This window comes from Culex pipiens, chromosome 3 (genome assembly GCF_016801865.2).
Source record: "Culex pipiens pallens isolate TS chromosome 3, TS_CPP_V2, whole genome shotgun sequence".
NCBI classification, from domain to species: domain Eukaryota; kingdom Metazoa; phylum Arthropoda; class Insecta; order Diptera; family Culicidae; genus Culex; species Culex pipiens.
This window is the reverse complement of record NC_068939.1, coordinates 160,332,806-160,447,428: the sequence shown is the minus strand read 5'-3', so window position 1 is coordinate 160,447,428 and position 114,623 is coordinate 160,332,806. Positions and strand designations below refer to the sequence as shown.

The following is a 114,623-nucleotide window of genomic DNA, read 5'->3' as shown; positions in this document are numbered from 1 at the left end:
AAAAATGTGGTTTTCCCATTTTGAACAAAATTGAAGTCATATTTAATGATTGTGAAATTTTTTGATCGTTAATTATCTAAATTTAGAACCAATGCTATGATGATGAACCTAGTTGGATAATTTGAAAAGGTCTAAGTACTTTTAACTGCATCAAATGTTTCGATTCCAAATTGAATTTTACATCTAAAACTGTTAAAAAAGTTGCAAAATTATATTTTTGGAGAGAACATACCATAGGTGTTTTTCAATAATTTGCAGCCTGAAACAATGATGAGATAGAAATTTGGTGTCAGAGGGACTTTTATGTAAAATTAGACGCCCAATGTGATGGTGTACTCGGAATTCCGAAAAAACGTATTTTTCATCGAAAAAAACAATAAAAAAGTTTTAAAACCCTGCCATTTTCTGTTACTCAACTGTAACATATTTTTTGCAATTCCGTCGTGAAACTACTTACTTTTCCTGTCATTCTTGAACGACGAAATAGCCTACTTTTCTGTACTAAAAATAACAGAATCGAATAGCAACACTTTTCAAAATAAATGCTGAAAAGTTCTACTTTTCAGCACTCAAATGGGTGCTGAAAAGTTGAACTTTTCAGCACTTGTTTCGAAAAGTAACACTTTTCAACATTTTTTTTTTGATTTAAACGATTTATTGACAAAATACATGAAAATTTGACATAAAATTTCACTCAGTGTATGTTTTTTGGAATTGCAAAAAATGTTGTATGGAACTCATTGCAAAACTTGATTTTTTCAGCACTCTTCGTATTTATCCAACTCGGTGAACCTCGTTAGATAAATGTACGACTCGTGCTGAAAAAATCCTTTTTTTGCAACTTGTTGCATAAACTACTATTGGAACACTCTTTGATACTTTTTGAATCTACATTAACCCTGAAAAGTATTTTTTTTATATATGGAGCAAAACTTTTAATTTTAAAATGAGTTTTTTTAACTATGAAGGGTAATTTTTTGGAGTATAACAATGTTCTACAAAGTTGTAGAACAGAAAATTTTCCATAATGAGTCAAGTTATGGGGTGTCACCAAGGATTTTTTTTCCTTTTTTATCCCCTACAGCAGCGATTCTCAACGGGGGTACCGGGCTGCCCTACAGCAAAAAAGACACAAAATTGATCTGAGCATTCCTTCTGCAGATAAATTTTTTGTAACATTTTTATAACATTTTCATAAAAAAAATTGAAAATTGAATATTCGTGATTTTTTTGATCTTTTAGATAACAATATAATTACAATTTTAAATTCAAGCTTTATTATTCTAAAGGTCAAAGTTATGTTTCTTAAGATGAAATTTTCATTTATTAACATTAAAAATCTGACCATTCTTATTTTGATTAGAAATTGAATTGTCAAAGATTCAGTCGATTTTATTTGATGTGGCTTCTTTGGGCAAACCAAACGTGTTTGAAAATTTTGAGCTCCATAAAAATAAGAATATTTATGTTTAACAAATTCTCTGAAAATTACTCAGGTTCCTGAAAAATTTGAATGTTAAATTATTCAATAGAAAAAAGTGCATCTAATTTTTTATTTCTTTTTACTTACAACTTAGACGTAGAAATAGGATGAATCTACAAGAACATCTAACATGGAAGATTCATTTAAATTAGGTCGTTGAAAACAACATCTATTTTACAGCAATGCACCTATGTGGTTGGTGCCTTCCTCACTCCTTACCAAAAACGGGTAACATAAATTAAACTTACATTCATAATAATGATAAAATATACCACGTGCGTTTGGGGCCAGCTTCCTCCAATTAAGATCCAGCTTTAAAAAAAAGTATATAAATATTACTTAAGTGGTCATAACTCGAGACAGGGTTGCCAGATCTTCAACATTTTAGACGCGTTTGAAAGATCTTTCAATCACCTATCCAGTATTAGGTCAAATGTTAGATTTGAACATAGTTTTCGTACAGATAAGTCAGATCCGGCTTAAAAAAGTACATAAATATCACTTAAGTAGTCATAACTTGTAACAGAGTGGCCAGATCTTCAAACTTTTGAACACATTAGAAAGAAATTTGGATCCGGACTTTGTTTTCGTTGCAATATCTGAGATCCGGCCATAAAAATCCAGCATCCGGTTCTCAACATTGAAACTTTTTTATACATAACTTTTTTATACTATTGCGCCCTCCATAGGTAAAAAACTGAAGCAGTTGCTTTTCTCCATACATTTTGACGATTTTTCCCATACAAACTTCAAGCGATTAGAGGGAGGGGTTCCCGTGGTCAGAATGAGCTCAAATTTGGAATTTAGTATGCATAAATATAAGTCTACTGGCTGTTTTTCAAAAGTTCATTTTTAGAGCAGGATTATACTGCCGCTCCAATCTAGTCCGTCCCATATGTATTTTTGTCAAAAATGAGATAAACTTCACAAAAGTCTTGTTTTTACATATTATTTTAGCCTATCGAATAAACAAGACATTTTTGTTCTAAAAATTCCAAAATAAATATGACTTTCGTGCTGTCCCATATGCAAAATATAGGCAAATCAGTTCCTCATATATATGGATGCAGAATTGTTTAAATTTTACAGAGTATGTCTATATGAATACGTAAAGCTTGAAAATATCATAACTGTTCATTTCTGAAGAAATATTTGAATATTGAAAATGAAATAATCCAAACCATTTTGCTTTCTTTCTTTTTCAAGGGAAAACCACGAATAGAAAAAATAAAATGCATACCGTTATGGCTGATATCTACACCATACAATTAGTTCTATTTTGTCTTGAATGAATAGGCTTGATCCTGGTTCTGGAAAAGATTCCACCTCCGAAAAGCGGATTTTTTGTAATTAATTTCGAGGGGTTAAGCAGTTGAGATTTGCATTCCTATGTCATTCCTATGGCCTTTGCCTGTATTATTTAAAAAAAATTCTGGTGTCGTTGCTGGTCATATTTTTGTGTCTTGGAATTCTATAAAAATCTAAAATAAACAAATTTGTATCATTTGGTGACCATTAATTACTTGGAAAACTACCAAAACAAACCTGTAAATGACAGTTGAATAAGGTTGAACCTCTGGTGTAAATGCTCAAGCCTACCTTGATACCATGACTGACCTGACTTTATTTATGGACAAATAAAGTCAAGTCGGTCTCTTGTTGAAAATTCCACAAATTTAGCTTCAAATTGTTAGTTTTTTAAATCAAATTTATGATAGTGGTGTTTTTTAGACAGATATCGAAATAACTGTATAAAAAATTAGATCGAAAATTTTGGTTTAGAATGAGAAAAATGGTGAAACTTTTTTTGGGCTTCTCACAGCGTTATCTCAGCACTCACTTTTTACATATGGGACGGACTAGATTAGAGCGGCAGTATAGCCTTCCCTCAGTGAGGAAGGCAAAAAATACACAGATATCATGCACCATGAACAATCTCCTCACTGACGGTACTCACAAAGTTACAGCAAATCCAGAAAAAATCCAGAGAAAAAAGCTCATTTTCGGGAAACCAAAACCATTTTCCGCAAGCAGCCTCACTTGCCAAAAGTTTCGTTTTGACAAATTGGCCTGCTGCTGCCGTCCGCACTGCGGCAATCGAACGTCACACCTGGCAACGACGGAGATTAAAGGCCAAAGTGATCAGAGATACCAGCGGCAACTCAACCAAACCTGGATGATTGCCTGCAGAGGTGGGCAAGAAGGACGGAGGAAAAATCGTTAAGGGGAAGCCTCCGGGGACATCCGTCACGTAGAACAGATTGGAAACAAATTAAATCTGTATCGGGTTTATTTTTAGGGGGAAATGAGTTGGAGAAAACGCGACGGAACTTTCGTGCATTGAATGCTTAACATTCCTTCGGAAAATGGTCTCCTTTTGTATGGTAATGAGTCGACGAATCCGTGGAAGCAATCGAGAAGATCTAATTTGGAGGAATTCAGATGTTCAGAGCGAAAAAAGCTGATCAAAATGTTAAATTTCGGGCGTTAGAGAAAAGTCGTCGTGACGGCATGACCCAGCGAACACACTTCAAAAAAGGCTGTCTCCGGCACCTTTTTCCCCGAGATGAAAAAGGAGTTTTCATAAATATTTTGCTCGTAATCTCGGGACCCTTCAAAGTCACGCTTGCCAGGCCACCTCTTTTTATGTCTCATTCTCGGCTGTTGGGTGCTAAGTGCACTTTCCAAATCGCCGAGGAGTTGGAGGACGCATAAATATTTATCAGTTCCAGTTCAGTGGAATGCTTGCCGGGGACTGCCAGCCAGTCTCGGGGAAAAGGGAACCATTTCCTGTTGACATCCTGAGGGGGGTGGGCCTTCCTGTTGAAGCTTTGAGAAGAAGGTACTTGAAAGCTTGAAGAGGTTGAAGCTTTTTTCCGCTTCTTCCTCCGTGTGTACATTGTGGTGTGTGCTTGACAGAAAAGCGATTTTTCCTGGGTATGAATCGAAGGATATTGTGCAGACTTCTGATGAAATACGGATTTTGATATCAAATTCAGTACATACTCCTCTCCTAAGATCTTGCCAGAAATGGGAAATGGTGTGTGTCACATCATCAACATTCTCCCTCCAAGGTTGGAATCTCCAGCAACCACAATCAGGGAAAAAAAGAGAGAAAGTCAAATTGGAAGATCAAAGCCGGGCTCTGTTTGCCAAATTGGAGGAATTTTTGTTTGCTAACGAAGTGTGTACCCAGGAAGGTTCCATCAAACAGATCCCGACGGGTGCTGCTGATTGACTAAAGTTTACCTCCGGGCTGGAATCCTCCTCCAAAGGCACCACGCGGCTCCATTCCTGGAAGGTCGTCGAGCTTGAAATCGAAATCCTTAGCTCGCACATTTTTTTCCGACCCCAGTTTACTACACCCTCTAGTAAGTTTAGCTCGCAGTGGAAAAAGTTTAATCCTCTTTGAGAACGAACGACGAGCGATTCCACGACGATGGTCCAGGAGTGTTATCCGATAATCCAGTTTAATTGCGACACTCTTCGCTGGGTAGCAGCTTTTCTCTGAGACAGAGACAACGGAGCAGTTAAAGGGGCTTCGACCAAGAGACAAATCTGATAACGATGGATGCCATTAGTGGGCAATACCAGGGGATAATAACGGGCTTCTCTGTCTGGGTGATCCGTGGGGATTGTTGCACTGTCGGAGGATTACCTTATTTTTTTGTTCTGTAGTTTTTTGTGGGGATTAAGTTCAAACACTCAAATTTAATGGGCGACTTAAATAATAACTGAAAATTTATTCCATCGAGATTACTGATATTTAATCTTTTCAAAGAGAAAATAAAAGTTTATGCAACAAGCTCTAAAATAAAGAGATTTTCAGCACAAGACGCACAGTCGGCAGAGCCTCTTTGGTTGAATAAGAAGAGCGCTGAAAAAAACAGAGCTTTGCAACGAGTCTGTAATGGGTTCTGAAAAGTTAAACTTCTGGAGCAACACGAGAAAAGGGCGCATAAGCATTTTGAGAACTAGAACCACAGGGCGGATTCGCTGATTCGAATGGAACTGCATTCGAATGAGCGAATCCAAATTCGCTAATTGGAACGACTGACAGCTGTCAAACGCATAAAACAACGTGCTCGTAAATTGTCCAACGATGGGGTTGAAACGTCAACATCAGTTTGACAACTTTGCTTTTTAATTCGAATACATGCGAAGTAGCGTAATTCAAATTAACGAATCCTTTCTCTATTTTGCTAATTCTCGAGCCTATGTTAATTTTAAATAGAATCCTGTTGTCTAGATATTTGCAAAATAGTTTACGCTTTCAAAACGCTTATACGCCCTTTTCAAATGTTGCTCACACTTTTCGAAGCTTACTTTTTACTTTTTTCACTTTTACTGCTCAGACAACCCCCGGGTCATGAGCTGTCCCAGATGCGTTGCCATCCAACTCGGTTCTGGGCTGCTACACAGCTAAAAAATTAGTAATCCAGCTGCGTGTAAAGGGCCACGGTGTAAAATAAATAGTGCATTATTTTATGCAATTTATGTAATTTTACACCCTGAAATATGTAGCCCATCAGTATGGGAAACCTACTTGACCGAAATGTTAAGCTCATATATGGCCGTGTGGGCTAAGGCGCCAGTCCTGACTGTTGTTGCTGGGTTTGAGTCCCGTCGGTTGCAACTTTTTTTGTGTTCGTTTACAGTTAATATTTACTGAAAACTGCACTACAGTTAGTTCAGTTAGTTTTTCGCTGAACATCAGTTAAAATTTGTATGGAGCTATCAAATTTTGCTCAGTAAATTTAACTGAATTCAGTAATAAGACATTAGTGTGTTGAACCTACTTTTAAATGTTATCAGCACACTTTGCTGGGCAATAAAAAAAACAGGCCATTTCGTGACTTAATAATGGCATTATTATAAATCAAGAAGACCCAAGCTTATACTTAGAATATTGAAATTCACCTTCCGTTTACGATTCAATATAGGGGAAATAAACCCATTTTAAGCCTAATAAGCGGTCTTGTTTGAATGATGCTGGATAATCTGGAGTGTTCCTTGAAATTCAGTAAAACCAAGTACACCAACGAGTAGAGCAACTTTTCGTGAACATTTCTGTTTATTTTCACTTCTATTAAAAGTTATGCTATTCCTTTTACAAGCATTTTAAAAAATATTTCAAAAACGCATTCTTATCAGTCGTGTGCATTGGGCCACGCCCATTTTTGTATTTTCAGCTTAGTTCTTTTTTTCTTCCAATGCTCGTTTGGGTCTGCTTCGTGCTGCCAAAATTGATGAAATTTTGAGCGAACACTCACGAAAAGTAGCATTTATAGAGAAAGTTTCCTGGCAACACCACAAGCGCTGCACACACAGACACACTCTTCGTAAAAAAAAACAGAAAAAATGCACTTCCACTCCCCCCTCCCGCTTTTTTCTCCACCCCTCCCTCCCTAATTCTTTCGCCGGTGGATCGGAATGACGGCCTTGTCGAACGGAGATTTGTACTTGATGCCCGAGTCGGCGAAAAACTTGTCCGGAATGCCCAGGTTGGCCAGGTAGAGCCGCCCCGTGGCGGACTCCGGCCCGAGATCGGTGAGCGGCAGGACGGGCAGCAGGGTGCACTTGGCGGGGACCGACTCGAAGCCACCGGCCGGCGGGTCGATCGCCAGCACCGGGGCGCGGTTCTCGAGGATCCACTTGCGCAGCGGGTCCGCTAGGCGGCGCGCCTTGATGGCCGCGATGACCAGGTCGGAGGAGGGAAGCGCTGGAAATGGTGGGAGGAGAAAAAGGTAGAAATTTAAAATTGTGTTTGTATTTTTAAACGATTTTTTGAATTTGGATTTTTTTCTTAATTTTAACAGAATATGTTTTTTAGTAATATTTTCATAATGTTTTCGTTTTTCGTCAAACTAAATGCCAGGTTTAAACAAGTGTCATTTCTCAAAATAGTATTGTTAAGTTTGATATATTTTATTTTTAAGCCTAATAAGCGGTCGTGTTTGAATGATGCTGGATAATCTGGATTTTTCCTTGAAATTCACTGAAACCAAGTACACCAATGAGTAGAGCAACTTTTTGTGAACATTTCTGTTTATTTTCACTTCTACTAAAAGTTACGCTATTCCTTTTACAAGCATTTCCAAATTTTTCCCAAATGCATTCTAATCAGACGAGTGCGTTGGGCCACGCCCTTTTTTATATTTTCAGCTTAGTTCTTTTTTTCTTCCAGCACTCTTTTGGGTCTGCTGAAGTTGCATTCATAGAGAAAGTTTCCTGGCATCACTGGCTCGCTCCAACAGGCGCTGCTGGTGGTGTTTGTGGCCACCCTTTGTTCTTTATTTGCCTTCGCTTCTCGCTCGGTTTTCTTCAGCCTTCGATTAGAATGGATGGTCAAAATTGAAACGTCAAAAGACTTAGCGCGTTTGTTTTTTTGATGGCGCTTGCTTATTATTTACATGTTTCGGGATTATTTTTCAAGTGAGTGACTAAGTAACGGTCAAAAGAACATGTTGCCGGTAGTTGGAAGCAATTTTATATCTTAAGCGCTATGAAATCGTTAGCGCAAGTGAAAAGATATTGATGGCGACTTTCGTTAAGCAGTTAACCTCTGATCTTGCGTGTGGATGTGTGTGCCACCAAAATGATGGGAAATGGTCTCGCAAAATAGAAATTATGATCAAAAGTGCATTAAATTTGATCTTTTTGGCCAGTAAGTGGCATACATTTGCGTGCTTACTCGAGGCGGTGCTGTAGCTGGTAAGTTTACAGCCTAAATAGTATTTTTGGAGCTTTAATCGAGCATCAAACTCTCCATATGACGAAGATAGGTGTTTGATTAGAAAGGGTATATTTCCCCTATTTTTCGATGAAAATTGCGTTTTATTCAGAACAAAATTTCACGATTGGTACAAAGCAAAAATATTTTTTGGTTAAACATATTTTTGTTAAGTTTATGGTTATTAAAGGTAGATAAAATGCAACAGAAATGGGGACGCGAAGTCGTGATTATTCAGGATAATTTTTTTTTTGTGTGCTTTTGTGTCGCTGTTCGTATGGGGTGAGTGCATAATTTGTAAAGGGAGCGCGTGGTCGTAAAAAAATATTCGGAGTGAAAAGTGATTTTTTTTTTGTTGTGTGCCTTTTGTCGTGAATTCTGTGTGTCGCATGCGGGCGGTGGGGCAATGTGCTTGCTTGACAGGATCGATCGTGTTTTTATGTGTGCTATTTCTGGCTAGCAATGATCAGTCCTTCCTTTATCATCGTTGATCGGAGGGCACGCCGTCGGTTGAGTTTGTTGTAGTAATTGTGTTCCAAATTAACAGGGTGTTAATTGTGTTCCCTGCTTCAGTCGATTGCGGGCAGTGAGGTCACGCGCTTGCCTTACTGAATTATTTGTGTCTTTTTCGTTGAGTAATTGGTGTTTTTTTGTGCTTTTGTAAACTTAATTCATTGATTTTCAAAGCCCTTCCTATATCGTTGATCGGAAGGCACGGCGTCGGGTAGATTGTGCTAAAATTTTTCGAATAAGGTTTTATTTTTTGCGGTGAAAAAGCCATTTCTATATAATGATCGAAAGACGCACTGACAATTTGAATCGTCGAGTTAATAGTGGAGCAAAATAACTGTGTGTGAGTGATTTTGTGTGTTAACCAGAAAGACCTTCCCATAGCATCGTTGCTCGGAAGGCTCACCGACGGGTCTGTTATGAAAGTCCTCCCCATAGCGTCGTAGCTCGGGAGGCATCGAAAAGCCAATACCTTATCCTACTAACCCAAAAAAATTATTCACGTGATGCTTGAAGGAGATGCTGTGGATTCAACGGTCTCAAGCGGTATCAACAAGTATATAGCGAAAAACTATGTGCAACTTCAACTATCGGACTAACATTCCTCCCTTTCGTTGAACTGCAGGCTTCTTGGGAGGGCGCCGGTATTGACTAATAAAGTCGGGATCTTCAGAGGTTAAACAGTGAACGGATGGTTGGCTCCCACTAATCATTATTGATTCATTGTTTAACTTCAGCTGATCTGTCAATAACGGAGTAGCAGCTCATTGGCAGTCAACCATGCTCATGCTCTGCTCATGCTCATTAAAGGTAGATAAAATGCAACACACTTTAAAATGCTATGGGATGTTTACAAATTAATAAGATTTTCTTGAGCCACCATGCGCCTCCTTTCCTCGGAAAAAACAAGTTACGTAGAAACGTTAGAGGAGGGGGTGAAAGCAAAATGCACCCCTTCTTTTACGGCTATAGGGGAAGATAAAAACATAATTCAAGTTTTTTCACTCGGCTATAGTCATGGTCCAGGAGCACATAAAATGCTCAATCCAGATCAAAAGTGCTCCGCTTCGGCTCAAATCTGGCATGGGAGTTCTAGATCAAAATAATAAGACCCATGTGTTTTTGTTTGTGGATTAGGGTGGTCATATCAAATAAATGTTTTTGACAATTTTCACTCGTTTAAAAAAAATCATGGTTAGTTCTCTGCCAACTCACACAGAAGTAGCCTGACCCCTCCTTGATTTGCGTGAAACTTTATCCTAAGGGTAATTTGTTTTTTCCTGAACACGGATCCGAACTCATTTTTTGTTATATCTCGTTACGAAAGGGTGGTACGACCCCTCGAATTTTTGCACATTCTAAAAATGGTGAATGGTTTGGAAATTTTGTGTCAAAGGGACTACAGTCGACTCTCTGGCTGTCGATCTTCTCGATATCAATATTGCTCCATCTATCGATGAATTCTTCAGTCCCTTCAAACTACATACTTAGATTGGCTTTATTCCTCGATATTTTCTCTTGCTTGAAGGATCTCTTCCTTGACGGTCCCTTGGATTCTGTTTGTTTTAAAAATCTCTTCCGGTTGTCAATATTGTCACTATCTCATGGCTTGCATAGACATTTTCTTTGCAAAACGAAGCTTTGAAGGGTGTTTGACATTAGTTTGTTTTTGTTTGCTGGACGTTGCCATGATTCTCTCCCATAGCTGGGTACCGAGAAAAACATATTTTCAATCGAGTCTTCATTTTGCATCGTTCTGTAAACTGATGATTCTCTTCCTCGACGGTCCCTTGGATATTGACAACCAGAGAGTCGACTGTATAATGAAAAATTAGACGCCCGATTTGATGGCGTACTCAGAACTTCGATAAAAGGCATTTTGCATCGACAAAAATAATTTCAAAAATTTTGCCACTTTTTGTTACCTAACTGTAACGTTTTTTGAAGCATGTCATTTTATGGGAGATTATTTTTTTTTTTAGTCTGCAATAACCCAGAATGGTCATTTGTTCATTTAGAACCAAACTATTCATTTTGAAATTTCGAGTTTTTTTTTTGTAACTTTGGAGGGTTATTTTTGAAAGTGTAACAATGTAAAGTTAACATTACATATTTTCAGTGATTTTATTGTATTGATCTAAAAATCAAAGAAAAAAAAATTATTTCATAGCAAATCAATTATTTTATATTAAAAAAATCTTTAGGGGAAAAAATAACTTCGTTTATGGAAAGTACACTTAGTTTTAAGGTATAATATGTTGAATTCTAGGAAAGGTATATCTATTTTTTTAAACCTTTCAAACCGTAAAATGGTTAGTTAAATTACCTTGACGCAGTTCAACATTATAATTTTCCGCATTTATCTGATTTTCATCGCAGTAATTTAAACAAAAGTAATTCTTCGTTTTGGACGTTTCGCCAAAAATTAAACATTCTCTGGCATTTTCTAGGAAATTTTTATGCTTGCTATGATTTTTGAAAATCTTGTAAATTTCTTTGACAATTTATTTTCTTCTTCAGTTTCATCTTCGAAAATATCTAAGATGTAACTGTTAAAAACATTAAAAAATATAAAAGTTTTTGGAAGAAATCAATTTCTCTGAATTTCCCTTTGCATGAATCATGAACAGGCCTTGAATATTTTTGCACTGGTTCAAAAAAAATGTGCTGTATTATTTAAATATTTGTGTGAAACTTTTTCAAACATAAGCAGGACTTAAACTTTTTTTTTGTTCTTATTATTTTGCAAGAGATTTTTCTTTATATTTTTAATGAGATTTGCATTCCATTTAATATGAGCAGATTATGAAAAAATGTTAAAACAGTTAAAACAGTCGTTAACAGTTCGTTTTTTAATTGTAAGAGTAGAAAACATATATAATAGTGAAACATACAATCTTTCTACAAAAATTAAAGATAAAATTAAGATTTTTGTAAATTAGTACTAAACTAACATTGAATGAAGGTCTTGGAAATAATCCAAGGTCGAAAAGGAATGAGAACCACTGCTATTTGTGTTTCGTAACTGAGTTAATGTCATGAAAAGATTGTAAATGATGAAGAATAAATTTTGTTCATTTCGAAATGAACAAGATTCTATGAACCCACTGCCGACGGAAAATGGGGAATATTTCAAGTTTTCTGAACGTTTTAAACAATACTAAAATAAAATGTTAAAATTTTAAAATAGAATGTGTAATTTTTAGTAATTTGATTTTTATATCAACAGAAAAGGGATAACAAAAAAAGCCATATCTATTGATTGTTCCAATCAAACTAGATTTATTCAAGAGTTATTTTCTTCATTTGAGCAAAATGATTTTCATACTGCTGTTTCTAGTAATTTTACAAATTTAATTATTACAAAATAGCGTAAATATATTTGCTTATCAGATAAAGTTTTTTAACCCTCTAAAACTAATAAAAGGCTGCAGGTATCAACCGTTTTCCAATGAGTATCCCACACGCAATTAATCTACCTTTTGTCAACAGCCCAGGTGGCGGCCTGTTCCCCTCACGGGAGTAGGCATCAAATTGGAATTTATGTCCCCTTAATAAAGTGTCACCGTCACCGTCGCCGTAGACCAATTCCGATGGAATGTTGCAATTGGATGCCCATCGCCTCCACGCCAACCGGAAATGAACGGAGCCGGAGAAGCTTTTTCCCAGGAGGTACTTTCGTTTGATCTCCCTACTGTTTGTCGGTGGGATATTGAAACAGATGGAATTTGCTGCAAACGAATATTTATTGAGACGGTTGAGCTTTTGAGATGGACGATACAATTATGTGAACAGGTATTAGATTGTTCACCTGAAATAAAGTTTACAACTGTGTAGTAATCATGTCCTAAACAATCGAAGAAGAATTCGGAAAATGCAGTTCTGCACCGCCTTTTCCATGTTTTCGCAATCAATATAAAATTGAATGCAGAAGTGTGAAATGATAAATTATTTCCATTTTCGCGAGTTCAGCCCCGTGTTCATTGGCGAGCCTTGGTGGGAGTGGAACGGATAAATCGATTAAAAACTTCATCATTTTGAAATTTATTACCACTTCGTTGAAGTGGGCACCCCCACCCTATTGGCCACGAAAACGATAAAAATAAATTTTCATTCGGTTTAAATTAATCACGTGTTTTTATTTTGTTTTTTTTTTTTTGGAAACCAGCACAATTGAATCAGCAAGTCAAATCAAATGGATTTCAAGTAGCGTGAACCAATCGAAATTTCAATCGGATTAAGTTCGATTTTTAATAGATATTGCTGCTTTTTAACTGTAATCAAGCGTGACATTGTTCTTGAAATATACATCTAGGTATAGAAATATAAATGAACTTGTGTTTCAATTGTTTGACAAACAATAAAAGATGTCTTCAAAAAATAAAAAAATAAATTAAGAACTCCAAATAAATTCCAATTAACAGTTCCCACAATTGATAAATTAAAACGTAAGCTGCACTACAAATTCGAGCATGCCGTCGTTTCGGGTCCGTTGGGATTAAAATGTCGATAATTCGGGGCAGAGTTTAATTTAAATAAATAATTGCGAGCAATTTTCTGCGCCATTAAGTACCAAGCTGGTTGCGTTTGTTGATTGAATTAATGATCGGGCGTGGCAAAAGTCACACAATGTTCGAATGAAAACAAATGATCAGGTATGAATGAAATTAAACATTTGTTTTATATAGTCAACAGATCATAAATCAATCAAATTATTTGGAAAACAAATTAAAAGGCTTAAATCTGAAAAGTTACGTCTGTTTGACCTATTTGATCATTTCCGACATTTGTCAATGTCAGTTCAAAACTCTGCTGATATTTATTATCAATCGAATTTGTGAAAGTAATCTGCCAAATACAGCTGTGCCTGATAGCACGTAAAGAAAATACCCCGAAGGGTAAATTTATGACCATCAGCCATCAAAATTATGACAAAACCATAAGGTTCACACCAAGGTTGTTAATCGATAGAATTATTGTCGATAATATTACCGTCTAACGATAACGATAATGGCTATCGTTATCGTTATTCCGATAATTCTATCGGCGATAATTTTATCATCGATACGGACGATAACTTATATTTAATATATTTCTAAAATTGACTAAAACCAACCAAATTATGTTGAATTTTAAAGCTTCCTCTTAGTAAATATTTCTTTGATAATATGGTAAGTTTCCAAGAATACATACAAAAAAAATCACAAAATACCGTATTTTTTAAGGTACTCAAATTTTTATAATTTGCAGTATGGGTATCAAACAAAACGAAATCATACCAGTTTTTTCATTCCAAAAATTCTAAAACATGCAAAATTTGGAATCGTTTGATAACATATTGCGAATCATAAAAATTTAAGTATTTTCGAGAAAATACGGTGTTTTGTGGAAATTTTAGTATTTCATTCAAAAACCTTTGAAACCGTTAAAAAAACATTTGAAATTTCGAATCGTTTGATACCAACATTGTGAATTATAAAAATTTGAGTACTATCGAGAAAATACGGTATTTTATGACCATTTGAGTATTTCATTCAAATAACTCTAAAACAGTTAAAAAAACATGCAAAATTTTGAATCGTTTGATACTCAGATTGCAAATCTTAAAAATTTGAGTATTTTCAAGAAGATACAGAATTTTGTGAAAATTTGAGTATTTCATTCAAAAACCTTTAAAACCGTTAAAAAAACATTTGAAATTTCGAATCGTTTGATACCAACATTGTGAATTATTAAAATTTGAGTAATATCGAGAAAATACGGTATTTTATGACCATTTGAGTATTTCATTCAAAAAACTCTAAAACAGTTAAAAAAACATGCAAAATTTCGAATCGTTTGATACCCATATTACGAACCTTAAAAAATTGAGAATTTTCGAGAAGATACGGAATTTTGGGAAAATTTGAGTATTTCATTCAAAAAACTCAAGAACAGTTAAAAAACATGCACAATTTCGAATCATTTGATACCCATATGTCTAATCTTAAAAATTTGAGCATTTTCGAAAAGATACGCAATTTTGCGAAAATTTGAGTATTTCATTCAAAAGTCTCTAAAACAGTTAAAATACATTTAAAAAGTTCGAATCGTTTGATACTCATATTGCGAATTATAAAAAATTGAGTATTTTCGAGAAAATACGGTATTTTGGAAAATTTCAGTATTTCATTCAAAAAACTCAAAAACAGTTAGAAAACATCCAATATTTCGAATCGTTTGATACCCATATTGCGAATCTTAAAAATTTGAGTATTTTCGCAATTTTGTGAAAATTTGGGAATTTTATTCAAAAATCTCTAAAACAGTCAAAATACATTTAAAATTTCGAATCGTTTGATACATATATCATATATCATATCATATATCATATCATATATCATATTGCGAATTATAAAAAATGAGTATTTTCGAGAAAATGCGGTATTTTGAAAATTTCAGTATTTCATTAAAAAAAACTCAAGAACAGTTAGCAAACATGCAAAATTTCGAATCGTTTGATACCCATAATGCGAATTTGAGTAATATTTGAGTATTTCAGTCAAAAATCTCTAAAACAGTTAAAATACATTTAAAATTTCGAATCGTTTGATACCAACATTGTGTGTTATAAAAATTTGAGCACTATCGAGAAAATACGGTATTTTATAAAAATTTGAGTATTTCATTCAAAAAAATCTTAAACAGTTAAAAAACATGCAAAATTTCGAATCGCTTGATACCCATGTTGAGAATTATAAAAATTTGAGTATTTTCGAAAAAATACTGTATTTTGTGAAAAAAAAAGTATTTCAATAAAAAAAACTCTAAAACAGTGAAATGAATGCAAAATTTCGAATCGTTTGATACCTATATTGCAAATTATAAAAATTTGAGTACTTTCAAAAAAATAAATTATATTGTGTATATTTGAGTATTTAATTCAAGAACTCTAAAACTGTGAAAATGCATAAAAAATTTCGAATCGTTCGATAGGGACCATCCATAAACCACGTGGACACTTTAGGGGAGGGGGGGGGGCTATAGCGATTGTCCACGCTCCATACAAAAAAGATTTTTTTTTGTATGGACAATTGTCCACGAAGGGGGGGGGGGGGTTCGAGATTCCTAAAAAAGTGTCCACGTGGTTTATGGATGGTCCCATACCCATATTGCATATTATAAAAAAATTAAATATTTTTAAGAAAATAAGGTATTTTGTGATTTTTATATTTATACTTTGAAACTTACCATATTATCTAAAAAATAAAGTAAGCTTTTAAGTTCAACATAATTTGGTTGGTTTTAGTCATTTTTAGAAATATGTTGAAAATAAGTAATGGTCCATTATCGTCGATAAAATTATCGCCGATAGAATTATCGAAACAAGATGATAGATTATCATTATCATCCCGACGATAATTTTATCGTTAACAACCCTGGTTCTCACCACCTTTGTTCTCTTTGTGAGGACATAACTGAGCAGGAAGATCAATATTGACAATATGACGATGATTTTTTTATATCCATCAACCATTTTCAGATTCCTTCAAATTTTAACAGCCATTATAATTAAGTTAATGAAAATTGGCTAGCTACTATAAAATTAAACCAATTCCACAATTCTATATTAAAAAACTGTGAGCTTCTTTCCACGAAAATAATAAAAAAGCACAATCAATTCCACCTCCGCACCTTTTCCTAAAGCTCAACCCCAGGAGAAAAAGCCCCTTTCAACATGGTGATATGCAGAGTACGCTGCAGAACATGGCACGCGACGTGACTGCTCCGAGCTTCCCCCGCCGGCAGCCAGCATCCACAACACAATGAAGAGTTCTGTGGAAACCGTAACAGAATACCGCCAAGAAACCGAAGCAAAGAGCCCCATGTGAGACGTCTCCCCTTCTAATGGAGCAAGTGAGTGACAGAAGTTGAAATATGCAGTTTTTTCTGAAAGAAGAGGGGGGGTATATTGGGGGGGGGGAGGTCACAAACTTATTACCATCAATATTGTAAGGTTTTTAATGCATTTTAATTTATTCTGGGTGCGTGTATCTGTCAACTTCTGATTCAGTCTATTTTCAAAATGACCGTTATTTTTTTAACTCTTCTGAGAGTTGCAGTTTCATATCCAACAGTCTGTGACATCACTCGAGCAGAACAGTGGAGAACTAAATGGCAACTAGACTACACAGGTCTATTGAAAGATAACGACGTTGACATGGGATTCCTGGTGTGAAAAGGGAAGAAAAAATGCAGACACTTGGGAAGCCCGTTTCTAGCTTTTGCGACTAGATTTGCGATATCGTTATCGGCTGAAACGGTGCTCAATGATAGCAAATTTTGGAATTGTCAGAGCTAAACATTTTATTTAGATATTTGTCTTGTAGAAAATTTAAATTCAATTTTCTACTATTTCTTATTATTTTGTGGGAACTTTTCTATAATCAAAAAATCCAAATTTGCAATATGGACTTGCGACTTGGACAAAGCGATTTTTTTATGTTTTTTTTTTTCATTTTTTCGAGGTTTCTTTTAAACACTAAAATTTTCACAAAATACCGTTCTTTTTTTCTAAAAAATCATCAAATTTAAATAATTTCAAATATGGGTATCAAACGAAGCTAAATTGTGTATGCTTTTTTTACTTTTATTTAAGTATTTTTTTGCAGATCGCTCATTTTTTCACAAAATACCGTATTCTATTGAAAATACTCAAATTTTAAAAATATGCAATATGAGTAACAAACGAAGAGGTATTTACACACATACAAACAAATTTTGTATGCTTCAAAAAAAATGCTTCGTTTGATATCTATATTGCAAAGTTTGGAAATTTTAATATTTTCAACAAAATACGGTATTTTGTGGAAATCTAAGTGTTTTACAAAAAAAAACGAAAATGAATTCAACATTTTGCTTTGTTTGAAAAATACGATATTTTGTGAAAATTTTAGTATTTTAACAATGGATCATCCATAACCACGTAGACACCTTAGGGGGGGGGAGTCACGCTCCATACAACAAATTTTTATTTTGTATGGAAATTGACCACGAGTGGTCAAAAAGTGTCCACGTCGTTTATGGATGGTCCCCATAAAAACTCTAATAAACTGAAAATGTATACCAAATGTCGCTTCGTTTAGTTACAAAACTACAAATTATGGAAATCCGAGTATTTAAAAAAAAGATACAGTATTTTGTGAAAATTTTCGTGATTTACAAAAAAAAATGATGCGGGAAAATATTGCAACGGTAATTATAAAAATTTAAATACTTTCGAAAGAAAACTATATTTTGTGAAAATTTCAGTATTTTTATAAAAAAAACTCTTTTAACTGAAAATACATGCCAAATTCCGCTTCGTTTGATACCAATACCTAAAATTATACAAATTTGAGTACTTTCGAAAAATTACGATATTTTTGAAAATTTTAGTTTTTATTTAAAAAAAGCCTAATAATGTGAAAGTTCACTACAAATTTCGCTTCGTTTAATACCTATATCGCAATTTTTAAAAATTTTAGTATTTTTGAAAAAAATACGGTATTTTGTAAAAATTTTAGTTCATATTGCAAATTATAAAAATTTCAGTATTTCCGAAAAAATAATGTATTTTGTGAAAAATTTTGTATTTAAAAAAAACTACTATAAAATTGAAAACCATGCAAAATTTTGCTTCGTTTGATACCCACATTGTAAATTATGAAATTTTTGGTACTATCGAAAAAATGCGGTGAAAAAAATTTGTTAACAATTTTGGGTATGTATACTTTGAAACATACTACATTTCCAAAATAATATATTCTTAGTGAAAGCATTGAAACCCATATTGCGAATCAAGCAAATCACGGTATTTTCGAAAAAAATACGATATTTTGTGAAAATTTTAGTATTTTAACAATGGATCATCCATAAACCACGTGGACACCTTAGGGGGGGGGGATGACGCTCCATACAACAAATTTTTATTTTGTATGGAAATTGACCACGAGTGGTCAAAAAGTGTCCACGACGTTTATGGATGGTCCCCATAAAAACTCTAACAAACTGAAAATGTAAACCAAAATGTCGCTTCGTTTAGTTACAAAACTACAAATTATGGAAATCCGAGCATATAAAAAAAAATACAGTATTTTAGTGTTTTACAAAAATAGTAATGATGCGAAAATGCATTAAAAATTTTGCAAATCTTTTTGAAAAAAAACTATATTTTGTGAAAATTTGAGTATTTTAACCAACAAAATTCTTATAACTGAAATACATACCAAATTTCTCTTCGTTTGATACCAATACCTAAAAATATGCAAATTACTTTACAATACTTTCGAAAAATTACGGTATTTTTGAAAATTTTAGTGTTTATCAAAAATAGTCTTAAAATGTGAAAGTTCACTACAAATTTCACTTCGTTTAATACCTGTATCGCAAATTTCAAAAAATTTAGTATTTTCGAAAAAATACGGTATTTTTAAAAATTTTAGTTCATATTGAAAATTATAAAAGTTTGAGCATTTCCAAAAAAATAAGGTATTTTGTGAAAAATTTTGTATTTAAAAAAAACTACTATAAAATTGAAAACCATACAAAATTTCGCTTCATTTGATACCCACATTGTAAATTATGAAACTTTTAGTACTATCGAAAAAATGCGGTGAAAAAATTTTGTGAACGATTTGGAGTATGTATACTTTGAAACTTACTACATTTACAAAAAAAAATATATTCTTTTTAAAAGCATTGACAATTTAACATGACATCGTTGAGTTAAGTCGATTTTAGAACGATAGAACACAACAAGTCTACATTCTGGCATGGCGGGCGCCGTTATTGGCCAAACGCTTGTTTCTTCCGTTCTACGAACCTTGTAAAGTCCAACTTTGACATTTCTTTTCTCGAACCACCGTGCTATACCAACACACAAACATCTTTGACTCCGAAGGGTGACTCCCCGAGCCAGGCCAAAAAGGGAAAAGCCTTTCCAAAGGGGAAAATGTGTCACTTTGGCTTATATTTCCCCACCCTGGTTCGAGAACTGTGGCAAGAAGTCATTTTCTGGTTCATGTGGTGCACCGTACTGGGTACGTGGTACTCGTCGATTTGTGCTAGTACAAGTACACACACACACACGCCACATGACACTCTTCGAAGGCTGTCGAAAGATGCTGCGGCGGAAGCGGCTTCTGGGACAACCAGAAGTGATTTTTTTCTGAGAACTGATTTCCTTGTGTAGAAACACCTGTGAAAAGGGTCTTGTCTTTAACAATATTGCCTTGAAGGAGGCTCTGTTTACACTTGCTCTGAATATGTACAAAATGCAATGAGAGTGTATTTTCGTCAATACCGGTGCCTTTTCAAGCAGCCTCCCGGGTAGACGGTAATAACAAAATTCATGCCATTTCATTAACAAACACTGTTAAAATAATAAAAAATGTTATGGAATATTCTTTCAAAATCCATTTTTAAGATTTTGATAACATTTAATGTTATCATAACAAAATTTGTTATTGGTCTGATATTGATTGAAATCAAAAACAACATGGGAATAACATTTTTTGTTATGGAAGAATAACTCCAACTGTTATTGAGATGATCGGATTCGTTGTTAAATAACAAAAAAAACTAACTTAATCCACCTATGTGGTTGGAGCCAACCTCACAACAATGGCTGTACACAAGTTTCATCTATTTTTTAGATCCGGCTTCAAAAAAGTACATCAATATAACTTTTGAACTACTTATCGAAACTTCAATCTGTATAAAACTCGATTTATGGGACCCTAAACCAAGTCGAATGCAACAAGTTCGGGTCAAATCGGTTCAGCCAGTGCCGAGAAACATGAGCTAGTTTGTTGGTCACATACATACACACACACACACATACACACACACATACACACACACATACACACACACACACACATACACACACACATACACACAGACATTTGTTCAGTTTTCGATTCTGAGTCGATATGTATACATGAAGGTGGGTCTACAACGTTTTTATACAAAGTTCGTTTTTAGAGCAGGATTATAGCCTTACCTCAGTGAGGAAGGCAAAAGAATAACTAACAATTTTATTAGTCTGTTATTGCAATAACAATCCAATAACAAAACATCATAACGGCAAATAACAAGACTTGTTAGACATAACATAAAATGTTATAAGCCTAGCATTTTCAAATATCAAAAAATGTTATTCCCTCGTTATTTCCGTCTGCTCGGGCTGCAGTTCGGCAAAAGAGGTAAGATTGTTAGTCCAATACTTGGAATGTTGAATCTATCCAAGTATCTCGTGAATGATAAAAAAAAACAAATCATCCTTAATCAACTCTTACCGTCATCAAACAATTTCAACTTACCAAAAGCAAAGCTCGCACGCTTAAATAAAAGTAACACTTTTCAACACCAATTTGCACCCGAATTTCAGAAGGTACTTCCGTTCGTCCACAGGGCGCGTGGCACTGGTTAAACACGTTCCCAACGGCTATCAAATTCCGCTTTGGCCGCTGCCCTGGCTTCAACCCAAGCTGAACCCCCTTCAAAGGCTTCCGGCAGAAACAGGGTGGAAACTGTTCACTCATTTTCGTGTATAAAGTTAAAAATCGTTTGGAGCTTCAGAAAATTGTTTTATTGAATGTGTTATTTTTGAAAAACTGTTTTGATTGTTGTCTAAGGGTTGTTCCAAAACTGTACGGCTGTATTTTTTTTAGAAATTCTATAACTTCTGTTAAAAAAATACACTCATTGATTTGGGCATAATGTTCAACTTAAACCCTAATAAAGTGAATCTGTCTTGCTGTCTCAAAAAAAAACTCAGTTAGTTTTTGTTAGATGACTGAAGTGAAGCTGAAAATAAAAAAAATAAGTAATTGCTAAATCTCACAATTCTTTTCAAACTTACGGTTATCCTTCTGAATACGCCTAATACAGTCGAGCGCTTCTTGGCGTTCCTTACTACAAGATGACTTCTCAGCTGTAGTCTGTAACAATTGTATGGTTCGATCCATAATCTGTCGAGCGACTTGCTGATTGGCAACTCGCAGCTGCACTTCAATCCTCTGTCCACATGGTGAGGGAATCATTTTAAAATTTAACTGCAAAAATCTGTTGAAGATACAAAAAATACCACGTCTAGTTCAACGAATTCCACGGCTAAAACTGAAACAAATTTTGAGCGGCTTTTGCGTTGCGTTATGATGATTCAACGTGTTTCCACTCGTTTGATCGCGTTCTTCTGAGAAAGTCGGAAGCGAATAATCTGCTGGCGTGCACTTTGTTGGTTGATAAAAGTTCTGTAAATAAGCGGGCATGTAGCCAAGTTATTTTTAAAAGAAAATGCAAGGTGTGGCAAATTGACTTGTTTTATATGGAGCAATTCCAGCCCAAAACAGGAATTTTTTAGGTACTTTTTTCTCGACCTTCTCCGATTTCAATGAAACTTTGGAGACATGTTATCCTACGCTTATATAAGCCATTTTTGTGTATATGGAGCCAGTTACACTCGATAATGACATTTGAGAAGGGCGTAAGTGTTTTAAATATTTTTGTATTTCGTAATTTAAATATTGCTGTATCTCGAAGCCGTTGCATCGTATCAAAAAGTGGTCAAAGACAAACTTGTAGAAAATTTGACGGGCTTTCCGAAAAAATACACTGAAAGAAAAAAACACTCCACTTTTATGATATTTTTTGATTTTAAAGTTTAAAAGTAAAATTTGAGGGTGAGCCCACGATTTTTTTTCGTTCAAATTTTTTGTGAAACTTAGGCTATATGTTGCAAAAAGACTCACGAAAAATGCAGGATGGAGCAACGCACCTAAAAAAAATACAAAAATCATTTACTGAAACTGTTTTTTTTTTTCAAAAGTGCTCTAAACATCAAAATTTTCAAAATCCGAACACGAGAGTCGATTCTCCAGACAATTTTACATAAAAGTCTCCATATTGACCATTGTCCTAAGTCCAATCCTTGTGAAGTTACAGCAGCTTTAAAAATAAAAATGTTGGAAAAATAGGTTTTTTTTATGGTTTTTCGCAATTTCTATATGACAGACTTGATTTTTCAGTCTCGTAAATATTTTTATCGGAAAGCTCATCTAATTTCCCATAAGTTTGCCTTTGACCACAATTCAATTGGATGTATGGGCTTACAGATATAAGCAAATTTAATATCCAGGTTACTATACTACACTGAAAAAAAAAATATGTTTTCAGTTATGAGCAATGTAATAAGCTTATATCTGTAAGCCCATATATCCAATTGAAATGTGGTCAAAAGCATACTTATGGGAAATTTGACGAGCTTTCCGATAAAAATCTTTTCGAGACTAAAAAATCAAGTCTGTCATATAGAAATTGCGAAAAACCATAAAAAACCTATTTTTCCAACATTTTTATTTTTAAAGCCGCTGTAACTTCACAAGGATTGGACTTAGGACAATAATCAATATGGAGACTTTTATGTAAAATTGTCTGGAGAATCGACTCTCGTGTTCGGATTTTGAAAATTTTGATGTTTAGAGCACTTTTGAAAAAAAAAACAGTTTCAGTAAATGATTTTTGTATTTTTTTAGGTGCGTTGCTCCATCCTGCATTTTTCGTGAGTCTTTTTGTAACATCTTAGGCTATTTTCACAAAAATTTTGAACGAAAAAAAAATCGTAGGCTCACCCTCAAATTTGACTTTTAAACTTTAAAATCAAAAAATCTCATAAAAGTGGAGTGTTTTTTTCTTTCAGTGTATTTTTTCCGGAAAGCCCGTCAAATTTCCTACAAGTTTGTCTTTGACCACTTTTTGATACGATGCAACGGCTTCGAGATACAGCAATATTTAAATTACGAAATACAAAAATATTTAAAACACTTACACCCTTCTCAAATGTCATTATCGAGTGTAATTGGCTCCATATACACAAAAATGGCTTATATAAGCGTAGGTTAACATGTCTACAAAGTTTCATTGGAATCGGAGAGGGTCGGGTACAACCGATTCCCTATTTGACATGGAATTGCTCTATGACTAACATTCTGTATACAGTGAGTCAAATATTTGTCCGTACCCCTCCGTACGGAAACTTTTTGTGATGTAAAAGTACATAAAGATTGACTAAAGTACCAAGTTTTACATCATATCGACGCGGCACAATGTCCTCTTCAAGATCTTTTCATTGGATTTGTAAAAAACTTTACTGAAAAAAGTTAACAGAAGAGGTCAAAAAAAAGTACAAAATATGATCGATTTAAGTGAATTCTTTTATGAAATGTTATTTCTGTGTCAAATACAAGTACCTCTGGCCAGTTTGTAACAACTTTGAACTTCTGATAACTTTGTTTAGTAGGTTTATATAAAAAAATAGTTAAAATTGAGCAACTCTCTACGAAATCGGCCGATTTCGACCATTTTTATTTTTTTGTATTTTTTTATTTGACTCAAACTTTGTTTCCATATGACCAAATAAGCTATTTTACGTCATTGGTTCACTCATACAAGTTTCCATACAATTTTGGCTGCTGTCCATACAAAAATGGTATGTAAATATTCAAACAACTGTAACTTTTGAGTGAATTTTCTGATCAATTTGGTGTCTTCGGCAAAGTTGTAGGTATTGTTGAGGACTTTTGTGAAAAAAATAGGTACACGGAAAAAAATTGCAGATTTTTTAATCAACTTTTTTTTCCACTAAAACTATATTTCCCAAAATACGTATTTTTTGATTTTCGAGATTTTTTCAAATGTTTTAGGGGACAAAAATCCGCAACTTTTGAGCCATAGAGAAACATGGTCAAATTTTTTTTTAAGTTCAGAAAATTTGCTATAAAATTGTCCAAAAGACATTGAAGATTGGACCTCGGGCTGCTGAGATAGAGCCGCTTTAAGAAAAAGAAACACGAAAAGTGAAGTTTTCTAAATCTCACCAAAACAACCAACCATTTTCTAATGACGATATCTCAGCAACTAATGGTCCGATTTTCAACGTTAAAACATGAAACATTCGTAAAATTTTCCGATCTTTTCGAAAAAAATATTTTGAAATTTTTTAAATCATGGCTAACATTTTAAAAGGGCCAAATATTGAATATTATTCCCATTTAAAATTCCCAAAAAAAATCTGCAATTTTTTCCGTGTACCTATTTTTTCTCAATAGTCCTCAACAATACCTACAACTTTGCCGAAAACACCAAATTGATCAGAAAATTCACTCAAAAGTTACAGCTGTTTGAATATTTACAAACCACTTTTGTATGGACAGCAGCCAAAATTGTATGGAGACTTGTATGGGTGAATCAATGACACAAAATAGCTTATTTGGTCATAGGAAAGGCCCCCACAAAGTTTGAGCCAAATCAAAAAATACAAAAAAAAATCCATTTACGGTTTTGGTAGAGAATTGCTCTAATCCCAATATCTCAGCAACTAATGGTCCAATTCCCAATTTTCAAAAATTAAACACTTTTGAAATTTACTGATTTTCTCTTTAAAAATATTTTCAAAATTATGGGATCAAGACTAACATTTCACAAGGCCATCATATTAAATATTTGGCTTTCACTTTAAGTTTGATTTTACCATTTGTAGAAACCTACAGCCAGAGATTGATTCTTCACCCTGTAAAACATTCCAACCCAACTAACCATCGCTATATGCAGCAGCAGCTGAAAAAGTGCTTCCCGAAAGCATCTCTTTCTCATGGTTCCGAATCGAGTTGAGCCATAATTTATCGCAACATCATCACGGGATACTCATATTTTGCTCGCGCCCAAGTACAGCGCACCACCCTGTTCTGCACTCGCATGCAACATTTATGGCCGCGGCACCACACTACCCTACCCTTTTCAACAGCAAAAAAAAAATAATCATGTATGTTTTTTGTGTGTTTTTAGTCAAAATTTGTTTAGTTTTATTCAGAAAAGTTTTAAATTATGAATTTTTGGCTCAGTTTTTATTTTTTTTATTTTGATATAGTGACCAATGAGTGTAATTTCCATCAAATTTCTCACTGTTTGCGGTCCTTTTTCATCCCGTGGCCACGTGTTCGACAGCTCCAGCACCAGAAATATGAGCCCAGGAACCTGGCACCAGCTGCGCGCGGCTCCTGCGACTTGGCTGACGCGCCGCGAATATATATGGGCTTTTGATACCCATAAATAACAGTTTGGTCCCGGTGGCGCGGGAAACTCTCCGGTGGATGAAAATCGGAAAACGAGCTGAAGCAACGCAGATTATCGCCGCGTGCAGCTGGAGACTTACCATGCTTTGAATATGAAAGAACATCGATCAGGGAGGGCGGGAAAAGCTTTTTGCAGGGGAGATTTATGATGGTTTTCCATTTTGATAAGTTTTCCCGTTTGTTATCGCCGGGGCAATAAAATTCAATTTCGGTTCTGCTTACTGAGAAATTCATCAAAAAATTGCACCACTCCAGCCGACCTTGTGATTGGTACAAGGTATTTTTCTAAATGGTCCGCGCCATAAGATATCAACACTTAGCACAACAATTTGGAGGAACATTACGCGAATGAGTGTTCATTTCCATTTTAATTGTTAGCACAAACTGCCCATCCCAAACGGATGGACTATAAGCTCTTCTAATGGGAATACATTAGCTTGGAATCACCTTTGCCATTTTGGCTACAATTAAGAGGTCGGTAAGACCTAAAATGGTGATGATGACCTATCGGCACCGACTAATGTTGTAGTTTTTTAACGATTTTTTTTAGCTTGTTGTGAAATTGAAAGGTACCTGAAATAAATAAGATAAAACATTAACTTAATCAACCTATGTGGTTGATGTCTACCTCCTTACCAAAAATTGGTCACACAAAAAAATACGAAAATAATTGACATCTAACATCTTGGTTTTCGGTAATGAACCCAAAGAGGCTTAAAAAAGTACATAAATTAAAATAAAGTGGGTAAGACTTGAGAAAGGGTTGCCAGATCTTCATCTAATAGCATTTCTTTTGAAACGTGTCGCTCTAAAATTGGCTCAGCGAAAATCCACGAAAAACGCATTTTTTTTGTTGAACCACCCTATTTCGCTTAGGAGGAGCATCCCAATCACCAAACCAACTTCCATGCCAAATTTGAGGCACTTTGATTTGGATCCTTCCTGTCTGACGTGGAATCGCTGATAAAGTAGTACCGTAGTAGTAACTTGATTTGCCAAAAAACGCTATTTTTGATTTTATTTATTTTTTTGATATGTTTTAGAGGACATCAAATGCCAACTTTTCAGAATTTTCCAGGTTGTGCAAAAAATCTTTGAGCGAGTTATGATTTTTAGAATCAATACTGATTTTTTTCAAAAAATCTAAAAATTGGTCGCAAAAATTTTTCAACTTCATTTTTCGATGTAAAATCAAATTTGCAATCAAAAAGTTCATCAAAAAGTGAAATTTTGATAAAATGCACAGTTTTCAAGTTAAATCCATATTTAGGTGACTTTTTTGAAAATATTCGAAGTTTTTCATTTTTTTAAATTAGTGCACATGTTTGCCCACCTTTGAAAAAAATATTTTTGAAAAGCTGAGAAAATTCTCTATTTTGCATTTTTGAACTTTGTTGATACGACCCTTAGTTGCTGAGATATTGCCATGCCAAGGTTTATAAACAGGAAAATTGATGTTTTCTAAGTCTCACCCAAACAACACACCATTTTTTAATGTCGATATCTCAGCAACTAATGGTCCGATTTTCAATGTTAAAATATGAAACATTCGTAAAATTTTCCGATCTTTTTGAAAAAAAAATTTTCAAAATTTTCAAACCAAGACTAACATTTTAAAAAGGCGTAATATTGAATGTTTGGCCCTTTTGAAATGTTAATCTTGGTTTAAAAAAATTTAAAATATTTTTTTCGAAAAATCAGTTTTGATTCAAAAATTCATAACTCGCTCAAAATTTTTTTGCACAAACTGGAAATTTCTGAAAAGTTGTATCGGCTCCGTGGCTTAATGGTTACGGATTCTGCCTCACAAGCAGAAGGTTCAGGGATCAAATCCCGGTCGGTACCTTTGAAATTTGGAATCAGGAATTGGAACAAAAACGAAACTGAATCAGGTGAGATTCAAACTCGCACCTCTGGATTGATGGTCTGGGACTCTAACCAGTCGGCCATCTGAAGGTTATAAAACATGTTGTATTCTTCTCATATTAAATACGCTCTGATCCCTGATTTGCCTGAAGGGATTGGGAGTCTTAAGATAGATCAAGGATCCGTCTGGTGCTTGCTTCTATGTTAAGGCGGGGCCGGACAATGCCCAACGACCTCGGAATTGGGCCGCTAGGATCTCTGCCATTCTGAAATGGGTCGTTGGAAGCAGCGCGAGGGCTATCACCACCTAATACCCGGGACTGAGATAAGTTGTATCAGCATTCGGCATATACAAAGTCTGATACAAATTATACTTTCCCATAATTTCGCTACCGGTTAGCGGGTATTGGATTGGACCACACACACACACACACACACACACCTGGAAATTTCTGAAAAGTTGGCATTTGATGTCCTCTAAAACATATCAAAAAAAAAAAATAATTAAAAATAATGTTTTTTTCGCAAATTAAGTTTTGGTGACAAAAAGTTAAATAAAAAATCACCAATTTTTTTACCATGTATCATTTTTTTCAGTGTAGTCCATATCCATACCTACAACTTTGCCGAAGACACCAAATCCATCAAAATATTCCTTCAAAAGATACAGATTTTTGAATTTTCATACATCATTTTTGTATGGCCAGCTGCCAAATTTGTAGGGAAAATTATATGGACAAACTAATGATGCAAAATGGCTTCTTTGGGCATACCGAAGGCACCAAAAAAGTTTCAGTCGGATTAAAAAATACAAAAATTAAAATTTAAGAAAAAGGACCGATTTCGTAGAGAATTGCTCAAAGGTCTTATGTACATAGAAAACCCATGGCGCATTGGTTGTTTTGAAAAAATAATCTACAAAACACCACCGGGATTATCGGGTTGCATTTCACTACAGTCGACTCTCTGGCTGTCGATCTTCTCGATATCAATAATTTTCCATCTATCGATGAATTCTTCAGTCCCTTCAATCTGCATACTTCAATTATCTTCATTCCTCGATATTTTCCCTTGCTTGAAGGATCTCTTCCTCGACGGTCCCTTGGATTCTGTTTGCTTTAAAAATCTCTTCCGGTTGTCAATAATTTCACTTTCTCATGGCTTGCATAGACATTTTTCTTTGCGAAACGAAGCTTTGAAGGGTGTTTAACATTAGTTTGTTTTTGTTTGCTAGACGTTGCCATAATTCTCTCCCATTGCTGGGTACCAAGAAAAACATATTTTCAATCGAGTCTTAATTTTGCATCGTTCTGTAAACTGATGTTTCTTCCTCGACGGTCCCTTGGATATTGACAACCAGAGAGTCGACTGTACTACACTTGCAATTATAATGTCACACGTCCAAAAATGACCTGTCACTGACCGTAAATGAACAATGTTTGTAAACAAAACAAAATAATCTTCTGTTGATTGACTTGTTGCGTGATTTGAGGGGTTGAGATATCCAAAAAATGGTGTCCACGTGGTTTGTGGATGGTCCCAACCTGGGCGATGAATAGAGAGAATGCGTAACGTGATTTTAGAATGATCCCACTTTGTTTACATCTACAAAGTAGGCTGTTCAAGTACAAGCATGACTTTTTTCTTACTGGCAAATGTGCTGTTTTATAATCAATAGTATGTGTTTCATGTTGTCTAGTTTTTCACTTTTCAAGCATAACAGTGTAAAAAGGCCGAAGCCGAAGACAATGTTTAGCTAGATTTTTTGCTGGAAAGCTGTGTGTATTTTTAAGTTTTGGTTTTTATTTTTTACCGGTGACGAAGATAAATTCTCTGGCTGATTTTGGAAACATTCAACTCTACCTGGTCCAGCGAAAAAACATCTCTAATTCTAGCGAAGCTAATCCAACAAACAGAGCAGACACTCAGCCAAAACATCTTTTAAAATTCATATGGCACACCATATAACACCCTCAGAAATCTCCTATTTTTGAATTCATAAGATTGCCTTATAATCATGATTGCATAAGAGTTGAATTCATAAGGTTAATTTATGATTATCATTGGCTCTGTTTATGTGAAAACGTCATAAGAAAACCATATAACATTCAAAATGGAAATGGTTGAGAATGTAGCAAGCAGAGCAGAAGGACAATGTTCGACAGCAAATGATAAAATGTGAGTATATTAGAAATAATTTATTTTATGCTGAAGTATTCCGTTGTCTAACAATTATTTATTTACAGATTCATTTCCCAGGGGAATCTGGCGCTGTTTCAGCATGAATACTTTTCGGCCTCGTCAGGAACACCCGCTAGGGACTTCCGGATATAGATCTCGGCATGAAGTTCTACAGAGTGGATCCGGTGTAACTTCCAAGGACGGTTGAAGGAAACGTTGATTCGTAAGGTTTTTGTTTAATTTGGCAAGATTTGATATTAATTAACTTTTTCTAAACAGGAAATCGAACAACGATTTGACCAACAAAAGCAGGCGGCCAACTCAAGTCCACATTAGTCACCACTGCAAATATTCTCCAGTCGAGGTCGCCGGAAGTGGAAAGGTTGATCACGTCGGATTCTTCGAGGTAAACATCAAACAGAAAAACGACGAGCTGATTGAAACAATCGAGGAGGAAACCCTGAAGTAGTACGAGGAGGTCCTTTTGGAAAGGGTGGTCACACTGGACAGCAACAGATGCGTCGTCGTGGACATTCTCCACTCGAACGAACTCGACTAGGACTCGAACCCTGAGACTAGGTCAAGATTCACGCTTGCGACTTCTTCCAGAAACGGTTCGGTCATCGCGCGACGCTCCACACAATCTCGAATCTGCAAGCCCATCGGCGCTCCACAGTACGACCAGCTATCATGATATATTGTTTTTTTGTAAATTATCAGAAATAAACTTTCAAACATTAGTCAAATCGATACAGTCATAATTTCAAGAGAGAGAAAATCCTATTCATAAGATTGCCATATAAAAACAAAAACCTGCTAGCTTCACAAAATTTAACTTGTATAAGGTTTTCTTATGAACGTAACACATATTGTTCATTAAATTCATAAGGTTTGCTTATGGAAAAATGATCCATTCAGTACTCCTATGAAATCTATATGGTTTTTGTATGGAAAATTTTTATATGATATCCTTATGGCTGGTAAAGGGTATTTTGGCTGAGTGGATGTTTACTAAACCAGTAGGTTTTCAAATGGTATTAAACAATGAAGGCAGCTTCTGGATGGATACAACCGCATCGACTCCGTAAAAAACTTCGCCTTCAACTTTCTTAAGATTTTCACCAACAGGTTCTCAAAAGCCACACATGTTTTATTCTTGCAAAAAAAAAACAATTGTTAATGATCGATAATAACACTCTCTACTTTTGGCGAACCGTAAATTGGTTCCACTTTGACAGTTCAAAATTGAGGCCGTTTTGCGAACCACTATTCAGCACCCAGGTCCCAACCCGTAAAAACAGTTTTTTTTTTTTTCAAAAATGTCATTTTGAGGCATTTTGGCCGCTGGAGCGTTTATTTTCAACATCACTGGCGTGTTGACCAGATCCTTGTGCATTTTTTGGTATATATAAAATTAAAGCTTAGAGTACCCTGGAGCTCGGTACAGACCTTTAAAGTTTGGCATTTTTTCAAAAAATCGGTCCCAGAAAAATCAAATGGTTTCCTCCTGATTACTAGAAAAAAAAAGTTCCAGATGTTATGCCTGACGAAATCGCGTACTGTTATCTGAGGCAAACCGGACACATGGGGTGAATTGTGACAGCCGATTTACTGCACAATATGTTGATATAATTTATATATAAATTTCGGATAGAATAGCCGCAGAACAACAAAACTAGTGCGCATCGTTTTTCAAATTTTAAGATTTAAAACGCCCCAAAACTGCTGCCCCTGTTCTGGTCCGATTTGCCCCAGTTGACGGAAATTGCCAATTTTTTGCCCGAAATTATAGTTTTGAAAGATCATCATGCAACTCCATTCATTTGCGAAAAGCATACACTCCTTCATTATTGTTCCACGAACTAAAATCACGATCACCTCTGGATGTTTACTTTTTACTCAAAATATCGATGTTTACGCACGCAGAAATCGAGTCAGCAAAAATCGCACACAAAAAATGTCCGCAATCCACTTTCACACGATATTCGCCATCGGAACAATGTGGGGGTGCTGACGCATGTGGGCCAGAATCCAGGACGGTGCGGTGCTCGTGGCGCCGAGTCCGGAAATTGTCTAATGGAATTGAATTTCCTCCGCCTGACCCCGCAGGCGACGACACGTGGGACTCCGGTCAGCTGTTGCAATGGACATGTGAGTGTGTTTTTATCGCATTTAAACAAAAAATCCGAGTTGCATGGGCACTGTGCTGTTCAGTGAAACAGTCTGAGCAAGTCTCGAAAAACTGTGTTTCAATCAACTCACAACTCGGATCCGACAAAAACGATTAAATTTGCATTGTCAGTCTGTTGCTCAGAACTCATCTTTGAGAGATATTCAAGATCGATTCATCGTGCATATTTGTTACAGCTGAAGCAAACCAACTCGAAGAACTTCAAAATTGACCTGCCCGTGAAAGTTGGGGTGCACTTTTGTGTACATCTCAACGAAAGCAAAAAATGGACCGCCCAAGTACAGAGCAGTCCTTGAATGCAACTTCTCCCCCCTATTGTGGGCAATGTCCGTTGCAGTATCTATTTGTTGCATTGCAATATGCTCACTTTGTTTGCGCTCTCTCTTCTTATGGCTTTTCCAAGCAGACATTCTGCATCCAGCTTGCAAACAGAGGTTCGGTTCGGGAAAAAAGAAGTGCACTCACCAAGACACAGCTTCATGTAAGGGATTACACTCTACTTGACTGGCAGTTCAAAAGGTTGTAAAGTGCACTCTCTCTCTCTTGCTTCAGAAACGATTTTTTGCTCCATTAATTCGAACGGCAATGCATTCGGAGAAAATCCAGTTGCAGTCGAATGTGAGATTCGTTTTGTCTGTCGGGGAAAGGAAGAGGCGAAATTCTTTCGTTCGAAAATGTGCAACAAAGTATTTGTTTCCGGGCAAATGAATCTGTGGCATTGGTTGTTTCTTTGAAATGTGTATATTTCAGAAAAGTTTGTACACACCAAGCCCAGCACACTCATAGTCATCTGCTAACAATTTATTAATTTATTGACTTACCCGGGCAGACGGTAATAACAAAATTAATTATATTTCAATAACAAATACTGTTAAAATAACAAAAAGTGTTATTATTTTATCCTGAACTTCAACTTCAAGAAGGAAACATAAAAACAGTTTCTGATTAAATAAGGCGTCATCCATAAAGTACGTACGCTCTTAGGGGGGGAGGGGGGGAGGGGGGGGGGTTAGCGTAGGTGTGACAAGATGTGACGAAGGGGGGAGGGGGGGTTTGCGAGACTGTGACGTCACGCTAGGCTTTTTTTTAATATTGCATAATTTTAATTCGAAATGTACACAATTAAATTAAATCCTTGTTTCTAAAATTGTTTGCTTACTATTATTTAGAAGTATCACATTATGAAATATTATATTATAATATTTTATATTATATTTTGCAAATACTTGCTCGATAAAAATAAATTGCTTGAAAGCAGGATGTTCATAAGAAAACTGCTATAAATGGTTTGAACTTATTAGATACAAAGCTGTGAAAAACAGTTTTCAAGATATTTTAATACTTGAATGTTATACTAGGTCTAATCTGGGTGCTGAAAAGACAGAATGCGTTACGTGATTTCCGAATGATCCCCACTGCTCCTCACTAATACAACTGAACTACAACTGTAAACATAAGCAAAGTAGAAGGCTTTGTTCAAGCTCATGCGTGACATATTTTTTGCTGTTGAAGTGACTCGTTTTGAAAATTTTTGGATCTGATGATACATATTAAAGTTTTCGCTGAAAAATTAAGTTCTTCGTGTTTTTTTTGTATACTAAACGATGGGCGGTTAAAAGAGTTCTTCTTTGTTTTTAACGTGATGAAATATTGCGTCAGAAGTGGGGGAATTTCGTGAATCAGAAGAGCAACCGGATGGAAGTAACGAGATTATGTATCTTTGAAGCGCAGTGATAATACAGGAGTAAGATTATTCAATGTTATTTGGCAGGTGCCATTCACAGTTACTGATAATTCGTCTTAAACAATTTGTAAACATAGGTTTTGAGTGAGACATAGCGCTTATGGAAATGTTAGCAACAAATTAAGACAATCTCGATTTCATCTCTTTTCTTAAGACTGACTCAAAAGCTCGACGCCCTCGACTTTTTTATTCCTGACAAAATAAATTATAGATCGATTACAATACATGCCAATTCATGGCATCATTTTCCAAACAGTAAATTGGTTCCGCTTTGACAGTTCTAAATTGAGGCCGCTTTGCGGACAACTATTCTGCCCCCAGGGTCTAATTTTAAAATGATACCAAACTGTTTTTTTATATCGCAATGTTTATTCTAAAAAATGAATAATTAGACAACTCATAATTTTTTTTCCATATTAAAATTGGCAAAAATACCAAAATTATGAGAGTTTAAAGAAATAAAAACTACAAAAAATCCCATCGAAACAAGTAAAAATGGTAAAATGTGACGAACTTTTTGAGGGGGGTTCAACCTTGTGTAACAAAGTGTTAGGGGGGAGGGGGGTTAATTTTGGCCGATTTTTGCGTGACATACTTTATGGATGACGCCTAACAAGATTTGGTATTGAAGTGATATTATACTGAAAATGTTTAATAACACGCTAATAAGAGGATATGTTATACATTTCAAAAATTCTCCTAATAACAATATTTGTTATTCGTTTGGTATTCTTACTTAGAAATAAAATTACCCTAAAACGCACAAATGGAAATGTTTCTAAGTGTCCATAACACAATCTGTTATTATTTTTTCTTTTGTTAAATATGTTTAGATCTTTAGTATAATTTTGTCCAATTTCGTCGGGGTCATTATTTTGGCCATGAAATGGGGTCCTTAAGCTAAAATTATTCTAAAATGTTGAAATTTTGAAAGTTGAGTTTTTTTTAATTATTTGATACCCCCTAAGGGACTTTGCATTTTCGTTGGGGTCATTATTTTGGCCATGAAATGGGGTCCTTAAGCTAAAATTATTCTAAAATGTTGAAATTTTGAGAGTTAATTTTTTTAATTATTTGATGTACCACCTAAGGGACTTTGTTTAAAATGGTTAATACTATGGGATAATTTTGACCACTTTCGACAGGGTCATTAATTTGACCATGAAATGGGATCCTTAAGCTTAAATTAATCTGATAAAATTAACTTTTGAAAGCTGTTTTTTTTAAGTTCGTTATATTTTCTAAGGGAATTGATTTATTCATTGAGAATTTTTGAAATGTGAATAACAAAAACTGTTATTATTTTCACAGAGCGAGGAAGTCAGAGCTGACGTTGAAGTACGAGCTGGAGTGAGACCTCGGAGACAGCATCGGATTCAGCTAATTTTCAACAACTTTCACTTGGAGTCGGACTCTGTGAAGTCGGATATTTTTGGAGAGCTGAAGTCGGCGTTGACGTCATAGCCTGCATCCAGAGTCGGAGTTGTCTTCAAAGTATGGATTCAAAGTCGCTTTGAGGTACCCGACTCTGCAGCCCTGACTTGTACAGGAGAGTTATGGCAACTGCAAGTTTATTTACAAATAGCAAATAAACCAAAACAATAACTTTTTTGTTATGGAGACATGCCAGTTCAATAACAATTATTGTTATTATGCTGCTCCTCCTCTCCGCACAAAATAACAAATCATGTTATTCTTTCATTGTTATTTGTAATTGTAATTTGTTGTTTTATTGGTTACGATACCCGAGCAGACGGAAATAACTTGGGAAGGTCAGTTTTTGATATTGTGAGAAGATCAAAATATGTTATTGGGATGATCGGATTAGTTGTTAAAATAACAAAAATCAATAACAAATATTTGTTCGAAGAATAACTTAAGCTGTTATTATGTTGTTATTGCAATAACAAACCAATAACACAGAAGGAATCATGAAGGAATGACAAGATTTGTTATTTTGTGCGGAGAGGTGGAGCAGCATAATAACAAAAAATGTTATTGAACTGGTATGTCTCCATAACAAAAAAAGTTATTGTTTTGGTTTATTTGTAATTTGCAAATAAACCTGCAGTTGCCATAACTCCTCTGTACTAGTCAGGGCTGCAGAGTCGGGTACCGACCTTGAATCCATACTTTGTAGACAACTCCGACTCTGGATGCAGGATATGACGTCAACGACGACTTCAGCTCTCTAAAAATACCCGACTTCAGAGATTCCGACTCCAAGTAAAAGTTGCTGAAAATTTGCTGAATCCGATGCAGTCTCCGAAGTCTCACTCCAGCTCGAACGTCAGCTCCGACTTCCTGGCTCTGTGAAAATAATAAAAGTTTTTGTTATTCACACTTCAAAAATTCTCAATAAATAAATCAATTCCGTTAGGGAATATAACAAAATTAAAAAAAAAAAGAACTCTCAAAAGTTAATTTTATCGGATTAATTTTAGCTTGAAACCCCATTTCATGGGGAAATAAATGACCCCGATGAAATTGGTCAAAATTATCCCATAGTTCTAGCCAATTTTAGCAAAGTTCCTTAGGGGGTATATCAAATAATTTAAAAAATCAACTTCCAAAATTTCAACTTTTTAGAATAATTTTAGCTTAAGGACCCTATTTCATGGTCAAAATAATGACCCCGACGAAATGGGTCAAAATTATCCCATAGTTCTTGCCAATTTTAGCAAAGTCCCTTAGGGGGTATATCAAATAATTTAAGAAATCAACTTTCAAAATTTCAACTTTTTAGAATAATTTTAGCTTAAGGACCAAAATAATGACCCCGACGAAATTATACAAAATTATCCCAAAGATCTAAACATATTCAACAGAAGAAAAAAAATAATAACAGATTGTGTTATGGACACTTAGAAACTTTTCCATTTTTGCGATTTATGGTAATTTTATTTCTAAGTCAGTATACCGAACGAATAACAAATTTTGTTATTAGGAGGGTTTTTGAAATGTATAAAATTTCCTCTTATTAGCGTGTTATTAAACATTTTCAATATCATATCACTTCAATACCAAATTTTGTTATTTTATCAGAAACTGTTATTACTTTTTCTTCTTGAAGTTGAACTTCAGGATAAAATAATAACACTTTTTGTTATTTTAACAGGATTTGTTATTGAAATATTATTAATTTTGTTAATACCGTCTGCCCGGGATAGCCTGTTAGTATAAACTGTGCACCATGATTCTTTCATGATTCATGATCCTTTCATGATTCCTTCTGTGTTATTGGTTATTGCAATAACAGCATAATAACAGTTTAAGTTATTCTTCGAACAAATCTTTGTTATTGAATTTTGTTTTTTTAAGAACTGATCCGATCATCCCAATAACATATTTCGATCTTCTCACAACATCAAAACCTGACCTTCCCAAGTTATTTCCGTCTGCTCGGGTTTTACATTTTTTATATTATTCAGCAGGTTCATTTAAACAACTTTTGTCCAAATAAAACTTTTTTTTTTATTTTATGATTGTTTGGTCAAATTCAATGGAGGAAAGAGGGTAAAACATAAAAAAAATCAAATTCAAGCCTCATTTTCACCAAAAATAAGGCGAAACGTATGTCACCACAGTCCAGAAAACTAGCGAATTATCAATTCATTTCAAAATTCGAAATTTGTAAAAAGATAAAAAAAATCTTTTTGCAATACCGTCGTGAAACAGAATTAAAAATGAAAGAGGCCGTACCGCCCCTCCGTCACGAGATATCAAAAAACGGACCTAGGATTCGTGATCAGGGATAAAAGTTACCCCTTAGGACAAAGTTTCACGCAAATCGAAGAGGGGTCAGGGCAACTGCTGTGTGAGTTGGCGGAATGGGGCTTGTACAAAAAGTAAGTTTGATCCACGAGAACAAAATTTGCCTAGGTATTTAAAAACGTGGGTTTTATAGAAAACTTTGATGCATGTTTCTCGGCACTGGCTGAACCGATTTGACCCGAACCTGTTGCATTCGACTTGGTTTAGGGTCCCATAGATCGAGTTTTATACAGATTGAAGTTTCGATAAGTAGTTCAGAAGTTATATATAAAAATGTGTTTTCACATATATCCGGATCTCACTTAAATGTATGTAAACTATGTTCGGGTCCATCATCCGAACCATCGTTGGTTAGGTCATCAAAAGACCATTCCAACGAGCCTAAAACATTGAAGATCTGGCAACCCTGTCTCGAGATATGCACACTTAAGTGATATTGATGTACTCTTTGGAAGCCGGATCTCACTTAAATGTATGTAAACTATGTCCGGATCGACCATCCAACCCATCGTTGGCTAGGTAATCAAAAGACCTTTCCAACAAGTCCAAAACATTGAAGATCTGGCAACCCTGTCTTGAGATATGCTCACTTAAGTGATATTTTTTTTTATTATAGAGACTTTACACCATTGTGCATTCATCTCTTCAAGGTGGATAGTGGAAGAGGAAAGGTTACAGAGTTTTAAATCACTTGTCTGGCTATATTTCAATAATTGTTACCATGCCTTTTTTCTAAATATTTCTGTCTATGTTTCAAATATTTAGCGGAAAATTTTGATCTTAAATTATCAAGTTCTTCAATTTTATCATCGTCCTCTTCCTCCAGGGATTTAACAGTTATCTCATAACACTTATTCCTATAATATTTTGCTTTTATGACATCTTCGTCTTCTTCATCTGTTGATTCTTCTTCAGCCATCTCTCTTCGTTTTGTTGTCAGTTCGTCATCCGCGTCCAAATATGCTTGTAAGCGCTTTCGGGTTTTGCGAGTGTGCTTAGGAAGCACGGTCTCGAATCCATCGTTGTCTTCTTCGTCAATTTGACTCGTTTGCTTTGGATGTTGGTCTGCTTTACTGTTGTTGCTTTTACTGCTGCTGCTGCTTGGCTCAGGTTCAATCGGTGGTGGTACTGCTTTTTTGGTTCACCTTTTTACTCGAATCCGCACCAAAACATTGAAAATCTGGCAACCCTGTCTCGAGGTATGGTCACTTAAGTGATATTTATGTACTTTTTTATTCCGGATCTAAACAATATATCTATATATCTATAGATTAATTTTTTTTACAATTCCATCATATCAGTCATTGTTGGCAATAAGTGAGGAAGGCTCCAACCACATAGGTGGATTAAGTTAGTTTTTATTTTTGTAATAGTATTTGTTATATAACTTTCTATAGAAAACATCTTTTCATAAGCTTTTTGTAGCAAAATGTTCGGCATGAGTTTCTGAAAAATACGTAGTACTAGGTTTCTGTCAAACTTTAAATTGTTACATGTTTCAGAGAAAGAAATTAAGTGGACCAAATGTTTAAGGAACAGCCCGAGGAACAGCCCAATATAGCCAGAAAAAAAAATAAAACTAGACAATAACAACGAAAATAAAAATACTAAAAAAAAGAAAAGTTGTCGCTTTCAACAAGATAAATAAAAATGCCGCTTGAATAAGGAAATCAAAAAAATATTTAAAAACTAGCTTTGAAATTTAAGTGGATTTGCATAATGGTTGCATGGAAATCGAACCGTAAATACAGTCATCCCACAAAATCGAAACGCCCACAAACTTGGAACACATTTTCGATAAATTTGTCGTTGACAACATTTCAAACGTCACGTTCCCTCGACTTTTCATATGGTAGGCACGATGATGCAGTCATAGTGTTTCCAGCTAAATCACGCCTAAAAAAAAGAAAACAAATGAATCACAGTTCCCACACGGAATTCAAATTAGCCAGCGTGATTTCACCAGAAAGCAAAACAAAAATATTAACAAACAACTTTTTGTTTCCCGTACGTTCCTGTGAGCACAGCCCTTGGTGTGGTTTCATGCAGAACGCCCCCACGGCGTGGCTGGAGCAAAATTTATTTTAAACCGAGATATCCCATCGGAGATTTATACGTAACAAGTTGTGTTCTGCCGGCCTTAATCAGAATCTGTATGAAGAAAAAAATTCCGTCGGTGAAAATTGAATGTTATAAACATTAGGGTTTTTGATTTTTGGTTCGGATTTTGAATTGACCTGGCCGTTAGGGTGTAATATGAAAATCGATTTTCTAGCACCTAAAATTTAAATAAAATACCTAAAATTTCTCAAAAACTTATTTTTTACCAATAGAATATTTTCAATTTTAAAATTTCTGATCCAGGCCGGTTAAACATTAACTCTCCAATGAGGTATCTCGATTTATAATAATTTGCTCCAGCCACGCCGTGCGCGACCCCATTCGCGTTTGTTTTGGTGGATTTTGATTGAAAAAGTTTTTAATTGCTTCTGCTTCATTAAAAATTTAAATCGTACATCTACACGCTCGAAGTGCAACCACCACATCCGCTCGACTGCTGTTCATAATATGTGTGTGGCAGCCCCAAAAAACGGCCGGAAGCGGATTTTGTGGCTTTTTTGGTTGCAAAATTTTGTATATTTGCAGGGTTCTTTTGAGAACACAAAAATTATGAGGAAATAAAGCAGCACTAATTAACTCGCCAGACTGTTTTGGGTTCGTTTTTTTTATCTTGCTTTTAAGAAAATCTATGATATTGGCGAAACTTTCAAGTTAAATAAAATATAAAATATAATAAAGTAGGTAGTTGAGAATTATTTGACCTATTTAAATTTAAACAAAAAGGCCTTGGAAAATAAGCTAGAATTAACCCAATTTGAGCCCCAAAATTCAAAGCAAAAAGATCCAATTTCGGCTTCGTTACTTCTTCCATATTGTAACCCCACAAAACGAACTCCGAGATCAACAACTAAAACTAGGAGTGTCACACCCATATCAGCAAATACGACACCTGAAGGGATCAACGTGTGGCATTTTATGGACCACCACTTTTTGTCTTTGTTTCATCATTAGGGTGGTTCCAAATTTGAAATCCAGAATGAAGTTGTTCTTCAAATTTGAGACAAGGTAGCAGATCTCAATTCGTTTTTTACCCATAAATTTCCCTCAACAAAAATTCTACCCTATTTGCATACCATTTCTCATCACAAGTCGTTTTTGCTTTCCTTTATTTTCCCATCAAAATTTTGCACGATGGATTTTCCTTTCATCTTCTGCCAACCTTTTTGCCCTAGACATGAGAGGTGAAAACTGCAACGGAAAAGCCGCAATCCACGTCCCAGTTCGGTGCGGGATCCATTTCTTTTTTGTTCGCAATCAAACCCCATCCAAATCATCCCACGTCCGCTTCACTTCAAACCCGTGACGATTTCCGACCTAGATCCGACTTTTCGCTCCGATGAGCCAACATGAATGACACATGGCGGTTTTCAGCTGGCAAGAAATTTTGTGATTTGATCTTTGATAGTTTTTTACGCAGACATTCCTCGATTACCATCGAAGAATATTCAGAAAATTTACAGTCCAAAATCCTAGCAAAAAAGTTTCTTCAGAAAACCAAATAATTTTGATTCAGCTCAAAAATAACCCCAAAAATACATCAAGAAATATATCCAAGATAGCAAAAATTCTGTTACACTCAAACCCCGATGGTTTGACACCAACTGTTGTCAAACTAACGGGGTCACTTTTTAGTTTCACATTCCTTTACACGGAGTTCACACACACTGTCATACGTTTGTTTTGATAGTGTGCGTGAGGGCCGTGTAAAAAGTGACAGTTCGTCACTGAACAATCGACATTTTTTTGACAGTTGACTGAGCTCGTCTATCGTTTGACTTTGATACTCCGCTCTCACTCTCGCACACATCCGAACGAATGAGCGCAACGCAAGTCGCTCACCCAGCCCATTTGGCTCTCACCACCTCTTGCGATCGCGCAGAGCTTCGAATTCTTCCGATATTCCGATCACACACAAGCAAGACAGAGACAATAAAAGAGAGAAAGAGCATGTGTCGTCGTGTCGCCCGGCTGTTTTGAGTGTTGGGCTCGGCATTCTTTTGTGTCACCTTCGTGTGTGTCAACTGACGCTCATGACCGGCGCTGTTAGTGAACATTCAACGATTGGTAACTGTCAAATATCAGCAATTTCTGTCAGTAACTGATATTTTGTCTCAAAGATGATTGAACGAAACTTTTCGAATCGCGACTTCCCCTTGCGGATTCACTGTAATTTGTATGAATAAACTGCTTCAAACAGCCTACTTCGTTTCGTTTAACGGGCCGCCGTTTCCACTCGTTAGACAATCCCGCAGCCTAGCGATTTTCTGTGTCATCGTGCCCGTTGCAGCACAGAATCGCACGAGAAAAGCCTATTAGCGACGAAACGAGTCCTGTGCGGAATCGAAATTCACCGGGAAATGCAAATTTATTCCAATGGTTCCGACCGGGGTCGGTGCGGCGCTGACTGCAAGTTGTGTTTTTTTCTTCTTTCTTCTATATATGATGGGAACCATCATGAGCCGGAAACATTCCGTGCCCCTCTAAACCCTAAAGCCAGCGCTTTGGCAGACGCGACACAGGTGTGGCACAAACGGAAGGGTGACGGTGGTACGAGTGTGGCAGATTTCAGCGGAAATCGAACCCGGTGGAAGATTACGTTTTTGGAAGGTTGATTGTTGGAAGGAGTGAAGCAGTATTGAACTTTTTTGGCAACAATTTTCTTTTTTCTGTTTTTTTTTGTGTTTTTTTGTCTTTTTTGTCTTTTTTGTCTTTGGGACCATCCATAAACCACGTGGACACTTTAGGGGGGGGGGGGGTATGGCGATTGTCCACGATCCATACAAAAAAGTTTTTATTTGTATGGACAATTGTCCACGAAGGGGGGGGGGGGGTAAGAGATTCCCAAAAAAGTGTCCACGTGGTTTATGGATGGTCCCTTTTTTGTCTTTTTTGTCTTTTTTGTCTTTTTTGTCTTTTTTGTCTTTTTTGTCTTTTTTGTCTTTTTTTGTCTTTTTTGTCTTTTTTGTCTTTTTTGTCTTTTTTGTCTTTTTTGTCTTTTTTGTCTTTTTTGTCTTTTTTGTCTTTTTTGTCTTTTTTGTCTTTTTTGTCTTTTTTGTCTTTTTTGTCTTTTTTGTCTTTTTTGTCTTTTTTGTCTTTTTTGTCTTTTTTGTCTTTTTTGTCTTTTTTGTCTTTTTTGTCTTTTTTGTCTTTTTTGTCTTTTTTGTCTTTTTTGTCTTTTTTGTCTTTTTTGTCTTTTTTGTCTTTTTGTCTTTTTTGTCTTTTTTGTCTTTTTTGTCTTTTTTGTCTTTTTTGTCTTTTTGTCTTTTTTGTCTTTTTTGTCTTTTTTGTCTTTTTTGTCTTTTTTGTCTTTTTTGTCTTTTTTGTCTTTTTTGTCTTTTTTGTCTTTTTTGTCTTTTTTGTCTTTTTTGTCTTTTTTGTATTTTTTGTCTTTTTTGTCTTTTTTGTCTTTTTTGTCTTTTTTGTCTTTTTTGTCTTTTTTGTCTTTTTTGTCTTTTTTGTCTTTTTTGTCTTTTTTGTCTTTTTTGTCTTTTTTGTCTTTTTTGTCTTTTTTGTCTTTTTTGTCTTTTTTGTCTTTTTTGTCTTTTTTGTCTTTTTTGTCTTTTTTGTCTTTTTTGTCTTTTTTGTCTTTTTTGTCTTTTTTGTCTTTTTTGTCTTTTTTGTCTTTTTTGTCTTTTTTGTCTTTTTTGTCTTTTTTGTCTTTTTTGTCTTTTTTGTCTTTTTTGTCTTTGTTGTCTTTTTTGTCTTTTTTGTCTTTTTTGTCTTTTTTGTCTTTTTTGTCTTTTTTGTCTTTTTTGTCTTTTTTGTCTTTTTTGTCTTTTTTGTCTTTTTTGTCTTTTTTGTCTTTTTTGTCTTTTTTTGTCTTTTTTGTCTTTTTTGTCTTTTTTGTCTTTTTTGTCTTTTTTGTCTTTTTTGTCTTTTTTGTCTTTTTTGTCTTTTTTGTCTTTTTTGTCTTTTTTGCCTTTTTTGTCTTTTTTGTCTTTTTTGTCTTTTTTGTCTTTTTTGTCTTTTTTCGTCACAAGTATTATTATCTCAAATCCTAAAGCATTTTTTCTACTGATAGATAGATAACTCCGACTTTTTTTCTCCAACCTTGTCCTCGTCCCTCGAATGTGAAATCAAATCAGATGCAGGAACATTGTAACACTCACCGTTTCCCCTGGGGAGCTCAAATAAAAAAAGTACAAAAAAGAAGAAGAAAATATAAAAGAACGGCAGCATTTGATTTAATCTACTTTTTGATACGAAATCCTCTTTTGAGCTTCTTTTTTCTCCCTTTTCTCCCTCGTACTCGATCCGGAAGGATGTGGCATTGCCTGGCAGGGGCAACACACCTTTGGCACCAAAGAAGATGGGACACCGGATCACACTGGTTTTGCATCTTCGTTACCTAATCCTTATGAATTTAAATTCCTACAACGAAGGAGACGACGACGACGATGCTGACTCGTGAGGTCGTAAGGGGAAGCAAAACAGCTTACCTGTCCTGTAGGGATGGGTAGGTATTGCTTGAGTCATGAGTCGCGCGTCAGCTGGCATCCGCAGGGAGGGGAAGGGCAAGAAATAAGGAACCGGATGAGGCCACCAATGGAGCACACCCGGTTTGCAGGAAGAAGTCGTTAACCTAGATTTGCATCGAGGGTGATTCCAGGAAATGATTAAATTTTGGAAAATTTATACGGACAAATGTTGAACAAACTACCGTGGGGCTCCTCCATTGGAATTGCTGCAGAAGATTTGGGTACAAACTGGAGTATGGTTTCAATCTTATGGCATTAAAATAAGACCGCTTCAAAAATTTCTCATAGTTTATGTTCAATATTTTCTTACAAATTAGAACTCGACTTTTTAATATCGTCTTTATTTTACTTTTATTAGACTTTTTATCCAGGTTTTTCTGCGAAGATGGCGTTACAAATGGTGCACGCCCGAAATGTCAAAATCGCGCAGTGGAACCAACATTAGAAAATAAAAGTGTGGCTGTCATGCCATAGCAGAGCAGTTCTCTACGAAATCGGTCTTTTTTCTTTAATTTTATTTTTTGTATTTTTTTATCCGGCTGAAGCTGTTATGGTGCTTTCGGTATGCCCAAAGAAGCCGTTTTGCATCATTAGTTTGTCCATATAATTTTCCATCCAAATTTGGCAGCTATCCATATAAAAAAGATGTGTGAAAATTCAAAAATCTGTATCTTTGGAAGGAATTTGGATGGAATTGGTGATTTTTCATTTAACTTTTTGTCACTAAAACTTGATTTGCAATAAAACACTATTTTTATTAATTTTTTTTCATATGTTTTAGGGAACATCAAATGCCAACTTTTCAGAAATTTCCAGAATTGGCAAAAAATCTTTAACCGAGTTATGAATTTTTGAATCAATACTGATTTTAAAAAAAAATCGAAATTTTCGTCGGAAAAAAATTTAATTTCATTTTTGCCTTCCTCACTGAGGTAAGGCTATAATCCTGCTCGAAAAATGAACTTTTGAAATACAGCTCGTAGACCTATATTCATGTATACCTATCGACTCAGAATCGAAAACAGAACAAATGTCTGTGTGTGTGTGTATGTGTGTATGTATGTATTCAAAATTCTTGCCAAGTTTTCTCAGCACTGGCTGGACCGATTTTGATCAAACCGGTTGCATTCGACTTGGTTTAGGGTCCCATACATCGCTATTGAATTGTTTGAAGTTTCGATAAATAGTTAAAAAGTTACGTATAAAAATGTGTTTTCACATTTATCCGGATCTCACTTATATGCATGTAAACTATGTCCGGATCCACCATCCGACCCATCGTTGGTTAGATAATCGAAAAACCTTTCCAACGAGTCCAAAACATTGATGATCTGGCAACCTTGTCTCGATTTATGATTACTTAAGTTATATGTGTGTACGTTTTTTTCTGGATTCAAAAAAATAGCTGAAATATGTGTCCAAACCACTCATATTACCCATTGTTGGTAAAAAAGAGGAAGGCATCAACCACATAGGCGGATTAAGTTAGTTTTCGATGTAAAATTTGATCAAAAAGTACTTAAGTGAAATTTTGATAAAATGCACCGTTTTCAAGTTATAGCCATTTTTAGGTACATGGTGTCGATCCAAATACCAAAATAAAATTCCCTGACTTTTCCCTGACCTCTCCAGACCACCAATTTATTTTTATTTTTTACTACCGTATTGTTTGGAGCGTTTTTGTGGTTTCATGCATTTTCCTTTTTGAATATTGAAAATTTAAGATATTGATAAAAATCAATGACTTTTTTATTTTATTTTTTAACGATGGATTCTGTAAATACTTAAAACTTTTTTTTTATTTTGTCAATCATTTGTTTCTATTCGAACATCCAAAATGAGCAACCATAAAATTGTCCTATGTTATTTTTTTATCTGGTGATGCCATTTTAAATGTTGCCCTTTACCAAAAAATCTAGAGTTTTTTTTTTGAATGGGTCCTGTTAAACATATGAAACACAATAGCTTACAGGACCATTAAAAAAAACTCTAGAAATAATCAATAATTACAATTGTTGTAAATTTTTAATTGCGATTAGTTAGTTTCATTTCTTTTCCTAAGGAAAATTTAAAGTTAAAAGTTTTCAAAAAAAAACAATAGAAAATTTGAATTAAAGTAAGAAGTCATGTTTAATTTTAAAATTGTTGCCTTTTGCGGAATTTTCAAACGAATTAGGACGATGCGATTTTTGATTGTGTTTTTATAAAAAAAAAAACAAATTTTCCGAGGAGACCATATTTTATAAATTCTTGAACTCTCAAATTCCTTTATTCAGAATTGTTACGGAGAAATCGAAAAAAAATCCGCGCCATGCCAAAACCCAATCCGCGCAAAATCCGCGTCATTTTAAGAAAAATAATTTTGCGACAAACATTCAAAAGAGTTTCATAATAAATTCTATTTTGTAATCTGGGGACGCAGAATCTTGAAACCCTGAAAATGTATTTTTGCTAGGATTAGGTAAACTAAAGGAAAAGCCAAAACAAACATTCTGGTAAAAAAAATCAAAAATTTCAACATTTAGAAATTTAGATCTAAAAACTGAATGAAATCTTAATAAAAAATAAAAAAAATTAAAAATTGTAAGAAATTCTCGATCTTGAGGTTTTAAGTTTAAGATACAGTTCATACTCGATGATCTTACCAAAGCGTCACTTAGAAAAAATCGAAGCAAATTTTCCTACATCTTCTTCTCAAAATTTCTCTAACCGAAAAAAAAAACTCCAAAAACACTTAAAATTTTATCAGGTTTCTAAGATGGTAACAAAAATGGCAGCATTCAAGAACCAAGGAATTTAAGAATTGAAGAATAAAGGAATTAAAGAATTGAAGAATTGAGGAATTGAGGAATTGAAGAATTGAAGAATTGAAGAATTGAAAAATTGAAGAATTGAAGAATTTATTTATTTTTTGGTTTTTTAATACTATTTTTCCTAATTTTATTTCCTAATTTCTGAATAATCCAGTTTTGAATGTTGGAGCTGTAATTTTTGAATGTTTTGATTTTTATATTTTTCTTCAAGAATGTTCAAATTAAAAATATATATATTTCTACTGGTTGAATCCCATCTAAAATTCAAAGGCGGAGAAGCTTCTGTTACGTCCAATCAAGCTCATATTTGGGATAGAAGCACAGTACACCCACTGGAACATGCCCAATAATAATTTTTGTTACATCCAAATGTCTGTATCTTCAAGAAAAGTTTTAAATTTTATTAAGATTCACAAGATTAAAATTGAATGTATCCAGTATAAAAGAACAATAAATAAGGATAAAAAACATTACTCAAAACTTTGAAGAAATTAAATATTCAGAGTCAGTATTTTTTTAAATGAGTTAAGTGTAGTCCGTAACAACCTTGTTTATTCCATATTTTTTTTTTATTTTATTTCTTTAATTCTTGAATTTAATTCTTTAATTTTGTAATTCCCTTTCACCATCACTATTTTGCTTACATTTTAGATTACACAAAATTAGACTACTTTGGATCATTTTTAAATCATAGTTCAGTTTAATATGTAATTTTTTTATGACCAGCCCTCAAAATTGTATGGAAAAACTAATGATGCAAAATGGCTTCTTTTGACTTAGAAAAGGTGGACAAAGTTTCATCAAAATTAAATAAAATACCTGTGTTGAAAATCTCTTCCAAAAATATAAGACATTCTAGGAAAATACTTCTTTTTTTAACTACAGATAAATAAAAGTAGTTTTGTACCACCATCATTTGCAATTCAAAAAGAGCTTATAAATATGAGTTCTCAATTAAAAACCAAAAACCAAAAGTATTACTTTTCGATAGAAATGCTGAAAAGTTGAACTTTGCATCCATATTTGGCCACGTCTTTCAAATGAACGTGAGTTTGAAGAAATCCCAAAACCATCCCTTAATAATGTTCCGACACCTGCGACCGACCGTTCAACCCATATTTTATTACGTTACACCCTCGATTACATCCTTATTCAACCCGATAAACGGACACGCCGGCAAAAATTTCAAGAACCCAAAGCTCGTGTCTTTGATGTGCTCCCCATACATGTGGTACATCCCTTTTCGCTTTGGCTTCTAAATTGGATATTTAATACTGTCCTGGAACATTTTTAATTGCTTCTTCCACACGTTCCGGGGTGAATCGTTGCTTCCGTTGGGATGTGATATTCTAAGCGTAAACTTACACGGGTTCGTTTAGTTTCCTGGCTGTGTTTATCCCTTTCGCCAGTTGAAATATATATTGCTTGCATTTGCTGTCGTTTGTTTTTTGCTTTGTTGACCTCGTACAAACCATTAGCCCGGCAACACATTTCCAATCTCTTGTAAACATCTTCAAGGAAACTAAATGTCTTTGATTTTCTTCTTCGTCGTCGTCTTGCTCTTTGTTCGTTGCAGTCAGTTTTGTGTTTGTGTCTCTATCTTAGGATTTCACCCCCAAAAGTTTAAAATAAAACATAAAAAACGTCCATCTCAAACAGACGATCAATCTCCCAACTTCCACTTCTCCTCGTTCTCTGCTGCAATAGTTGTTTGTTACCCCGCAAAAATCTCCCCCGTAACTGAGACACAGAAAAAATGCACTTTCACTCGCCCCCTTTTCCTCCACCCCTCCCCCCTAATTCTTTCGCCGGTGGATCGGAATGACGGCCTTGTCGAACGGAGATTTGTACTTGATGCCCGAGTCGGCGAAAAACTTGTCCGGAATGCCCAGGTTGGCCAGGTAGAGCCGCCCCGTGGCGGACTCCGGCCCGAGATCGGTCAGCGGCAGGACGGGCAGCAGGGTGCACTTGGCGGGGACCGCTTCGAAGCCACCGGCCGGCGGATCGATCGCCAGCACCGGGGCGCGGTTCTCGAGGATCCACTTGCGCAGCGGGTCCGCTAGGCGGCGCGCCTTGATGGCCGCGATGACCAGGTCGGAGGAGGGAAGCGCTGGAAATGGTGGGAGGAGAAAAAGGTAGACATTTAAAATTGTGTTTGTATTTTTAAACGATTTTTTTAATTTGGATTTTTTTTTTCAATTTTTAACAGCATATGTTTTTTAGTAATATTTTCATAATGTTTTCGTTTTTCGTAAAACTAAAGGCCAGGTTTAAACAAGTGTCATTTCTCAAAATAGGGTACGTTATCCATTAGTGGACCCCTTTCCTATAGTGGACCCTCTGAAGGGTTTTTAATGGAAAATTCAATAAAATCACAATTTCAAGCGTGTTGTTGTCTACAAATCTTTTATTTGGCATGTTCAGCATCATTTAGAACAATATTGACTGACATTGAATTGTCCTTTTCACCAAAATAAGTGTTTTGAGTTCGACATCTGAAATCAGCCATGGCCACTAGCATTTTCACAACAAAACTGCATTTATATTTTATGATTGAATTAACCATCTAATCATTTTTTGACTGATTATTTAACTTCAGCAAGTCGAAGTAATGTAAGTTTAAGGATATTTACTAAAATAAAGCGAAGAAATGCAATGTTCTAGCAAAAATTATGGGGGTCCAATATAGGACAACGAAAATCCAAACTTTTCCAAAAGTGGACCCCTGTTAATTAAACCTTCAAAAATGATGAAAACTATGTATTCAAGCAAAAGTTTCTCTAAAACATACAATAAATGTTGTTATCAACCTAAACGCATATTATTTCAATTATGAGTATAAATATAGCTGTTTTCATGTTAAAAGTACCAATAATGCTGAAGCCGTAAGAATTTATAATTAATCAAAACTATAGTTAATTGTACTTAACTGAAGCACCATAATTGCAGTTTGAAATGATATTTTATAATAATAAATCAATAACAAAACATTTTTTTTTCAATAAACATGCGTGGTTTTATCAGCAACTGTAAACAATTCTATTGTTTAGTTTCGGTCAACAATTTATATAATTAATATGGAAAAATTTGCATCAAGATTACTTTTTTTAAATTATTTTTATGTTTACAGTGGTTTTTGAGACGTTTTCTCTGATCTTTTTCGGAAATAAATGTGTTTAAATGTCTGTTTGGTTTTTTGTTGTTTAAAGCCAAATTTGTTAACAAAAAATATTTGTTTATGATGAAAAGTGAGCAAAATCCATCTTTTATTCATTATATCTATCATTAGACCTACACCATGCATCAAAACATCAAATATCGGTTAAATTTGGTATAAAAATAACAGTTTGCCTATAGTGGACCCGGGTCCACAATCGGATTATGGACCCGGGTCCACTATAGGAAAAGGGGGTCCACAACAGGCAAAAAAAACTTTTTTTTCAATTGGCTATTTTTCTGCTCAAAAACAAATAACTGATGAAACAAATAGTCAAAATTATTCGAAAGACTTCAGTTTTCATTGTTTTGTACAAAGGGTTATGAAAAAGTGCTCAAAATATTGAAAATTTGCGAAAAATGTGCTTCGGCTCTACTAGGGGGTCCATTAATGGTTAAAATACCCTAGTATTGTTAAGTTTGATATATTTTATTTTTAAGCCTAATAAGCGGTCGTGTTTGAATGATGCTGGATAATCTGGATTTTTCCTTGAAATTCACTAAAACCAAGTACACCAACGAGTAGAGCAACTTTTTGTGAACATTTCTGTTTATTTTCACTTCTACTAAAAGTTACGCTTTTCCTTTTACAAGCATTTAAAAAAAATATTTCCCAAATGCATTCTAATCAGACGAGTGCATTGGGCCACGCCCTTTTTTATATTTTCAGCTTAGTTCTTTTTTTCTTCCAGCACTCTTTTGGGTCTGCTGAAGTTGCATTCATAGAGAAAGTTTCCTGGCATCACTGGCTCGCTCCAACAGGCGCTGCTGGTGGTGTTGGTGGCCACCCTTTGCTCTTTATTTGCCTTCGCTTCTCGCTCGGTCTTCTTCAGCCTTCGATTGGAATGGGTCGTCAAAAGGCAAATGTCAAAAGACTTGGCGCGTTTGTTTTTTTTTATGGCGCTTGCTAATTATTTACATGTTTCGGAATTATTTCTCAAGTGAGTGACTAACTAATGTGCAAAAGAACATGGTGCCGATAGTTGGAAGCAATTTTATATCTTAAGCGCTTTGAAATCGTTAGCGCAAGTGAAAAGATATTGATGGCGACATTCGTTAAGCGGTTAAGCTCTTGCGTGTGGATGTGTGTGTGCCAACAAAATGATGAGAAATGGTCTCGCAAAATAGAAATTATGATCAAAAGTGCATAAAATTTGATCTTTTTGACCATTAAGTGGCATACATTTGCGTGGTTACTCGAGGCGGTGCCCAAATAGTATTTTTGGAGCTTTAATCGAGCATCAAACTTTCCATATGACGAAGATAGGTGTTTGATTAGAAAGGGTATATTTCCCCTATTGATAAATTGCGGCCCAAAACAGGAATTTTTTAGGTACTTTTTTCTCGACCCTCTCCGATTTCAATGAAACTTTGTAGACATGTTATCCTACGCTTATGTAAGCAATTTTTGTGTATATGAGGCCAGTTTCACTCGATAATGACATTTGAGAAGTGCTTATGCGTTTTCAATATTTTTGTAATTTGGAATTTAAATATTGCTGTATCTCAAAGCCGTAAAAAAAGTGGTCAAAGTCAAACTTGTAGGAAATTTAACGGGTTTTCCGGAAAAAATACGATGAAAGAAAAAAATACGCCAAGGACAATCTTATGGGAAATTGGACGAGCTTTCCGGTAAAAATATTTTCCAGACTGAAAAATCAAAAGAGAAATTGTCAAAAACCACAAAAAACCTATTTTTTCAACATTTTTATTTTTAAAACCGCTGTAACTTCACGAGGATATTGGCCTTAGGACACTGGTCAATATGCAGACTTTAATGTAAAATTGTCGGAAGAATCGGTTTTTGAAAATTTTGACGTTTAGAGCACTTATCAAAAAAATAGTTTCAGAAAATGATTTTTGTATTTTTTTTAGGTGAGTGCTTCATTCTGCGATTTTCGTGAGACTTTTTTATAACATCTTATTTTTTTTCTTTCAGTGTATTTTTTCCGGAAAACCCGTCAAATTTCCTATAAGTTTGTCTTTGACCACTTTTTGATACGATGCAACGGCTTCTGCATGAATTTAAATAGCAACTTAGGGGACGTTAAGGCGGATCGATTAAAACCATTCCGGCCAAAATCGGTTGAGCCTGTGACGAGATATTCCAGTGACATTGATTTGGTACACATGTCTACATACAGCCAAACACACAGACATTTGCTCAGCTGGTGATTCTGAGTCGATATGTACAAATGAAGGTAGGTCTAGGGTTTTTAATTAAAAAGTTCATTTTCCGAGTGATTTGATAGCCTTTCCTCAGTAAGGCGAGGAAGGCAAAAAGGTCCAATAAACCAAATTTTCTGTTTTTGCTATTTGGGTGTTTTTAATACCCCTGACTCAAGGCGATTTCAAAAACACCCAAAAAGCAAAAACTGGAAATATGGTTTATTGGACCCTTGAAAAAAACACTAGATATGAGCTACCGAACATCATTGGCAATATGGCGTCGTTTGTTCACCAACATGAGATTGTTTGTGGACGAACCGAAAAAAATACTTTTTTGTACAAATTTCTATAAGGCCGTTGCAAATATTTTTCAAACTCAATTAGGAACGAAAATAATCTAAAAAACTACAGTAGAATTAAGCGAGTGAATAACCTTGACAAATTACTAATATAGGGTTATTGAATTTGGACAATTGGGTCCTAAAATGAAGCTTAGATTGCTGATAGTATTGTTCACAGCGATAAAGCTTATTTTTCTGAGTACAATGACCCTTTGTACGACCATAAAGAGCTTAAAATTGATTTTTAAATCAATTTTGAAAAATTAACCTCGCGGTCCTTCTTGACAGAAAAGCTCCTACTTGACAGCTCGTTCCAAGGGGACCATAGTTAATCCATCGAAAAAATGTTGTCTTGTCAAAAAAAATTTTGCATTAAAATGAAAAAAAGTGGTCAGAAATAGTTTTTAATCGTGTTTTTTAACGTTGTACATAAAAATTGACATAGGGCTTTAGTACCCAATTTCGCGGACGGTGTGAAATTCTTGAAATTTTTCAATTTTCAGATTTTTTTATTTGTTTTTCAAATAAGATCGTAATAAATATTTCTACCACAGAGGTTTTTCATGTAATTTCAATTGACAAGCTGTTTTAATCAAAATAAAATGAAGAGTATTTTTCATCTTTAAAATCAAATTTGAAAAACATTTCAGATTTTTTTTCTGTGTCCTGTTGAATTTTAAAGTTATTGGATAATTTGGGTGGATGATTTCCGTGATAGTTGAAAATACCACCTTTTTTGTTTTCTGTTCTCATTCTGATTACAAATTTCGATTTCGTTACAAATTATGGTGACCACTCAAATCCCATTTTCAAATTCCCGACTTTTTCCCGACTTTTTCCAGACTTTTCCAGAATGCTCAAATAATACGCATTTCTTATCTAAAGAATGATTTCAAACAAAAAACTTTCTATAAGACAAGTCAATATTAACCATCGAAAAAAAAAATAAATGAATTTAAAAATAATCCAAATATAGGCATTTTTTATAAATACAGAAACTAAACAACAATTGAAAAAAAACTTCACAAACTTCATTATTATGATTCAGAGTAGAAACACAAACAATTAGTCTTTGAAAAAATTATCGAAAGTTCAACAATACTTATAACATTCATGTTATTTTTTAAATTGGCAAAAGTATAGTTTTTGATACTTCGTTTCAACTGGAAATGACAAAAAGTTAAAGATAACTGAGCTTAAAATTTCGTTCCATTTTTTTTTTTTAAACTTCATCATCATTTTAAATCAAAGAATGATTAAAACATAACTGCAGAAATTATTCATTCAAAGGATTTAGAAAAATGTCAAGAAATTCATAAAAAAATTTGCCTGATTCCCATTTTAATTTTGTAATTTTTGAGATTGTTTTTTTGATTTCATTTTTATTTTTTCTAGTGGTCATTTTTTAACTGTTTTTTTTTTCAATGAACATTCTGTTAAATATGATTTTCTGTTTTACCACTTATTTTAAGCAAAATGTTTGAAGAGAGATTTTTTTAAAACAGTTTTGCAATAACTCTAAATTTCTTGGATTATTTTTTTGCAATTTAAAAATTTTCTTTATGTTTTTAAAACGTAAAAAAGTTTTTGAATTTTGGATTTCATTCGATATTTAAGTTTTTCGAAAACTGAAAATCATGCTTTATGTATAGTAGTAATTTAACCATACTCACAAAAAAAGTTTAACGGCAACATTAAAAAAAAACATATTTTAGTTACTTAAAGAATTTAGTTAAACAATTAAAAAAATTTACCAAAAAACCATTGCCAAACTCAAGTTTCAAATATTCAATCTATGTGACAAAATGAAATAGAATCATAACTCTAAGCTGGCCATTAGGCTCTATTTTTATATTAGTTTTTCATTAACTTTACCTTTTGTATGATAAACAAAAATTTATAGAGATCATATGATTCATGAAAAATATTATGAAGATCTGTGTCAAAGACTCCAATATTAATTAAGATTTTGAATGTCTTAAACAGCTTTTCCATTCTCAAATATATTGAAATAGTGAAAAGAACCTTAAATTTAAAGTAAGTTATTAAAGCTGAATTGAGTGAATTCAATTTGAGAATTGTACAAAATATTACAAAATTATTCAAGAGTTAAAAAAATAATTTTTAATCAAGCATGCTTTAATTCCCGACTTTTCCCAACTTTTTGACAAAAAATCATAAATTCCCGACTTTTTCCCGATTTTTGGCGGATTTTGGCGAATTCCCGACTTTTTCCCGACTTTCCCGATTTCCCGACTTGAGTGGCCACCCTGTATTATAGTATTTTTGCCAATTGATTTTAAATTAACTTTTTGAAATGAGATGAAAACATTAAACAATATTTTGAACGGGTTAAATGTCGCAGAAAATTTTAAACTATTTTATTCATTTTAGCTGGACAAGATTGTCAAATCTTGCTTTGATATGAAATTCAATAAATGTTAACTGATAAAACAGAAGCAAATCAGCGAAAACGGAGGTTTTTTGGAGTCACGTTCAAATTTTGCATTATTAGTTTGTCCATATAATTTTCCATACAAATTTGGCAGCTGTCCATACAAAAATGCTAAATGAAAATTCAAAAATCTGTATCTTTTGAAGGATTTTTTTCATCGATTTGGTGTCTTCGGCAAAGTAGTAGGTATGGATATGGACTACACTGAAAAAAAAATGATAGCGGTAAAAAAATGTTGGTGATTTTTAATTTCACTTTTGTCAATAAAACATGATTTGCAAATTCGTGACAAATCGTAACAGATGAGCGACCCCCCAGCAACGGGTAACGCAAGGACTTTTTACTTTTTTTAAGAATTGTTATACGAAAATTTTGCGTTACGTACAGAATTTTTCAGCACCCTCCCCCTATTTTTGTAACAGATATCGAAACCCCCTCCCCCCCCCCCCCCTAACTGCGTTACGTAGTAAAAGAACGCTCCCGTAACATTTTTTTAAATCAAGACATTTCAAAAGGGTGTAATATTGAAAGTATGGCCCTTTTGATATGTTGGTCTTGATTTAAACATTTTGAAAATATCGAACTCTTTAAAGCTTTTAATGAAATCTTCACGTCAAAGAAGCAATAATGCTATTTCTCGGAAAATGAAGTGGATTTATTACAATATTGCGCAATTTTGCAACACGGCGATTTTTTTTTTGACGTTCCAAAAAAAATGGTTTCAAACTTGAATAAACAGAAGAAGAAAAAACTTGGCCACGCAATGCAAAACAAAACAAACACGATTAGTTTGGTTGACCATCAATTCGATCAACTGGCTTCCCAGTGCCGGAATATATGTAGCGGGTAAAAAGACACTTCGCATAGACGCCCTTGCTCAACTCACCATTAACATTAAACGTAAAGAGATTCCCGGTGGCCGCGTACAGCTCCAGCTCGTGGCTGACCCGGGTCGACTTGCTCGAACAGGACACGTACACCACCACCTTCAGCCCGTGGCACGCCAACATCCGCCCGGTCGCAATGCCAATCTCACTGATCCGCGCGTTGTACGGCTCGTCACAAACCACCGCGATCTTTGGCCACTGGTGCTGGTTGTTCGGCGTGAGACGTCGCGAACCTCCGAGCAGCTGGAGCGCGATTTCTGCCGCGCCCCGAGCGAGCAGATCGTTCTGGCGGTCCGCCCCGAGGCCGTGATTCTCCGCCAGCTGCTGGACCAGGTTGCGCGTGCTGCGTGGAATCGACGGAATCACCAGACCCTCGTCCGTCAGGTACTCTTGGTTGAGGCTGCCAACGCCGCCGCTACCCTCCAGCTCGATCTGCCGGTACTGGGTCGGTTCGGACGCGAGCACGTTCTCGTCGTGGCGGTACTTTTTCTTGCCGGACGAAACCGTCTGCCGGAGCAGGTCCGGCTTAGACTGGATGGCGTCGATTTCGTCCCAGATCGCTTGCTTGTCAAACAGGGCCAGGTTCTTCTCAAAGTCAAAGTCTTCGTCCATCATCGGATCGTCCACGGGCGTTCCGAACGCGGAATTCTTGTGGTTGTTGTTGTACCGCTGCTGCTGGAAGCCGTTACCGTTTCCGACATTCCCGGGGCCACTTCCGTTGCGAGGATTCTTCTTTTTCTGCTGCTGCTGCTGCTGCTGATTATCGTTCTTCGTGTACGGAGCAAAGGACTGACCACCCTTGCCACCGTTAATCTCGATGGGACGGCTCGTGCTTTTGGCGGAACCGTTTTCGTACCCGTTCCGTTGGCCATTGTTGCTGCTATTCTGCTGCTGCTGCGAGTATTTATTTGGTCCAGGTGATTTGGCCGCCACCTGCTGTTGCTGCTGCGGCTTCCGGCCATCGCCGGTAGGTGTCTTGTTCCGGACAACTTGCCCACTTCCATTCTGCTGCCGATTGCCTCCGCCAGCAATCTTCAAGTTGTCCAACCCAGCCGTGACGGAATCGTCCCCCTGCTGCTGCTGCGGTTGCTGCTTGCTGCCGCCGGCCGACGGGTACAAATTCGGCAGATTCGTACCCGCAATCAGGTCCAACTTCTCAATGTCCTTGCAGGTCAGCGTCACCTCTACGTTCGTCTTCCGCAGCGGAATCCCGTTCCGCACGGCCTTGGTTATCACAATTTCGACCGGGCTGACCTGCTTGATGACGCCCTGAAACACGCCAATGTCACCCCGGCAGTGGATCGACACCGCCTTCCCGATCCAGTTTTCGGCCATTACTATCTCGTCTAGGTTCCGGGAGTTCTCTCCACTGTTTGGCAAGGTAAAGTGCGTGAGATTGCGTTTTTTCTTTTCTCCCCACTTTTGGCAAAACACACACCCGAATCTGGTCACACAATCGTACGGAAATGTGTTCCGGGGAAGCGTTATCTAATAGTCTTTTGAGCAACACTTATTTAAAGGATAACTTTGTTCATTTTACACAGCTACTATTGAAACAATTTTTACACAATTTGGACTTGGACAGACATTTTCTTCTCTCGCGCGACCTTCGGGCTGCTTTGCTTTTTTTCTTTTCTTTCATGACACGATTTTTGGGATTTGACAGCGGCAGGGATGCCAGGCGAAACGAAAAAATATCTGCAGAAGAACCCACGTTGTCTGCAAAGTGACATTTTCACGGTGGGATATTTTCAAACAAAAAAAAATATTTTTTAAATAAATTCTTAAATTCTGGAGTTTTTTTTTTATAAAGGTCCAATAAACCAAATTTTCAGTTTTTGCCTTAAGGGTGTTTTTGAAACCGCCTTATTCTTAAATTCTTAAATTCTTAAATTCTTGAATTCTTAAATTCTTAAATTCTTAAATTCTTAAATTCTTAAATTCTTAAATTCTTAAATTCTTAAATTCTTAAATTCTTAAATTCTTAAATTCTTAAATTCTTAAATTCTTAAATTCTTAAATTCTTAAATTCTTAAATTCTTAAATTCTTAAATTCTTAAATTCTTAAATTCTTAAATTCTTAAATTCTTAAATTCTTAAATTCTTAAATTCTTAAATTCTTAAATTCTTAAATTCTTAAATTCTTAAATTCTTAAATTCTTAAATTCTTAAATTCTTAAATTCTTAAATTCTTAAATTCTTAAATTCTTAAATTCTTAAATTCTTAAATTCTTAAATTCTTAAATTCTTAAATTCTTAAATTCTTAAATTCTTAAATTCTTAAATTCTTAAATTCTTAAATTCTTAAATTCTTAAATTCTTAAATTCTTAAATTCTTAAATTCTTAAATTCTTAAATTCTTAAATTCTTAAATTCTTAAATTCTTAAATTCTTAAATTCTTAAATTCTTAAATTCTTAAATTCTTAAATTCTTAAATTCTTAAATTCTTAAATTCTTAAATTCTTAAATTCTTAAATTCTTAAATTCTTAAATTCTTAAATTCTTAAATTCTTAAATTCTTAAATTCTTAAATTCTTAAATTCTTAAATTCTTAAATTCTTAAATTCTTAAATTCTTAAATTCTTAAATTCTTAAATTCTTAAATTCTTAAATTCTTAAATTCTTAAATTCTTAAATTCTTAAATTCTTAAATTCTTAAATTCTTAAATTCTTAAATTCTTAAATTCTTAAATTCTTAAATTCTTAAATTCTTAAATTCTTAAATTCTTAAATTCTTAAATTCTTAAATTCTTAAATTCTTAAATTCTTAAATTCTTAAATTTTTAAATTCTTAAATTCTTATTTTTTTTAAATTCTTAAAGAGCCCTAAAAAATGTACGCAATGTACACGTATGCGACTACCGGTGGGTCAAATCTCTAAATTCGGTTTCTTTACATAGGGCTTGAGGACCGTGTTTAGGACCCTATTTTCAATAATGTTTTATTTTAAAGATTTATTTTCACCGTTTTCCGCAAATCTGGCCCCGCTGCCGGTGGTGGTGACAGTTTGATGACAGTTTCGCACACACCCACAAAAACAAAAGTTTCAACGACAACAACACCGCACGAACCGTCATCCAACTGCTGGCAGAAAAAAAAGCTCCGACGGTCGACTCGCAGCTGGAAGAACAAACACGCACACAACACCATCGGTCCGTAATTTTACTTCAGTGCCAGTTTTCTGCTCCGCTGATTACCATTTTCCTTCTGCCCTGCGGCAGGTTCTCTCCCCCCTGTGTGTGCGGGTCGTCGTTTGTCCTCGCGATCGTCGTCGTCATCGGGTCGGAACGGGTTCACCGTTGGTGGATTTCTCTTGTATTGCGTGACGTTTTCGATTTTTACGGATCCGGAGGTTGGTGACCGTCGCGAGTGTGCCCCACTGAAAGAGGGGGTTTGTCCGTGGTGAAGAAGTGGTGTGAGGCGTAAAATCATTCTACCCTTTAAGTGCTCCCCGAGAGTGTGAGTAATAGTTTGCTCGGAAGAAACAAGAAAAAAAAAACAGTCACGCGGATTCCGACTGTTCCAGGGCAGAAGAGCTGGGGCGGCCGCGGCAGGATGAGGTCGCAGCTAAGCAACTTTAACGCCTCGCTGCTGGCGCCCGGCGGCAGCACGGCGTCACTGGGTTCCGGAACTCCCCAGCGGCCACCCCGCCGCAGGGCCCAATCCGTGGGGAATTCCGCCTATGGCAGCTCGCTGGCGCTGGCCTCTTCCACCCCGCGGGGTTCGCTGTTCAATGCGGTGAGTCCAGAAAGGGGAAATGCGGGGAAAACCCGCGAAGGTCGTCGCCGGTCCCAGAACAAAGAACGTCGCAAACAAGGGCTGTTCCTGCCAAGCCGGAGACTGTGGTCATTCCCCCCCTTCTGTCCCGACTCGGGTGCAAATTTTCCAATGTTGCATCTTTCGTAACCACCAAGATTACGACGAAGATGCTGGGGCGAAGATATTGAAACAAAAAAAAAACAATAGGCTTAAGGTGAAGTCAATAATGGGACACGCGAAAAAGTGGCCGGATCGGGCCGTCGCGCTGGCAAAATGATAAGCGATATTATATGATTACATTACGGTCGATTCGTGGAGCCCAGAAACGCTTTCAGAAATGGTCAGCAGCAATGCAATGCACGGCAATTATTGTTTGTCTGATAAGATAAGAGCAAATAGTGTGATGTGACGAGGTGGGTGGTGAAGTTGGATGGGAAAGGGGCAACAAGGTGCTGCCTGGAAGTATTGCGCCGGTGATTCCCAAAAGATATCCAATAAAGTCCTGAAACCCTATGCAATTTCTTGCGATATCACACAGATTTATAAACTACTTATCATTTTATTTCAATGTTTTATAAAAACATTGGTTTCTTTTCTTATGCATTGGACTTTTTGCTCAATGAAAAGATGACCTGTCAAGATACGCAGCAAACCATTCGGACTGGGAAAATTGTGTCCGATTAAACCATTCTTCGGACAAATCGAAATGGTACGATCCATTTGCCAGCATTACAGCAAGCTTCTTGCAACGTTCTTTGTCATATTGGTCATGTGTAACATAACCACCTTTATTATATATTTTTTAATTGGGACCTAAAATTTAGCTTAAATTTGAAATTTTATTGTTCGCAACGATAAAGCTTATTTTTTTGAGTGCAATGTTCTTTGTAAAGGGACCGCGAAAAAACAGATCGTACTCGATCAGAAGTCCTTGCAAAAATTTCACTCCGGAAAATCGAATCACAAAATGTATATTCTAACCAAAAATATTGCTTCAAATTGTTCTAATGCTATCTGGTGGCATTTAAGAATTTTAGCGATTTTTATAATTTTTATAATTTGAATAATTGTTAAAATTTACCTTTCCGTGACACAACCGGACTTGGATTGACTTGATCCTAGCTATCCCACCTCGCTCCGCAAAAAAAAAAAATTGAATAATTTTTATAATTTTCATAATTTTAAAAATTTTATTAAGACCCTTTCCCCACCACTGTTCAAAGTTGGCCCAAAAAATCAGAGGCAAAAAAAAACTTTTTCAAAAAAATTCTAAATTTCAATTTAAGTGAAATCACCTGAAATCAATTTCAAACGCATTCCTCTGCGAATTTTTCAAACTTTACGAATTTTAAAAAAAATTAGGAATTTTAAGAATTTTAAGAGCTTTAAGAATTTTAAGAATTTAAGAATTGAAGAATTTAAGAATTGAAGAATTTAAGAATTTAAGAATTTAAGAATTTAAGAATTTAAGGATTTAAGAATTTAAGAATTTAAGAATTTAAAATTTTAAGAATTTAAGAATTTAAGAATTTAAGAATTTAAGAATTTAAGAATTTAAGAATTTAAGAATTTAAGAATTTAAGAATTTAAGAATTTAAGAATTTAAGAATTTAAGAATTTAAGAATTTAAGAATTTAAGAATTTAAGAATTTAAGAATTTAAGAATTTAAGAATTTAAGAATTTAAGAATTTAAGAATTTAAGAATTTAAGAATTTAAGAATTTAAGAATTTAAGAATTTAAGAATTTAAGAATTTAAGAATTTAAGAATTTAAGAATTTAAGAATTTAAGAATTTAAGAATTTAAGAATTTAAGAATTTAAGAATTTAAGAATTTAAGAATTTAAGAATTTAAGAATTTAAGAATTTAAGAATTTAAGAATTTGAGGATTTAAGAATTTAAGAATTTAAGAATTTAAGAATTTAAGAATTTAAGAATTTAAGAATTTAAGAATTTAAGAATTTAAGAATTTAAGAATTTAAGAATTTAAGAATTTAAGAATTTAAGAATTTAAGAATTTAAGAATTTAAGAATTTAAGAATTTAAGAATTTAAGAATTTAAGAATTTAAGAATTTAAGAATTTAAGAATTTAAGAATTTAAGAATTTAAGAATTTAAGAATTTAAGAATTTAAGAATTTAAGAATTTAAGAATTTAAGAATTTTAGAATTTAAGAATTTAAGAATTTTAGAATTTTAGAATTTAAGAATTTGAGAATTTAAGAATTTAAGAATTTAAGAATTTAAGAATTTAAGAATTTAAGAATTTAAGAATTTAAGAATTTAAGAATTTAAGAATTTAAGAATTTAAGAATTTAAGAATTTAAGAATTTAAGAATTTAAGAATTTAAGAATTTAAGAATTTAAGAATTTAAGAATTTAAGAATTTAAGAATTTAAGAATTTAAGAATTTAAGAATTTAAGAATTTAAGAATTTAAGAATTTAAGAATTTAAGAATTTAAGAATTTAAGAATTTAAGAATTTAAGAATTTAAGAATTTAAGAATTTAAGAATTTAAGAATTTAAGAATTTAAGAATTTAAGAATTTAAGAATTTTAGAATTTAAGAATTTAAGAATTTTAGAATTTTAGAATTTAAGAATTTGAGAATTTAAGAATTTAAGAATTTAAGAATTTAAGAATTTAAGAATTTAAGAATTTAAGAATTTAAGAATTTAAGAATTTAAGAATTTAAGAATTTAAGAATTTAAGAATTTAAGAATTTAAGAATTTAAGAATTTAAGAATTTAAGAATTTAAGAATTTAAGAATTTAAGAATTTAAGAATTTAAGAATTTAAGAATTTAAGAATTTAAGAATTTAAGAATTTAAGAATTTAAGAATTTAAGAATTTAAGAATTTAAGAATTTAAGAATTTAAGAATTTAAGAATTTAAGAATTTAAGAATTTAAGAATTTAAGAATTTAAGAATTTAAGAATTTAAGAATTTAAGAATTTAAGAATTTAAGAATTTAAGAATTTAAGAATTTAAGAATTTAAGAATTTAAGAATTTAAGAATTTAAGAATTTAAGAATTTAAGAATTTAAGAATTTATGAATTTATGAATTTAAGAATTTTAGAATTTTAGAATTTTAGAATTTTAGAATTTTAGAATTTGAGAATTTAAGAATTTAAGAATTTAAGAATTTTAAGAATTTTAAAAATTTTAAGAAATTTAAGAATTTTAAGAATTTTAAGAATTTTAAGAATTTTAAAAATTTTAAGAATTTTAAATTTTTTTATAATTTCAATAAATTTTAAGAATTTTAAAACTTTTAAAAATTTTAAGAATTCTAAAAATTTTAAAAATTTTAGAATTCTAAAATTTTTAAAAATTTAAGAATTTTAAGAATTTTAAATTTTTTGCGAACTTTAAGAATTTTAAGAATTAAAAAAATGAGAGTTTAAGGAATTAAAAAAAATGAGAATTTTAAAAATTTCAATTTTTTTTTTAGTATTTTAAAAAATTGAAAAACTTAAAGATTTTTAGAAATTTTAAAAATTTTAAGAATTTTAAGAATTCTAACAATTTTAAAATATTAGGAATTCTAATTTTTGTTTTAAAATTTAAGAATTTTAAAATTTTTAAGAATCTTAAGAATTTTAAGAATTTTAAAAATTTTGCGAACTTTAAGAATTTTAAGAATTGAAAAAAATGAGAATTTAAGAAATTAAAAAAATTAAAAAACTTTGAAAAATAAAAAACAAAAACTAAACATACTAAATGCATTAAAATACTTGAAAATTTTGGAAGAAAAACATAAAACAAGACAATTAAAGTTTTTTCCCCCTTATTTCAATCTTATTTTATTTTAAAACATTCTGTCAAATACCATAAAAAATAACGATTTCTTAATAAAAATTGCCTAGCCTAGAATAAGTAATCCACTTTCTCCGCATTAGATTGTATTGTGATTCAATTTAAATTACCGGAAATTTCACCTCTTCACCAAACACACACATTAAAATTCTCTTTTCCTCACTAAGCCATACGTGGACGCTCTTTAGATTGGCTCTCTGTTGCGTCTGTTTGTCAAGGTCGTCGTCGTCGTCGTCGGTCCTGAGTTGAACACATCTGGCCCAAGTCTGTGGCCTCAACGAAACTACAGGCGGATACTACACAGACACCTCCGCTGCTGGACAAGAGTTGAACTACTGTATGATTTAGTATGGCACTCTTCGTTGAATGTATTTTTATCTCATGTGGTGGGTTTTTTTTTTGTTGTGTGTCACAATGTTCCATATACCACACACACAAATGCACGCACACGCGTTTAAGTCGGTTTAATTAAGCCCAGAATTATGACCGTGACGATTAAGAATGACGTTGAAAATTGGCGTATGAGCCGTACTATTAATTTGTCAACAGAAAACCAAATGCGATGTTTTTGAGGCTATTGAAAAATTTAGGTTTTAAAATATTATTTTAGGAAAAACTAAACAACAAATTTTCTCAAATGCTCAATCTATTATCTATTAATAGAATAGATTAAATGCTCAATCTATTATTCCTGACATCGATCTTTCTTTTTTAATCGACCAATTAGTTTGACACTTTTCCCACCAATAATCGACGATTATTTAAAATACACCTGAACTCGGACCTTTATCCTCACACCTTGTTTTTTAGTTGGTTTAAATGTTCCGGCGCCGTACCTAAGGGTTGGTTTACTTAGCGAGCCCCAAGGGCGCCAAAACCGACATTTGTAAATTATTATCCGTTTTAACTTTGAGCTACATATTCAAACTAGAATATCTAATAAAATATAAAACTTTCAATAATTGAGTTTAAAAAGTTGTCGCCAAGATCTTAACAATGTTGGAACTATTTTCTTTTACAAGTTTCAAAAATGAGTCTTTGGATATATTAAAAAAAAATCCTTATTTTTTATAGTTTTAGAATAATAAAACTTTAAGAGTGTAATAATTTTAAATTCCCAGAATTTTAAAAAGTTCTAAAATTTTCAAAATTTCTAAAATTTTTAAAATTTAGAATTTCTAGAATAATATTTTTTTACAATTCTTGAAACCTTCAGAATTTTTGGAATTTTCTGAATTTCCGTTTTTTTTAATTTGCTAAGGCCGTTACAAATATTTTTTGAAGTTTATGTCCCTCGACTCTGACCAAAGTCGAGGGGGGGAAGGGGGGCCAAAAAAATAAAAAAAGTATAAAAATTGAAATTACGAGCCATGGTTTCAACATTTTAATGAAAAAAGTGCTTTAAAATGCATTATACACCTGTCCAGTTGTTTTGCCATCATTAGTTACTAAGTACATATTGACAAAAAAATATTTTTTGCGAAAAATAAATTTTGTGCGGTGCTGTACATTGGAATTTCATAAAAATGCAAAACATTTTTAAACAAGCCCAAAAATGCTAAATTTGATCTATGCAGAAAAATGCATTTTAGATTGTTTTCAGTTGATTAGACTTCCAATTTCATTTTAATTTTGAAGTTTTTTGTAAAAATATTTTTTTGCCCCCCGATTTTTCAGACCAATTTTGAGGGGGGGGGGGGGGGGTGTGACATAAACTTAAAAAATATTTGCAATGGCCTAAAATGTTTAGAATTTTTAAAATGTTCAGATTTTTAAATATTTTAAGACTTTTTGAATTTTTACAATTTTGCAACATTTTCTGAATAATTTTTATACATACATTTTTTTGATTTTTGAAGTTTTTAGAATTTTTTAAATCTTGAATTTTTTTTTTAAATTTTAGAATTTTTTAAAATTTTATTTTTTTTTAATTTTCAGAGTTCTCAGAATTTGTAGACCGAGCCACGTAGCCCAGTGGTAACGCTTCCGCCTCGTAAGCGGTAGATCGGGGTTCAAATCCCGGCTCGGACCAACACAACTGGTGATCTTTTCCCTTCTGGAATCGATTGCTTAGTAAAGGGAAGGTAGTGTATCGTCACAAACTGGACCTTATCACGACACCTTAGGGAGGCGACCTATGGAATGTTAACATTAACCTTAACATGTTAACATTAAGTTGAGAATGAAACTGCCACTGAATCCGCTTTGTAAATGCCGGCCCCGATACTCTTCAAGGGTGTTCCCCTCAGGAACAGGGAAAGATTTACTTACTTTTTACTTCAGAATTTGTAGAGTTCTAAAAATGCATTTTAGATTGTTTTCAGTTGATTAGACTTCTAATTTCATTTGAATTTTGAAGTTTTTTGTAAAAATATTTTTTTGCCCCCAATTTTTCAGACCAAATTTGAATGGGGGCGACATAAACTTTAAAAAATATTTGCAACGGCCTAAAATGTTTAGAATTTTTAAAAATTTCAGAATTTTTAATATTTTAAGACTTTTTGAATGTTTACAATTTTGCAACATTTTCTGAATTTTGCAACATTTTTAGAATTTTGAAAATTTTCTGAATTTTGCAACATTTTTAGAATTTTAAAAATTTTTAAAATTTCCAGAATTTTAAAAATTTTGAAAATTTTCAGAATTTTCACAATTTTTAGAATTTTTATTTATATATATTGTATATATATTTTTTTTTGAATTTTTAGAATTTTCTAAATCTTGAAATTTTTTAGAATCTTTAGATTTTTTTTAAATTTTTTTTTTAAATTTTCAGAATTCTTCAAATTTTTAGAATTCTAAAAATTCTAAGATTTCTGAAATTGAAAAAAAAATCTTTAGAATCTTTAGAATTAACAGAATTTTCAATTTGTTTAGCATTTGCAGGATTTCATTTTTGAAATTTTCAATTTTTTTTGAAATTTTCAGAATTTTTAAAGTTTTTAGATTTTAGAAGAATTCTTAAAATTTTAAAGAATTTCAGAATTTTAGAATTTCAGAATCAGAAATTTTACGATAAAATATTTTTGTTAATTGCTAAATTAGGCCGATGCAAATATTTTTTAAAGTTTTTGTCCCTCGGCTCTGGCCGTAGTCGAGGGGGGGGCAAAAAAATAAAAAAATATAAATATTAAAATCACATGCCATAGTTTCAACATTTGCATGGAAAAAGTGATTTAAAATGTATTTTACACTAGTTCAGTTGTTTTGCAATAAAAGTTTTCAAAAAATGTAAAATTTGACGAAAACAAAAATTTTAGCGAAAAAAAAACACTTTAGCGATAGCAGGCATCGAAAATTTTCAAAAATTCTAAAGATTTTTAAATCAACCCAAACATGCTAAAAATGATTCTAAACGCAGGGGAATTCATTTTAAATTGATTTTAACTAATTGCACTTAAATTTTCATAAAAAAATTTAAGTTTTTTGAAAAAATATTTTTTTGCCCCCTGATTTTTCGAGCCATGTTTGAAGGGGGGGGGGGGGGGACAAAAACTTTAAATAAAATTTGTACCAGCCTTATAAAATCTTTGAATTTTTACAAATTTTGAATTTAAAAATTTTGGGATTTGTTATTTGATATTTAAAAAAAAATTATCTTAAGACTTATTTTTTTAATTAAAATTTAGTATTTGGAAAAAAAATAAAAAAAAACTAATGAAAAAAACTCAGGATGGGAACTAAAGAATATCAGAAAATTGGAATTTAAAATTTTGAGATTTCGGGGATTTGTTTTTTTTATTTTTGAGATTTTTGGGATTTGTTTTTTTTTATTAATATTTATTCAGATTTTCTTTTCCATGTACATTCAGTTAAAATATTATTGAGTGTCCAATCACAATCGATGACTTTTCACCTCAATTATAAATACTAGCAATTTTCATCTATTCATGAAATATTGTAGCTTTCGCTATTCATTTGGGATTTGTTATTTTATGTCATTTTGACTATTTGAAATAAAAAAAATAATCTAAATATTTTTTTTATTTGGAGTTTAGTAATTTGATCAACACATAAAAAAAAAATCATGAAAAAAAAATTTCCAGAATGAGAATTTAAGAATTTTAGAATTTTAGAGTTTTTGAATTTTAGAATTTTAGAATTTTAGAATTTTAGAATTTTAGAATTTTAGAATTTTAGAATTTTAGAATTTTAGAATTTTAGAATTTTAGAATTTTAGAATTTTAGAATTTTAGAATTTTAGAATTTTAGAATTTTAGAATTTTAGAATTTTAGAATTTTAGAATTTTAGAATTTTAGAATTTTAGAATTTTAGAATTTTAGAATTTAACAATTTTAGAATTTTAGAATTTTAGAATTTTAGAATTTTAGAATTTTAGAATTTTAGAATATTAGAATTTTAGAATTTTAGAATTTTAGAATTTTAAAATTTTAGAATTTTAGAATTTTAGAATTTTAGAATTTTAGGATATTAGAAATTTAAAATTTTAGAATTTCAGAATTTTTTAATTTTGGAATTGTAGAATTTAAAATTTATGTAAATTTTAGCATTTTCTTCAAGGGCTCCGGATCTCCCAAACTACGCCACTGCTATCAAAATGTTCCATTCAGTTTTTATCTGCCCGCGTCCCTCTTCTATCCACCTTCACCGTCGTCGTCGTCATTCCGGACTTGTTGCGAGTGTTGTTATCACTATCCCGACCAAAACCTGCCAAGCTTATCGGTGATAAACGCCGCTGCTGGCAGTTCTTCTCTCGCGCTCCAGTTTATCGACGGTGGTAACGCGTGCACAACAACTGTTGAGTCGTTCTCTTAAGTGGAGAAGAGGTTTTCAGATTTACAGGTGTCTTGTGACTTTTAGTTATTTTTTTTCCGGAAATGAGAGTTTAGTGAAGGTTTTGGAGACGGAAAACAATAGAGGAAATGTTTTTGGTAAATTTGTTAAACTATTTTTTAAATGTTAACTGATAACAGCTACGGTCGTGTCACTTATCCAACCTCTACTTGCCTAAGCCTACTATGACTAATGCAACTTTCCTTCCCGCGTGTGCGAATTTTTGCAGAATGACGAAGAATCGACGCTGGTCCGGATCAAGGTGGCGGCCGCGCACTCGCTCACCAAGAAGGACATCTTCGGCAACAGCGACCCGTACGTGAAGGTGGATGTGAACACGATCGTCGGCGACGTCAACATCGACTCGATGGTCACCAAGACGAAGAAAAAGGTCAGTTACGAACGATTCTTCGGGTTCGTCTGGAAATAACCGTGAATTCTTCCCTTTCTGCAGACCCTCAACCCGGTGTGGAACGAAGAGTTCATCTTCCGGGTCAAACCCAACGAGCACAAGCTGGTGTTCCAGGTGTTCGACGAGAACCGACTGACCCGGGACGGCTTCCTCGGAATGGTCGAGCTAACGCTGATCAACCTGCCCCGCGAACAGGCAGGCCGCACAATCCCCAACAAAAGCTACCCGCTGCGACCGAAGAAGATATCCGGCATGCTGCGGTCCAAGATCCGGGGCACGCTGGAGATCTACCACGCCGTCATGCGCGACCAGGACGCGGCCGGCCAGAACGCGTGGTCCGCCTCGTCCGCTGATCAACCCTCGAACGCCACCGTAAGATCTACTTCAGTCCTTGAAATGCCACTTTCACCCCACCATCTCGCCGTTTCAGATGCGCGCCGCCCAAGCCGCCTCACAGGGCGCGGCCACCGCCCCCAACGATGGGCTGCCGCCGGGCTGGGAGGAGCGCCAGGACGCAATCGGGCGCACGTACTACGTGAACCATGTGGCGCGAACGACGCAGTGGGAGCGGCCGACGGCGTTGCCGGCCCAGCCGGGGGCGTTGAACGACACGGAACGCTCGAACGTGGCCTTCCAGCGAAGGTTCCACATTAGCAACGATCCCAGTGATTCGAGTGAGAGAGGTGGAGGAGGAGGAGGAGGAGCGAACAGCAGTGCGGTGAGTGATGGGGTTAGTTTTTGTGGGCGATCAGATGAACATTGTTGGCAACAAAAAAAAACATGAAGTTGGTGATTAAACGGTGCCTTCCGAGCTAAAATGCTATGAGTTTGGGACAAAATTTCATTAAGTTTTAAGGTACTTTGTATTAGTTGTGTGATCCAGTGAGAACCTTCCACATGGACGGGGAACTCCACAATCAATTAAGGAAAGTGAGTATTTCCTTTCGTACAACTTAGAAGGTATTGTTTCGTTTTGCAACATGTTGTGGGTGTAACAAGTTAAATCGCGTAACTTAAAAAAAATACTGTTAAAAATTAGTTTTTTCTCAGTCTCAGTGTTTTTTTGCCTATATTTTTAAAATGACGATAGCTCGACAGACGGTCGTCCAATTTGTAGTGCTAAAAAACAAAACAATTGTAAATTTCAGCCGCTCAAAAAAAAATTTCCGGGTTTTTAAATCTAGTCTAACATTTAAACATATCAAATAATCCATACTCAGCGACTTTTCAAGCTTTGTATTAGATTTTAAAATATTTTTTTTACGGATAGTGAAAATAGAATGTTTTTTTCAGTGTGGTAGTAACCTGGATAGTAAATTAGCTTACGTAAATATCAAAACGAGTCAAATCAAAAAGCTGTCACAAACAAACTTATGGGAAATTGGACGAGCTTTTCGGTAAAAATATTTACGAGACTGAAAAACCAAGTCTGTCATATAGAAATTGGCAAAAATCACAAAAAACCCATTTTTCAACATTTTTTTTAAACCGCTGTATCTTCCCAAGGATTGGACATATGACAATGGTCAATATGGAGACTTTTATGAAAAATTGTCTGGGGAATCGATTCCCACTAGTGCTTCCACCCCGGGAATTCCCGGGACAAAATTCCCGGGATTTTTCCAAAACCGGGAATTCCCGAATCCCGGGATTTTTTGTATTTTGTCCCGGGAATTCCCGAAATTGGAAAAAATATAAAAAAAAATCATCTGGAAATTTAGGTTTTGTTGTTGAAATAGATGAACAACGATAAAAAAATATATATTAAGCATATATCCAGGGTTTTTTTTAAAGGTCCTACAAGCTTTTATGTTTTCATATGTTTATAGGACCTATCCAAACAAGGTATCAGCATTAATTTGACTTATGAAGCAAACTTGTAAAACAAAATACCGATCCGTAAAATGCCTAGCGATCTAAATTTTTTTTATCAAATTTTATATATTTTTGGAAAGATTATTTATATTTATGATTTTAAATTTCATAAATAATATCATTTAAAATTATTTTTCATGAAACATTTGTGGCGAATCAAGACAAATGTATCGAACTAAGACAGCTGTTTTAGTCATTGTTTTCGCATAATGTTTTAATTATTTTGATTGTTTTCGGTTAAAAAAGGAACAGAGCAAAACAATTAGTACACCGATCTCCAAATGAACTGCTCTAAAATCTCCTGTACCTAATTAGGCTGTAGTCCCGATTTTCCCCTAGTTGGCGGCAATGACCTTAAGACAACTTGATTAATATTTTTTATATACAACATGCATGTCTAAACTTATCCAACATTTGACTGTTATAATTTTATTTGTTGTCTTTTTATTTGTTATTTTAGACATTTAAAAAAGAGGCTTTTCTAGTCATGACAAGTAAAAAAAAATATGTATTTATAAGAGACTTATTTAATTTGATTCACATTGGATAAGATACACGATAAGAAAGCAATGCTCAACAAAGGACAAAAAAATCATTCAAGCTATCTAAAAACTGCTATCTTTTTTAAGGTTGAAGTGTAGATTACCACCAATGAAAAGTATTGAGCTAATTTTATGATTTTAACCTTGAAAAACATGCAAATATAATGAAAACATAGATTTTAATACTGTTTTAAAAGTTTCCCGGGATCCCGGGAATTCCCGGGATTTCGAAAATGTTTTTCCCGTTTCCCGGGATATTCAAAACCCGGGAAAATTGGACGCCCTAATTCCCACTACCGCTTTTTAAAAATTTTGAAGTTCAGACCACTTAAAAAAACAGTTTTAGTAAATGATTTTTGTATTTTTTTAGGAGAGACATACCATCCTGCATTTTTCGTCAGTCTTTTGGTAACTTCTTAGGGTATTTCCTCAAAAATTTTGAGCGAAAAAAAATCGTGACATCACCTTCAAATTTCACTTTTAAACTTAAAAATCGAAAAATGTCATAAAACTGGCGTGTATTGTTATTTCAGTGTATTTTTGTCAGAAAGCCCGTCCAATTTCCTACATGTTTGTCTTTGACCACTTTTTGATACGATGCAACGGCTTCGAGATACAGTGATTTTTAAATTGCAAAATAGAAAAATATTTAAATACCTTACGCCTTTCTCAAATGTTATTGTCGAGTACTATTGGCTCCATATACACAAAAATGGCTTATATAGGCCTAGGATAACATGTCTACAAAGTTTCATTGAAATCGGAGAGGGTCGGTCACAAAAGTACCAGAAAAAATCCTGATTTGAGCTGGATTTGCTCTTTTTTAGAATATTTTATCACCGCCATCTTGGTTTTAAAAATTCTAAATCACTTTAGTTCGACAATGAACAATAAGGCTGGTACAAATTTTATTTAAAGTTTTTGTCCCCCCCTTCAAAGTTGGCCCGGAAAATCAGGGGGCAAAAAAATATTTTTTCAAAAAACTTCAATATTTTTATGAAAATTTAAGTGCAAATAGTTAAAATCAATTTAAAATGAATTCCCCTGCGTTTAGAATCATTTTTAGCGTGTTTGGGTTGATTTAAAAATCTTATGAATTTTTGAAAATTTTCGATGTCGACTATCACTAAAGTTTTTTTTTCGCTATTTTTTTTTTTGTTTCCGTCAAATTTTACATTTTTTGAAAACTTTTATTGCAAAACAACTGAACTAGTGTAAAATACATTTCAAAACACATTTTGTCCATGCAAATGGAAACTATGGCATGTTATTTTAATATTTATATTTTTTTATTTGTTTGCTTTTAAAAAAAATTGCATCGGCCTAAGACAACGGAAAAAAATGTGATTCGATTATCGGAAATGAAATTTTTCCGAGGCCTTCGGATATTCAAGTCTGGACTGTATTTATTTTTTCCGGATTATTTTTGGGATTTTTCTTTTGCCTTATGAAAAGTGGTCCAATCCAAGCAACGTTGTCCAGGGCACCAACATTTTATTTTATAATCTACGCCTACTAGGACCAAATTTAGAGAAAGCATCTCGGCAAACCTTTAACGATTAAGTTTCTAAAAATTATCCTAGGAAAGCTGAATAAGCGGACAAAAACATTTAGTGGGACGTTTTTTTTAATTCGTTAGGGTGGTCTCTTACTTTTTCTCTGAAAATTTGAGATTTGTAAACCAATAAAAAAAAACCCCTCGAGTTAAAAGAAAAATACTTTTCAGATTATTTTCAGGGTGCTCAGGGTCGAAAGGGGAGTTTCGAGTGCCAGCGCTTTTTAGTCCAAAATTATTGCGAAATAAAATTGGTGGTGTCTTCGGGAAAGTAGCTTGAATCAGCATGCCTCACGACTTTCTAGAAAAAAATCTCAAAAATATTCTTGGAAAGTTAGATATTTTTAAAACACCCCAAACTTGAATTATTTTTATTTTATGATTTTTCCACCTAATTATGCATTATGGCCAATTGCAGTGGTCTACAAGCATAAAAGTACAACACATGAGATGTGATTTACAGTAGCCCCAAACCGAAGACCAAAGTCTTGAAGCAAATGTGTGGGTAATTTTCTGATCTTTTCAAGAAAAATATTTTCAGAGATAGTCAAGCTTAGTCAGGTAAAAAGTTACGCTTTGACAAAAAAAAAATAGGTATGTGGCTTAAACTTGAAACAATGCATGATGCAATTTCTTTTGTAAATTGCTTTTTGATTGCCACTTTTTCCCACCTTTTTCAATTATTTTTTTTGAAGAATTGGCAACACTGCTAAATAAATTTTGACCAACTTGTACCAAAGCTCAAAAAATGCATTTCACATTCTTTTTTTCATAAAATTATTTTTATTAGGTCCTTTTTGGTACTGGGACCTGGTTAGGATTGAGTCGGCTTTTGTTATTAAATTTTTCTTAACGCTAAGAGTAATTACAGAGGATCTTTGTGTGTAAATGTCAGTGGGAGGGGAGCCGATCACCCGTGCCCTACTCGGTGTTGTAGGGAAGGGATTGATGTTAAAGACAAGGCGTGGGAAGGGAAGGGGATTTTTTTCTTCAGAGATGTTTTTTTTTCGCAATTTAATATTTTTAAGAGTTGATTACTTTAGAGTTTAACTTTTTTTAATGGGAAGTCCCAAGCACCACTCAAGATACAGGTTTTTGAATATCTTAAAAACCTCTTAGTACGGACAGCTGCCAAAATTGAATAGAGAATCTTCAAATGAAAATAAAAATAAAATCATTGTGACACAGAATTGCTCAATGCCAAAGGAGAAAATAATCCTTTTGCAATAATAATACTTTAAATCAGCCTGAATCCGTTTGTTACTGTTTTATATGCTATAGCATATGTTGATTACAGTTTCATGAACCTTTTTTTCGCGAAAATTGTGCCGGAGGGCAAAAACTTAATGAAGAAAAAGTACAGATGGTTATGTTAAGGACATGATCAGTATTAAAAAAACATCGTTTAGGTTATTTAAAATAAAAGAGTTAAAACTTTTAAGTTAATAGGTTATTTTATACTAAAAAGTTTTTTTTAAATGAAAATATCAATACACTATTTGTTGGAAGATTTGGAGCCCAAATTTATTGTTTTGGTTTTTTAAACATAAAAAAATTGTGTGAAACTACAAAATACTGCTACATATAGTTTTTTTTTCAACTGGATTATCGCAAATCGGTTATTTAATTCAGAAGTAACCGCTAACCTAGAGAGGCTTTTACTATGGAACATGTGTGTTCTAGAGGGTCTAGCTCATTTCCCCGAATGACATTTCCCCGAATGCCATTTCCCCGAAAATCATTTCCCCTAATTGGCCACATCCCCGAATATCATTTCCCTTAATCAGCCACATCCCCGAATGTCATATCCCCGAATATCATTTCCCCTAATCGGCTATATCCCCGAATGCCATTTCCCCTAATCGGCCATTTCCCCGAATGCCATTTCCCCGAAGTGACACTTACGCCAATTGCCGTTTATTTGAATTTAAATTTTCCCGAATTTTCATATCGCCTAATCATCATTTTCGCTAAAGCCTTTTTCCATGAATAACAGTTATTTTCTTTCTCAATTTTACCGAACAAACAGCTTTTTCGGGTATGCTGTTGATTAAATGTTGTAAATTGGGTACCAGTAAAGCCCTTTGTCATTGTTTATGAACAACGGTAAGAAACCATTTCTGATAACGTTTTTTTTTTCATTTTTATGCAAAAAATTTTTTTTTGACAAGACAACATTTTTCGATGGATCAACTATGGTCCCCTTGGAACAAACTGTCAAGTAGGAGCTTTACTGCCAAGAAGGGCCGTGAAGTGAATTTTTAGAAATTGAATTAAAAATCCATTTTAAATCCGCGCGCGCTCCGGGGCACCGGGCATTTCCGCTTGACCGCGTTCGGGGAAATGGCATTCAGGGAAATTACTATTCAGGGATATGACTAATCGGGTTAGTGGCATTCGAGATTGTGGCCCATTCGGGAAAATGGCATTCGGGGAAATGACTATTAGGGGAAGTGTCTTTTCGGGGAAGTGGCATTCGGGGAAATGTCCCTTCGGTAATATGGGTTTCGGGGAAATGTCATAGATTCGTTCTAGAGTATGATTTGCTTTGTTTTGTTCGAGTTCCAATGAACGTTCACTCTCTTCACAGAAAAGAAAAAAAACATAAGGATTCCTCATTACTTCCATAACTAATCACCGCCCCGTTAGTTTTGAGTACATCGTACAACTAAAACATTGATCATTTTTATTTACAATTGATAAACTAATAGCCTCCATCGCCGTCTAAACACCACCCGTTATCACTTGCTCATCGCGAGAAACACCCAGCGCACGACCATCCCGAACAGGGCCGCCACCAGCACGGTCAGCACGCTCAGTCCGGTCGATTTGAGCCAACCGTTGGGAATCTGGTCCCGCCGGACGCACATTCCGTCGACGAGCTTGCTCCGGTAGTCACAGTGCATGAACTCGTTGTCCTCGGTGTCGTCCAGCAGGGTGTACGAGACGTTGTGCCGCTGGAACAGTTCCGTCACCTTCTTGACCGTGGCCAGATCGAACCGATTGCCACCGAAGAGGACTTCGCGCAGGTTTGGCTTGTCCATGATCAGCTCGGCTCCGTTGAGCGTCGTGAGGTGGTTGCTGGAAATGTCCAGGTATTCGAGCAGCGGAAGCTTCAGCTCAGCCGCGTCGAGCGATTCCAGGCTGTTGTCCGCCAGGCGAATCCAGATCAAACTTGGTGGGAGATCTGCGCCATGAATCATTTTGAGCTCGTTGTGGTTCAGATTGAGCATTTTAAGTTTGGTCAATCCGGCGAACGTGTTCGGTGCAATGTGTTCGATTTCGTTGCCGACCATGTACAGCGACTCGAGATTCACCAGGCTGCTGATGTTGGTCAAGTTGGACACCTCGTTCCGGCTGAGATCCAGATAGCTCAACGCAGGCGCCATCTCTCCCGGCTCGAGCCAAAACTCGCGCAGCGAATTGTCCACAAAGTTCCCCAGCACCAGCTTCCGGGGAATCTCCAGCGTCTTCAACTTCACGTAGGTCAGCTCGAGTGCCTGCGGTTCGCCCAACTCTCGGAACAGCTGACCGTCCAGAATGGGCACCAGCGACTGGAAGGTCCGCGTCGTGTCGGATCCAATGTGGACGTGCGAGTAGTTCTGCGGGAAGACGTTGTCCGTGGTGGATCGGTTGTAGAAGACCTCCTGCAGGATGCACATGTCCTCGCTGGCCGGCGAAATGCACCGGTGCTCGCGGACTACGCGACTTGCGTGCGACGCCGTGATCAACAGGAAGGTCCTAAATTAAAATTCTCGATTAAAAACATGCTAATACTACCAACAACTTCTAAGCTACCACAGAATTTCCTTCATCCTTGCGAATAGTGTGACTAGTGCACCGACTTGGACGACTAGTGACGAACTGCTTCGGGATACTGCTCGATCGACTTCGATCGTGTAATTAACTCACTCACACGAGGGTGGGTAAACTTGTAGCGTGCGCCTACATATTCGCGGGAATTAATCACAAACAACAAGACTTGTCGGTGATAAGAACTCGTTGTATTTATACTGAGAAGCGATGTGTGTGCGTTTTGTTATTATTTAAATTTCCAGAACTCGTTTTGTTTGTTATAGGCTTAGGAATGGCTTTAAAATCATTCAGTTTCGTGTTTGCAACCTATTTTTGTAGTCTTTTGTTTCTTTTTCCGATTTTTTAGTTCTAGTTCCTACGTTTCTACAAGCCTTATCATTAAAAATTCATGATAAGCTATCGCCAATTTGATTTTTGAAATATTATTCTATCAAATTTATATTATTTTAAAAGTTTTCTTGCTTCAAAGCTAAAAACAATTCTGGAGTTTTTTTTAAAAAAGGACCAATAAACCAAATTTTCGGTTTTTGCTTTTTAGGTGTTTTTCAATACCCCTGACTCAAGGCGGTTCTAAAAACACCCAAAAAGCAAAAACTGAAAATTTGGTTTATTGGACCTTTTCAAAAAAAACTCCAGAATTATGTTACGACAAATTGTCTTCAATCATTGCCCACAAAATTTGAAAGACCTTGTCAGTCAGCTTTCATCATCGGCCGTCATTACGAAGAGACTGCACACGAAGTTGAAACGAACGAATGCCGAGCTTGACAATCAAGCAGCCGCGCGGCGCAAAGCCGTACGCTCTCTCTCTCTCTTTCTTTCCTTTTTCTCTCTTTTTTTGCCTATGTGCTGCTGCGTCAAAGGGAAGATGATTGGAATTTCGGCAGCGAAACCACCACACGCTCTTGCTCTTTCTTTTTTTCTCCCTCTCTTTCTTGCTTGTGCGGTGCTGCGCGATGGCAGCAATCATTCGAACGCAGTCATAGGGAAGGAGATGTTTATGCGTTTGTGAACGAACGGAAGCAGAAGTTCAAAGTCTGGTTACGATATTCTCAAGTCCTGGATATCCATACAAAATTGACCAAATATTCTATATCCTCGGAAGGAATTTTCGGATAGATTTGGTGTCTTCGGAAAATTGACGAAAAAATAAAAATATGCACGATTGATTGATACTCGAGGATGAAGTTTGTATGGGAAGAATTATTCGATTTAAACTTTTTTTTAAGTGTAATTCTCTTATGAAAATTTACAGACAACTACAACTTGATCAGGATGAATTGATTTTCAAAATCGATCTTAAAGTGTCTATAATAGGAAAACTGTGCAGTTTAAAACAAAGACTTTTCGTTATCAAACTTGATTTTAAAAAAAATAGAGAGGTTTATTTTTGCGAAATATTTACACAGCAAAAAAAAGTAGCAATCCAGCTGCGTGTAAAAGGCCTGGGTGTAAAATAAATGTTGCATTACTTTATGAAATTCTATGTAATATTACACCCTGAAATATGTAGGCCACCAGTATGGGAAACCTACTTGACCGAAATGTCAAACTCATATATGCGTTTATCCTTTCAATACTTCATCGGTCTGATGGCCCAGCGGGCTAAGGCTGTTGGTGCTGGGTTTGATTCCCGTCGGTTGCAACTTTTTTTTTTGTTTACAAAAATTGTACATACAGTGTGTAATATTAACCTTCCCTTGGTATTAAAAAAAATCACACATAAGGTATTGGGGTCCTTTTCGACCCCAAACTTTAAAAAATCGACAAAAATCCAGTTTTTGACCGATTCCGGTTTTTTTGGTCACAAATTAAAGCTTAGAACGTCCCCTTTCCGATACCGACCTGGAAAACCGGATTTGGTCACTTTGGTACTGGGAATCAGCTAAAACCGGAAAAAGGCCTTTTTGAGACCCCAACTTTGACGACCTGTATCTCCGGCAAATTTGAACCAATCAGGATGCTCCGGGTTGCATTCGACAGGTGTATACGTGTACTTTGACCACAAATATTAATATCAGGGCCAGGTGACCTACCGGTTCCGGAAATCCGGAACATCCGAAAAGTTCATAATTTACTGTTTTTAACTTATATGTGATACCAATACTCTCATGATAGTTGAAATTGATCCATAAAACTTACTAAAAACACAATACACGATTGCCAGAACCACTCTGGAGTGTTAGTGGCCACTTCCGGGTAACCTGGAACCGGTTCCCGGGTACCCGATGAACGGCCAATTTGATTTTTTGTTGAAAACCCATCATGTTGCATATTAAACTTCATGAAATTGTAAGATATGTCCATCTTTTATAATGCCGTTAATCGCTGAGCCATCCTGGCCAATCTGTAACCGGTTACTTGTGGCCCCTTGGGGACACTCCCGGAATATGAGAGAAACCCTATCATCCGACATATCAAACTTCATGAAATTGAAAGATATGTCAATCTACGGTCATGCCGTTGTTTGTTGACCCATTGTGACCAATCTGGAATCGGTTACCGGTGGTCCCTTGGGGACACTTCCGGAATATGAGAGAAACCCTATCATCCGACGTATCAAACTTCATGAAATTGAAAGATATGTCAATCTACGGTCATGCCGTTGTTCGTTGACCCATTGTGACCAATCTGGAACCGGTTACCGGTGGCCCCTTGGGGACACTCCCGGAATATGAGAGAAACCCTATCATCCGACGTATAAAACTTCATGAAATTGAAAGATATGTCATGCCGTTGTTCGTTGATCCATTGTGACCAATCTGGAACCGGTTACCGGTGGCCCCTTGGGGACACTCCCGGAATATGAGAGAAACCCTATCATCCGACATATCGGACTGAGCAAACGACCTAACCTTTAGGTTAGTCCGGGGCCAACATTTACTTCCCTTCCGACGGAAGGCGTGATCAGACAAATCTCGTCTCGAAAAACGCCACCGGGACCGTCTGGGATCGAACCCAGGGCGACTGGGTGAGAGGCAATCACGCTTATCCCTACACCACGGTTCCCGGTTACCGTTGGTTGACATATCATTCAATTTCATGAAGTTTGATGCGTCGGATGATAGGGTTTCTCTCATATTCCTGGAATGTCCCCAAGCGTCCACCGGGAACCAGTTCCAAAATTCCCAGAATGGATCAGCGAATAACGGCATGACCGTAGATTGACATATTTTTCAATTTCATAAAGTTTGATATGTCGGAAGATAGGGTTTCTCTCATATTCCAGAAGTGTCCCCAAGAGGCCACCAGTAACCGGTTCCAAATTGGCCAGGATAGGTCAGCGAACATTGACATAACCGTAGATTGACATATCTTTCAATTTCATGAATTTTCATATGTCGGATGATAGGGTTTATCTCATATTCCGAGAGTGTTCCCAAGGGGCCACCGGTAACCGGTTCTTAATTGGCCTGAATGGGTCAACGAACAACGGCATGACCATAGATTGAAATATCTTTCAATTTCATGAAGTTTGATATGTCGGATGATAGGGATTCTCTCATATTCCGGGAGTGTACCCAAGGGGCCACCGGTTACCGGTTCCAGATTGGTCACAATGGGTCAAAGAACAACGGCATGACCGTAGATTGACATATATTTCAATTTCATGAAGTTTGATACGTCGGATGATAGGGTTTCTCTCATATTCCGGGAGTGTCCCCAAGGGGCCACCGGTAACCGGTTCCAGATTGGTCACTATGGGTCAACGAACAACGGCATGACCGTATATTGACATATCTTTCAATTTCATGATGTTTGATACGTCGGATGATAGGGTTTCTCTCATATTCCGGAAGTGTCCCCAAGGGGCCACCGGTAACCGGTTCCAGATTGGTCACAATGGGTCAACGAACAACGGCATGACCGTAGATTGACATGTCTTTCAATTTCATGAAGTTTAATACGTCGGATGATAGGGTTTCTCTCATATTCCGGAAATGTCCCCAAGGGGCCACCGGTAACCGGTTCCAGATTGGTCACAATGGGTCAACGAACAATGGCATGACCGTAGATTGACATATCTTTCAATTCCATGAAGTTTGATACGTCGGATGATAGGGTTTCTCTCATATTCCGGGAGTGTCCCCAAGGGGCCACCGGTAACCGGTTCCAGATTAGTCACAATGGGTCAACGAACAACGGCATGACCGTAGATTGACATATCTTTCAATTTCATGATGTTTGATATGTCGGATGATAGGGTTTCTCTCATATTCCGGGAGTGTCCCCAAGGGGCCACCGGTAACCGGTTCCAGATTGGCCAGGATGGCTCAGCGATTAACGGCATTATCAAAGATGGACATATCTTTCAGTTTCATGAAGTTTGATATGCAACATGATGGGTTTTCAACAAAAAATCAAATTGGCCGTTCATCGGGTACCCGGGAACCGGTTCCAGGTTACCCGGAAGTGGCCACTAACACTCCAGAGTGGTTCTGGCAATCGTGTATTGTGTTTTTAGTAAGTTTTATGGATCAATTTCAACTATCATGAGAGTATTGGTATCACATATACGTGAAAAACAGTAAATTATGAACTTTTCGGATGTTCCGGATTTCCGGAACCGGTAGGTCACCTGGCCCTGATATTAATATTTGTGGCCAAAGTACACGTATACACCTGTCGAATGCAACCCGAAGCATCCTGATTGGTTGAAATTTACCGGAGATACAGGTCGTCAAAGTTGGGGTCTCAAAAAGGCCTTTTTCCGGTTTTAGCCGATTCCCAGTGGCCACAGTGACCAAATCCGGTTTTCCAGGTCGGTATCGGAAAGGGGACGTTCTAAGCTTTCATTTGTGACTAAAAAAACCGGAATCGGTCAAAAACTGGATTTTTGCCGATTTTTTAAAGTTTGGGGTCGAAAAGGACCCCAATACCTTATGTGTGATTTTTTTTTAATACCAAGGGAAGGTTAACGATAAACTATCGAAGCTCGATAACGATAGTTCGATATCGTTATTTCGATAATTCTATCGGCGATAAATACTAGTAAGTTTCAAAGTATGAAATTTTTTTAACGAAAGTACTCATATTTACATAATTCGCATGTGGGTATCAAATGAAGCAAAATATGGGAATAAAACGAAACAAAGTTTCGTTATGGATTTTCACAACTTAGAGTGTTCTTCGAGTTCCAAAATTTTCACAAAATATCGTTTTTTTCGAAAATACTCATATTTTCATCATTTGCAATATGGGTATCAAACGAAGCGAAATATTTAATCCATTTTCACATCATCACATCATCATCATTTCCATAACTTGCAATATGGGTTACGGAGCAAAATTTGCATTGACAATTTTGTCCCGATTGATACCCATATTGCAAATTTTGAAAATTTGAGTATCTTCGAAAATGTACGGCTTTTTGGGAAAATTTTAGTGTTTTCCAAAAAAACTCTAATAAGGTGAAAAAGCATGCAAAATTTCGATTCGTTTGTTACCAATATTGTAAATTTTGAAAGTTTGAGAATTTTGTATAAAAAACGGTAAAAATCTGATAAATTCCGCTTTGCTAATTATTAAAATTTGAGTCCATTCGAAATAAACCGCATTTTCTTTAGTATTTATACTTTGAAACTTGGGCTGTTGCAAATATTTTCCAAAATCTTGCAAAAAATAAAAATAAAATCGAAATTTTAAATCGGATTTTGCAATTCAACTTCCAGTGATCAAAAGGTTATTTAAAAAAAATCGTAATCTTTATCATCTTTTTTAAAAGCGCGCACATTGCTAAATTTTCGTTCTGATCAATATTTTAATTGGACTTGCTTTAAAAAAAAGTAGCTACACCAACAACAAAAAATCAGTTGTTTTCGGTTTTTTACTTAAGTTGAGACATAACGTCTTAGGTATTTTTTTTTTTATGTTGACCCTAAAATTTTAAGTGGAGATGATGCTAGATGCCGATAAACCAAAATTCCGGTAATTGGGTCCTAAAATGAAGCTTAGATTTCTAATATTATTGTTTACAGTGATAAAGCTTATTTTTCTGAGTACAATGACCCTTTGTACGACCACAACGAGTTTAAAATGGATTTTTTAATCAATTTTGAAAAATTAACCTCGCGGTTTTTCTTGACAGAAAAGCTCCTACTTGACAGCTCGTTTCAAGGGGACCATAGTTGATCCATCGAAAAAATGTTGTCTTGTCATTATTTTTTTTGCATTAAAATGAAAAAAAGTGATCAGAAATGGATCGTGTTTTTTACCGTTGTACATAAAAATTTACATAGGGCTTTAGTACCCAATTTGTAATTTTTTAGGTTATAACCCATTTGGTTTGAAAAACTATTTAAATTAAATTCGTGTGTGTCAAACGGAAAATGACTCGACACTAGCATCTGATTGCTTGCCTTGAGAATAAATGCTTACCTACTAAACATATCACTCCATAGGTAGCAACGGTTGCTTAGAGCGAATTCTAGATCTTTTACCTCTCCAAAAACCGTTCAACTCCAAGCGAACCTTACTTGGGGATCCCGTGGAGATTTTTCCTTATCCCATTAAAAAATGAAACATCAACGCTTCCCGTCTTCCAAACATTAATTCTTTATTTCTTAAATTTTGAAATTTCTAAATTGTTAAATTGTTGAATTGTTAAATTCTTAAATTCTTAAATTCTTAGATGCTTAAATTCTTAAATTCTTAAATTCTTAAATTCTTAAATTCTTAAATTCTTAAATTCTTAAATTCTTAAATTCTTAAATTTTTAAATTCTTAAATTCTTAAATTCTTAAATTCTTAAATTCTTAAATTCTTAAATTCTTAAATTCTTAAATTCTTAAATTCTTAAATTCTTAAATTCTTAAATTCTTAAATTCTTAAATTCTTAAATTCTTAAATTCTTAAATTCTTAAATTCTTAAATTCTTAAATTCTTAAATTCTTAAATTCTTAAATTCTTAAATTCTTAAATTCTTAAATTCTTAAATTCTTAAATTCTTAAATTCTTAAATTCTTAAATTCTTAAATTCTTAAATTCTTAAATTCTTAAATTCTTAAATTCTTAAATTCTTACATTCTTAAATTCTTAAATTCTTAAATTCTTAAATTCTTAAATTCTTAAATTCTTAAATTTCTAAATTGCTAAATTGCTAAATTGTTAAATTGTTAAATTGTTAAATTCTTAAATTCCTAAATTCTTAAATTCTTAAATTCTTAAATTTTTAAATTGTTAAATTCTTAAATTCTTAAATTCTTAAATTCTTAAATTCTTAAATTCTTAAATTCTTAATTTCTTAAATTCTTAAATTCTTAAATTCTTAAATTCTTAAATTCTTAAATTCTTAAATTCTTAAATTCTTAAATTCTTAAATTCTTAAATTCTTAAATTCTTAAATTCTTAAATTCTTAAATTCTTAAATTTCTAAATTCTTAAATTTCTAAATTCTTAAATTCTTAAATTCTTAAATTCTTAAATTCTTAAATTCTTAAATTCTTAAATTCTTAAATTCTTAAATTCTTAAATTCTTAAATTCTTAAATTCTTAAATTCTTAAATTCTTAAATTCTTAAATTCTTAAATTCTTAAATTCTTAAATTCTTAAATTCTTAAATTCTTAAATTCTTAAATTCTTAAATTCTTAAATTCTTAAATTCTTAAATTCTTAAATTCTTAAATTCTTAAATTCTTAAATTCTTAAATTCTTAAATTCTTAAATTCTTAAATTCTTAATTTTTTAAATTCTTGAATTCTTAAATTCTTAAATTCTTAAATTCTTAAATTCTTAAATTCTTAAATTCTTAAATTCATACGTGGTGGAGATGGGAGCGGTCGGCAACGGAAGGCTGTCATGGTGGACGATCATCACACCACACAGCGAAGTCCAGTCTGGATGGATGGAAAAAGTTAAACTCAAAAATGACGAACTGTACCGGAATTCACTCCGCTTCTGAGGATTGTTTGTGATCACTTCTACCGAGAATAAAACCACAACTCTTCTTTTCATTGGAATCTAGAACCAACTTTATATACTGCAACACAATTCCACGAACGTACTTGTTTCCGTTATCACTTCCCACCCATCGCGAGAAACACCCAGCGCAGGGTCGCCACCAACGCGATCGCCACCAAAACCACCGCCAAGCTCATCGCCACGTCCTTCAGCACCGTCCGGGGTGGCTTGGGTTGGGCAATGCAAACTCCTTCGTGGACGTCCTCACCAGCCGTACAACTCGCCTCGTCCGCCTCGTTCCGGAAGCTGATGTTGCGGCGTTGGAACAGGAGCAGGGTTTGCTGGAGTTCGTACTTCTCGAGGGGGTTTCCGGCGATACGGACGAGCTTCAGACTGGGCAGGGCTAGGATCAGCGAGGGGCCGTCGATAAAGGGTAGATCGTTGCGTTCGAGGTTGAGGACTTCCAGCGAGGGGTAGTTAAGGGTGGCGTAGTTGAGCGATGAGAGTTGGCCTTTGTAGAGGTTTAGGTGGATTAAGCTTTTTGGGAAGGTGGTGATGGAGATCTGGCTGAGGTCGTTGTAGCTCAAGTCGAGGTAGCGCAGCTTGGTGAGATTCTCGAATGTGGACGGGACTATAGTTGAGATGAAGTTGTCACTCAGGCGGAGAACCTCCAAGTTAATCAAACTGGCTACGCTGGAAACTTTCCGCAAGTAATTGTTCGTTAGATCTAAGTATACTAGCACTGGGGAATCCGTGCCTGGTTCCACGGTGAGATTCCTGACGTAGACATGCGGGAAACTTCCTCGTTTGAGTGCTCGCGGTATCTGCAGACTCCACACGGCATGTCCGCGCACTTCCAAGATCTCCGGTTGACCGAGCAGGGCGTACAATTTGGCGTTCATAATTAGGACTTCCCTGCTATATCCAGAAGGTTGAGATACGATCCTTATGTGGGACTGATTTGGGGGGAAATTGTGGACCACCTCATTCGGATGGTAGTGAAGACTGTCGAGGATGCAAATCTTGGTGTAACCGGACGGGACACAGGTATGATTCCGTATCGAGAGTGTGGTGGCGATCGCGGCATGGATGGGCAGCAACAGCACCATCCTGAGAATGATTGCTTGAGCTATTTGATTGAAACTTAATATGTTGATCTTACCAGAACGTAACTTTCATCTTGCTCGATCAACAGCGCGGACTAGAGTGTTTACGGTGCAGCTGGTCTCTCTCGTATTTAGTACTGATAACGACGAGAGGAAGAGGGGATTTCTCACGAATAAAAACACTGTTGAATCGTTGCTGGCGTTTTATTAATACAGATCCTCGTCTCGCCAACTGATCTCACTTGCGGTTCATGGCCAAAAATACCCAGCGTAGCATCCCTGCCAAAGCAATCGCAACCAAGATCACCACCAAGCTCATCAGAATATCCGGAAGCTCCGTTCGTGGGGGGCTGGGCTCCACAAAGCAAACTCCCTCAATACCAACGTTCTCGCAAGCATCGTCGTCCGCTTCAATACGCAGACTTATGTTGTGCCGCCGAAACAGCTGAATAGTTTGCTCAAGTTCGTCGTCATCTTCGTCCCAGAAGTTCCTCCCAATACGAACCATTTTCAGCTTTGGCATCGCCAGAAGCAACGCCGAACCGTCGATCGATGTCAGCAAATTACCCTCAATGTTGAGCATTTCTACGTTCGGATAGTACAACTCACCATAGTTAAGCGATGTAATTTCGCAGCCAAACAGATCCAGGTGGGTCAAACTCTTTGGGAAGATGCTCAACGAAATCCGGCTAAGATAGTTGTAGCTCAAACAAAGATATCTCAGCCTGCTGAGATTCGCAAACGTAGCCGTATCTATACTTTTGATCATGTTGTCACCCAAAAGCAGCACTTCCAAGTTAACCAAACCCCCAACACTCCCAACATCCTCCAGCATATTCCCAGTCAATTCCAAGTACACAACCGCCGGATCGCCCAACCCATCTTCCACACTCAACTCCCGCATGTAAGAATCCGGGAAGCTTCCATGCCGAAGTGCCCGCGGCAACTCCATCCGCTGGACGGCATGTTCCAGCACTTCCAAGCAAGCAGGTCGACCAAGCAGCGCGTAAAACTTGCCATCAACGTTCAGCACCTTGGTCGAGCGGCCAACCCGTCGGGAATCGCTGACGATGCGAATGTGGGAGCGATTGCGGGGGAAGCTGTGAACCACCTGCTCGTCGGCGGGGTCGTAGTGAAGATGGCCCAGGATGCAGATGCCGGCGTAGCTGGACGGAGAGCAGGTGTGGTTGCGGTAGCTCAGTTTGGCGAACGCGACTTGGACGCTCATCAAGAGTAGCCTGGTTTGTGGGAGTTTGATTTAGACTAATTTCAAATCCTGCTTGATGATATAGGGGCAGGGGGGGCAGAATGGCCCATGGGGGCAGAATGGGCCACCCTTGGTTTTGGGCTTTAGAATGGATTTAGACCAACCGTAAGGCAAGGGTCTTATAAAGGACGTCAAATAACATCACCATACCGAAAACGACGTTTGAATTCATTGTATTTTTCGAATTATGAGCAAAAATTTAAATTATTGGCAAAACCACGCAAATGTTGTTTATTTCGAGGTTTTTAAATAAGCTTTCTGAAAAGTTGGATTGTTTGAAAAAGTTTGTACAATGCTTATAATGTTACTAGATGTTACTACCAAGGTATGCAAACAACAACGGAACCTTCAAATCATTTAGAGGCTTGGTGGTGGAAGTGTTAAATTAAAATCCACTTGGGGGCAGAATGGACCACCCTTTTTCTGCCTTATAAAAACAATCAAAAGTTACGAAATTCGAGCTAATTGGATTATTTCGCTCCTGGTAGCTTCACAAATCACGTTTAATGCAACATTAGTTGATTTTTTAGTTGTTTTGATGCTTATTTGTAAAAATAATGTCATATTACAACATATTAACACTATTTTCAAAAATGTTTGTTTTGGTAAGTGACTATTTTTATGAAAGTGGTCTAACTTCATGGAAACTATGTTAGAAAGGTCCCTTAAGTCATTTCTTATCTCCCTTCAACGTTGTATTAGACGAAATGGCTTGTTTTCTAAGGTGGCCCATTCTGCCCCGCAGGGTGGTCCATTCTGCCCCGCACCCTGGAAAAGTAGTCGCAAAAACTTTTTTTTTTAAAGTGCACCAAAAATAGTTTTAATCTAAAAATTTTCATCAACCCAGTATACAACATTGAAGGGAACATCCCAAAGCATAAGCCTACTACACTGAATTCATAAATTTGTATGTTTTTCTATGGTTTTTTGCGCATTTTACTTAGGCGGGCCATTCTGCCCCCCCTCCCCCTACATACCAGAGTGGAAAGTTCATCTTGCTCGATCAACTGTGCAGACTAGAATGTTTGAATGTTTTGTTCTTCTCATATTCTGTACTGATAATGGCTCCATAGAGAGTTGTTGATAGGGGGAGGGGGGGCAGAATGGCCCGCCTAAGTAAAATGCGCCAAAAACCATAGAAAAACATGAAAACTTATGAATTCAGTGTAGTAGGCTTATGCTTTGGGATGTTCCCTTCAATGTTATATACTTGGTTGATGAAATTTTTTGGCTTAAAACTGTTTTTGAGCCACTTTAAAAAAAAAGTTTTTTCGACTTTTTTTCCAGGGTGCGGGGCAGAATGGGCCACCCTGCGGGGCAGAATGGGCCACCTTAGAAAACAAGCCATTTTGTCTAATACAACGTTGAAGGGAGATAAGAAATGACTTAAGGTACCTTTCTAACATAGTTTCCATGAAGTTAGACCACTTTAATAAAAATAGTCACTTATCAAAACATTTTTTTTTTAAATAGTGTTAATATGTTGAAAAAGGACACTATTTTTACAAATAATCATCAAAACAACTAAAAAATCAACTAATTTTGCATTAAACGTGATTTGTGAAGCTACCTGGAGTGAAATAATCCATTTAATCCAAATTTCATAACTTTTGATTGTTTTTATAAGGCAGGATAAGGGTGGTCCATTCTGCCCCCAAGTGGATTTTAATTTAACACTTCCACCACCAAGTCTCTAAATGATTTTAAGGTTCCGTTGTTGTTTGTATACCTTGGTAGTAACATCTAGTAACGTTATAAGCATTGAGCAAACTTTTTCAAACAATCCAACTTTTCAGAAAGCTTATTTAAAAACCTCGAAATAAACAACATTTGCGTAGTTTTGTCAATAAATTTACATTTATGCTCATAATTCGAAAAATACAATGAATTCAAACGTCGTTTTCGGTATGGTGAAGTTATTTGACGTCCTTTATAAGACCCTTGCCTTACAATTGGTCTAAATCCATGCTAAAGCCCAAAACCAAGGGTGGCCCATTCTGCCCCCCTGGTCCATTCTGCCCCCCCTGCCCCTATCATACCGTTCCGTGGAATGCTTACAGTTCTTAGAATTTTATTAATAATCAGTACTTTGAGTACTTTTTTTTATTACAAGGGGTGGTTGAATTTATGTCTTTCGACTTAGTTTGAGTGGATACTTCATCCAAATAATGACAACAATCTGGAAGTTACAAAAACATAGATAAAAACATAGAGTCAAGTTCTGGCAACACTTCCTAATGTTATAAGCACTATATATTATTATACGGAATTCATAAAAAGGAATGTCGCTAATTTGACTGCACTGCCAAGATATATTCAAACTTGAGAAAAGTCTTAAAATCTTAAAAGACCATTCGAACCTTTTCATGAAATATTTATGAATAGAAAGATTATACAATCCACACTCGACTATCCGAAGCTCTCGACAAAATTTTATTACGAATAATCGAGTTGCGAAACAAATATTTTTGCTATATTTGATACTAAAAATTCCAAAAAGAAAAACGCAAATTTGAATAAAATATGGTCCTAGAGCTACGCTTTACTTTTAACTTCTTATGTTTATATATTAACATTTTTGTAATTTTCTGCTCTACAACTTTGTAGAACATTGTTACACTCTAAAAAATAACCCTGAAAAGTTAGAAAAAATACGAAATTTTAAAATGAAAAATTGTGTTCTAAATGAAAAAAATGACCCTTCTGGGTCAATGTAGATTCGAAAAGTTCATTAAATTTCCCTTAAATGACATGTTCAAAAAAAAAAATTACACTTGAGTAACGGAAAATGACAGAGTTTTCAAAACTTTTTTAGTGTTTTTTTCGAAGAAAAATACGTTTTTTCGGAATTCTGAGAACGCCATCAAATAGGGCGTACAATTTTACATAAAAGTCTCTTTGACACCAAATTTCTATCTCATCACCGTTTCAGGCTGCAAATTGTTGAAAAACACCTCTTTTTTCGCATGCTCAAAAATGGAAGGGGTCGTACCGCCCCTCCGTCACGAGATATCAAAAAAACGGACCTCGGATTCGTGATCAGGGACAAAAGTTACTCCTTAGGACAAAGTTTCGCGCAAATCGAAGAGGGGTCGGGGCAACTGCTGTGTGAGTTGGCGGAGAATTACCCATAAAGATTTCAAACAAATTCATAAACCAAATGTATGGACAATTTGCAAAAAAAACGGATTCACGTAGTTTATGGATGGCTTATTGAAAAAATGAAATTAATTGAAAAAAAAGGATTTGTGAGGAGATTTAAAATGCTCTTAGAATTATTTGGAATATCTTCTAAAAAGAAACTCGCATCAAAAAATTAAAAGAGAAAGGAAAATAATTGATTCTATCCCATTCCACAGAAAAGACCGTTGATGGATAAAGAAGGACACCATTTTTTACATTTTAAAAATACTTTTTTTTAATTTGACAACACAATTTATAGAACACAAAAATGGTAAAACAAAAATTTCAACTGTTTATTCAAAACATTTTTAAAATCAATATTTAAAAAAAATACCTAACTTGGCCGAAATAAAAACTGTGAATAGGGTCCTAAAGCCCTGTTTAAATTTTTATGCACAGCGGTAAAAAAACACAGTTGAAAAACATTTCTGATCAGTTTTTTCATTATAATGCAAAAAAAATTATTGACTAGACAACATTTTTTCGATGGATCAACTATGGTCCCCTTGAAACACACAGAAAAATGTTTTGTAGAATCAGCCTGTACGAGGTTTGAATCAACAAAATTTTTGTTGAATATAATCAACAAAAAAATTGCGTTGAAATGAACCTTGATTTTCTCAATTTTTGAAAAAGCTTCTTTGACATTTAGCGTTGATTCAACAAAAATCATGATTTTCAAATCAACCAAACGTTTTGTTGATTCAAATATGCCTTATTTTTCTGCGTGAACGAGCTGTCAAGTGGGACCTTTTCTGTCAAGAAGGGCCGCGAAGTTAATTTTTCAAAATTAATTTAAAAATCCATTTCAAATCCTTTGCGGTCGTACAAAGGATCATTGTGCCCAGAAAAATAAGCTTTATCGTTGTGAACAATAATATCACAAATTCAAGCTTCATTTTAGGACCCAATTAGAAAAAAAAGAATTTTTTTTGCGTACTAATTTATGCGTGATAGAAAAAAATACATTAAATCCTTCCTGCACCAAAATATCAGAGAGTATAGCGACCGCCACTATAGCTTGAGAGTTCTCTTCTTTTGAGCAATCTGTGAGATTTCGGTCATTAGATTTTTTTTTTGTATTTTTTAATCCGGCTGAAACTTTTTGGATGCCTTCGGTATGCCCAAAGAAGCCATTTTGCATCATTAGTTTGTCTATACAATTTGCCATACAAATTTGGCAGCTGCCCATACAAAAATGATGTATGAAAATTCAAAAATCTGTATCTTTTGAAGGAATTTTTTGATCGATTTGGTGTCTTCGGCAAAGTTGTAGGATTACACTGGAAAAAAATTATACACGGTAAAAAAAACTGTCAATCGGCAAAAAAACTGTGGTGATTATAATTTCACTTTTTGTCACTAAAACTTGATTTGCAAAAAAAACACGGTTTTAATTTCTATTCCAGACATGTTTTAGGGGACATCAAATGCCAACTATTCAGAAATTTCCAGAACGGGCAAAAAATCTTTTAACAAAGTTATGAATTTTTGAATCAATACTGATTTTTTCAATAAATCGAAATACTGATCACAAACATTTTTCACCTTTATTTTTCGATGTAAAATCTAATTTGCAATCAAAAAGTGCTTTAGTTCATTCATATTCATTTTTTGAAATAAGTGACCACTTTTTTTTAAAAAGCTGAGAAAAATTCTCTATATTTTGCTTTTTTGAACTTTGTTGATACGAATCCAGTTGCTGAGATATTGCCATGCAAAAATTTAGAATCAGGAAAATTGGTGTTTTCTTAGTCTCACCCACCCACAATTTTTTAATGTCGTTATCTCAGAAACTAATGGTCCGATTTTCAATGTTGAAATATGAAACATTCGTAAAATTTTCCTATCTTTTCGAAAACAAATTTTTCAATTTTTTTTAAATCAAGGCTAACATTTTAAAAGGGCCAAACATTGAATATTACGCCCTTTTGAAATGTAAGTCTTCATTTAAAAAAAAATGAAAATATTGTTTTCAGAAAGATCGGAAAATTTCACGAATGTTTCATATTTTAACATTGAAAATCGGACCATTAGTTACTGAGATATCGACATTGAAAATAGTGGGTTGTTTGGATGAGACTTGGAAAACTACAATTTTCCTGTTTTTAAATTTTTGCATGGAAATATCTCAATAACTAAGGGTTATACCAATAAAGTACGAAAAAAGAAAAATATAGAGAAATTTCTTAGCTTTTCAAAAATATTTTTTTCAAAGGTGGCAAACATGGGCATTGGGCACTAATTTAAAAAAAAAATGAATAACTGCGACTATTTTCAAAAAAGTTACCTAGAAATGGCTATAACTTGAAAACGGTGCACTTTATTCAAATTTCACTACAGTACTCTTTGATTGCACATTCGATTTTACAGCGTAAAATAAAGTTGAAACATTTTTGCGAAAAAAACATTATTGATTAAAAAATTCATAACTCGGTTAAAGATTTTTTTGCCCGTTCTTGAAATTTCTAAAAAGTTGGCATTTGATGTCCCCTAAAACATATCTGGAATAAAAACTAAAACCGTGTTTTTTTGCAATTCAAGTTTTAGTGACGGTCTGACGCAAACGCAGACGCAAAAATTCTAGGTGTTAATATAGGTATTCGGTGCCCTCTCCCCGTGCCATACCTTCACACTTAGGAGACCCGGGAGGCGGAGTCTTGTCGCAAAAAGAACGATACACGCCTGTGGATCCGTTGACGAAACCGCAAGGTTTAAGAGGGCCACTTTATAAGGTGTTACGTCGATTCCATTCCGTTCCGTGACAAAAAGTGAAATTAAAAATCACCACAGTTTTTTTACCGTGTGCCGAAGACACCAAATCGATAAAAAAATTCCTTCAAATTCAAGGTACAGATTTTTTAATTTTCATATATAATTTTTGTATGGCAGATGGTGAGATAGCCGAGAGGGTTGGGGCGCGGACTTTGTATGCTGGATATGACTCCCACCGGATTGATGATATTTTTGGGGAGTGCAAATCTATTTTTTTCTCTTCCGTACATGCATTTTGTGTACATGTTTTCTCATAAAATATTACATGCTTTTGCACTCAAAGGTGATGTGCATGCTTTTGCATGCAATTTTACAGAGAAATTTTTTGCTGTGTAGGCATACCGAAAGCATACAATTTTTTTTTTTTGGAGAGACCGATTTTGTAGAGAATTGCTCTTGTATCTCGTGATTGCCAGCAAGAGTATTCTCTTTCTATCACTCTTTCTCTTTTCCTAATTTTACTTTTACGTCCCGTTAAACTGCGTTGGAAAATTATGCTTTGTTGCGGATTTTGTGGCTACGCTCTGTTGAGGGAGGATGATTGTGAATGTGGGAATGAGGGAGAAAAAGAGCATGTCACACGGGATTGTGTAAACACGAGATAGAGACTGGCAATTCTTTTTGCTGAGAATTTCGCGACGGAAAGAAAGGGAAGTAAATGTTGGGAGATGAGATTTCGGGCATGATAATTGTAGTCGCTGAGAACTGAAAGTTTGCTTTTTTTAACAATACATTTATTCAATCAGTTCTAAATAGGCCACGTGGTTTATCGATGAGCCCTAAGTTAACCTTATGTTGAGGACATTAAAAATAAGAAGATTTGTTTCTTACTTATTCATCTCCCGCAGCACCCACCGGCTGACCAGCACAAACACCACCCCGACCATCACCACCATCACGGTGAACACGACGGCCTGCGCCACTCCCATCTGTTCGGCAATGCTCCTCGGCAGGCAAACCCCTTCCACGGTGTTTTCGTCGTGAAAACAAGCCTCCTCGTCCGCATCGTTCCGGAAGGTGATGTTATGGCGCTGGAACACGCCCAGCGCTGTCCGAAGCTCGTCTTCGCCGATAGGGTTGCCGGAGATGCCGACGGTTCTGAGCGCGGGCATGGCCAGAATTAGCGCCGGAGCGTCGATCTGCTTGAGGTGGTTCCGTTCGAGGTTGAGGATTTCCAGGGCGGGGAAGTGCAAATTGGCGTATTCTAGCTGGGCGAGGTTGTTGTAGTACAGATCCAGGTGGGTGAGGCTGGTCGGGAATAGCTCCGTGGAGAGTTGATGCAGGTTGTTGAAGAACAGGTTGACGATCCTCAGCTTGGTGAGTCTGGTCAGGGTGTTTGGTGGGATGGTATCGAGCGAATTGCTGCCCAGGTTGAGGACTTCAAGGTTCACCAGCTTACCGATTCCGTTTGGGAATTGACGCATCCAATTCTGGGACAGGTCCAGATAGACCAGCGAAGGTTCAGTATTGTCGTCTTCGTACCCGGTAACCCAGGTTGTCCGAATGTTGTTAGCCGCAAATTTGCCATGCTTGAGCGTTGTGAGAATGTCCAGCGTCTCAATGCCGACGTTTATCGCTTCCAAAATGGGCGGTTTCCCAAGCATAAGGTACAACCCAGCGTCAAAATACGGAATATGGGAATGCTTATTCAACCAGCTTCCGAATCTTCCAATTCGTACGTGGTTCTGCTTCTCCGGGAAGACGTGGGCTGTCGTCCCATTGCGTTCGTAGTAAATGTCCTCCAACAGGCAAATCCGGCTGTACCCACTCGGAACGCACACGTGGTTCTTAACTTGAGCTTTTGCCAAGGTTCCGAGCGCGATCAAAATCAAAAACCTGCCCCGAAATATCCACGAATTAGAACTAATCAAAAACAAATCAAGTCGGTTACTCACCGTAGCAGCTTCATCTTGCTTAGTCGTAACAAGGCGATTAATTAGAAGTGGGCATTTCGATGGTCGAGCGTGGCTGATAACAACTTTTGCGCGCGCGCACACACAGAGATTGCCGGCAGTGTTGGTGAAGTGGAGGGTGCCCCAAGCGAATTTGCTTAGTTAATTAATACAGTGATTGAGCGTTGTGACGCGGTTTTACTTAGAGCGGCTTAGCCAAAGGATTGCAGCTTGATCTATTTTTAAACGAAGTGAATATATCAATTCACTTGAAGGGGGTTGGGGCCTGCCTCACATTTGTATGGTCATTTTTGCTCAAAAATTATGAGATACTTTTGAGAGGAATTCAGTTCAACCAAAAAAAAATCACAATCTTTCAACCCTCTACTGCCCAATTTTTTTTCGAAAATTTTTATTTTTCCCGTGTTTAGGAGGTCATTTTGAGCAAATTTTGTTCTAAGAAAAACTTTACTTCTCTTGTTTTATCTTTTTCTTGTTTCATTTTTAGTATTTTAATATGCATTTATTTTGTTAAGTTTATGTTTGTTTTTGGTAGTATTTGGCCTATTCTCCCACCTCCTATCATTACATTTTGCCTATCTAATTTTTTCATGTTTTTACAGTAACTTTTTCAATTTTTGCATGTTTTTCACATTTTCTGCTATAAAATGGCACCATTATCATTTAAATTGTAAATAAATGCGTAGAGGCATAGTCTGGGGCACTAGAAAAATTACTACTTACTTCTTTTTACTTAAAGTCTAGGAAATGATAGTGAAAAACACAGCCAAAGTTGACCACTAAAAAAATGAAATTTTTAAAAACATTGGCGAAGTCACATTAAACAAGTAAAACTTCCAACCCATACATTTTCTAAAATTGAGTTCTTCTTTCCAATGCTTTTTAAAGATCAAAAATTGGTTGAAAAATGGATTTTTGGCGATTTTTTAAATCGAAGCTAAAGGCGGGGTTGGGTTGTAGAGGGTTAAGAATTTTTGGCCCATCCAACGGAAGGCGTGATCAGACAAATCGCGTCTGGAAAAATGCCAACCGAAGTCGACGGGGATTGAACCCAGGCAAACTGAGGTGAGAGGCGAACACGCTTACCACTACACCTAAAATTCTAACTATCTTAATTTCCAAAATTCTGAAATTATACAAATTCTAAAATATTTCTAAAATTTTGAATTTCCTAAATTTTGAAATAATAAAATTCTGAAATTTCTAAATTCTTTGATTCTTCCCTGGGCTTTGTCATAATGAGTATCATAGGTTTGATGCTTGTTTGGCAAAGAGTATGATTTGATTCGATGTGGAACTAAAATCGAAGTGTTCAGTATATTGCTGAAGCTTCCATTTTTACACATGGACACCACTTCATGCTGCGAGAACCCACTTTGGCGCAGTCTCAGGGCTTAATCGATGGCCGGTAAGCTGTCATCGAGACAAGGAGGTTCTCCGATAGTGGAAATATCACATTTGTACAATGAACCGCTACATATGTGATTTTTCCCTATCTTAATGTGGGTGTCAGGTTAGGATGCGGGTTTTTTAAAATTTAGTTTTTGTTGATTTTATACTTTTTATACTTTGCCTTTAGTTATTTAGGGACAAAATTAGTTATAGTGATTTTAGTAATTCTATCAGAATCGATGATTTTCATTCAAGTAGCATAAAAACCATTATGATTTGTCAAAATTTTCGTAGAGTCTCGATCAATCAATAGTGAAATGATATCGGACTAAGTTCGTTGATCTGTTGAACTAACGGTTGTCGGATTATGATTGTATCGACCATTGTTGCGAATCGAGGATCTACTGGAATTCTGACGATCAAATGGTCGTCTCTTTTTCAATTCACGACTTGTAAAATATGAACTGTTATTCATTTTGTTTTGTTTTTTTAAAAGAAGCCAGACAGGTTTTAAAAGAAACGTTTTTTTGGCTATTAATTAAAATGTCGGGGATTTGAGATAAGAGTAGCTTTCGGATAGGTTACTTTAAATCTTGTATTCAATTCAAGTTAGGTAGTTATCCGCAAATGAAAATTTGGACTTAAATGAATAATTGAACATTTTGGACTTATGAATAACACACAACTGTGCATTTATTCTAGAGTCAGATCCATACAGCGTCAGTGTTTATTTGGTCGAAGTGTACTAATTCATTGGCAGATCTGATTCTAGTTGTAATGTACGACAAGACTACTGACGGACGTGACAGGACGAGGGCCCAGTTTAGAGGTTTCGACATCAACGATGTGCGGCGATGTGGAAATTCTTTGATTCTTAACTCCTAAATTCTTAAACGCTCAAATTCTAAAATTCTAAAATTCTTGAACTATTAAATTCTAAAAAAATAATAAATTCTAATGTTTTGAAATAAAAAAAAATAATTAACTTCATTCGAAAAAAATGTTAGATTTTTAAATTCTGAAGTTTAAAAATTCTAAAATCCTATATGACCAAGCCGAATATTCCGTCATCAGGGGTGACATTGGGTCTGGGTGGTGAGATTGGTCATACAAAAATGCGGAAAATTGTAATTCTAAGACTTAATTTTATATTTTTAAAATCCTACAAGATTCTCAAATTCTAGAATTCCGAATTTCTTAAATTTTAAAATTCTGAGATTCAAAATTTCTTAGATTCATCAAGTTACTAAACTTCAAAATTTTAAAATTTTGAATTTCCAAAATTCAAATAGTAATTTATTAAAATTTTAAATTTTGTTATATTGAAAATTCCTAAATTTTGAAATTCTAAAATTTTAAAACTCAGAAAATTCTGAACTGTAAAAACACATTATTTTTAAATTCTAATCTATATATATAAAAAATTTCGACGGTTTTGTTCGAACGCGAATCAATTCAACACGGAAGGTCGGATCGAGGTGCTCTTTGTTACGTTGGGTTCGTATAAGTCCAAGGAAGGTTCTTACGTCAAAAAAATACAACTTTGGCCACTCTGCAATCGATTCCGGAAAATCTGCAGATTGTATGGGAAAAGTTACGTAAAATCAAATTTTGATCACAGGAGGCTGAATAAGCAAAAAAGTTTAAAACGTCAACAAACGAAAAAAGGCAAAACGAAGTTTGTCGGGTAAGGCTTGTTTTATATAATAATAAATATCATAAAATTCTGGAGTTAAAAAATTTTAGATATCATTCTGAAATTCTTTAATTTTAAAATTCTAAAATTATTGAATTCTTAATTTCTAAAACTTTAAAACTTTTTAATTCTTAAATCCTCTAATTAATTAATTTTATCATTTGATTCTTCATTTCTTTAGATTTTTTATTATTATTTTTTAATTTACATAAGTTCTAAATTCCTTAATTCGTATATTTGTTAGGGTTCGTTCAAAAATTACGTCCGTGAATAGGGGGAGGGGGGGGGGTCTAGGGTTTGTGACAGCCCATGTTAAAGGTATAGGAAAAGTGCGTGACAGGGGGGAGGGGGGGGGGGGTCTGAAATCCCGAAAATCTCTGGACGTAATATTTGAACAAACCCTTATCATGGAAGGCGGACAATAATAATTGTTCGGAGTTCGGACATTTTTTTCTAAAGACCAATGCTGTTCATCTGATCGTTAAATTTACAATTTTAGTTTTATGGTATTTGGAGTTAAATTGAAAAAATATTGTTATCTTTTGAGAAATACTCAAATATTAAAAAAAAAATACCCAATTGTTGCCCTAAGCCCGTCGATTCCGCCCAAAATTTCATCGATTTCGTTTGTACATTACACTCTACACAGGACACAATAAGCATCACCTCAGACATCAACACAAGGTTGGACCATTCGCCGAGCGGATCCGTCACGTCGCTAAACACCTCCGGAACCAACGCCAACAACAGTAACAGGTTGATTATTTGCCAAAACAAAAGTTTGACAAACTAAATTCTCACACACAAATCCCCCCTTTGTTTCACGGTATCAATTTGAAAGAGGTGGCGTGTCCCCGTCCCCGTCGGCCACGTCGCTCCTCTCCAACGGCAGTCGTCCGACCCGTCCGGCCCCGCCGCTGCCCCCGTCGTCGGCTCCATCATCTCCCGCGACCACACCAACTCCTGCTCCGGAGGTTAACGATAGTGGTGGTGGAACTGGCGAAGAAGCCGGAAGTCGAGAGGTTTGTGATTTTTTATAGCGATTTTTGGATTTTCTTGCGGTCGCTTGGTGTAGGTTGAAGTCGGTCCTCTCGGAAAGCCCCAGTTGGAACCTGGTTGAGGGCACTTTGACACGTTGTTTAGGGTGTTCTAATATTTTTCTGTCCGCTTTACTACTAACCGTTTATTGTAATAATACTAACAAATAAAACAAAAAACACCGTAATTTGTTCTAAGTTTAAGACAGTGAGCAAAAGAGCAACTCTCATTTCTCTCTCATTATCATTGCTCTTCTCTCGAAGCACACGGGAGAAGAGCAATGATAACGAGAGAGAAATGAGAGTTGCTCTTATGCTCACTGTCTTAATTGTGGAACAAAGCACAAATGTAATGGAGATCTGTAGTCTGTGATGATCAAATTTAAACAATGTTTTTACATAAAATTAGAGTTTAGAGTCGGATTGACTAACTTTTTTAACAAATAATTAGTTATTGGTGTTGAAACACTTTCCACCCCTAACTTATACCAACATTATTTGTCTCCTCTTCCAGACGACAACGGACAACAGTCAACCAACTCCCGCTTCCGCTCCATCACCAAACAGTTCACCCAGCACACCCGCCGGAACTCCGGCCGTCGCCGCCGACGGTCTCCCGGCCGGTTGGTCCATGCAGAGTGCCGCCAACGGGCGGATGTTCTTCATCGACCACATCAACCGCAAAACGTCCTGGGTCGACCCGCGGACGGGCGTCGCCAGCCCGATTCCGGGAATGGGCGCGGCGGGTGCGCTCAACAACAATCAGCTGGCCGCGGCCAGTCCCGTTTCGGCGACGGGAGCCGCTTCCGGCGGGGCGCGGTCACACGACGACGAGTTGGGCCCGCTGCCGGAGGGCTGGGAGGAGCGGGTACACAACGACGGCCGGACGTTCTTCATCGATCACAACACGCGGACGACCCAGTGGGACGACCCGCGGTTGTCCAATCCGAAGATCGCCGGCCAGGCGGTGCCGTACTCGCGCGACTACAAGCAAAAGTACGAATATCTCAAGAGTCAGCTGAAGAAGCCGGTGGGTTGCTTTGAAGTGTTCTCAAAAGAAGAAGTGATCTCGAAGGTTTGTCCTTTTTGCAGGCCAACGTCCCGAACAAGATCGACATCAAGATCCGGCGGACGTCGATCCTGGAGGACTCGTACCGGATCATCAACTCGGTCACCAAGGTGGACCTGCTCAAGACGAAGCTGTGGGTGGAGTTTGAGGGCGAAGCGGGCCTGGATTACGGTGGGCTGGCGCGCGAGTGGTTCTACCTGCTGTCCAAGGAGATGTTCAACCCGTACTACGGCCTGTTTGAGTACTCGGCGATGGACAACTACACGCTGCAGATCAACCCGTTCAGCGGGCTGTGCAACGAGGAGCATCTGAACTACTTCAAGTGAGTATACTCTTCTATGGCTGGAACAGAAAATTTTCATCATTAGATGGACCATACAAAATTTCGTACAATTTTGACAGCTATATATACAAAATGATGTCAAAATATTCTAGCAAAGGTTCCTTGAGAACGGTATTATAATCGATATGCGTATGATGAAAAAAAAAATCTCAAAAAAAATGAATTGCGTAAAATAACCATATTGATAAAATAACATTTTTGGATAACGGATCGTATTTTGAGCATTAACAAAGGCCTGTCAAAAACATCTGGCAGTGTTGCCAATTCTTTGGAAAAACATGTTTATTTTTAATCGTCGAGAGGAAATAAATAAAAAATTACATGATTAGTTGATCTATAAACTTGACCGTTTTATACAGGAGAATATCATCTAAATTTGGTTAAAAAACATTTAATATTGGACAAACAGTTGCTGAGATAAAGCCTTTGATAGTAAAATAATGAGTTTTTGAGTGCAAAATAGTAAAATAGCGTCCAAAGTTCAGATCATGTTATCTCAGGAACTATTGAATCAATTTGAAATCTCATGAATGCCATTCCATTTTTGACCAAATCAGTAAATTTTAACAAAATGTATTTAAAAGATAATAATTATTTTTTTTGACGAAGGATAACTTATTTTTCGTAAAGTTTCCCTTTTATTGAATGATTTCAGGTTGTTTTTTTCAGCTTAGATCGATCATGATTTGATAAAAAATATTAAATTAATATAAGTGTCATAAATGGTCATGTCATAAATGGTGTTGCCAAAATGTATAAGACCAGACTCGATTATCCGAAGGTCTTGGGAAAATTTCACTTCGGCTAATCGAATCTCACATTTTTATTTTTCGCTGTCATATTTTTTATGAACGAACTTAAGTATGACCCATAATCTGCTCTAAAATGATTTAGAATTTTAAAATCCAAGATGGCGGCCAAAATGGCCTTAATCACATATTTAAAAAATGCATTTTTGCCTTCCTCACCTTTCTGAAGAAAGGCTACAAAAATATCTCGAAAAACGAAATTCGTAATTTGACCTCCGGAGGCCGGATGTCATATATTTTGATGAAAACGTTGTCCGGATCTATCATGCGACTTGTCGTTGGATAGGTAATCAAAAGACCTTTTCAACGAGTTCTATAGATTGCAGATCTGACAACCCTATCAAAAGTTATTAGCACTTAAGTGTTATTTATGAACTTTTTAGAGACCGGATCTGAGATAATTTTATGAAAACGTTGTTCGGATCTATCATGCGACCTTTCGTTGTAAAGGTAATTAAAGGACCTTTTCAACGAGTTCGATAGATTAAAGATCTGACAACGCTATCAAAAGTTATAAGCACATATAGGGGCAGGGGGGCAGAATGGACCAGGGGGGCAGAATGGGCCACCTTTGGTTTTGGACTTTAGAATGGATTTAGACCAACTGTAAGGCAAGGGTCTTATAAAGGACGTCAAATAACATCACCATACCGAAAACGACGTTTGAATTCATTGTATTTTTCGAATTATGAGCAAAAATGTAAATAATTGACAAAACCACGCAAATGTTGTTTATTTCGAGGTTTCTAAATAAGCTTTCTGAAAAGTATGATTGTTTGAAAAAGTTTGTTCAATGCTTATAATGTTACTAGAGGTTACTACCAAGGTAAACAAACAACAACGGAACCTTCAAATCATTTAGAGGCTTGGTGGTGGAAGTGTTAAATTAAATTCCACTTGGGGGCAGAATGGACCACCCTTTTCCTGCCTTATAAAAACAATCAAAAGTCACGAAATTTGAGCTAAATGGATTATTTCACTCCTTGTAGCTTCACAAATCACGTTTAATGCAACATTAGTTGATTTTTTACTTGTTTTGATGCTTATTTGTAAAAATAGTGTCTTATTTCAACATTTTAACACTATTTTCAAAAATGTTTGTTTTGTTAAGTGACTATTTTTATAAAAGTTGTCTAACTTCATGGAAACTATGTTAGAAAGGTCCCTTAAGTCATTTCTTATCTCCCTTCAACGTTGTATTAGACGAAATGGCTTGTTTTCTAAGGTGGCCCATTCTGCCCCACAGGGTGGTCCATTCTGCCCCGCACCCTGGAAAAGTAGTCGAAAAAACTTTTTTTTTAAAGTGGCTCAAAAATAGTTCTAAGCTCAAAATTTTCATCAACCAAGTATACAACATTGAAGGGAACATCCCAAAGCATAAGCCTACTACACTGAATTCATATTTTTTATGTTTTTCTATGGTTTTTGGCGCATTTTACTTAGGCGGACCATTCTGCCCCCCCTGCCCCTATGTCCTGAATTATGAAGATCTGACTACCCAATCTGATGGTATGAATAAGGAATCAAGTTGAAGTTGAACACTGAATGGTCCGCCCATTTGTATCTATTTTGGATAGCACTACCCTCTAAATGTGAGGAAGGCACCAACCATTATTAAGTAAGTAACGTTTATCTTAAAAGACAATCGAATATTAAATTTTGACTAAAATCGGGTCGCAGAACTCAAATTTGAAAATACGAAAAATACGAAAAAACTTTTTTTTTAATTATTCGATTTTTCGAAGTCCCATACAAACCTTCGGATAATCGAGTCTGGGCTGTACAGTAATTCAGCAGGGTGGCCACTCAAATCCCATTTTGGAATTACCGACTTTTTCAGAACGTCAAATAAAAGGCAATTCTTACCAAAAAAAGGAAACTTATGACTCATAGGTTGTTTTGACAATTTACTCTAGAATTATTATGTAGTTAGTTACCATGCGAAAATCACGTTACGCATAATCTCTATTCATCACCCAGGTTTTATTGTTTTAAATTTTATTTCAAAGCTAAATCCAGTTTAATAAGAATGCGATGTTTTAAAGCGACAAACTCATTTAACATATTTTAAAGGCCTAAATTGTTAAATTGGTTAATGGGTTAAAATTTAAAAAAAAAACTGGACAGGCACCGTTTAAAAAATCTGACAGACGAAAATCTAACAATTTTGAATAGAGGAGAGGAAGAGGATTTTGAATCTTTTCACAAAAAATGAATTCAGCTAGTTTAACTAGTTTCTGAGTAAAAAAAAATATGAACTTACTTTCAATTAAATTAATTACTTTTGGTGCAATTTAAAAACTATATATCAAAAGGTTGGTGTTTTGAAAGCCATTTTTGGCCCAAAACGTATCTCAAGTTTAGAAAGCTGCGAAAATGACAGGATGTGTTTCAGGAACGTGATTTTTTGTAGTAAAATGTTACTAGCATGTCCCCTACACAGCACTTTGAACAGAATTATGTTTCATTGAGAAGAACTTGAGAAGTTGCAAAATCCGTAAAAATCACATTGACCTAATGACAATTCCTTTGACGGCACCTTAAACTTTTTTTTAAATCAAATACATAATATTAATTCTAATAACGCTAAATATTAGCTAAACCGCCATGAACTCGACGCCGAAATTGAAGTTATGTCCACGGTATAAATTCTATGACTATATTGATGAATTAAATTAAAAATTGTACAAAATATTAAAAAAAAAACAATCAAACATTAGAAGAAAAACAATTCTAACTTTTATGCTTGGATTCCTGATTTATTAAAGATTTTGGCAAATTCTCGGCCTTTTTCAACTTTTCAGATCTCAGAGACTACAATTATCATGACTGAAATCTCATCTTCCAACTTCCACAAAAATTCTCAGCAAAAATAATTGTCGGTCTCTATCCTGTGTGACATTCTCTTTTTCTCTCTCTCATTCCTGCATTAACAATCATTTTCCCTCAACAGAGCGTAGCTACAAAAGCCGCCACAAAACAAAATTTGCAAATGCAGTTTAGCTGCGCGTGATGCGTGGTCGATTCCCAATCCCCCTGTCGCGTTCTTTCATTGCGGTTTTCCGATAAGACAAAAGAATCTTCGGCGAGTGTTCGTGAACGAGTGAAAAGGGAAGGAGCCATATAAAGAGAATGCGCATGCTGGCAATCACGAGATAAAAGAAGCGAACTCTGCTTTATGTCTATTAGTGCAGAAATCATCAAATGATAGTTTTTTCTATCGCTCATTTACAACACAAGAAAAACCAAAAACACTCCTCTAGGGGAAAGTGGGGCAAGTGTAACAAGCTAAGGAAATGCTCGTTATAACCCATTAAAAACGTTAAAAAATCTGTCGGATTTATTGGAATCATCTTATTCCAGGTCTTGACTGAGACTTTGATACAACAAGTTTAAAAAAAAATCTGTTTTTTAATTCGCAATTCGCAATTCGCAATTTTCAGTGTAAGAACGGGCCTTGACCGATCTTATGCACCAGGTTCCCGACGAACACGCACTGCCCTTACACCTACATCTCACCCTTGCTCTGAGTCAGTACGAGCAGCACGCTAGAACACGCTTTGAGTGTTCGTGCCAGGCATGCACACCTTCTTTTCCGGTTACGCATTTTAACTCGGCCGGGGGTGGTACATTACGTAGGGTTTGATGTAAGTATAAGCGCCTAACCATTTATAGTGTGCCTAACAATTTTCATTAAAGCAAGAACTGTTTTATTTTAGTTTGAATTCGAAAACTTATTGTTATTTACAGTGTATTGTTTTCTCCTGAAATCCTGCCTAATGTTGTGTCGTGTTAATCTGTTGCTATTTCTTCTGTCGCGGTGTTTTGTTACAATGTTTTGAACCTAAGCATGTTATTTAAAAGTTTACCAAAAGTACAATAATGTTATGTGTGTGACTTTGACAATTCAATATATTGAGTAAGGACTCAAACCTTACTTGTTTGAAGAAAAGGGCGTAGATTAAAACAATAGAAAATAAAGGAAAGCATACTACATAAAGTTCGATACTGAAAGAATAAGTGTATGTTGAAGGAAAGAAGAGTAAAAGCTGTATGAAGTAGATTAAAAATATAGGCAATAATTTATGAAAATAGCTATGTGATAAAAGATAAATAATATCATATAAGCTTAGATAGCATTATTGACAACTTTAGGAGCCGATTAAAATAATATTTTAATAAATAAATAAATAAGCCAATGAATAAAGATTGATATATTCTATGAACAGAAATTAACCCGAGAATTAACCTCGTTTGCATATTAAGGAGCTCAGTTTTTGTAAGGGAAAACACATAACAGTTGAAACTGGCAAATAGAGTAGAGGAGACTTGAAAGATAAGTAAAAGAGAACTAAAGAAGTTGGAGATAAGAAGAAGAGATACTCCGAGTTGCGATGTTCTAGGTACATCCACAACAGTTCGTTCAACATGCTGTGAATCAAAACAATACCTTCTACAATCACAAATTACTTCCCTTTCCCATATTGCCGCTTTATAATGTAGTCCATGCTCTGCAAAGAAAGAGATGTTAGTAAAATATAAACACTATAAAATAATGATACAGCTACTTGCGGGAACCTGAGTGACATCAGGGTTTCTAATGTTGTTGCTGTTGTGTCCAGTGTGATAATATCACTCCAAAGTGGTTGTCGTGGTGCAATCGTTCTCCAACCGTAGGCCCAGACACGACATGAAAATGGAAACAAACAAAACAAACAAAAAGATGCATTAGTATATGAAAATAAGAGAAACAAAGGATCATGCAATCAAAATAATATGATGGATAGTAAACAGAAGCCGAATTAGAAAATCAGTTACACATAAGAAAGAAATAGAAGATAGATAGTAGCTGAAAGTGGAAAGAAGAGAAACCCCGTATTGCGATGTATCAGGTACATCCACAACAGTTAACTCAACATGCTGTGAATCAAAACAATACCGTCTACAATCTTCCCTTCCCACATCGCGCATCCCTTTCTTTTCGCCGTCTCGACTCTGACCCTCGCTGGTCAAAGGTTTACGAGTTCGTTTCCACAGGCCACCAGCAAGGTCACGTGTTGTCATCATAATGACGAAACCAAGCCAACGTGGAGGTAAGAAAATGGGTAACTTGCAAGAAACCAGAGCAGCTGTTTTGACCAAGATCAACTAACAGCACTACGGATGTAGTTCCGCTCCTTCCAGGATGTTCCTCACCGGGTGTCAACCGAAAAGGTATCATTCTACCCTTGGCCTGCTAAAAAAAAAAAAAAAAAAAAAAAAAAAAAAAAAAAAAAAAAAATTCTGTTTTTTAATGTAAAAAAATTGATTTTAATTTTTTTGATTTTTCGTACGTTCTACTCAACTAGTGGGGCAATACGAACAACTCGTTGGGGCAAGAGGAACAATTCATGAAAAAACATGCTAATTTACTAACAATTGAACTATTATCACTTAGATACATCAGATTAGGATGTATTTGAAACGTTTCTTTCATTTTTAGATTAAAAAATAATATTTTACTAAAAATTTGACCTTTTTTACGAAAAAAAAAATTACTTAGATGATAAACAGTAAATTTTCATGATATTATTATATAGTGTATGGACAATTTTTTAAACAATTGATTATCAGTTTTTAAGAACTTTTATGTATTTTTTTCACAATAAAATATGTTGCTGCAGCAATTCGTATTTTTTTCCATACTAAAAATTCATATGGTACACTTGCCCCACGTAAACAAGATTTTTCAAAAACTCTCTACAAAAATAACCAAAACATAAATCATACTTTATAATACGTGCAAGTCATTGGTAGGGACACTACTGATCTAGGAAAAATAGCATTTTGATAAAATGAGCCTTGAAACGAACCCTAAGCCTTATTTTGTACTTTCCAAATATTATAAGGAAACAAAGGTTTTGAAAAAAAAAACTTCATTCAATATTATGCCCCGTGGCGTTTACGTCGTTTTGGCTGTTATGTGGTAGTAGAATCAGCTAATTGCATTGCTAGCAACAATTCTTCATACTGGAAATAATCAAAATTTTAAAAATGCCGGCCTTACTAGCGATTGTTCCTCTTGCCCCATATGGTCGTCTTGCCCCACCTTCCCCTAGTACATTTTCAAATGCTAGGGTGGATTTTAAAATTTGATATTTTTTTTCCTCTAAGAGGTTGTAGGAATTCAATGTTTAATAATCAAATTTATAGTTAATTTTCCGATATTTTGAGAGTCATACATGAGGCCAAAGGCGCACGAAACTTTTTGACTCTTTCTGGCCCAATTTTTTTCTCACATTCCTAATTTTAATGTTTCTGTCCCGCAGGTTCATCGGCAGGATAGCGGGCATGGCCGTCTACCACGGCAAGCTGCTGGACGCGTTCTTCATCCGGCCGTTCTACAAGATGATGCTCCAGAAGCAGATCGACCTCCGGGACATGGAGTCCGTCGACACGGAGTACTACAACTCGCTGCTCTACATCAAGGAGAACGACCCGAGCGAACTGATGTTGACGTTCAGCGTCGACGAGGAAAGCTTCGGAACGACCAGTCAACGCGAACTCAAACCGGACGGCGCAAACATCGAGGTGACGAACGAAAACAAGGACGAGTACATCCGGCTCGTGATCGAGTGGCGGTTCGTCGCCCGGGTCAAAAGCCAAATGCAGGCCTTCCTGGAAGGGTTCGGCTCGCTCGTTCCGCTCAATCTGCTCAAGATCTTCGACGAGAACGAGCTGGAACTGCTGATGTGCGGCATCCAGAGCATCGACGTCAACGACTGGAAGCGCAACACGCTGTACAAGGGCGACTTTTACGCGAACCACGTGGTCGTGCAGTGGTTCTGGCGGGCGGTCCTTTCGTTCAACAACGAAATGCGCGCCCGGCTGCTCCAGTTCGTAACCGGCACCAGCCGCGTCCCCATGAACGGCTTCAAGGAGCTGTACGGCTCGAACGGGCCGCAAATGTTCACCATCGAAAAGTGGGGCACGCCGGCGAATTATCCGCGGGCGCACACCTGGTGAGTTCAACAACTCAAGAACCGTTCCCCTTCTCAACTAACCGGACCTTCTTTTTTCCCCCAGCTTCAACCGGTTGGACCTGCCACCGTACGAGAGCTACTCCCAGCTCAAGGACAAACTGGTCAAGGCGATCGAGGGCAGTCAGGGCTTTGCGGGGGTGGACTAAGGGAGGGCGGAACGGTGGACCCGTAATACATTCCTAGCTTTAAGAGAGGAACCGGCCATAATTATTTCGAGTCTCTTGGAGGAGGAGGAGGAGGAAACCAATCGGGAACAGAAAAGAGAGTGCCTTTTTTCGCTGAAGGTGGAAAGATTGCTTGTGATTGTCTGTGAGTCATTTTCGAGGAGAAGATAAATTTAATAAGGTACCCCCCCAGTGCAGTGCAGTGCAGTCAGTGTGGTTAGGGAAGGTGTTTCTGTTCGGGAAGGCGTCAAAAGCTTTAGAGGAGATTCGAGTCCAAAATTTGTTTTTAATTATTTCTTTCTTTTTTGTTGTGAAAATTGCGCACAAGACTATAGGAAAAAAGAAAGCAAGCCGTTCTATCCATTAAGAAAGGGTTACATGAAGAATCACAAAGATTAAATGTGTATTATTAAATTTTTAATAAAAAGAAATGCAATAATTTAACTTTTTAGTGACTGTTTCATTACGATGATGACATTAAGGGGATACGGGATGGTCCGCCATATTGATTCCGCGACTCGCGTTTTTGAAAGCATTTTTAAGGCTGATACGTAGAATCTTGAATTTAAAAGGACGGGTTTCGTTTTTTTTTACTCGAAATTAATTGACCAAAGGGAAAATCCAAATAGTTGTCATTAAATTTGCTTGCAGAAAAATAAAAAAAAATATAAAAAAAGTTATTTACAAACTCAAACATTTGGAAATACGGAAATTTAAAAATTCAGAATTGAATAAGAGTTCAAAAGTATGTATATTACTATTAACAAAACAAAACAAATATTTTAAAATATACAAATAAAAAAAAATATTAAAAAATCCAAAATTAAAAACAAACAATGGTTCAAAAATTTAAATTTCAAAAAGTTAAAAATGCAGAGCATAAAAAAATCAAATATTTAACAATGCTACAGTTAAAACTTTTAAGAAATTATAATTTCAAAACCTGGAAAAAAAATTTCAAATTAGAAATACGAAAATCTAGGAATCTGAAAACAATATTTCCCGAAGTCTTCGTTAAAAATTTATAATTACAAAATTCTCTAAATTTGAGTTTCTAACCTTAAATATGATTCCAAAAATTTCTGTTTATTTTTAAAATTTGAAATGATGGCAAAATTTTAGACTTTTTTTTAAATGTCAGAAATTAAGAATTTAAGAATCTGCGAATTTAAAAATTTAAGATTTTTTTTAATTTAAAAATTTAAGAATTTTTATAATTTATGAATTAAGTAATTTAGTTATTTAAGAATTTAAGAATTTAGGAATTTAGGAATTTAGGAATTTAAGAATTTAAGAATCTAAGAATTTAAGAATTTAAGTTTCTAAGAATTTAAGAATTTATAAATTTAGGTATTTAAGAATTTCAGAATTCAATTTAGAGTTTTTGTTTTGCTAATATTTTTCTTTTTTTTAATTTAGTCGGTGCGCGGCTCGAGATTCTTTGAATAAAAAAAATTAAAATATTTAAAAATTCAAAATGCTGGAATAAAAAAACACAACTTCAAAAATTTAAGAAATCTAAAACTTTAGAATAAAAAGTTTTAAAATTTAAAAAAAAAGTGAAAACTCAAGAATTTTTTAATTCTGGAATTCAAAATTAAAAAAACCTTATTACATTGACAATTTTTTAAGAATTTAAGAATTTAAGAATTTAAGAACCTAAGAATTTAAGAATTTAAGAATTTAAGAATTTACGAATTTAAGAATTTAAGAATTTACGAATTTAAGAATTTAACAATTTAAGAATTTAAGAATTTAAGAATTTAAGAATTTAAGAATTTAACGGTGCACATCAACCAGAGTATTTGCACCAAGATTTTTGTTACAAATATTTTAGTATTTTCGAAATTACGGGAACTATCGATATAATTTTCTATTCATCCCCTAAAGTACTGTCTTGTTAGCGATTTACAACAAAATTTGCCTATTAATCCAATCATATTGTTGCAGGATTGGTTCCGTAAGTTTGTCAATTTTGGAATAAGAAGACAACTACTTCCTTGGTTGCTGTGCACCCTTAAGAATTTAAGAATTTAAGAATTTAAGAATTTAATAATTTAAGAATTTAAGAATTTAAGAATTTAAGAATTTACGAATTTAAGAATTTAAGAATTTAAGAATTTAAGAATTTAAGAATTTAAGAATTTAAGAATTTAATTTAATTTAAAAATTTCAAAATTCTGGGATTCAATAATAAAAAAAATGTTTTTAATTCACAAATTTTTAAACTCTCAAATTCTTGAATTTCTTAAAATTCTTAAAAATAAAAATTTTGATTAATTTTCTAAATTTTAACAATATTAAATTTTTAATCTGATTCTTAGATTTTTTGATTCCTTGAATTTTTGAGTTTTTAAATATTTGGAATTTAGAATTTTGAAGTTTAATTTTTTTCTATGTTTTAATTTATGAATTATTGAATTTTGAATTTTGTTATTTTTTATTTATTTATTTTTTGTTTATTAGTTTTTTTTTTCTCTGCCAGGAAATTTAATGATAATTGTTGGGCTTTTCCCTTTGGTTTACATCATTTCAAGCAAAAAACAAAATCCGTCCTTTTAATATTAAGTTTCTGCGTTTTTAGATTCGTCATTATAAGGCAATTCCGAATTATTGAGACGTTTGCTGTCGGCCAGTGAATATTGGATTAAAAATCTGGAACCCTGTTTGTAGATGGCGTTTAAAGAACATAGCACAGTCGTTCTTTTGATGATATTAAATTTGAAGATTTATTTTCGACTACTCATTTGGTATTTATTAGAGGCATTTTTTTTTTTCAAATATAAATAAAGTAAATCACACAGAACACAACTAAATTCAATATTCAAACATCCCTTGGGGCAAACAACACAGCACGTTTAACGTTTGATTCCGAAATCATTGTACGAATACTTGGTAATCTCTTTGAGCTCGCCAAATACAGCCTTGTCGATGCGACTAGTGGGACTTCCCTTATTTTGCAGCCAGTATTTCCTACAAAATATTTGTAATTTAGTGTAACAGATAAAAAATTTAAAGTTAATTTCAAAACCAACATTTCATTGATCGGCTTCGCCTCTCCTTCCATTTGGCCCTTGACTGTTCCGTCCCGGGTGTTCATGCACCATCCCTTCAATCCCAAACTGGTGGCTTGCTTCTGGGTGTACTGAAAATGGTTATTTACCGTTAGAACCTAGATTGAAAGTTACTTAAAATGTCTCACCTTCCTAAAAAATACCCCTGAAAATAAATAGCAAAAATAGTTCATTACGACACGCTTGATAAAATAAAAACTTATCCAACTTCCCTACCTTGCACAATTCCAAACACCTCGAAATCGCAGGCCAACAGTTTTCCAGCCATTGTCGTTGAGCTTAGGACCAAATCAGCGCCTGCTGATGCAAACAAATCCACCGGTTCCGCCGGGCAACCGAGCACGGGACAGGTTGCTTCGATTGGTTGCTGCACCACGGCAACGACAAGTAGCACTACGAAGGGAACGACCAAAATAAAACCGAGCTCGCGTCGTCGCATTATTGTGTTTATTTGTGTGACTCGTATCAGAGATTTCAGATGTGATTGTTAGGCAGTAAATAGTGCTCTGAGCCGAGACAAATTAGGATCGGTTTTTAATTTAATTTTTATTTAACTTGCCAATAATTTATTTATTTTTATGGTTTTCATAACTTCTATTCTTGAAATTACTTTTCATCGATTCGAATTCTTTGTGAGGCTGTATCCCAGAAAATAATTGCACGATTTTCAAAATTCCAGAGAAAAATTAAAGGAAATTTTGTCAGCTTTTAAAAAAAAAATTCAGGGTTGCTATTATTTTAAGAATTATTTTTTAAACTAAAAAAAAAACCTGTAAAAATCGAAAGTTTATCTCTAAAAGCAGGTACATTGTTGTTGCAGTGATGCAGTGTGATTTTTTAGCGATTTTTTCCCGATCAAAATTCATGCTGAATTGTAATATTTACGAAGATGGAAACGATGTCCAACCATAAAGTAAAACCTATACCTTTCTTTAGTAAGGCAAAAAATGGAAATTATTTTTCGATTGCAAATTTCATTTTGCTTAAATTTTGTAAAATTGTTAACACTGAAACACCCAACACATGTCAAACTTACACGGATGCACAAGCCTAAAAAAGTCGTAACGATACCTTCAACTCGCTGGATCTCGGCCATAACTCAACCAATTGGGTCCTAAAATGAAGCTTAGATTTCTGATATTATTGTTTACAGCGATAAAGCTTATTTTTCTGAGTACAATGTTCCTTTGTACGACCACGAAGAGTTTAAAATGGATTTTTAAATCAATTTTGGAAAATTAACCTCGTGGTCCTTCTTGACAGAAAAGCTCCTACTTGACAGCTCGTTCCAAGGGGACCATAGTTGATCCATAGAAAAAATGTTGTGCTGTCAAAAAAATTTTTTGCATTATAACGAAAAAAAAAATGATCAGAAATGGTTTTTAATCGTGTTTTTTACCGTTGTACACAGGGTTACCAGGTCTGAACAGACAAAAATCTGGCAAAAAAACTGGCAAAAACCTGGCAAGCCACTTTTCTCAAAGTAATGAGCGAAATAGTGTTCAAAATGGTGTATTTTCCCTTTTTTTGCATTATAGCTTCACAAAATAAACATCATACGTCAGTTCAACAAAGTCTGGAAGAAATAAAAATTAAAATTTTACAAATTGCCACTGAAAAAAACTGGCAATGCCAGATTTATCTGGCAACCTGGCATCCCTGGTTGTACATAAAAATTGACATAGGGCTTTAGTAACCATAGGGCTTTAGTAACCAATTGGGGCTATTCTAAATCTATCGTTATCGTTATTTCGATGATTGTGTGTGACGATAACTCGTTTTTAAAATCTTTCTAAAATTGATTTAATTCAACCAAATCGTATTGAATTTCATTGCTTTCACCAAGAATATAATTTTTGAAAATGTAGTAAGTTTCAATGCATAAAAAGGTACTCAAAATTGTTCACAAAATACCGTATTTTTTCGAAAGTACTCAATTTTTCATAATTTGCAATATGTGTTAATTTGCCCATGTTCACATAAATGTCCCATATGCAAAAACAGCAAGCTGAGAAAAACGCATTTGAAGTTTGTCCCATACATAAGGCTACGTGTTAAATTTTCGCGAAAAAACTGGGGTTCCTCCGGATATCTAGAACAAAGTACTGGATGTGATAGGCTTTTTCGAAAGAGCACACAATTTCGAAACAAACTGCATCAATAACTCGAAATCGATGAAAATGCATATGGGACATTTATGCGATCAGGGGCAGTGTATAAAACGAAGCAAAATTTTGTATGCGTTATCACTTTATCGGGGCTTTTTTTTGGAAAATACTAAATAAAATTTTCATAAAATACCGATTTCTTCAAAATACTAAAATTTTCAAAATTTGCAATGTGGGTATCAAACGAAGCGAAATTTTGTATGCTGTTCACTTCAGTAATTTCGAAAAAATAAGGTATTTTGTGAAAATTTTGGTATTTTCTAAAAAAAACCTTACTTAACTCACCTTTAGGTGGTTGATGCCTTACCTTTGGGTTCGTTGGAAAGGTCTCTTGATTTCCCACCCAACGATAGGTTGCATGGGAGACCCGGACAATGTTTTCAACAAAATATCTGAGATCCGGCCTCAAAAAAGTGTATAAATAACACTTAAGTGCTTATTACTTTTGATAGGGTTGTACAATCTTCAATGTTTTGGGCTCGTTGGAAAGGGCTTTTAAATACCTTTCTAAATATGTATAGCATGACGGGTTAAAATCGTTTTTTAGCATAACTTTTGAAGTACTTTACAAAACTTGATAATATTTACTAGGGTCTTGTGGGACCCCAAGACGGATCGAATAAGACCAAAACGGTCCAAATCGGTCTTCCTATCGTGAACAATTTCCATACAAATAAAAACTTTTTTGTACGGAGCGTGGACAATCTTAGTGAAAGCATTGAAAATTTGACATGATTTGGTTGTGCTCGTTGTGCTAAGTCGATTTTGGAATGATTGGTGATAGAATTATCGAAATAACGGTAGCGATAACGATAGATTATCGTTATCGTCCCGACGACGATAGACAAATCATTATCGTTATCGAGCCTCGATAATTTTATCGAAGCTTGTTTTACACCATCACGCATCATGGCTCAAAATACGCTTTTTAGTCCCTTAAAATATGTATATTAAAAAATAGAACATATTAAAAACGTATTTTGGTAGGGAAAATATACCCATTTTAAGGTACCACCT

The 114,623-nt window shown here is 35.2% G+C and overlaps 7 protein-coding genes across 10 annotated transcripts; 1 reads left to right on the top strand and 6 right to left on the bottom strand.

Annotated features, from left to right (window-relative positions):
- Positions 1-48,487: 48,487 nt before the first annotated feature.
- Positions 48,488-57,760, bottom strand: LOC120413679 (enhancer of mRNA-decapping protein 3). The gene is made up of 2 exons (XM_039574606.2): positions 56,115-57,760; positions 48,488-49,157 (listed from the first exon to the last, which is right to left on the bottom strand). The coding sequence occupies exons 1-2, from the start codon at positions 57,448-57,450 to the stop codon at positions 48,844-48,846; spliced, it is 1,650 nt and encodes a 549-aa protein (XP_039430540.1). The 5' UTR covers positions 57,451-57,760; the 3' UTR covers positions 48,488-48,843.
- Positions 57,761-59,220: 1,460 nt separating this feature from the next.
- On the top strand, positions 59,221-108,808 carry LOC120413652 (E3 ubiquitin-protein ligase Nedd-4). 4 transcript variants are annotated; one of them, XM_039574570.2, is made up of 11 exons: positions 59,221-59,575; positions 59,643-59,854; positions 68,719-68,880; positions 68,944-69,273; positions 69,332-69,619; positions 98,570-98,676; positions 98,762-98,942; positions 99,472-99,987; positions 100,050-100,348; positions 107,487-108,179; positions 108,244-108,808. In XM_039574570.2, exons 2-11 carry the CDS (start codon positions 59,672-59,674, stop codon positions 108,344-108,346), a joined length of 2,862 nt encoding a protein of 953 aa, XP_039430504.1. In that variant the 5' UTR covers positions 59,221-59,575; positions 59,643-59,671; the 3' UTR covers positions 108,347-108,808. The 4 variants fall into 4 exon arrangements, with proteins under 4 accessions (XP_039430504.1, XP_039430503.1, XP_039430506.1 ...); XM_039574569.2 differs by having other exon boundaries at positions 59,221-59,854; XM_039574571.2 differs by lacking the exons at positions 59,221-59,575; positions 59,643-59,854 and adding an exon at positions 68,442-68,587.
- Positions 75,485-76,830, bottom strand: LOC120413655 (leucine-rich repeat-containing protein 23-like). Its single transcript, XM_039574574.2, has 2 exons — positions 76,672-76,830; positions 75,485-76,614 (listed from the first exon to the last, which is right to left on the bottom strand). The coding sequence occupies exons 1-2, from the start codon at positions 76,686-76,688 to the stop codon at positions 75,615-75,617; spliced, it is 1,017 nt and encodes a 338-aa protein (XP_039430508.1). The 5' UTR covers positions 76,689-76,830; the 3' UTR covers positions 75,485-75,614.
- Positions 84,633-85,882, bottom strand: LOC120413657 (uncharacterized). Its single transcript, XM_039574576.2, has 2 exons — positions 85,751-85,882; positions 84,633-85,698 (listed from the first exon to the last, which is right to left on the bottom strand). The coding sequence occupies exons 1-2, from the start codon at positions 85,765-85,767 to the stop codon at positions 84,705-84,707; spliced, it is 1,011 nt and encodes a 336-aa protein (XP_039430510.1). The 5' UTR covers positions 85,768-85,882; the 3' UTR covers positions 84,633-84,704.
- On the bottom strand, positions 85,871-87,996 carry LOC120413656 (uncharacterized). Its single transcript, XM_039574575.2, has 2 exons — positions 87,939-87,996; positions 85,871-86,932 (listed from the first exon to the last, which is right to left on the bottom strand). Exons 1-2 carry the CDS (start codon positions 87,953-87,955, stop codon positions 85,933-85,935), a joined length of 1,017 nt encoding a protein of 338 aa, XP_039430509.1. The 5' UTR covers positions 87,956-87,996; the 3' UTR covers positions 85,871-85,932.
- On the bottom strand, positions 93,621-94,963 carry LOC120413653 (uncharacterized). Its single transcript, XM_039574573.2, has 2 exons — positions 94,815-94,963; positions 93,621-94,755 (listed from the first exon to the last, which is right to left on the bottom strand). Exons 1-2 carry the CDS (start codon positions 94,826-94,828, stop codon positions 93,747-93,749), a joined length of 1,023 nt encoding a protein of 340 aa, XP_039430507.1. The 5' UTR covers positions 94,829-94,963; the 3' UTR covers positions 93,621-93,746.
- Positions 108,809-111,092: 2,284 nt separating the features above from the next.
- LOC120413666 (acylphosphatase-2) lies at positions 111,093-111,902 on the bottom strand. The gene is made up of 4 exons (XM_039574590.2): positions 111,655-111,902; positions 111,567-111,583; positions 111,400-111,509; positions 111,093-111,337 (listed from the first exon to the last, which is right to left on the bottom strand). The coding sequence occupies exons 1-4, from the start codon at positions 111,875-111,877 to the stop codon at positions 111,223-111,225; spliced, it is 465 nt and encodes a 154-aa protein (XP_039430524.2). The 5' UTR covers positions 111,878-111,902; the 3' UTR covers positions 111,093-111,222.
- Between the last annotated feature and the right edge of the window lie 2,721 nt (positions 111,903-114,623).

Excerpts from the sequence above, each read along its gene's own strand:
- LOC120413666 (XM_039574590.2), bottom strand. The coding sequence starts at position 111,877 with ATGCGACGACGCGAGCTCGGTTTTATTTTGGTCGTTCCCTTCGTAGTG. Across the intron at positions 111,338-111,399 it reads GCGAAGCCGATCAATGAAAT|GAAATACTGGCTGCAAAATA; the intron begins GTTGGTTTTGAA and ends AATATTTTGTAG.
- LOC120413652 (XM_039574570.2), top strand. The coding sequence starts at position 59,672 with ATGAGGTCGCAGCTAAGCAACTTTAACGCCTCGCTGCTGGCGCCCGGC. Across the intron at positions 68,881-68,943 it reads TCACCAAGACGAAGAAAAAG|ACCCTCAACCCGGTGTGGAA; the intron begins GTCAGTTACGAA and ends CCCTTTCTGCAG. Across the intron at positions 99,988-100,049 it reads AGAGTCAGCTGAAGAAGCCG|GCCAACGTCCCGAACAAGAT; the intron begins GTGGGTTGCTTT and ends TCCTTTTTGCAG.
- LOC120413679 (XM_039574606.2), bottom strand. The coding sequence starts at position 57,450 with ATGGCCGAAAACTGGATCGGGAAGGCGGTGTCGATCCACTGCCGGGGT. Across the intron at positions 49,158-56,114 it reads CTTTACGTTTAATGTTAATG|CGCTTCCCTCCTCCGACCTG; the intron begins GTGAGTTGAGCA and ends CACCATTTCCAG.